The sequence below is a fragment of the Hyla sarda genome, chromosome 10, assembly GCF_029499605.1.
Source record: "Hyla sarda isolate aHylSar1 chromosome 10, aHylSar1.hap1, whole genome shotgun sequence".
Lineage (NCBI taxonomy): Eukaryota > Metazoa > Chordata > Amphibia > Anura > Hylidae > Hyla > Hyla sarda.
The window spans coordinates 17,741,576-17,863,471 of NC_079198.1; the positions used below are offsets into that span (position 1 = coordinate 17,741,576).

The 121,896-nt window shown below is 44.8% G+C and overlaps 2 protein-coding genes across 5 annotated transcripts in view; both read right to left on the reverse strand.

Moving 5' to 3' along the window:
* Nucleotides 1–21,131, reverse strand: part of LIPE (lipase E, hormone sensitive type) — a 78,852-nt gene extending 57,721 nt beyond the window's left edge. For 2 of the 4 annotated variants that reach the window (XR_008848399.1, XM_056543625.1), the window contains exon 1: nucleotides 20,744–21,131. Coding sequence is in view for 3 of the 4 variants with exons in the window: in XM_056543625.1 (XP_056399600.1) it covers nucleotides 20,744–20,795 (52 nt within the window). In the remaining variant the exon portion in view is untranslated. Of the gene's footprint in view, nucleotides 1–2,624; nucleotides 2,747–20,743 lie in introns of those variants that run through there. The other 2 variants (XM_056543627.1, XM_056543626.1) reach the window with 2 other exon arrangements.
* Nucleotides 21,132–27,567: 6,436 nt separating this feature from the next.
* LOC130294323 (carcinoembryonic antigen-related cell adhesion molecule 1-like) lies at nucleotides 27,568–114,102 on the reverse strand. Its single transcript, XM_056543942.1, has 11 exons — nucleotides 113,997–114,102; nucleotides 110,253–110,555; nucleotides 69,031–69,315; nucleotides 66,208–66,483; nucleotides 65,220–65,459; nucleotides 63,189–63,515; nucleotides 57,788–57,910; nucleotides 53,944–54,071; nucleotides 43,970–43,994; nucleotides 30,802–30,858; nucleotides 27,568–27,727 (listed from the first exon to the last, which is right to left on the reverse strand). Exons 1-11 carry the CDS (start codon nucleotides 114,100–114,102, stop codon nucleotides 27,681–27,683), a joined length of 1,917 nt encoding a protein of 638 aa, XP_056399917.1. The 3' UTR covers nucleotides 27,568–27,680.
* Between the last annotated feature and the right edge of the window lie 7,794 nt (nucleotides 114,103–121,896).

Below are 121,896 nucleotides of genomic sequence, written 5' to 3' on the forward strand. Positions count from 1 at the left end.
GTCATACAGTATACACGACTACTATCCCTACATGTCATACAGTATACACGACTACTATACATACATGTCATACAGTATACACGACTATTATCCCTACATGTCATACAGTGTACACCACTACTATACCTACATGGCATACAGTGTACACGACTACTATACCTACATGTCATACAGTGTACACGACTACTATACCTACATGTCATACAGTGTACACGACTACTATACCTACATGTCATACAGTGTACACGACTACTATACCTACATGTCCTACAGTATACAAGACTACTATAACTACATGTCATACAGTATACACGACTACTATACCTACATGTCATACAGTGTACACGACTACTATCCCTACATGTCATACAGTGTACACGACTACTATACATACATGTCATACAGTATACACGACTACTATCCCTACATGTCATACAGTGTACACGACTACTATACCTACATGTCATACAGTATACACGACTACTATCCCTACATGTCATACAGTGCACACGACTACTATCCCTACATGTCATACAGTGTACACGACTACTATCCCTACATGTCATACAGTGTACACCACTACTATACCTACATGGCATACAGTGTACACGACTACTATACCTACATGTCATACAGTGTACACGACTACTATACCTACATGTCATACAGTGTACACGACTACTATACCTACATGTCATACAGTATACACGACTACTATACCTACATGTCATACAGTATACACGACTACTATACCTACATGTCATACAGTGTACACGACTACTATCCCTACATGTCATACAGTGTACACGACTACTATACATACATGTCATACAGTATACACGACTACTATCCCTACATGTCATACAGTGTACACGACTACTATACCTACATGTCATACAGTATACACGACTACTATCCCTACATGTCATACAGTATACACGACTACTATACCTACATGTCATACAGTGCACACGACTACTATCCCTAGATGTCATACAGTATACACGACTACTATACCTACATGTCATACAGTATACACGACTACTATACCTACATGTCATACAGTATACACGACTACTATACCTACATGTCATACAGTATACACGACTACTACACCTACATGTCATACAGTGTACACGACTACTATACCTACATGTCATACAGTGTACACGACTACTATACCTACATGTCCTACAGTATACAAGACTACTATAACTACATGTCATACAGTATACACGACTACTATCCCTACATGTCATACAGTGTACACGACTACTATACCTACATGTCATACAGTGTACACGACTACTACACCTACATGTCATACAGTGTACACGACTACTATACATACATGTCATACAGTATACACGACTACTATACCTACATGTCATACAGTATACACGACTACTATACCTACATGTCATACAGTATACACGACTACTATCCCTACATGTCATACAGTGTACACGACTACTATACCTACATGTCATACAGTGTACACGACTACTATACCTACATGTCATACAGTGTACACGACTATTATACCTACATGTCATACAGTATACACGACTACTATACCTACATGTCATACAGTATACACCACTACTATCCCTACATGTCATACAGTATACACGACTACTATCCCTACATGTCATACAGTGTACACGACTACTATACCTACATGTCATACAGTGTACACGACTATTATACCTACATGTCATACAGTATACACCACTACTATACCTACATGTCATACAGTATACACCACTACTATACCTACATGTCATACAGTATACACGACTACTATACCTACATGTCATACAGTATACACGACTACTATCCCTACATGTCATACAGTATACACGACTACTATACATACATGTCATACAGTATACACGACTACTATCCCTACATGTCATACAGTGTACACCACTACTATACCTACATGTCATACAGTGTACACGACTACTATACCTACATGTCATACAGTGTACACGACTACTATACCTACATGTCATACAGTGTACACGACTACTATACCTACATGTCCTACAGTATACAAGACTACTATAACTACATGTCATACAGTATACACGACTACTATACCTACATGTCATACAGTGTACACGACTACTATCCCTACATGTCATACAGTGTACACGACTACTATACATACATGTCATACAGTATACACGACTACTATCCCTACATGTCATACAGTGTACACGACTACTATACCTACATGTCATACAGTATACACGACTACTATCCCTACATGTCATACAGTGCACACGACTACTATCCCTACATGTCATACAGTGTACACGACTACTATACCTACATGTCATACAGTATACACGACTACTATACCTACATGTCATACAGTATACACGACTACTATACCTACATGTCATACAGTATACACGACTACTACACCTACATGTCATACAGTGTACACGACTACTATACCTACATGTCATACAGTATACACGACTACTATACATACATGTCATACAGTGTACACGACTACTATCCCTACATGTCATACAGTATACACGACTACTATACATACATGTCATACAGTGTACCCGACGTACCCACAGATGCCCCAGCACATTATTTACCATCCAGATCTTCCATGTCTGACATCTTGTTGCTGCCGCTGCTCTCTAGACGTCTTCTTCAGCTGTTTTCTCACAGGATCTATCATCAATATTGTATAGAAAGCTGGAACCGAAGCCGTCAGATCAGGTGACTGGAGTTATCCTAAACCTGCTCCCCGGTGGCTGACGGATCCAGTGACTGTGCCCCCATGTCCCGTGAGCTATGATGCCTCATCCCTCAGTGTGCCAGCTGATGCCTGACACCGGCTAAAGAGAACCCGCTCACATCAGACGGGCAGCAAGTGCCCATGTACACGGCCGTATCAAGGATTCATGTTGGATGGATCCATAAGTAAGAATTCTGAATTCTATGGGTTCATATTTTACCTCTGTCTTTAAAGGGGTTATCCAGGAAAAAAACTTTTTTATATATATATCAACTGGCTCCAGAAATTTAAACAGATTTGTAAATTAAACAATGTAGAAAGAACCGCACTCACCCGTACATCGTGCACTAATATCTTTATTCCTTGGAACATCAACGGAGAACACAGGACAGACAGTCGGCAGGTACGCCGGGGAACACAAGGTGTAATTACAGCCGTTTCACGGGAGCTCAGCCCGCTTCGTCAGACGAAGCGGGCTGAGTTCCCGTGAAACAGCTGTAACTACACCTTGTGTTCCCCGGCGTACCTGCCGACTGTCTGTCCTGTGTTCTCAGTTGATGTTCCAAGGAATAAAGATATTAGTGCACGATGTACGGGTGAGTGCGGTTCTTTCTACATTGTTTGATGTTACAAGCAACTTGTGCCTTTCTAACCAGCACCCCGGCATAGCACGCCAGCACTGGTCTCCACATCTCCCTGTTGAACGGACACCACATCACGTTACCCCACGCTACCTACATCAGTATAGCGGTGCCGGACTGATTTCTTTCTGCTTCTACCTTAAGCTAGATTTGTAAATTACTTCTATTAAAAAATCTTAATCCTTTCAGTACTTTGAGCTGCTGCAGTTGAGTTGCTCTTTTCTGTCTAAGTCCTCTCTGATGACACGTGTCTCGGGAACCGCCCAGTTTAGAAGCAAATCCCCATAGCAAACCTCTACTACTCTGTGCAGTTCCCGAGACAAGCAGAGAGCAGAGATGTCAGCAGAGAGCACTGTTGCCAGACAGAAAACAACAACTCAACTTTAGCAGCTAATAATTATTGAAAGGATTAAGATTTTTTAATAGAAGTAATTTACAAATCTGTTTAACTTTCTGTCTGTCGAATCAAAAACTGAACGAGAACTGTCTGACATCACACCTACAGGTCAGAAGTTTGGAACGATGAGGGTCCGGGTGCAAAAATCATCACCAATACCTAAAAAGAAGGGGGCTGTCCGGGCATGCTGGGAGTTGTAGTTTTAATTTAGCCAAACAACAAACACGGCAAACATTTAAGCGCCGTATGTAGGTCCGCAGGTAGGTATGTAGTTTTGCAACATCTGGAGGTCCGCAGGTTGGAGACCACTGCCCTATAGGGTGGACCTATACATTCTAGGACACATCTATACTTGTGTGTCTGTCGGCAAAGAATCGATCATTAATATGTGTTATCACAATGTAAAATTGAATTGTATTGTATTATAGTAAAATAAATATATAAAAAATATACATATATATATATATATATATATATATATATATAGTAAAATCAATATAAAATATAGTATATAAAAAAAAATTATATATTAAAATAAATATATAAATATAACAAAAAAATTATGCATGTGTAGTGTATATATATATATATATATATATATATATATATTCATATTCATTCTGCATATAGAACAGCATTATTCTACATATCACAGAGAGCTGGATGTCCAAAAACAGTCACATCAATTGGCCCACGATGCACACTTGTGCTCTACCACTAGAGGGCACTATAAAACCTCTCACCAATACGTTTTATAGGACACCTGTAGGACGCGCCAAAGGTAAAACCAACAATGACTCCCGGCAGACGGCTTCCTGATAAATTCATTCTAACCACAAGTACCGTGTGATGTGATTCCACATACCTGCTGAATAGTGATTCACCATCACATCCATATCACTAACTTTATTGTACACACACTCCAGAAGGAAGTGCCGGCTCCTCCATGTGACAGGACAACTCCAGAGGCACCGGGGGAGATTTATCAAAGGATTTACACTGGTTCTTCCCATCTAAAATTGTCGCACAAAAAGTCGCAGTCTAAATACGTGTGACTTCTTCGCGACTTTTGCTTTAGAGGATCTTTACAATGTGATGCATTCTGGTCTATTTTAGACGGAAAAAATGCATTGGTGCTGAATTTATCAATAACGACTTTTCGGCAAAAAAAGTCGCATCGGCCCGAAAGTACGCTGAGATGTCAGACCATGCTGAAGCAGGTTTAAAGGGGTACTCCGCTGCTCAGGGTTGGGAACAAACTGTTCCGAACGCTGGAGCCGGGAGCTTGTGACGTCATAGCCGCGCCCCCTCATGATGTCACGCCCCACCCCCTCAATGCAAGTCTATGGGTGGGGGCGTGAAACTGGTGCAAGAAAGTTAGAAAGATTTGTAAATTACTTTGATTAAAAAATCTTTACCCTTCCAGTACTTAGCAGTTGCTGTATGACCCACAGGAAGTTTTTTTCTTTTTGAATGTCTTTTCTGTCTGACCACAATGCTCTCTGCTGACATCTCTGTCCGTGTCAGGAACGGTCCAGAGTAGGAGCAAATCCTCATAGCAAACCTCTCCTGCTCTGGACAGTTCCTAAAATGGACAGAGGTGTCAGCAGAGAGCGCTGTGGTCAGACAGAAAAGACATTCAAAAAGAAAATAACTTCCTGTGGGTCATACAGCAACTGGTCAGTACTGGAAGGATTAAGATTTTTTAATAGAAGTAATTTACAGATCAGTTTAACTTTCTGCTACCAGTTGATTTAAAAACAAATGTTTTCCAGTGGAGTACCCCTTTAAGTATACAAAGACTAGAAAGGCTGTAGATTTTACCTGCGGATTACAGTACTAAGTAGGTAGTTTTTGTGTTCTGGAGGATTTCATCCTTTTCGATGTAACAAGGGTGAAAACCATAACAATTTTCTTATGTCACATGCAGATTTTGCTCTAAAAACATCTGCTACATGTGAACCTTCACTTCTGGTACAGAAAAAGGGAGAGCATTGCTGATTGTGAGATTACCATAACACTGTTCCTAGCTTTTTTGTGAACTGGTATTTCCTGTTTGAGTTTTCTTCATTGCCTACAAATCCCATAATTCCATTTTCCTCCCTCCCACACATCAGCCACCCCACCCATTGAAACATAAATGAGCTGCATCCATTCAAAAGACCTGTGGTTTTCAATTAGGGAGCCTACAGCTGTTGCATTAGTTGCAGATTGATCTCTCTCCCACCAAGCGATCGCTCCAACCATTGAAGCAGACAGGCTCCCTGTCATCAGCTGACTAGTGATGTCAAGTCTCGGCCGCATTGCAACCTGGGAAAAATCTGAGACAACAGTCATTTTGTATGCTGGTAAAAATAAATATTGGGGTGAAAATCACAGAAGAATTGTGAGAAAACCGTCACACACAGATACAGAAACTATATTATGAACTACACTAACTTTACCGGGCCTGTAGCATAGTCAAATAAAAAAAAAAATCCTTGGAATACCCCTTTAATAAAACTTAACAATAATCACAGCCATAGTACCCATGCTTCTGCTAGAGGGACAAGATCCCCCTGACAAACCTTTGCCTCCCATATCCAAAGTCCAAGGAGAAGCCTGACATTTCCAGGAAAGGATATGTCGCCTCTTGTGAAGCAGAGAGATTCAACCTTGAGGTCGCTCGTAAACCCCCCCCCCACCACCACCATAGGATGGAAGGAAGCAGCGTATGATCAGGACTTACGTACGGCCGCCGGGTACATGTTGGCGTCTCTGCTCTGCTATTAGGCTGTAGACGTTCTCACCATCTATCTTGTTCTCAGATCTGGGCTGAACAAGTCTCAACCAATAGGAGGAAACACCTGACGGCTGACACATAACTTCTCATAGGTGTCAATGTCTGCAGGTGATGTGTCAGCAGAGGAGCGGAGACACCTCAGATCCGTATACAAAATACAATCTGCACCTGTCCTGTGATGTCACCTTTGATCTAGAACAGTTCTTCCCAACCAGTATGCCTCCAGCTGTTGCAAAACTACAACTCCCAGCATGCCCGGACAGGCGAAGGCTGTCCGGGCATGCTGGGAGTTATAGTTTTGCACCAGCTGGAGGCACACTGGTTGTTCAGGCATGCTGGGAATTATAGTTTTGTAACAGCTGGAGGCACACTGGTTGTCCGGGCATGCCGGGAGTTGTTGTTTTGCAACAGCTGGAGGAACACTGGTTTTCCGGGCATGCTGGGAGTTATTGTTTTGCAACAGATGAAGGCACACTGGTTGTCTGGGCATGCTGGGAGATGTTGTTTTGCAACAGCTGGAGGCACACTGGTTTTCCAAGCATGCTGGGAGATGTTGTTTTGCCACAGCTGGAGGCACACCGGGCATTTACAGATTAGTAAATTACTTCTATAAAATAAATCTTTGCCCTTCCAGTACTTTTTAGCAGCTGTATGCTACCGAGGAAATTCTTTTCTTTTTTAATTTCTTTTTTGTCTTGTCCACAGTGCTCTCTGCTGACACCTCTGTCCGTGTCAGGAACTGTCCAGAGCAGCTTAGATTTACTATGAGGATTTTCTCCTGCTCTGGACAGTTCCTGATACGGGCATCAGGTGTCAGCAGAGAGCACTATGGACAAGACAAAAAAGAAAAGATTTTCATCTGTAGCATACAGCTGCTAAAAAAGTACTGGAGGGGGTTAAGATTTTTTAATAGAAGGAATTTACAAATCTGTTTAACTTTTTGCCACCAGTTGATTTAACAAAAAAAAAAATTTCACCGGAGTACCCCTTTTTAAAGGGGTACTCCAGAATACAACTTATCCCCTATCTTCTTAATGTGGGGGCCGGAGAATTCAGGGGAAAAGTTACTAAATGGTAGATTCAGTGCGCGAGCCAGGTCCTATTCTGGAGTAGGGGGGGTCAGACACTTATTCCCCTATTCTGTGTTCCCTGGAGTACCCCTTTAATAATCTAATAGTTCAGGTCCTTTTAATATTGGTAAATTTAGGCAGTGCATAGATGATTAAATGTCACTGACTTGCCTTCTACTGTACTCTGCAGATTCTTCTGCTACAAATCCACTGTGAATTATGCAGCATTTCCATCCCACGTGAAGCTGCTCTAATAAAACCTGTCTATACAGTGTTCCCTCAAGTTACAATATTAAATGGTTCTGGGACGACCATTGTATGTTGAAACCATTGTATGTTGAGACCATAACTCTATGGAAACCTGGTAATTGGTTCTAAAAGCACAAAAATGTCATCAAAAATAGGAAAAAGTGAGAATTAAAGAAAAATAAGTAGATAACTGATAGAGATAAAGCAAATCCTTACATATAAAAGTAATAAAGATCTGCTGGGAGCTGTAAATCACTGTCTATGTCAGTGTTTCCCAAGCAGGGAGCCTCCAGCTGTTGCAAAACTACAACTCCCAGCATGCCCGGACAGCCTTTGGCTGTCCGGGCATGCTGGGAGTTGTAGTTTTGCAACAGCTGGGGGCACCCTGCTTGGGAAACACTGGTCTATGTAGAGGACAGGAGCTTCTTTGGGGTCCTGTACAGTACATGCAATGTCCTAAAAAAGTAACATGGAGCTGCCCTCACCTGGTGTCCAAAGGAGCAGCTAATCATGGCCCTAAGAGTAGTACAGAACATGTAATACCTCCCTGTACTGTAGGGGGCGCTACCAGACACCAGTCAGTGCATACACTTCAGTAATACAGGGGTTTTACCAGTGAATGCCCATTCTGATTGGTCAGTTCTTCTGGTCATTGACAGGTTTCACAGATCTGGACTGTCTGTACATTGTATGTTGAGTCTGGTTTCAAGTTGCAATGCTCCAGAAAAGTCCATTATGTTGCCCTCTAGTGAATAAAATGTAGAATTACACAATGCCAGCAGTCGCCTCATCTAATCCCAAAGCTAAAACCTACTTCCTACCCACAGGATAGGGGGATCAGTATAGTGGGGCCAGAACAGAAGTCTTGTAAATAATGATAGTCCCACTTCGACCATCCTAGCATGCTGGGAGTTGAAGTTTTGCTACAGCTGGAGGCGCACTGTTTGGAAAAGACTCATCTATACAGCGTAAGGTCGGGTTCACACAACGTTTTTGCAATACAGTTCCCGTATACAATTTCAATTTGAAAACTGTACGGAACCGTATTGAAAACCGTATGCCAAAAGATGCGTCCGGTTGTGTCCGTTTTGCATCCTGTACAGTTTTGTCAGTTTTTTCCCCGTACTCTACCACGGTTTTTGGTCCGGGTGAAAAACCGCATTGAAAACGTATATGTTTTTTTTTTTTGTTAACATGGGAGTCAATGGGAACCGTGCAGAACCGTATGTGCGTACGGTTCCATCCGGTTTTCACTGTATGGTTTTTGACTTTGCACATTTTTTTTTTCTTGGAATTTCAATCAAACAAGTTAAACTTTATTCATAATAGAGTGAAAAGTTAAAAACGTATACTTTTTTTTTTTTCTTAAAAACCGGATGCAACCGGACATCACTTTTCAAACCGTATACGGATTAAAATTTGTACACACGTAATGATACAGTTTAGTCCGGTTTTGAGGAATCCGTTATTTATCAAAAACCTGATACGGGAACTGTACTGCAAAAACGTGGTGTGAACCAAGCCTTAAAGGGGTACTCTCCTGGAAAACATTTTTTTTAAATCAACTGGTGCCAGAAAGTTAAAAAGATTTGTAAATTACTTCCGTTAAAAAAAATCTTAATCCTTCCAGTATTTATCAGCTGCTGAATACTACAGAGGAAGTTCTTTTCTTTTTGGAATACAGAGCTCTCTGCTGACATCATGACCACAGTGCTCTCTGCTGACATCTCTGTCCATTTTAAGAACTGTCCAGAGTAGGAGAAAATCCCCATAGAAAACATATGCTGCTCTGGACAGTTCCTAAAGTGGACAGAGATGTCAGCAGAGAGCTCTGTGTTCCAAAAAGAAAATAATTTCCTCTGTAGTTTTCAGCAGCTAATAAGCACTGGAAGGATTAAGATTTTTTAATAGAAGTAATTTACAAATCTGTTTAACTTTCTGGCAACTGTTGATTAAAAAAAAAAAAAAAAAGGTTTTCCACCGGAGTTCCCCTTTAAAATGCCACATCCACACCTGGTTCTGCTGTAATCCAATTACCACCCTAAACAGCGAGCAAAGTCAACCAGACCCTAATCCAGTGTTTCACAACCAGGGTGCCTCCAGCTGTTGCAAAACTATATCTCCCAGCATGCCCGGACTAAGGATAAATTTAGGAGGTCACTTATATTTATGTAAGTATTTATTTGAGTACAGCTTTAATTCTGCTTTAAACGTGTCCCAGTGATGGAGCGCCTGTAACCCGCCCTTATTACACAGGATTAGTGGAGGACGGCCAAGGAAAAATGTAGCTGCATAAGGGCGCGTTCACACCACATTTTTGCAATTCGGCTGCTGGATACAGTGGGGCAATTAAAGGGGTACTCCGGTGGAAAACTTTTTTTTTAAATGAACTGGTGCCAGAAAGTTAAACAGATTTGTAAATGACTTCTATTAAAAAATCTTAATCCTTACAGTACTTTTTAGCAGCTGTATGCTACAGAGGAAATCGTTTTCTGTTTAAATTTCTTTTCTGTCTGACCACAGTGCTCTCTGCTGACACCTCTGTCCGTGTCAGGAACTTTCCCTAACAGCATAGGTTTGCTATGGGGATTTTCTCCTGCTCTGGACAGTTCCTGATACGGGTATCAGGTGTCAACAGAGAGCACTGTGGACAAGACAAAAAAGAAATGCAGCTGCTAAAAAGTACTGGAAGGGTAAAGATTATTTAATAGAAGTCATTTACAAATCTGTTTAACTTTCTGGCACCAGTTGATTTAAAAAAAATATATATATGTTTTCCACTGGAGTACCCCTTTAAGAACCACACACTCCTGTATCCCTGCTGGACCTGTGCCGCACCCCATTCATTTAAATGAGTCGGACGGAGTCAGACCATGACTCCAGTCGGTTAATTTTTGAACCCTATCATTTTATTGCCGGATTAAAAACCGTGGCACCAGAACAAAGTTTTCAATGCAGCAACAAAACTGGATACGGTCCAAAAATTAGCTCACTATCTGACTCCGTCCGGCTCATTCAAATAAATGGGAAGCTGAACTGTAAAAACTTGGTGTGAATGAACCATAAGAGATTTTATTTTGTCTTTCTGCAGTTTAAAAAGTGTCCCTGTCATTTAAAAAATTTATAATATTTGACATATTAAAAGTTTTGATCGGTCAGGGTGTTAGTGCTGAGACCCCCACAGATCAGGAGAGCCATCTAGGAGAAGTGTGCTACAAGCTACGCTCATTCTCTTGATCGATTAGGGTCTCAGCACTAAGACCCGACCGATCCAGCCAATAAGGTTAGACGAACGTGTCTAAAAACGTATACACTGTGATAAATTTGGAGCGTCAATAAACTGCTGGCTTTTAAAGGGGTACTCCGGCGCTTAGACATCTTATCCCCTATCCAAAGGATAGGTGATAAGATGTCAGATCGCCTGGGTCCCACCGTTTGGGACCCCCGGAATCTACCACGCAGCACCCACCTTTAGTGGATTCCGGAACCGCTGGAGGTCCTCAGGCTGAGTCCATCTCGACCACGAGGACGGAGCATAGTGACGTCACGCTCCGCCCCCTCAATGCAAGTCTATTGGAGGGGCGTGACAGCTGCCATGCCCCCTCCCATAGGCTTGCATTGAGGGGGCGGAGCGTGATGTCCCACGGGGGCGGAGCCGTGACGTCACTATGCTCAGTCCCCGTGATTGCCAGTAATCAGCGAACACACTCCGGGGACTGATTCTAACAGGGTGCAGCGTGGAAGATCACTGGGGTCCCCAGTGGCGGGACCACCGCGATCAGGCATCTTATCCCCTATCATTTGGATAGGGGATAAGATGTCTAAGCGCCGGAGAACCCCTTTAAAGGGTTACTACGCTCCCCAGCGTACGGAACTCAATGTTCCAAATGCTGGGTGTAGGCTTCCGTGTTCATGCCCGCCCCCTCGTGACGTCACGTCCCGCCCCCTCAATGCCACTCTACTTAGTAGGGATCGACCGAGTATCGGTTTGGCCAATATTATCGGCCGATAATCACGATTTTGGACATTATCGGTATCGGCAATTACCTTGCCGATAATGCCCAGCCCCCCAGCCAGAGACGACCATCGCCGCTGCCCCTTTGCCTCCCCCCATCCTCTGCCCACATACCGCCGCTGCCCTATCGCCTCCCCCCCATCCTCTGGCCACATGCCGCTGCCCCTTTGCCTCCCCCCATCTTCTGCCCACATACCGCTACCGCTGCCCCATTGCCTCCCCCCATCCTCTGCCTACATACCACCGCCGACCCATCGCCTCCCCCCATCCTCTGCCTACATACCACCGCCGACCCATCGCCTCCCCCCATCCCCGGTGTTATAATTACCTGTTCTCGGGGGACCACGATCCTTTTGGCTCCTGCACAGTGACAGCGCAGGACGCCAAAGTAGCCAAAAGGATCGTGGACCCCCGTGAACAGGTAATTATAACACCGGGGATGGGGGAGGCAATGGGGCAGCGGCGGCGGTATGTGGGCTGAGGATGGGGGGGAGGCGATGGGGCAACTCTGGTGGTTAGACTCAGGACAGGCAGGGGGAGAGAAGCGGGTGGCGTTTGCGGTCACTGGCACTGCAAAAGCCGCTGCAGTTCATTGATTTAAAACGCCCGCTTTAAATCATTGATCTGCAACGGCTTCTGCCCCGCCGGGGGGGTTGAAATAGCCGATAACTTATACCGGAATATCAGTATAAGTTATCGGCTATCGGCCTGAAAGGCGACAGATTATCGGCCCTAAAAAATCGATATCGGTTGATCCCTACTATTTAGACTTTTCAGCGACAAGTCGCATCGGATGAAAGTACGCCGACATGTCAGACCAGGCTGGAGCAGGTTTAAATATAGACTAAAGCAAAGATCCCGAAGTCCGTGAGCAGAATTTATCAAGAGCCGTGCGCACAATAGACCGGCCTAACCCTCTGTAGTTTGGTCTATATTGATGCGGGACATAGACAGCTTTGATAAATATCCCCCCCCCCAGTGTGTCAATGTCCATTTATAGGTGAACCGAATAAAGGCTGACAATCTATGCGACGCGCCATTGATTTTTTTGCATGATGTATTGATGTCTTTCCTGGAATTACTGCTACAGTGCAATGATGACGACGCCGCCGCCGCAACGGTCAAGAGCCGCAACCTACAGAAGACAAGACCTAAAAAACAACTTACAACGTATGACGAAATCTACCATGTGCCAAGCTTGGCCTGGAGCACTGACTATCCCGGGTATAATTATTATGGCACTAATACAGCCACTTAGCATCCTGACTAACACAGTGTATAGCAGTGTTTCCCAACCAGGGTGCCTCCAGCTGTTGCAAAACAACAACTCCCAGCATGTTGGACTATATAGTATATATCAGTGTTTCCCAACCAGGGGTGCCTTCAGCTGTTGCAAAACTACAACTCCCAGCATGTTGGACTATATAGTAGTATATAGTATATATCAGTGTTTCCCAACCAAGGGGTGCCTCCAGCTGTTGCAAAACTACAACTCCCAGCATGTTGGACTATATAGTAGTATATAGTATAGGTCAGTGTTTCCCAACCAGGGTGCCTCCAGCTGTTGCAAAATAACAACTCCCAGCATGTTGGACTATATAGTAGTATATAGTATAGGTCAGTGTTTCCCAACCAGGGGTGCCTCCAGCTGTTGAAAAACAACAACTCCCAGCATGTTGGACTATATAGTAGTATATATCAGTGTTTCCCAACCAGGGGTGCCTCCAGCTGTTGCAAAACTACAACTCCCAGCATGTTGGACTATATAGTATATATCAGTGTTTCCCAACCAGGGGTGCCTCCAGCTGTTGCAAAATAACAACTCCCAGCATGTTGGACTATATAGTAGTATATAGTATAGGTCAGTGTTTCCCAACCAGGGGTGCCTCCAGCTGTTGAAAAACAACAACTCCCAGCATGTTGGACTATATAGTAGTATATATCAGTGTTTCCCAACCAGGGGTGCCTCCAGCTGTTGCAAAACTACAACTCCCAGCATGTTGGACTATATAGTAGTATATAGTATGTATCAGTGTTTCCCAACCAAGGGGTGCCTCCAGCTGTTGCAAAACTACAACTCCCAGCATGTTGGACTATATAGTAGTATATAGTATATATCAGTGTTTCCCAACCAGGGTGCCTCCAGCTGTAGCAAAACTACAACTCCCAGTATGCCCGGACAGCCGTTGGCTGTCCGGGCATGCTGGGAGTTGTAGTTTTGCAACAGCTGGAGGCACCCTGGTTGGGAAACACTGGTGTATAGCAATGTACTCACACCTCCGACTGTTCGGAGACTACAACACCCAGTATGTCCTGCACGCTTTCAGAGCATGCTGGGAAATATATTTTACGAAAACTGGAGAGCACACCATGTTTTTGCTATACAATTCCTGTATAAGGTTTCAAGTTAAAGGGGTACTCCGGTGGAAATTTTTTTTTTTTTTTTTTTATCAACTGGTGCCAGAAACTTAAACAGATTTGTAAATGACTTCTATTAAAAAATCTTAATCCTTCCAGTACTTAATAGCGGCTGTATGCTCCATAGGAAGTTCTATTCTTTTTGGATTTCCTTTCTAGTCTGACCACAGTGCTCTCTGCTGACACCTCTCTCCATGTCAGGAACTGTCCAGAGCGGGAAAGATTTTTATGGGGATTTCTTCCTACTCTGGACAGTTCCTAAAATGGATAGAGGTGTCAGCAGAGAGCACTGTGGTCAGACAGAAAAGAAATTCCAAAAGAAAAGAACTTCTTGTGTAGTATACAGCCGCTAATAAGTACTGGAAGAATAAAGATCTTTTTTAATAGAAGTAATTTACAAATCTGTTTCACTTTCTGGCACCAGTTGATTTAAAAATTAAATTAAAAAAGGTTTCCACCGAAGTACCCCTTTAAAAAACGTACAGAACCGTTTGCATTGACTTAACATTGTAAACCGTATGTCAAACGCATCATCCGGTTTAGTCTGTTTTACGTCTTATAGGGTTTTGTCCTTTTTTTTTTTTTACCCATGCCTAAAACCGTAGACTACCACGTTATTTTTTTTTTGGTCCGGGTGAAAAACTGTATTAAATCGTATACGTTTTTTTTTTTTTTTTTTTTTTTTAACATGGGAGTCAATGGGAACTGTACAGAACTGTATGTGCCTACGGTTCCATCTGGTTTTCACTAGAGAGGAGCGAACTTACAGTAAATTCGATTCGTCACAAACTTCTCGGCTCGGCAGTTGATGACTTATCCTGCGTAAATTAGTTCAGCTTTCCGGGGCTCCGGTGGGCTGGAAAAGGTGGATACAGTCCTAGGAAAGAGTCTAATAGGACTGTATCCACCTTTTCCAGCCCACCGGAGCACCTGAAAGCTGAACTAATTTATGCAGGAAAAGTCATCAACTGCCGAGCCGAGAAGTTCGTGACGAATCGAATTTACTGTAAGTTCGCTCATCTCTAGTTTTCACCGTACGGTTTTTCACTTTGCACAGTTTTTTTTTCTTGGAATTTCAATCAAACAAGTGAAACTTTATTCATAATGGAGTGAAAAGTAAAAAACGTATATGTTTTTTTCCTAAAAGACGGATGCAACCGGACATCATTTTTCAAACCGTATACAGTTACAATTTGTAGACACGTTTTGATACAGTTTAGTCCGGTTTTGAGGAATCAGTTTTCCATCAAAAACCTGATACGGGAACTGTATTACAAAAACGTGGTGTGAATGCAGCCTAACACAGCATTATACATACACCTGATCACTTCAGACACCTACAACATCCACGTCATATGACCGCCAGGTAATGTATACGCCCCTGTTATCTGCACAACCTTAGTTATGGAGCATCGTGTATCCGGTCTGTTCATTTCTATTAAAGGGGTATTCCTCTAGAAAACTTTTATTTTTATTTTATTTTTAATCAACTGGTGCCAAAAAGTTAAACAGATTTGTAAATTACTTCTGTTAACAAAATCTTAATCCTTCCAGTACTTATTAGAGGCTAAATACGACAGAGGAAATGCTTTTCTTTTTGGATTTCTCTTCTGTCACGACCACAGTGCTCTCTGCTGACACCTCTGCTTTCCATTTTAGGAACTGTCCAGAGCAGGATATGTTTGTTATGGGGATTTTTTTTCCTGCTCTGGACAGTTCCTAAAATGGACAGCAGAGGTCAGCAGAGAGCACTGTGGTCGTGACAGAAGAGAAATCCAAAAAGAAAAGCATTTCCTCTTTAGTGTACAGCCGCTAATAAGTACTGGGAGGATTAAGATTTTTTTAATAGAAGTGATTTACAAATCTGTTTAACTTTCTGGCACCAGTTGATTAAAAAAAAAAAAAAAAAAGTTTTCCACCGGAGTACCCCTTTAAATCCCTCCCATTACAGATGTGACCGCTGAACTACATTACCCAACATTCCTTGTTTTTCACAAAACTAAAATAAACGTAACATTATAGACTGAGGCCCCTGATATGACACGTCCTGAATAGGTAAACATTGTGTCACTTACAGGATCAGGTCACTTACTGCAGAGTCACCTAAATCCTTGTACAGCTAGAACAGTGTTTCCCAACCAGGGTGCCTCCAGCTGTGTCAAAACTACAGCTCCCAGCATGCCCGGACAGCCAACGGCTGTCCGGGCATGCTGTGAGTTGTAGTTTTGCAACAGCTGGAGGCACCCTGGTTGGGAAACACTGAGCTAGAGGAATGGGGAGAATCCTAAAGCCTTTTCTTCCATTCACTGTCATGGAGGCACTTGTTATGGGGATGCTGTGAGTTACTATTATAGGGGCACTGTGACAGTCACTGTCGTGGGGGTGCAGTGGCGGTTCATTTTATAGGGGTGCTAGGGCAGTGACTGTAATGGGGGCACTGTGGCGGTCTCTGTTATGGGGGGGCACTGTTTTGGAGGGGCTGTGACAGTAACTGTTCTGGGTGGTCACTGTGGTAGTCATTGTTATGGGGACACTGACGATTCTGTTATGTGATCACTGCGGCAGTCACTGTTATTGGAGGAGCACTATAGCAGTTCCTGTTATGGCGGCACTGTGGCACTCTTATGGAGGAACTATGACAGTCACTGTTATGGGGGTGCTGTTGTAGAGGCACTAAGGTGGTTCCTGTTATGGGGGCGCTTTGGCAGTCATTGTTGTAGAGGCACTATGGGGGTTCGTGTTATGGGGGCGCTGTGGAGGTCATTGTTGTAGAGGCACTATGGGGGTTCTTGTTATGGGGGCGCTGGGGTAGTCATTGTTGTAGAGGCACTATGGTGGTTCCTGTTATGGGGGCACTGGGGTAGTCATTGTTGTAGAGGCACTATGGTGGTTCCTGTTATGGGGGCGCTGTGGGGTCATTGTTGTAGAGGCACTATGGGGGTTCTTGTTATGGGGCGCTGGGGTAGTCATTGGTGTAGAGGCATTATGGTGGTTTCTGTTATGGGGCACTGGGGTAGTCATTGTTGTAGAGACACTATGGTGGTTCCTGTTATGGGGGCGCTGTGGGGGTCATTGTTGTAGAGGCACTATGGGGGTTCCTGTTATGGGGGGGGGCACTGTGGCAGTCATTGTTGTAGAGGCACTTTGGTGGTCCCTGTTATGGGGGGGGCACAGTGGCACTCATTGTTGTAGAGGCACTATGGTGGTCCCTGTTATGGGGGGGCGCTGTGGCGGTCATTGTTGTAGAGGCACTTTGGTGGTTCCTGTTATGGGGGCGCTGTGGCAGTCATTGTTGTAGAGGCACTTTGGTGGTCCCTGTTATGGGGGTGCTGTGGCAGTCATTGTTGTAGAGGCACTATGGTGGTCCCTGTTATGGGGGCACTGGGGTAATCATTGTTGTAGAGGCACTTTGGTGGTCCCTGTTATGGGGGGGCGCTGTGGCAGTCATTGTTGTAGAGGCACTTTGGTGATCCCTGTTATGGGGGCACTGTGGCAGTCATTGTTGTAGAGGCACTATGGTGGTCCCTGTTATGGGGGCACTGTGGCAGTCATTGTTGTAGAGGCACTATGGTGGTCCCTGTTATGGGGGCACTGTGGCAGTCATTGTTATAGAGGCACTATAGTGGTCCCTGTTATGGGGGCGCTGGGGTAGTCATTGTTGTAGAGGCACTATGGGGGTTCCTGTTATGGGGGCACTGTGGCAGTCATTGTTATAGAGGCACTATGGTGGTCCCTGTTATGGGGGCGCTGGGGTAGTCATTGTTGTAGAGGCACTATGGGGGTTCCTGTTATGGGGGCACTGTGGCAGTCATTGTTGTAGAGGCACTATGGTGGTCCCTGTTATGGGGGCGCTGGGGTAGTCATTGTTGTAGAGGCACTATGGTGGTTTCTGTTATGGGGCACTGGGGTAGTCATTGTTGTAGAGACACTATGGTGGTTCCTGTTATGGGGGCGCTGTGGGGGTCATTGTTGTAGAGGCACCATGGTGGTCCCTGTTATGGGGGCGCTGTGGGGGTCATTGTTGTAGAGGCACTATGGGGGTTCCTGTTATGGGGGGGGGGCGCTGTGGCAGTCATTGTTGTAGAGGCACTATGGGGGTTCCTGTTATGGGGGCACTGTGGCAGTCATTGTTATAGAGGCACTATGGTGGTCCCTGTTATGGGGGCACTGTGGCAGTCATTGTTATAGAGGCACTATGGTGGTCCCTGTTATGGGGGCGCTGGGGTAGTCATTGGTGTAGAGGCACTATGGTGGTTTCTGTTATGGGGGCACTGGGGTAGTCATTGTTGTAGAGACACTATGGTGGTTCCTGTTATGGGGGCGCTGTGGGGGTCATTGTTGTAGAGGCACTATGGTGGTCCCTGTTATGGGGGCGCTGTGGGGGTCATTGTTGTAGAGGCACTATGGGGGTTCCTGTTATGGGGGGGGGGCGCTGTGGCAGTCATTGTTGTAGAGGCACTTTGGTGGTCCCTGTTATGGGGGGGGGGGGGGCGCTGTGGCAGTCATTGTTGTAGAGGCACTATGGTGGTCCCTGTTATGGGGGGGGGGGGCGCTGTGGCGGTCATTGTTGTAGAGGCACTTTGGTGGTTCCTGTTATGGGGGGCGCTGTGGCAGTCATTGTTGTAGAGGCACTTTGGTGGTCCCTGTTATGGGGGTGCTGTGGCAGTCGTTGTAGAGGCACTATGGTGGTCCCTGTTATGGGGGCACTGGGGTAATCATTGTTGTAGAGGCACTTTGGTGGTCCCTGTTATGGGGGCACTGTGGCAGTCATTGTTATAGAGGCACTATAGTGGTCCCTGTTATGGGGGCGCTGGGGTAGTCATTGTTGTAGAGGCACTATGGTGGTTCCTGTTATGGGGGGCGCTGTGGCAGTCATTGTTGTAGAGGCACTATGGTGGTCCCTGTTATGGGGGCACTGTGGCAGTCATTGTTGTAGAGGCACTATGGGGGTTCCTGTTATGAGGGCGCTGGGGTAGTCATTGTTGTAGAGGCACTATGGTGGTCCCTGTTATGGGGGCACTGTGGCAGTCATTGTTATAGAGGCACTATAGTGGTCCCTGTTATGGGGGCGCTGGGGTAGTCATTGTTATAGAGGCACTATGGTGGTCCCTGTTATGGGGGCACTGTGGCAGTCATTGTTATAGAGGCACTATGGTGGTCCCTGTTATGGGGGCGCTGGGGTAGTCATTGTTATAGAGGCACTATGGTGGTTCCTGTTATGGGGGTGCTGGGGTAGTCATAGTTGTAGAGGCTCTATGGTGGTCCCTGTTATGGGGGCACTGTGGCAGTCATTGTTATAGAGGCACTATGGTGGTCCCTGTTATGGGGGCACTGGGGTAGTCATTGTTGTAGAGGCACTATGGTGGTCCCTGTTATGGGGGCGCTGGGGTAGTCATTGTTGTAGAGGCACTATGGTGGTTCCTGTTATGGGGGCGCTGGGGTAGTCATTGTTGTAGAGGCACTATGGTGGTCCCTGTTATGGGGGCACTGTGGCAGTCATTGTTGTAGAGGCACTATGGTGGTTCCTGTTATGGGGGCGCTGGGGTAGTCATTGTTGTAGAGGCACTATAGTGGTCCCTGTTATGGGGGCACTGTGGCAGTCATTGTTGTAGAGGCACTATAGTGGTCCCTGTTATGGGGGCACTGTGGCAGTCATTGTTGTAGAGGCACTATGGTGGTCCCTGTTATGGGGGCGCTGGGGTAGTCATTGTTGTAGAGGCACTATGGTGGTTCCTGTTATGGGGGCACTGTGGCAGACATTGTTGTAGAGGCACTATAGTGGTCCCTGTTATGGGGGCGCTGTGGCAGTCATTGTTGTAGAGGCACTTTGGGGGTTCTTGTTATGGGGGCGCTGTGGCAGTCATTGTTGTAGAGGCACTATGGGGGTTCCTGTTATGGGGGCACTGTGGCAGACATTGTTGTAGAGGCACTATAGTGGTCCCTGTTATGGGGGCGCTGTGGCAGTCATTGTTGTAGAGGCACTTTGGGGGTTCCTGTTATGGGGGCGCTGTGGCAGTCATTGTTGTAGAGGCACTATGGGGGTTCCTGTTATGGGGGCGCTGTGGCAGTCATTGTTGTAGAGGCACTATAGTGGTCCCTGTTATGGGGGCACTGTGGCAGACATTGTTGTAGAGGCACTATGGGGGTTCTTGTTATGGGGGCACTGTGGCAGACACTGAGGTGATAGTGTAGAATTGTGGGGGTACTGTCACAGCACATTGAAGCCCCTCTCCTCTGCTGTCAGGACCCCCGGCCGGTCACACACACAGGTAGCAGCACAAATGTTCCCGCCCGGCACGGCTATGTACACATACTGCGGTACCGCACGCCGGTAAGTACACGGACACATGACATAACCGGCTGCCTGCAGAATTTATACACTACACCCTGTATACACTCACTTGCATATCCGTTTCTCTCCGCTCCTTCCTCCCCCTCCCCGGCTGGCGCCATCTTGCAGTGACGTCATCGACCGACTGACAGGACGACCCCGCCCCGTTCCCCCAGGACACAGCACTGAGCCTAGCGGCGGGGCGGTCACGTGAGGACAGGTGTGCAGGGACAGCAGCTCTACCTTACGTGCCCGGAGCTGTACCACACAAAATAATGGGGGAGATGATCCAAACTCATGACAACCAACAGGGACTCAGATTTTATTTTAGCACAGCAGTTTACGAAATGAAAGCTGAGCTCTGATTGGTTGCTATAGGCAACAAGGACAGCAACCAATCAAAGGGCAGCTTTCATTTTCCCTGCACATGTGGAAATGAAAGTCTGGTTGCTATAGGCAACAAGCAACTTGTTATTGTTGTGATGCCACTAACCCCTTCCCCTGACATTCCTTCTGGGCTTAACACCCAAACAATTAAGCAATTTTTGGACTTTTATTTAAATTTTTGTTTCTTTGACAAAGCCGTACGAGGGCTTGTTTTTTTTTTGCGAGACAAGTTGTACTTTTTGTGGAACCCTTTTGGGGTTCATATCTTAATGGTTAATTTTTATTAACTTTTTTTTTTTTGCTGGGGAAATAGAAAAAAAAGGTATTGTTGTCTTTTCTTTTTTCTGCAGGTTAGTAGGATTACAGCGATACCAAATTTATATAGGTTTTTGTTTTTACTACATTGCCACTACATACAATGTGTAGGATCAATTCTAAAATAATAATATTTTTCGGGTCATTATGGGTCAGTACCAAATATGTGTATTCCTTATTATTCCCAGACACAGCAACCAAGAAGCCATGTTTAGGCTTTGTGGGTTGGCAGACCCCTTTAATTCCAATGACTGTACCTCTTGGAAAAGTTCTAAAAGGAGTTTTCTGGCAAAAAATGTTTTTCTAAAAACTGGCTAAGGCAGCCTGCTTGCCTCCCTCGGTCCCTATAGCTTCCAGTATCGCTGGTTCGGGTCTCTGGCGCATTCCACTTTCTAATGCTGTAGCCAGTCACTGGCTAAGGCGCGACACTACTGCGACCAATGCCGACCCCAGCATCGGGTTCTGGTGAACTTCACGTCCTGGTGCTAGGGCCAAATGCGTCACATTGCTGGGACACCAAATGGATGCTTCCATTTGCTTTATTCAGGAAATAGATACCAATGATGTGATCCATTAACTCTGTACAGCCCGTACCCTATTAGGCTACATTAACACTAAAGAATCTGGGGTGGAGATTTAGTCTGCAGCAGGTGGCAACAAAATCACTCATCTGTGGATTGCCGCCCAAATAATTAAAGTGAACAGATGAACTCATTTGAAATTCTGCAGTGTGCATGTGCAGAAGAATTCAATTAAGGGTATGGTCCCAGGTAGTCCTTACACAGCGTATGTCACACTGCGCAAAATGTGCCGTGCAGCGGGAAATACGCTGTAGGTTTGCCACAGCTGGAGGCACCCTGGTTGCATCTAATCTCTTTGGCCTCAGCTTTTCTCATCTTCACCATAGAAGTAACATCAACAACAGTTTGGCATACGGTTATCTCAATTGTGACATTCATGTCCTATCCGAATATGACTTTGACCTATGGTAGGTGTCTGGGCACTATGCCTTGGTTCTCTGGCTGGGTATTCCCATCTCATACAGTGATCTCATATCGCTAAGAAAATCTTACCAATCCTGAGAATGAGGGGGCTGCAGCGCTGGGGGTCCGACTAGTCCAACTGCAGCCTGCCTTACTCACTTGAATAGAGATGTGCTACAGTCCCACGCATGGCAGCACGGTGCTAAATCTGGGCTGTGGTCTTTTCAACGTTAGGATCAGTTGAGATCCCAGAGGTTGGACCCCACTGATAATAAAGATAGAGTATATCCTAAAAATGGACTCTCTTTATGAAATAGGAATATTCCCCTTTAATATGAGCACATAGAACTCTGACTCTCTAACTAGTGGGAAACTACAAGGCCCAGCATGCTGTGTCATCACATCTTCGGAGCAGTTTGCACAGCGTGAGTATACATTGTAAAAGCAGGACAGGTGAGTACATAGATGAGTCAGGAGGTAAATCACCTTGTAGGAAGCTTGTCGATGATTCTCAGATAAGCTTCCATTAATACGTAACCACTGGCAGCTGCCCAACATGATCACATTCCTCATATAAGTATGATAAGTGGCGTGCATCAGTAATAAAGGAATGTGTCCTCCGAAAAGAATCTCATAAATCACGGAAGGGTACGATGCACACTACGTACAATACCTCATTACTTTATTGTTCCCACGTGCCATCAGGATACTACCAATGGTGTCCTTACAAGACTCATCCAAGTCCGTGGTATGGCCAGGGGTAACAGGATGGAGTTGTGGGAATACTTAAGTGGCCACTGTCATTAGAAAAATCTTTTCACATGTCCTTGTTAAAGGTTTTGATCGGTGGGGGTCTGAGTGTTTAGACCTCTGCTCATCAGGAGAATGAGCCGGGAGAAGACTGCGCACCCGTGGGCTCCTCTCCCAGTTCCGTGCCATGTGATCAAGATAAACTCGGCATGTAAGTCTATGAGCGTGGTCTTCTCCCAGTTCGTTCTCTTGATTGACGGAGGTCTGAACACTCAGACCTCCACGGATCAAAATTTTTGACATGTTGCTAAAAAAAAAGTTTTATTCTAATAAGAGGTGCTCTTTAAAGATGATGGCTACTTTGAACCGAATGAAAGACAATTACTTTACAGGTTACAGTGGTAATTCCATCTCAAATAATTATCATGCTGATAGGTGGGGGTCCGACCACTGGGACCCCCTCTAATACTGTAAGAATGGCAAAGGCATCCCTGAAAGAATAGTGTACTGCATGTGCACGGCCAGCTGTTTGGGGTTTCCGAACACTGTTGAGTGATGAACTTGGCAATGTTTGGAAGCGCCATAGTGCTCTGCTCCTTCCAGGGGTGCATTTTCCCTTATTTTTCAGGATCCACAGTAGTCCCAGCCATCAGACCACAACCAATCAACATGTTCTCCTCTATTTTGTGGGTAAGGGGTAAGTATGTCATTGGAATACCCCTTTCACCCATAAAGTTACTATCTATGCGCCAGCCCAGCAAGGAAGGAGTTAATTAGCACCACTGAGCAGCGCTAGTTAACTCCTCGGGAAAGGAGAGGGGGTGTATAAATTATACAGCCATCTATAAGACTGTATAATATAAACAGTGACAAGAGTGATACTTACCATCTCGTTGCTGCTCCGGGCCTCTTCTTGTGTAGCCCTGCTTCTAGCGTTGACCTCAATTAACTGCTTCTTTGCTGGGCTGATCTGTACTTGCCGAACCTGGCAATGTTTGAAAATTTGGTGAGCCGCAAGCCTCCTCGAAGTTCGGTTCGAATCCGGGTTCTGGAGGCTCGGCTCTTTCAACTCTATTTTTTAACAGGGGTTTTTGTTTGTGCATTTAGCCTAGGCAGCAATTGTCATGAACACATAATAAAAAAAAAAAAGAATATTATTAGACTAGATTCATGTTAAAATAATAAGTCCTGCTAATAAACATAAACCAGGTGGACCCCAGTCAACCCACTGGTGTCCATTGTACAATGGACCTTCTGGCTTAGTTTTTTCTGACAGAGACAGAGTTTCGACACAAGATATAAACCTAGCCTTCCTGGCAAATCTATCCTTGTATATGAGTGAAATTGCACAACCTAGTGATTATGTGAAGTAGTTCCAGCTGAAATACTATAATTTCATGTTACCTGTACAGTTGTCCCTTAAAGAGGCACTGTCATTGTTTAAAACTTTTCATATATTGCAGGACTCATTATAATATGACATTTCACAATATAACACCTGTTAATGTTTTTTTACATTTTCACCTGAAATTCAAGCTCAAAATAGCCGCCACTAGGGGTCGCCTGTCTTTTAGTCAGACAGACTAGTCTAGATTTTACAGCATACTGGATACCGGCCGCAAAGCATACCGGTATCCAGTATAGGAGATTTCTATTGAGTGTATGCAAAACTACAGATAAAGGATGTGTGGACATGCTGGGAGCTGTAGTTTTACAACAGCTGGAGGCAACACTGCTCTAACACAGTTATTTACAAACATTGCAGCTTCAGTTGTTACTAAACTACAACTCCCAGCATGCTGAAATAGTCACAGCTTTCTCAGACTCCTGAATGACAAAGAAGTTGATCAGACATTCAGGAGTCTGTGAAAGATGAATGACACACATAGTGACAGGTATGCTGATTATCATCCAGCTTTACTAGGAGAAGATAAAACAGATGCTGTACTTTTATCTAAAAAATCCTTGCACTAATTTTATAAAGATCTTTTCTTATATTTATACATTTTATCCTGTTATGGATTCACCATAATGTCTTCTGATTACTGCAAGCAAGCTCCAAGTATCTTCCTCTGTGTAACATGACACAGCATAAAACCAGAGAGGAAAGGGTTACAGAGTAGAGAGTACTGATTGGCTGACTGCCCAGGCTTGCTCCTGTGAGGGAGACAGACTGACACGCCCCCTCCAGCCTGCACAATGAAAAAGTAACTCACCAGCAGATAAATGCTTATATCTCTGGATATATAGGTCAGAGACACATAAAAATTATATGCACGTGATCAGGATTGGGTCCTGAGTAACATATCACTTTTTTTCTTTTTTTTTGCACTATGACAGGTACGCTTTCAGTTACAATATGAATTGGTTCCAGGACGACCATTGTATGTTGAGGCCATAACTCTATGGAAACCTGGTAATTGGTTCTGAAGCCCCAAAATGTCATCCAAAAATAGGAAAAAGTGAGGATTAAAGAAAAATAAGAAGATAACTAATATAGATAAAGCAAATCCTTACATATAAAAGTAATAAGGATCTGCCGGGAGCTGTAATCACTGTCTATGTAGAGGACAGGAGCTTCTTCAGGGTCCTGTACAGAACACACAGTAATCAAACCATTAAACTGCTTTTATTGTCTAAATTTGTTGCATGAAAAGTCGCAAACTGGCCCCGTGCGACATTTTCTGCAACATTTCATTTGGAACATTTAAATGTCATCACCATGAAGTGTTCTTATTTGGAGCACTTTGCGCAGTGGTCACTGATTTATTATGTGCGACTTTTTGGTGAAATGTATCACAAAAGTCTTACAAATGTCGCATGGGGCAGATTAAACGTTATCACAGGGTAGGTCAATCCTGCCCTATAGAACTACCCAAATAGCTCTATGCAACAATCGCATTTGATACAATTGTCGGACGACTGCGATATTTAACCAGACTAAGGTAGAGCAGTTCTGTGGTCATTCATCAAAGTCCGAGCGACTTTATAAATGTGGCGCAGGTCCGCATCATTCTCCGCAACTGTAGTTAAAGGGGTACTCTGCCCCTAGAAATCTTATCTCCTATCCAAAGGATAGGGGATAAGATGTCTGATCGCGGGGATCCCGCAGCTGGGATCCCCGCAATCTCTGTGCAGCACCCGGCGTTCGTTGAGAACGCTGGGTGCGGGCGGCAGGGGTCATGAGGTCATGACCATGCCCCTTGTGATATCACACCACGCCCCTCAATGCAAGTCCATGGTAGGGGGCACCCCCTCCCTTAGACTTGCATTGAGGTGGCGTGATGTCATGGGGGTTGGCGTGGCATCATGGCCGCCCACTCCAAGCATTCACAACAAAATGTTCCGAACACTGGAGCAGCGGAGTACCCCTTTAATGCCCTCCTTCCCAGTTTGTGAGTTTTGATGGGTGCCTTCTCTCATCTAGGTTGTAGTTTTTTCTTCCACTGTAAGACTTTGGAGTATTATTTTTTTCTGATTTGTTCCATAAACTCTAAAATTTAAATCCCTTTTGTTTCATAGTTGAAATGTAGACGTTGGCTGGGGCTTGTAATTTAAGCAACAGCTGGAGGCACCCTGGTTGTGGTTGGGAAACACTGCTATAGACAGTGCCGCTCTTACCTTTGGGCTGTGTTGGCAATGAATGCAACAGGCTCAATGCATACAGTAAAATGACACATATGTAGTTTATGTAAATAATTTTATTATGGAAAATAATTCTTTAAAGTCAGGTTGTATAACTCAGAACGCAGATTACCAGCACATTAATATATTACATTAAAATCTTTGTCTGGAATGAGCCCACACCCGTTATCATAGAAAAGTACAGCCTTTGCAACCTTTTTTTTATTTTTTAAAGGGGAAATCTAGCATTATATGATGGCCATTCAGATGAATAGTAAAAGGGTCTGCAAGCTGCTCTTTGCTAGTGACCCCTAGTGACGGGAAGCCGCAATCACAGTGCAACCCCACTATAATCTGCGTTTGCCTGTACGGTGTAATGAGCCTCCTTTTAAAGGTGTTCTCCGGTGGAAAAAAATGTGTGTTTGTGTGTGTATGTATATATATATATATATATATATATATATATATATATATTTTTTTTTTTTTTTAAATCAACTGGTGCCAGAAAGTTGAACAGATTTGTCAATTACTTCTATTAAAAATCTTAATCCTTCCAGTACTTAGAGTAGATCTTTCCAGTCTGACCACAGTGCTCTCTGCTGACACCTCTGTCCGTGTCAGAAACTGTCCAGAGTAGGAGAAAATCCCCATAGCACAGGACAGTTCCTGACATAGACAGAGGTGTCAGCAGAGAGCACTGTGGTCAGACTGGAAAGAACTACACAACTTCCTCTGGAGCATACAGCAGCTGATAAGTACTGGAAGGATTAAGATTTTTTAATAGAAGTAATTTCGAAATCTGTTTAACTTTCTGGCACCGGTTGATTTGAATTTTTTTTTCTACCGGAGTACCCCTTTAAGCTTTATCAGCTGTTATTATTGTCTGACAATTCTGCAGAGCCAACAGATTTTAGGATCGCAGCTTCTTGTAGGTCTTTTCGTTTTCTTTCATCCGGATAATGGGTGGTTGAGTCTGATTGGTTCAAGGAGAATACCTATAAGATATGGGAGAAAAGGACCGTAAAAGGGATATATGCAAGACCAATATGGAACAAAGAATGCAAACGTACATATAATGGCCCATGTTTACTATTGCCTTGGGCCAACATTTTTAATCAATCTGCAACCTTTTGCTTGACAGAGGTGTCAGCAGAGAGCACTGTGGTCAAACTGGAAAGAACTATACAACTTCCTCTGGAGTATACAGCAGCTGATAAGTACTGGAAGGATTAAGATGATTAAATATAAGTGATTTACAAATCTGTTTAACTTTCTGGCACCAGCTGATTTAAAAACTATATTTTTCTCTTTGAAGTGCAACCGAAGGGTCTATTCACAAGGCAGTATTTTTGCATGCAGATTCCATTTCAAATTAAAGCCCAATAAACTTCTATGGGATTCTGCACTCCCATTCACACTTCTGAATTTCGGCATGCGAATTCCGCTCAAAATCCGCACTAGCCAGAAACCACCTAACTGAATGCGGAAGCGGAATTGGTGCGGATGTGCAGAAATTCTGCCGTGTGAATAGACCCTTACTGCTTCCATGGGAATTAACCTGTGGGACGGAGGGCATACCTGTACGCCCTTCGCCCACTCCCTTTCTATAACGCGGGGCCACGCCGTGGCCTCGCGTCATAGCAGGTCGGGCCCGGCCGCTAACAATGGCCTGGACCCGAGGCTAATCGCGGGTGCCGCACGCTATTAACCCTTTAGACGCGGCGTTCAAAGTTGAACGTTCAAAGTCTAAAGTGAAAGGAAACTAATGCCGGTTAGCTCAGGGGGCTGTTTGGGACCCCTACCTTCCTCCTCGCTGTCCGATCGCCGAATGACTGCTCAGTGCCCGAGATCCAGGCATGAGCAGTCAAGCGGCAGAATCATTGATCAATGGTTTCCTATAAGAAACCATTGATCAATCTAAAAGATCAGTGTGTGCAGTGTTATAGCCCCCTATGGGATAACAATGATCAATGTAAAAGATCAGTGTGTGCAGTGTTATAGCCCCCTATGGGATAACAATGATCAATGTAAAAGATCAGTGTGTGCAGTGTTATAGGTCCCCATAGGAGCTATAACACTGCAAAATAAAGTAAAAAAAGAAGTGAATAAAGATCATTTAACCCCTTCCCTAATAAAAGTTTGAATCACCCCCCTTTTCCCATTATAAAAAAAAAACTGTAAATAAAAACAATCATATGCGATATTGCCGCATGCGGAAATGTCAGAATTATAAAAATATATCATTAATTAAACCGCACGGTCAATGGCGTACACGCCAAAAAAATTCCAAAGTCCAAAATAGTGTATTTTTTGTCACTTTTTATATCATGAAAAAATGAATAAAAAGCGATCAAAAAGTCCGGTCAATACAATAATGGTACCGCTAAAAACTTCAGATCACGACGCAAAAAATTAGCCCTCATACCGCCCCATACGCGGAAAAAAAAAATGTTATAGGGGTCAGAAGATGACAATTTTAAACGTATAAATTTTCGTGCATCTAGTTATGATTTTTTAGTCCGACAAAATCAAACCTATATAAGTAGGGGATCATTTTAATCGTATGGACCTACAGAATAAAGATAAGGTGTCATTTTTACCGAAAAAATTTACTACGTAGAAACAGAAGCCCCCAAAAGTTACAAAATAGCATTTTTTCTTCAATTTTGTCGCACAATGATTTTTTTTCCCGTTTCGCCGTAGATTTTTGGGTAAAATGACTGATGTCATTACATCAGTGCAAAAAATAAGCCATCATATGGATTTTTAGGTGCAAAATTTAAAGGGTTATTATTTTTAAAAGGTAAGCAGGAAAAAATGAAAGTGCAATGGAAATGGAAAAACCCTCCGTTCCCAAAGAGTTAAGAGGGTAAGTAGCAGCCAGGTGCTGCTAATCAAATGCCCTTGTTTCATTGATCATCAGCAAGTGTCACCACCTCTATACAGGCAGAAGTTTTGGTAGTTTACTGGTCTGCAGTATTTAGGTGTATGTTAATACAATGCAAATAGAAACAAAACATCGGCAATGATCTTAGAGAAGCAATTGTTGCTGCCCAGTAATCTAGGAAGGGTTATAAGATCATTCCCAAATGATTTAAAGGGGTATTCCAGGAAAAAACCCTTTTTTTTATATATCAACTGGCTCCAGAAATTTAAACTGATTTGTAAATTACTTCTATTAAAAAATCTTAATCCTTCCAGTAATTATCAACTGCTGAAGTTGAGTTGTTTTTTTCTGTCTGGCAACAGTGCTCTCTGCTGACATCTCTGCTTGTCTCGGGAACTGCATAGAGTAGAAGAGGTTTGCTATGGGAATTTGCTTCTACTCTGGACATTTCCCAAGACAGGTGTCATCAGAGAGCACTTAGACAGAAAAGACCAACTCAAAGTCAGCAGCTCATAAGTACTGAAAGGATTAAGATTTTTTAAATAGGAGTAATTTACAAATCTGTTTAACTTTCTGGAGCCAGTTGAGATATATATATATATATATATATATATATATATATATATATATGTATATATATATATATATATATATGTTTTTTTCCTGGATTACCCCTTTAAATCCTATGAAAAGATCATTCAGAACCGGAAAACATTCAAGACAGTTGACAGTTTTCCCAGAAGTGGACTGAACAAGTATCAAAAAGATGTATCTAAAGAAACCACAAGACTTGAACCACAAGACTTGAACAAGATCACATGTTTCACACTCTGTTGGGCTTCATCTGGCCTGACATGTTTCGTGCTCTGCAGAGCGTCAAACATGTCACCATATTTGTATTCCTTCTGGAGGAGGAATAGGTGGTTCCAAACAAGAACACTATTGCATGCAACATATAATGCTCAACATTTCTAATATAAATTTTGTTTAAATATTGCTACCATCAGCAGCTCTTAGGTACCAGCTGAGGAAGGTGGCAGGGATGGCATCAAAGTCACAAACCACTGTATCTCATCACTGTAAATATTGGGGGTGCTTACAAAGAAGCATACTAAAAAGACTCATCATTTCAGTTTCCTTACAGATTTTGTTATGTTATTTGTTTATATAAAGAGATCTTACCATTAGGTGGTCTGGGCGGTGTTCTCACCGGCCGGGCATAGGATTTGCATATGGGTTCTGAAGATAAAATGCATAAAAAGGCCAATGTTTACATACAAGTCAGTCAGCAAATACAACTCTAAGAATCACAGGGTGCAGTACTTTAGTAGTTTCATTCTAAAAGGGAGCAGTATTATAGTAGATATATTCATGTATATAGGAGCAGTATTATAGTAGTTATATTCTTGTATATAGGAGGCAGTATTATAGTAGTTATATTCTTGTATATAGGAGGCAGTATTATAGTAGTTATATTCTTGTATATATGGGGCAGTATTATAGTAGTTATATTCTTGTATATAAGAGCAGTATTATAGTAGTTATATTCTTGTATATAATAGCAGTATTATAGTAGTTATATTCTTGTATATATGGGGCAGTATTATAGTACTTATATTCTTGTATATAAGAGCAGTATTATAGTACTTATATTCTTGTATATAAGAGCAGTATTATAGTAGTTATATTCTTGTATATAGGAGGCAGTATTATAGTAGTTATATTCTTGTATATAGGAGGCAGTATTATAGTAGTTATATTCTTGTATATATGGGGCAGTATTATAGTAGTTATATTCTTGTATATAAGAGCAGTATTATAGTAGTTATATTCTTGTATATAGGAGCAGTATTACAGTAGTTATATTCTTGTATATAGGAGGCAGTATTATAGTAGTTATATTCTTGTATATAGGAGCAGTATTATAGTAGGTATATTCATGCACATAGAAGGCAGTATTATAGTAGTTATATTCTTGAATATAGGAGCAGTATTATAGTAGTTATATTCTTGTATAAAGGGGCAGTATTATAGTAGTTATATTCTTGTTTATAGGAGCAGTATTATAGTAGTTATATTCTTGTATATAGGAGCAGTATTATAGTAGTTATATTCTTACGCATAGGAACAGTATTATAGTAGTTATATTCTTGTACATCGGAGGCAGTATTATAGTAGTTATATTCTTGTATATTGGAGAAGTATTATAGTAGTTATATTCTTGTACATCGGAGGCAGTATTATAGTAATGATATTCTTATATATAGCAGCAGTATTATAGTGGTTATATTCTTGTACATAGGAGGCAGTATGATAATAGTTATAATCTGACCAGTAGTAGTAGAATGATGGCGTCTTTATTCAGAAAAAACACAGGTACAGTATACAGGAATGACGCCATCGAGAGTCACAGATTGGGGTACAGTTGTTTCACGTTTCAATTATGCTTTATCAGGGTCTGATGAAGTGTAATTGATATGTGAAACAGCTGTAACTCAATGTATATGTTCTTGAGCACAACACTGCATAGTTATAGTAATGTTAATGTACAGGAGACAGTATATTAATGTTACTGTATAGGGGACAGTAATATACTGTAGTAGTTATATCCTTGCACATAGAAGGCAGTAGGTTATACTCTTACTAAGGGAACAACATTATATTAGCCATATCTGTGTACATAGCAGAGCATTATAATAGTTGTGAAGGACCACATGAAGAAATCATTATTTTACCTACCTCCCATAAACACTATTGGGGGTAGGGTTATTAAGATTAATGAAAAAGGGAAAGTCTTGTTGCCTGTAGCAACCAATTAACTCTTTGTTTTCTATTTAAAAATTAAAGCAGCAACCAGATTGGCTACTATAGGCAGATGTTCTTTTTTTTATTTATTTTTTTACCCGTCTACCTTATTGTCTAGCTTGTGTTAAGATATAGGATGACTGTTATTATTGAGGTATTTCTTAAAGATATATAACACAAATGATATAACAGAATTGCTCACCTCCTCATTTGGATCGCCTTCTTCAAATGACTGTTAATAGAGAAGACATTGACAATTAAAGGGGAACTCCTCTGCTCAGCGTTTGGAACAAACTATTCCGAACGCTGGAGCCGGTGCCGGGAGCTCGTGACGTCATACCCCCCCACCACCCCGTCATGACGTCACGCCCCACCCCCTCAATGCAAGTCTATGGGAGGGGGCGTGACGGCCGTCACGCCCCCTCCCATAGACTTGCATTGAGGGGGCGGGGCGTGACGTCATCAGGGAGCAGGGCTATGTCGTCACGAGCTCCCGGCGCCGGCTCCAGCGTTCGGAATAGTTTGTTCTAAACGCTGAGCAGTGGAGTACCCCTTTAAGGAGAAATCATACTCATATTTAAATGCATTATTATTTCCATTTTTCTTGCTTCTTGGTTTCTAGCTCTTGCCAGTATGGGCCCACTTGGAACAAACCCAGCAGGACCAGCAGACTGCTTTTCTGACTTGGAATAAATCCCCTGATCTACGACCCTTGTCCCGAATCTAGTGACTATAACCGGAAATAATACATCCTAGAATTGTAATTTATCCAGACCGCTTTTAAACTCCTATATTAAAGGGGTATTCCAGGAAAAAACTTTTCTTTATAGATCAACTGGCTCCAGAAAGTAAAACAGATTTGTAAATTACATCTATTAAAAAAAATCTTAATCCTTTCAGTACTTATGAGCTGCTGAAGTTGGGTTGTTCTTTTCTAAGTGCTCTCTGAACTGTCCAGAGTGGAAGCAAATCCCCATAGCAAACCTCTTCTACTCTGTGCAGTTCCCGAGACAAGCAGAGATGTCAGCAGAGAGCACTGCTGCCAGACAGAAAAGAGCAACTCAACTTCAGCAGCTGATAATTATTGGAAGGATTAAGATTTTTTTAATAGAAGTAATTTACAAATCTGCTTAACTTTCTGGAGCCAGTTGATATATAAAAAAAAAAGGTTTTTCCTGGAATACCCCTTTAAGTTCAACCATGACCACTTCCTCTGGCAGAGAGTTCCATAGTCTCACTGCTCTTACAGTAAAGAACCCCTTTCTATGTTGGTGTAGACACTTTTTTTTCTTTAGATGAAGAGGATGCCGCCTTGTTATAGACACATTTCATTAGACGGTATAAAGAGATCACAGAAGAACCGGCTGGGGGAGCAAAAGCAGATGCCATAGCAGGAGGCCCATTTGGATATGTTTTATGGGGCCCCCTTTCTTCTATGTATGCCGCTTCATTTATTATATTTATACATAGTAGGTCACCACTACTGATGATGTTGAGGAGGAGTTGTATGGTTTTGGCTGCTGCTCTGTAAAACTTTATGGGAAATAATAAAGATGTTCACATTTTCTTGATCTTCTGATGCTTCTCCCACAACCTGTCATAGTGGTAGATTATTTCATTCTTTAGCTGCTACTTTAAGGGGTACTCAGGTGGAAAACTTTTTTTTTAATCAACTGGTGCCAGAAAGTTAAACAGATTTGTAAATTACTTCTATTAAAAAAATCTTAATCCTTCCAGTACTTATTAGCTGCTGAACACTACAGAGGAAATTCTTTTATTTTTGGACACAGAGCTCTCTTCTGACACCACAACCACAGTGCTCTCTCCTGACATCTCTGTCCATTTTAAGAATTGTTCAGAGTAGGAGAAAATCCCCATAACAAGCATATGCTGCTCTGGACAGTTCCTAAAATGGACAGAGGTGTCAGCAGAGAGCGCTGTGCTCCAAAAAGAAAAGAATTCCCTCTGTAGTATTCAGCAGCTAATAAGTACTGTAAGGATTAAGATTTTTTTAAAAGAAGTAATTTACAAATCTGTTTAACTTTATGGCACCAGTTGATTTAAATAAAAATAAAAATAAAGTTTGCCATCGGAGTACCCCTTTAATAGTGTATATGCCAGTTTCTTTTGGCCATGGTAAGTACATACAGGGTCGGTGACCCCAGCACCATGACCCATGAGTGACTATTGCAAATATTTGGTTATTTTAGTATTATTACTACTGAAGTTTAGCCTCTGTGAAGTTAGCTGACCCCGTACAGTACCTCTACTAATTTCATTTAATAGTACTACCGTATCTTACTTGTGCACACAACCTACCGATTCTATTGTATTTGCGTAGGTGTCGTCTGTAACTGAATCATAATCATCTGGGGAAAAAAAAACACAGTAGACGTGTAAGCGACCTGATAGCAGTCTAGGAAATGACTGAAGCTGCATATTCTCTGGCTAAATATATGTTTGAATTACAATTGTTTCCAATGCTAAAGGGGTACTCCAGTGGAAAACAAATGTTTTCAAATAAACTGGTGCCAGAAAGTTAAACAGATTTGTAAATGACTTCTATTTAAAAATCTTAATCCTTCCAGTACTTAGCTGCTGTATGCTCCAGAAGAAGTTGTGTAGTTCTTTTCAGTCTGACCACAATGCTCTCTGCTGCCACGTCTGTCCATGTCAGGAACTATCCAAAGTAGAAGAAAATCCCCATAGCAAACCTCTCCTGCTCTGGACAGTTCCTGACATGGACAAAGAAATTAACTTCCTGTGGAGCATACAGCATCTGAAGTACTGGAAGGATTAAGATGTTTAAATAAAAGTAATGTACAAATCTGTTTACCTTTCTGGCACCAGTTTATTTAAAAGAAAAAATGTTTTCCACCGGAGTACCCCTTTAAGCCTTCCAGAACGTATCAGCTGCTGTATGCTCTGGAGCAAGTCATTTAGTTCTTCCACTTAGACACAGCGCTCTCTGCTGCCACCTCTGTCTGTGTCAGGAACTGTCCGAAATATTGGTCTACTCATGGTTTGGACTGTTTCTGACATATACAGAGGTGGCAGCAGAGAGCACTGGGAAGAGTACATGACTTTCTTCAGGGCATACAGCAGCTGATAAATACTGGAATGCTTGAAAGCACATCTGTGCAAGAAAAAGCAATGCAAGTGGCTGTGCTGCTGCACTTTCTCAAGATCAGTGTATTCACAAAGAGTGGACCCCCATGTTTAAATGGGCACTCTCATTAAAACTAATTTTTCTATTGCACTTCTTATGGTAAATAAAAAATCTTTCTAATGTACTTTGTTTAAAAAAATAAATGAAGTTTTCTATGTTTGTGTTTAAAAAGCTGCCACTAGGTGTCTCCCTACTTGTCCAGAGCACATTTCCCCCTATCTCATGCACAGACTTTGGACTCCTGCTGGCCTGGCAGAAGTCCAAAATCAGGAAATGCAGTCTGGAGTGCTGAGGGGGGTGTGTGCAGTCTTAGGCAATCATAGCTCATCTCACACTGAACTGCTCTGGGCTGTGTGTAGCAGAGTGAGGGAGGAAGTTCTCCCCTGTATGGCTTCACGCCTGCTGGGGAACGCCCCTTCCCAGTCTGTGAATCTGACTGAGCAGAAAATACAGAGCAATATCAAGGTAGAAAACTAAAAAATTATAAAAACGAAGGCAGGGGGTGGTTTATCATGATGGGGGCAGTGAACTGGGAGGATTCGAAAATTTTACAAGATCATGACAGGTTCTCTTTAAAAAAGTGATGGCGTATAGAAGCGATATGCTATAACTTTAGGAGATAGTTGAAGGAAGAACATGGCGGAGGCGCTCAGGTCTGCTGGGGTAAGTTTATTCATTACAGGTCATACAACAGCCTGGTCGACGAATCGTTTCGCGCTCCTGCGCTTAATCAATGACCTCCATTGATAAAGTGCAGGTGCGCGAAATGATTCGTCGACCAGGCTGTTGTATGACCTGTACTGAATAAACTTACCCCAGCAGACCCGAGCGCCTCCGCCATGTTCTTCCTTCAATAGTCGGACTGTTTTTTCTGGATGAGTACCGCGGAACAGCGGAGGATCCGTGAGTAATGCAGGTGGTTGCACCACAGAATATAGAGACTGTATCAGTCCCAGCAGCAGTGCCAACATTTTTTTGTTACTCCTTATTGGACTTTAGGAGATAGGGTTACCCCTAAAATATTTTGTTTAGGTAGAATATGCTAACCTATTCAGTATTGTAGTGATTTTTCTTTGCATTATTAATAGTTGCATTCTTCCTTTTAAGAAAGCAATACAGTACAGTGGTCCCTCAAGTTACAATATTATTGGTTCCAGGACGACCATTGTATGTTGAAACCATTGTATGTTGAGACCATAATTCTATGGAAACCTGGTAATTAGTTCTAAAGCGCCAAAATGTCATCCAAAAATAGGAAAAAGTGAGAATTAAAGAAAAATAAGTAGATAACTGATATATAGAGAGAAAGTCCTTACATATAAAAGTAAGAAAGATCTGCTGGGAGCTGTAAATCACTGTCTATGTCAGTGTTTTCCAAGCAGGGAGCCTCCAGCTGTTGCAAAACTACAACTCCCAGCATGCCCGGACAGCCAAAGGCTGTCCGGGCATGCTGGGAGTTGTAGTTTTGCAACAGCTGGGGGCACCCTGCTTGGGAAACACTGGTCTATGTAGAGGACAGGAGCTTCTTCGGGGTCCTGTACAGTACATGCAATGTCCTAAAAAAGTAACATGGAGCCGCCCTCACCTGGTGTCCGAAGGAGCAGGTAACCCTAGTACAGGTAAAGAGTACAGAACATGTAATACCTCCCTGTACTGTAGGGGGCGCTACCAGACACCAGTCAGTGCATGCACTTCAGTAATACAGGTAAAGAGTACAGGACATGTAATACCTCCCTGTACTGTAGGGGGCGCTACCAGACACCAGTCAGTGCATGCACTTCAGTAATACAGGTAAAGAGTACAGAACATGTAACACCTCCCTGTACTGTAGGGGGCGCTACCAGACACAAGTCAGTGCATGCACTTCAGTAATACAGGTAAAGAGTACAGAACATTTAATACCTCCTTGTACTGTAGGGGGCGCTACCAGACACCAGTCAGTGCATGCACTTCAGTAATACAGGTAAAGAGTACAGAACATTTAATACCTCCCTGTACTGTAGGAGGCACTATCAGACATCAGTCAGTGCATATGCTTCAGTAATACAGGTGTTTTACCAGTAAAGTGCCCATTCTGATTGGTCAGTTCTCTCGACCATTGACAAGTTTCACAGATCTGGACTGTCTTCGTCCAGATTGTCATTGTATGTTGAGTCTGGTTTCAACTTACAATAGTCCAGAAAAGACCATTGTATGTTGAAACTATTGTATGTTGAGGCCATTGTAAGTTGAGGGATCACTGTACTATAAAAGACATGCAAAGCCCTGTTCATCATCATAAAGGTTTCTGGCAGAGGACACGTACCACCAATATGGGTTCTTTTGTGCAATATTAAAGTATTGAGGCTGCTGCACGCCAGTCCACAGATGTCACAGGACAGCACTGCAATTACAAAAAACATACGCAGATCTCGGTCATTGTGGCAGATAGCGGGAACATAAACCAGCATTTTTCAAACATAAAACTTGTTATTGGGTGAATCAAATAGTCTTCAATTTTTACTGTGCCCAATATACAGTGAAACTTCTCCAAAAGGCCACTCTTTTAGGAAGACCAACCCCTTTTCCAGACCATATTTCCCGTGTCGGATTTTCAGTCCAACCATTTATTGTGCCGCAGCGGAGATTGTGGAGATCGTGGGGGTCTCGCCGCTGGAGACTCCCGCGATCAGACATCTTATCCCCTATGCTTTGGATAGGGGGATAAGATATTTCCAACGGAGTACCCCTTTAAAGAGGCTTTACTGTTCTATAATTTCTAATATGGCACCACATATAGCCAGAATATCTACCTTTTATCTCCATGTTGTTTCCAGGTCCACAGTTCTATGTAGACTAATCCCCTTAAAGCGTTGTCGCTGAGACCCCCTTCGATTGTTGGTTATAGCTGGGTGAAGCATGTGGCTCTCCGACTGGTTACAAGAGACTGGCTCCATTATCGTTTATGAAGCCCATATCTTGCATTGAGCACAGAGCTGGGGAGTGATGTGCCCTACCGTGTCCTTCACTTGGCTATAACTAGAAATCAGCATTTAGACCCTAACTGATCTTAAAGGGGTATTCTGGAATTAAAATGTATTATTTAAATAAAACTACTGCCCCAAGACATATAACTTTCTAATATAGTGTTATCACAAATTGTAGTGGCTTTAATATGTTTTTGCTTTAAACACCATTGAAAGGAAGTTGTGTAGTCCTCTTATTGTGTGTGATGTTGCCTCAGCAGCTCCCCAGCTCCTCCCTCTCTTCAAAGATGACACATAATTATCTGCTGTATCAGGAGGCGTGGCTATACCTTGTCACTGAGCTTTAGCCGCACCCTCTAAGTGATCTTTTGCCAACCCCCAACAACTACATCACCACCTCCTTGTCATACACACACACACATATATATACATATATATATATATATATATATATATATATATATAAATAAATAAATAATCTTTATTGGTATATTTAGGCAAGAATCAGGTGTTTTTATACCATGCTGGCTTGTGTTGAACAATGTCACAGGCAGAGGAGGAGCAGACAGGGAGTGAATACAGCAGATGCAGATTAACTGATTGCAGAGAAATAGTCTGCTGTATAGTGAAATGTTCTGCAACAGTTCAAAGTGGGGAACTGGTAAGAGTGGTCTGGGAGTAGAGTGACCAGGTTTGGAGGACTGTGAGGAAGAGCTAAGGAAAAGCAGTGCATTTTAAAAATTGTCGTACCGAGCAATTGGTCAACCAGGAAGGACCCCCAAAATAAAGGGATTTTTGACACAGACAGGTAAGCAAAGCTATATGCTCCTGCAGCATTTCTATTTTTTCTTTTTACCTGAAGTTGAAGTACCCCTTTCACTTTTCACATGTGTCAAAAGTTAAAGGGGTATTCCAGGCCAAAACTTTTTTTTATATATCAACTGGCTCCGGAAAGTTAAACAGATTTGTAAATTACTTCTATTAAAAAATCTTAATCCTTCCAATAGTTATTAGCTTCTGAAGTTGAGTTGCTGTTTTCTGTCTAACTGCTTTCTGATGACTCACGTCCCAGGAGCTGTGCAGCTCCTATGGGGATATTTTCCCATCATGCACAGCTCCCGGGACGTGACATCATCATTGAGCAGTTAGACAGAAAACTTCAGAAGCTAATAACTATTGGAAGGATTAAGATTTTTTTAATAGAAATAATTTACAAATCTATTTAACTTTCCGGAGCCAGTTGATATATATATATATATATATATATATATATATATATATATAAAAGTTTTTGCCTGGAATACCCCTTTAACCCCTTAAGGACCAGGCCATTTTACACCTTAGGACCAGAGCGTTTTTTGCACATCTGACCACTGTCACTTTAAACATTAATAACTCTGGAATGCTTTTAGTTATCATTCTGATTCCGAGATTGTTTTTTCGTGACATATTCTACTTTAACATAGTGGTAAAATGTTGTGGTAACTTGCATCCTTTCTTGGTGAAAAATCCCAAAATTTGATGAAAAAATTTAAAATTTTGCATTTTTCTAACTTTGAAGCTCTCTGCTTGTAAGGAAAATGGATATTCCCCCCAAAAAAATTTTTATTCACATATACAATATGTCCACTTTATGTTTGAATCATAAAATAGATGAATTTTTACTTTTGGAAGACACCAGAGGGCTTCAAAGTTCAGCAACAATTTTCCAATTTTTCACAAAATTCTCAAACTCACTATTTTTCAGGGACCAGTTCAGGTTTGAAGTGGATTTGAAGGGTCTTCATATTAGAAATACCCCAGAAATGACCCCATTATAAAAACTGCACCCCCCAAAGTATTCAAAATGACATTCAGTCAGCATTTTAACCCTTTAGGTGTTTCACCGGAATAGCAGCAAAGTGAAGGAGAAAATTCACAATCTTCATTTTTTACACTCGCATGTTCTTGTAAACCCAATTTTTGAATTTTTACAAGGGGTAAAAGGAGAAAATGTATACTTATATTTGTAGCCCAATTTCTCTCGAGTAAGCACATACCTCATATGTCTATGTAAATTATTTGGCGGGCGGAGTAGAGGGCTCAGAAGGGAAGGAGCGACAAGGGGATTTTGGAGAGTGCGTTTTTCTGAAATGGTTTTTGGGGGGGCATGTTGCATTTAGGAAGCCCCTATGGTGCCAGAACAGCAAAAAAAAAAACATGCCATACCATTTTGGAAACTAGACCCCTTGAGGAACGTAAGAAGGAATTAAGTGAGCCTTAATACCCCACAGGTGTTTTACGACTTTTGCATTTTTTTCACTAAAATGTGTGTTTCCCCCCGCCATTGAGCTTTTGGAAAGAGAATTCATTTAGAATGGTAGTCAGGGGCCATGTGCATTTACAAAGCCCCCCGTGGTGCCATAACAGTGGACCCCCACATGTGACCCTATTTTGGAAGCTACATCCGTCACAGAATTTAATAAGTGGTGCAGTGAGCATTTACACCCCACTGGCGTTTGACAGATCTTTGGAACAGTGGGATGTGCAAATGGAAAATTAAATTTTTAATTTTCAAGGATCACTGTTCCAAAAATCTGTCAGACACCTGTGGGGCGTAAATGCTCACTGTACCCCTTATTACATTCCGTGAGGGGTGTAGTTTCCAAAATGGGGTCACATGTGGGTATTTTTTTTTTGCGTTTATGTCAGAACCGCTGTAAAATCAGCCACCCCTGTGCAAATCACCTATTTAGACCTTAAATGTACATAGTGCGCTCTCACTCCTGAGCCTTGTTGTGCGTCCGTACAACATTTTACGCCCACACATGGGGTATTTCCGTACTCAGGAGCAATTGCGTTACAAATTTGGGGGTCTTTTTTTGCTTTTACCGCTTGTGAAAATAAAAAGTATAGGGCAACACCAGCATGTTAGTGTAAAAAATAAATAAAAAATTATACCAACAGACTGATATAGACCCCAACTTTTCCTTTTCAAAACGGGGTAAAAGAATAAAAAGCCCCCCAAATTTGTAGTGCAATTTCTCCCGAGTACGGAAATACCCCATATGTGGCCCTAAACTGTTTCCTTGAAATACGACAGGGCTCTGAAGTGAGAGAGCGCCATGCACATTTGAGGACTTCATAGGGATTGCATAGGGGTGGACATAGGGGGATTTTACGCCAGTGATTCCCAAACAGGGTGCCTCCAGCTGTTGCTAAACTCCCAGCATGCCTGGACAGTCAGTGGCTGTCCGGAAGTGCTGGGAATTGTTGTTTTGCAACAGCTGGAGGCACCGTTTTGGAAACACTGCCGTACGATACGTTTTTCATTTTTATTGGGGGGGACAGTGTAAGGGGGTGTAAATGTAGAGTTTTACTCTTTATTATGTGTTAGTGTAGTGTAGTGTTTTTAGGGTACATTCACACTGGCGGGTGTTTACAGTGAGTTTACCACTAGGAGTTTGTGCTGCGGCGACAAATTTGCCGCAGCCCAAACTTGAAGCAGAAAACTAACTGTAAAACTGCCTGTGTGAATGTACCCTGTACATTCACATGGGGGGGGGGGGGGGGGGGGACCTCCAGCTGTTTCAAAACTACAACTCACAGCATGTACTGACAGACCGTGCATGCTGGGAGTTGTACTTGTGCAACAGCTGGAGGCACACTGGTTGGAAAACCTTCAGTTACCTAACTCAGTATTTTCCAACCAGTGTGCCTCCAGCTGTTGCATAACTTCAACTCCCAGCATGTATTGGTCGCCGAAAGGCATGCTGGGAGATGTAGTTATGCAACAGCTGGAGGTATGCAACTACAACTCCCAGCATGCAGAGACAGCTGTTTGCTGTTTGGGCATGCTGGGATTTGCAGTTTTGCAACATCTGGAGAGCTATAGTTTAGAGACCACTGCACAATGGTCTCCAAACTGTGGACCTCCAGATGTTGCAAAACTACAAATCCCAGCATGCCTGGACACCAAACTGCTGTGTGGGCATGCTATCAGCTGTAGTTTTGCAAGATCTGGAGGTGCACAGTATAGAGATCACTGTGCAGTGGTCTCAAACTGTAGACCTCCAGCTGCTGCAAAACTGCAAATCCCAGCATGTCTTAAAAGCTCTCTGGGCATGCTGAGAGTTGTAGTTTTGCAACATCTGGAGGGTTACAGTTTAGAGACCACTATAGTGGTCTCAGACTGTAGCCCTCCGGATGTTGCTAAGTAACTCACCGGCTTCCGTAGGATCCAGGGAGCTGCGTCGCCGTCCTCTTCTTCCGCCGATCGTCGCCTGCTGCCGTCGCCGATGGGTGAGTGGACTTCGGCGCCCGATGCCTGTCGGTTTCCCCGTCCTGCCCCGCCTATTGTGGGTGGGCAGAACGGGGAAACTGAAAGTAAAGCCCCCGCCCCCGATCCGCTATTGGTGGTTGCGTCTAGACCCCCAATAGCAGAGATAGGAGGGGTGGCACCCCTGCCACCTCACTCGTATCTCTACAGGGGGATCCTGGGTGTCATGGACAACCGCAATCCCCCTTCTATTCTCGGTCACCATAGACCAGTATGACCCGGAATCGGCGCAAATCAAAAGTGTAAATTCACTCGCGATTTGCGCCGATCGCCGACATGGGGGGGGGGTCTGATGACCCCCCTCGGCATTTGCACGGCATGCCTGCTGAAGGATTTCAGCAGGAATGCCGTTTCGATCTCTGCCCGGCGGGCGGCAGAGACCGGAGAAACACCAGGACGTCCGGGGATGTCCTTGGTCCTTAAGGCACAGGGTGCCAGGACGGTCCCCCGACGTCCTTGGTCCTTAAGGGGTTAATTTAATCATGGGAATTCTGTCCCAACGCAGCATTATTCCCTGGTTCAGACACCATTCCAGTCCCGTCGAACACCCACATGACCTCTAACCTCTGACTCTCCCCAATCTACAGCTAATTTAAGTACACTGGAAGTTACCGTCTACCGGCATTGAGGGAATGAGCGCTCTGCTTGCTCGCTACACCGTTTCTGATGTTACAGAAGTGGGTGGGCCAAGGAGTGAATATTGATGAGGCAGGGGAGCTTGGCTAGGCGGCTCCCCGCCTCCATTGTGCAGAGCTGCGCAATGCCAGCTGATTTAGAAATGGCCTGTACTTTGGAAGTACGGCAACTATAGCACCTAAGTGTAAGTGACCCTGCTTTTTAATGTTATTCACACACACTATAACCCAGTATATTGGGTTTAGTGGGGGTGCTGTCAGATTTTATTTTTTACATTTTAATATTCTGTCCAAATATTGGTCCCAGGTACTGTATTGGGAATTGAGGAAGGTGGCAAATTCTCATTGTATGTATCCAATATAAATATAGGTCACTTACAGATTGAGACATAATTACTTGACTTTTTCACAGAATGTTTGATGTTATTCATTAGGATATCAGATAAAGAGATCTTACCGCTAGTCATTTGCAGACTCTCAGGCTGAAAAACAATTAAAAAAAGACTGTTAACATATAAAAAGTTATAAATCATAAATATATGGGTCCCAAAATACAGTAATTTAGTAGTTACATTCTGAAAGGAACCAGTATTATAGTAATTATATTCTTGTACATAGGAGCAGTATTATAGTAGTTATATTCTTGTATATAGGAGCAGTATTATAGTAGTTATATTCTTGTACATAGGAGGCAGTATTATAGTAGTTATATTCTTGTATATAGGAGCAGTATTATAGTAGTTATATTCTTGTATATAGGAGCAGTATTATAGTAGTTATATTCTTGTATATAGGAGCAGTATTATAGTAGTTATATTCTTGTATATAGGAGCAGTATTATAATAGTTGTTACGCCGAGCGCTCCGGGTCCCCGCTCCTCCCCGGAGCGCTCGCTTCACTCTCCCCGCGGCAGCGCTCCGGTCACGTCCTCTGACCCGGGGCGCTGCGATTCCGCTGCCAGCCGGGATGCGATTCGCGATGCGGGTAGCGCCCGCTCGCGATGCGCACCCCGGCTCCCCTACCTGACTCGCTCTCCGTCTGTTCTGTCCCGGCGCGCGCGGCCCCGCTCCCTAGGGCGCGCGCGCGCCGGGTCTCTGCGATTTAAAGGGCCACTGCGCCGCTGATTGGCGCAGTGGTTCCAATTAGTGTGTTCACCTGTGCACTTCCCTATATCACCTCACTTCCCCTGCACTCCCTTGCCGGATCTTGTTGCCTTAGTGCCAGTGAAAGCGTTCCTTGTGTGTTCCTTGCCTGTGTTTCCAGACCTTCTGCCGTTGCCCCTGACTACGATCCTTGCTACCTGCCCCGACCTTCTGCTACGTCCGACCTTGCTTTTGCCTACTCCCTTGTACCGCGCCTATCTTCAGCAGCCAGAGAGGTGAGCCGTTGCTAGTGGATACGACCTGGTCACTACCGCCGCAGCAAGACCATCCCGCTTTGCGGCGGGCTCTGGTGAAAACCAGTAGTGGCTTAGAACCGGTCCACTAGCACGGTCCACGCCAATCCCTCTCTGGCACAGAGGATCCACTACCTGCCAGCCGGCATCGTGACAGTAGATCCGGCCATGGATCCCGCTGAAGTTCCTCTGCCAGTTGTCGCTGACCTCACCACGGTGGTCGCCCAGCAGTCACAACAGATAGCGCAACAAGGCCAACAGCTGTCTCAACTGACCATTATGCTACAACAGTTACTACCACAGCTTCAGCAGTCATCTCCTCCGCCAGCTCCTGCACCTCCTCCGCAGCGAGTGGCCGCTCCTGGGATACGCTTATCCTTGCCGGATAAATTTGATGGGGACTCTAAGTTTTGCCGTGGCTTTCTTTCCCAATGTTGCCTGCATCTGGAGATGATGTCGGACCTGTTTCCCACTGAAAGGTCTAAGGTGGCTTTCGTAGTCAGCCTTCTGTCCGGAAAAGCCCTGTCATGGGCCACACCGCTCTGGGACCGCAATGACACCGTCACTGCCTCTGTACACTCCTTCTTCTCGGAAATCCGAAGTGTCTTTGAGGAACCTGCCCGAGCCTCTTCTGCTGAGACTGCCCTGTTGAACCTGGTCCAGGGTAATTCTTCCGTTGGCGAGTATGCCGTACAATTCCGTACTCTTGCTTCAGAATTGTCCTGGAATAATGAGGCCCTCTGCGCGACCTTCAAAAAAGGCCTATCCAGCAACATTAAAGATGTTCTGGCCGCACGAGAAATTCCTGCTAATCTACATGAACTTATTCACCTAGCCACTCGCATTGACATGCGTTTTTCCGAAAGGCGTCAGGAACTCCGCCAAGATATGGACTCTGTTCGCACGAGGCGTTTCTTCTCCTCGGCTCCTCTCTCCTCTGGTCCCCTGCAATCTGTTCCTGTGCCTTCCGCCGTGGAGGCTATGCAGGTCGACCGGTCTCGCCTGACACCTCAAGAGAGGACACGACGCCGTATGGAGAACCTCTGCCTGTACTGTGCTAGTACCGAACACTTCCTGAGAGATTGTCCTATCCGTCCTCCCCGCCTGGAAAGACGTACGCTGACTCCGCACAAAGGTGAGACAGTCCTTGATGTCTACTCTGCTTCTCCACGTCTTACTGTGCCTGTGCGGATGTCTGCCTCTGCCTTCTCCTTCTCTACAGTGGCCTTCTTGGACTCTGGATCTGCAGGAAATTTTATTTTGGCCTCTCTCGTCAACAGGTTCAACATCCCGGTGACCAGTCTCGCCAGACCCCTCTACATCAATTGTGTAAATAATGAAAGATTGGACTGTACCATACGTTTCCGCACGGAGCCCCTTCTTATGAGCATCGGATCTCATCATGAGAGGATTGAACTTTTGGTCCTCCCCAATTGCACCTCGGAAATTCTCCTTGGACTTCCCTGGCTTCAACTTCATTCCCCTACCCTGGATTGGTCCACTGGGGAGATCAAGAGTTGGGGGTCCTCTTGTTCCAAGAACTGTCTAAAACCGGTTCCCAGTAACCCTTGCCGTAACTCTGTGGTTCCTCCAGTAACCGGTCTCCCTAAGGCCTATATGGACTTCGCGGATGTTTTCTGCAAAAAACAAGCTGAGACTCTACCTCCTCACAGGCCTTATGATTGCCCTATCGACCTCCTCCCGGGCACTACTCCACCCCGGGGCAGAATTTATCCTCTCTCTGCCCCAGAGACTCTTGCCATGTCCGAATACGTCCAGGAGAATCTAAAAAAGGGCTTTATCCGTAAATCCTCCTCTCCTGCCGGAGCCGGATTTTTCTTTGTGTCCAAAAAAGATGGCTCCCTACGTCCTTGCATTGACTACCGCGGTCTTAATAAAATCACGGTTAAGAACCGCTACCCCTTACCCCTCATCTCTGAACTCTTTGATCGCCTCCAAGGTGCCCACATCTTCACTAAATTGGACTTAAGAGGCGCCTATAACCTCATCCGCATCAGAGAGGGGGACGAGTGGAAAACGGCATTTAACACCAGAGATGGACACTTTGAGTATCTGGTCATGCCCTTTGGACTGTGCAACGCCCCTGCCGTCTTCCAAGACTTTGTCAATGAAATTTTTCGTGATCTGTTATACTCCTGTGTTGTTGTATATCTGGACGATATCCTAATTTTTTCTGCCAATCTAGAAGAACACCGCCAGCATGTCCGTATGGTTCTTCAGAGACTTCGTGACAACCAACTCTATGCCAAAATTGAGAAATGTCTGTTTGAATGCCAATCTCTTCCTTTTCTAGGATATTTGGTCTCTGGCCAGGGACTACAGATGGATCCAGACAAACTCTCTGCCGTCTTAGATTGGCCACGCCCCTCCGGACTCCGTGCTATCCAACGCTTTTTGGGGTTCGCCAATTATTACAGGCAATTTATTCCACATTTTTCTACCATTGTGGCTCCTATCGTGGCTTTAACCAAAAAAAATGCTGATCCCAAGTCCTGGCCTCCTCAAGCAGAAGACGCCTTTAAACGACTCAAGTCTGCCTTTTCTTCGGCTCCCGTCCTCTCCAGACCTGACCCTTCCAAACCCTTCCTATTGGAGGTTGATGCCTCCTCAGTGGGAGCTGGAGCTGTTCTTCTACAAAAAAATTCTTCCGGGCATGCTGTCACTTGTGGTTTTTTCTCTAGGACCTTCTCTCCAGCGGAGAGGAACTACTCCATCGGGGATCGAGAGCTTCTAGCCATTAAATTAGCACTTGAGGAATGGAGGCATCTGCTGGAGGGATCAAGTTCTCCTGTTATTATCTACACCGACCACAAGAACCTCTCCTACCTCCAGTCTGCCCAACGGCTGAATCCTCGCCAGGCCCGGTGGTCTCTGTTCTTTGCCCGATTTAATTTTGAGATTCACTTTCGTCCTGCCGATAAGAACATTAGGGCCGATGCTCTCTCTCGTTCCTCGGATGCCTCAGAAGTTGAACTCTCTCCGCAACACATCATTCCACCTGACTGCCTGATCTCCACTTCTCCTGCCTCCATCAGGCAGACTCCTCCAGGAAAGACCTTTGTTCCTCCTCGCCAACGCCTCGGAATCCTCAAATGGGGTCACTCCTCCCATCTCGCAGGTCATGCGGGTATCAAGAAATCTGTGCAACTCATCTCCCGCTTCTATTGGTGGCCGACTCTGGAGACGGATGTTGTGGACTTTGTGCGAGCCTGCACTATCTGTGCCCGGGATAAGACTCCTCGCCAGAAGCCCGCTGGTTTTCTTCATCCTCTGCCTGTCCCCGAACAGCCTTGGTCTCTGATTGGTATGGATTTTATTACTGATTTACCCCCTTCCCGTGGCAACACTGTTATTTGGGTGGTCGTTGATCGATTCTCCAAAATGGCACATTTCATCCCTCTTCCTGGTCTTCCTTCTGCGCCTCAGTTGGCTAAACAATTTTTTGTACACATTTTTCGTCTTCACGGGTTGCCTACGCAGATTGTCTCGGATAGAGGCATCCAATTCGTGTCTAAATTCTGGAGGGCTCTCTGTAAACAACTCAAGATTAAATTAAATTTTTCTTCTGCATATCATCCCCAGTCCAATGGACAAGTAGAAAGGATTAACCAGATCTTGGGTGATTATTTGCGACATTTTGTTTCCTCCCGCCAGGATGACTGGGCAGATCTCCTCCCATGGGCCGAATTCTCGTATAACTTCAGGGTCTCTGAGTCTTCCTCCAAATCCCCATTTTTCGTGGTGTACGGCCGTCACCCTCTTCCCCCCCTCCCTACTCCCTTGCCCTCTGGTCTGCCCGCTGTGGATGAAATTTCTCGTGACCTTTCCATCATATGGAGAGAGACCCAAAAATCTCTCTTACAGGCTTCATCACGCATGAAGAAGTTCGCGGATAAGAAAAGAAGAGCCCCCCCCGTTTTTTCCCCTGGAGACAAGGTATGGCTCTCCGCTAAATATGTCCGCTTCCGTGTCCCTAGCTACAAGTTGGGACCACGCTATCTTGGTCCTTTCAAAATTTTGTGTCAAATTAATCCTGTCTCTTATAAACTTCTTCTTCCTCCCTCTCTTCGTATCCCTAATGCCTTTCACGTCTCTCTTCTCAAACCACTCATCCTCAACCGTTTTTCTCCCAAATCTGTTCCTCCCACTCCTGTTTCCGGCTCCTCGGACATCTTCTCGGTCAAAGAAATTTTAGCTGCCAAAAAGGTCAGAGGGAAAAATTTTTTTTTAGTGGACTGGGAGGGTTGTGGTCCTGAAGAGAGATCCTGGGAACCTGAGGACAACATCCTAGACAAAAGTCTGCTCCTCAGGTTCTCAGGCTCTAAGAAGAGGGGGAGACCCAAGGGGGGGGGTACTGTTACGCCGAGCGCTCCGGGTCCCCGCTCCTCCCCGGAGCGCTCGCTTCACTCTCCCCGCGGCAGCGCTCCGGTCACGTCCTCTGACCCGGGGCGCTGCGATTCCGCTGCCAGCCGGGATGCGATTCGCGATGCGGGTAGCGCCCGCTCGCGATGCGCACCCCGGCTCCCCTACCTGACTCGCTCTCCGTCTGTTCTGTCCCGGCGCGCGCGGCCCCGCTCCCTAGGGCGCGCGCGCGCCGGGTCTCTGCGATTTAAAGGGCCACTGCGCCGCTGATTGGCGCAGTGGTTCCAATTAGTGTGTTCACCTGTGCACTTCCCTATATCACCTCACTTCCCCTGCACTCCCTTGCCGGATCTTGTTGCCTTAGTGCCAGTGAAAGCGTTCCTTGTGTGTTCCTTGCCTGTGTTTCCAGACCTTCTGCCATTGCCCCTGACTACGATCCTTGCTACCTGCCCCGACCTTCTGCTACGTCCGACCTTGCTTTTGCCTACTCCCTTGTACCGCGCCTATCTTCAGCAGCCAGAGAGGTGAGCCGTTGCTAGTGGATACGACCTGGTCACTACCGCCGCAGCAAGACCATCCCGCTTTGCGGCGGGCTCTGGTGAAAACCAGTAGTGGCTTAGAACCGGTCCACTAGCACGGTCCACGCCAATCCCTCTCTGGCACAGAGGATCCACTACCTGCCAGCCGGCATCGTGACAATAGTTATATTCTTGTATATAGGAGCAGTATTATAGTAGTTATATTCTTGTACATAGGAGCAGTATTATAGTAGTTATATACTTGTATATTCTTGTACATAGGAGCAGTATTATAGTAGTTATATTCTTGTATTTAGGAGCAGTATTATAGTAGTTATATTCTTGTATATAGGAGCAGTATTATAGTAGTTCTATTCTTGTACATTGGGGGCAGTATTATGGTAGTTATATTCTTGTACATAGGAGCAGTATTATAGTAGTTATATTGTTGTATATAGGAACAGTATTATAGTAGTTATATTCTTGTACATAGGAGCAGTATTATAGTAGTTATATACTTGTATATTCTTGTACATAGGAGCAGTATTATAGTAGATAGGGGGCAGTATTATGGTAGTTATATTCTTGTATCCAGGAGGCAGTATTATAGTAGTTATATTGTTGTATATAGGAGCAGTATTATAGTAGTTATATTCTTGTATATAGGAGCAGTATTATAGTAGTTATATACTTGTATATTCTTGTATATAGGAGCAGTATTATAGTAGATAGGGGGCAGTATTATAGTAGTTATATTCTTGTATCTAGGAGCAGTATTATAGTAGTTATATTCTTGTATCTAGGAGCAGTATTCTAGTAGTTTTATTCTTGTATCTAGGAGCAGTATTATAGTAGTTATATTCTTGTATATAGGAGCAGTATTACAGTAGTTATATTCTTGTATATAGGAGCAGTATTATAGTAGTTATATTCTTGTATATAGGAGGCAGTATTATAGTAGTTATATTCTTGTATATAGGAGCAAATATTATAGTAGTTATATTCTTGTATATAGGAGCAGTATTATAGTAGTTATATTCTTGTATATAGGAGCAGTATTATAGTAGATGTATTCTTGCACATAGGAGCAGTATTATAGTAGTTATATTCTTGTATATAGGAGCAGTATTATAGTAGTTATATTCTTGTATATAGGAGCAGTATTATAGTAGTTATATTCTTGTATATAGGAGCAGTATTATAGTAGTTATATTCTTGTATATAGGAGGCAGTATTATAGTAGTTATATTCTTGTACATAGTTGGCAGTATTATAGTAGTTATATTCTTGTATATAGGAGCAGTATTATAGTAGTTATATTCTTGTATATAGGAGAAGTATTATAGTAGATATATTCTTGTACATAGTAGCAGTAGTATATAATGCTTCTTCACTCACCTATATTGATGCAATCCTTTATTTCCACAACATTGTAAGGAACAGCTGGCCCGTGGTGGGGAGGGTAGGAGAAGAGGCCGCAGCCGGAGCTGCGGTGGTAAAGGCTACAAGCTCATTTCGCAGGTAAACCGCTTCCATCTCTATTAATTTTTTTTTTAACCCTTCCAGTACTTATCAGCTGCTGTATGCTCCACACAAAGTTGAGTTGTTGCTTTTCTGTCTGACTACACTGCTCTCTGCTGACACCTCTGTTCATGTCAGGAACTGTCCAGAGCGGGAGCAAACCTCCATAGCAAATCTCTCCTACTCTGGACAGTTCCTGACATGGACAGAGGTGTCAGCAGAGAGCACTGTGGTCAGACTGGAAACAACTACACAACTTCCTCTGGAGCATACAGCAGCTGATAAGTACTGGAAGGGTTAAGATTTTTTTTAATAAAAGTAATTTACAAATCTGTTTAACTTTCTGGCACCAGTTGTTGAAAAAACTATATATATATTTTCCACCGGAGTACCCCTTTAATACATTTTACATAAAGAGGTACTCTGCTAGAAAACATATTTTTTTAATCAACTGATGCCAGAATGTTAAGCAGATTTGTGAATTATGTCTGTTTAAAAATCTTAACTCTTCCAGTACTTATCAACTGCTGTATGCTCCACAGAAAGTTCTTTTCTTTTTGAATTTCTTTCCAGTCTTTCCACAGTGCTCTCTGCTGACACCTCTGTCCGTATCAGGAACTGTCCAGAGCAGGAGAGGTTTGCTACCGTCTTTCCCCGAAAACAAGACATCCTCCCGAAAATAAGACCGATACTTCCTTTTGCATTCTGGCTAAATATAAGACCTCCCCCCGAATATACGGCCTCCCCGAATATAAGGCCTGCCCCCGCTGAAAATAAATAATCAACATTGGACCTCTCTGTACCTTAGTGGCGGGCGCCACCACGCAACTCACTGAGTGGCTGCAGCCAAAGCTGCTCAGGCAGTGTGCGGTCACTTTCAACCAGTGAGCTGCGGCGGCTGGCTCTCTGGATGACGAGTAACACCCCTGACGTTGCACAGGGGGACATCACTTGTCATCTCAGAGCCCACGCCATCACATCCCAAAGCCCACGCCATCACATCCCAGAGCCCACGCCATCGCATCCCAGAGCCCACGCCATCGCATCTCAGAGCCCACGCCATCACATCCCAGAGCCCCATCACATCCCAGAGCCCACACCATCACATCCCAGAGCCCACGCCATCACATCTCAGAGCCCACATCATCACATCCCAGAGCCCACGCCATCACATCCCAGAGCCCACGCCATCACATCCCAGAGCCCACGCCATCACATCCCAGAGCCCACGCCATCACATCCCAGAGCCCACGCCATCACATCCCAGAGCCCACGCCATCACATCCCAGAGCCCACGCCATCACATCCCAGAGCCCACGCCATCGCATCTCAGAGCCCACGCCATCGCATCTCAGAGCCCACGCCATCACATCCCAGAGCCCCATCACATCCCAGAGCCCCATCACATCCCAGAGCCCACGCCATCGCATCTCAGAGCCCACGCCATCACATCCCAGAGCCCACGCCATCACATCCCAAAGCCCACGCCATCACATCCCAGAGCCCACGCCATCACATCTCAGAGCCCACGCCATCACATCCCAGAGCCCACGCCATCACATCCCAGAGCCCACACCATCGCATCTCAGAGCCCACGCCATCACATCTCAGAGCCCACGCCATCACATCCCAGAGCCCACGCCATCACATCACACCTGCTCCTTGCGCTGCGACAGTGAGTGAGTTGCGCAGGGCAGGAGGCGGACAATGTGAGGCACAGACACACAGGGGTGCCTGGAGGAGGATGCAAGGGGGGGGGGGGGGACTCATGAACCCCACTGAATTATCTAGACTCCCCCCTGCCCCCCCCCCCCCCCAGCCTCACCCCTGTTCTGTGCCAGTGGATTCACTAGATAATCCACTGTACACTATGGATTTTTCTTCATGGAAAAATAAGACATCCCCTGAAAATAAGACCTAGCACATCTTATATGCAGGGGGCTAATGGCAGTGGTCATGGTGTGGTGCAATTATTCATCCCCTGTATAGTGGTGAAATTGGTCTCTGTATAGTGTTTTTGTATAATAACAGTATAATGGTACTAGTCATTGTAGTAGTACTATGTTGTTCGGGTGTGGAGACATTATTTTATGTTTTTAGACCCTAACCCTTGAGAAACTTCTGTGTGCTCTCTGGATTCAATGTCAATGCATACACTGTATACACCGCCAATCTTTTACATTCACAGGAGAGTTGGGGAGGACAGTATTGTATTTGTGAGTAGTTATTGGTAGTCTTAAAGGGTAACTCTCATTACAACAAATTTTTGCTATTGCGCTCCTTATGGTAAATAAAAAATATTTCTAATATACCGGTACTTTGTTTTAAAAATATGAAGTTTTCTATGTTTTATTTGGGCTTAAAAAAGCTCAAGAGCACATTTGCCCCCATCTCATAAAATGACTTTGGACCGAGGTCCAAACACAGAAAGTGCAGCCTGGAGGGCTGAGGGGTGTGTGGCCAAGGGTATGGTTAGGGGCGCGGATGGTTTATGGGCTCTAGCCCGAGGTCTCTTGAAGACCTAGCTTTGCCCCTGGTTCTCAATAACGTTACCTGACCCTCTATCTCTACTAATCTCGTAATTGTGCTATCTTACTGGTAAACATAACATACCTGTCTTGGTTGTGGTCTCTGTGTTGTTGGTCTCTGTGTTGTTGGTCTCTGTGTTGTTGATCCCTGTGTTGTTGATCCCTGTGTTGTTGGTTGGACATAGTGGTTGGTTGGTCTTGCTGGAAAATCATCTGAAAAAGACAGCAGATGTGTTACTGAGCTGATTCTAGGAAATAGGCAATATGTTGCTGCAGTGCATTGTTGTTGTGAGACAGTAGATTTCTTACAGTGCGTATAATCCAGTATAAGTACTGTGAGTCAGAATATGTATTGTATTGCTTTGTATACTTTCCATGTGCCTATACTGTAGTTTAGCATATCTGCAAATGTTTACATTACCTCTGCTGCCTCCTTTGGTGGATTGTATGCATATGAGAGGTAGGTCTTACGTATTCCTCATTAAAACCAATTTCTCCAAGCAACAGGGCGGGATGAACTGGAGTGCTGAGACCAGGTACTAGGGTGAAAAGATTTATTTCCCACAATGCAACCCAGCGTTTCGCGGTGACGCGCTTCCTCAGCCTCATGCCTGAGGAAGCGGGTCAGTGCGAAACGCTGCGTTGCATTGTGGGAAATAAATCTTTTCACCCTAGTACCTGGTCTCAGCACTCCTGTTCATCCCGCCCTGTTGATTGGAGAAATTGGTTTTATTTGGATTTTATCGGCGTGGAGTAGCTGCAGAGACCGCCCTGTATTGCACCTTTATCCACGGTTGTACTTGGACGTAGTCCAACCTCCTTTGGTAAGCGCAATCCACACAGTGCGTTACCTATTTTATCCCTTGGTGTCACACTACGGAGCGCATCCTTGTTCTCTTTTTTATTTCAGTATTACTCATTACACAGGCTTTTCATAGAAATAACTAGAAAACCTGTGGGAACAGTGCCCAAGATCAACCCTCGCACCCCAAAGGGATGAAACAAACTTAGTCAGGGTAGTCTGGTCTTGCCAGGAAAGAGAAATCAGCTTCTGTGAGTTTCTCTTTGTCCGCTCGCTTCCTAGAAATAAAGTTAGTTAGTCCCGGCTTTTCCAGGGCAACATCCAGGTAAAGCTTAAAGGAGTAGTGCAGTGAAAAATAACTTAGCCCCTATCCTTTGAATAGGGGACAAGCTATAGATCGCGGGGGGGGGGGGGGGGATTCGACCAGTGGTCAGACCCCCTGCGATCTATAACTTATCCCCTATCCTTTGGATAGGGGATAAGTTATCTTTCACTCCACTACTCCTTTAAGTCTAGTCAGCTTAGGTCCTTCACAGTCAATCCTCTTGGCATCACGTGAAGTATATTTACACCCACAAGCTGGTCCACACTTCTGTGACATCTCTAAGGTTGTCCGTCTCAGAGAGGAAGAGAAATGTGTAAAGTTAGAAGGGAGATCAATTACTGACCTCCTAGTGGTCCTCCAGCCAGAGCTAGTGCTACATGACTTCCATGCCACGATCCTCACAGCCCTACTCCCTACTATAAGGCATTGTAGTGCACAAAATCAGTACCACATGTCTACTACCGTAGTAGCAGAGTAATTATTTGGACTGTGTTTCCAAATTTACCTCTTCAAGTGTAAGAGGTGTGAACTGATTTATCACCCCTAGAAGTTATACGCTAGAAGATACTTCTCATATGCAAAAAGGAAAGTTATTTTGAGATCTACCTTTTCCTGTGGTTTATGAAACGACTGGATAATTTTAAAGAGTACCTGTCACCAAGTAAACTTTTAAAAATAACGCAGGCTATGTTCCCTAAGTACTCCTAACACTCCTCATACCCTTAAAAAGAAAAAGTACAGAGCTCTAAAAAGCTGTGTATCTTACCATTCTTCTTGCTCACAAAGTGCAATCTCCCAGCAGGAGAAAGTGGGTGTTTCCCAGAAGGCATGACATCACTGAAGCCTGCGGGGGGACCACTTCCACCCTCACATCGTTGTAGTGCTGTGATGAATTGAAGACCTCAGGCTCTATGCAGCTTTCAATGAGGCTCTGTGCAGCTTTCAGTAAGGCTCTGTGCAGCTTTCAGTGAGGCTCTGTGCAGCTTTCAGTGAGGCTCTGTGCAGCTGCCAATCAAGCTCAGTGCAGTGAAGCACTTCCTGAGTTTAGTCTCCTGCAAGGTTGGGAGGAGACCAAACTCACTGTATTAATTGCAGCAGGGAACAGAACAGAGCCACCTAGTGGCTGTTTTTTCTGTAACATTTTGAACATATTTATGTTTATAATTTTAAAAGCAAGTGAATGGTAAAGTGTCTGCTAATTACACAAGGAACACTATATTAAAGGTTTGATTTGGTGAGAGGTACTCTAACTGCTTGCAAAAATTTCCCCCCCTGTACTTGTACATAGCCTATTTGATCTTCCATTGGAAACTAACTTTTATGTGCTCTTCTTTCCTGCTCCTGTCTAAGTGAACTGGCCTCCAAAGTTTTTCTCCCCATGCCCATTTTTTTTAGCTTGAATGTAACCATCCCCCCCACCCCCCCTCCCCTCCCTTCCCTGCGGCTATTTTTCTAACACCAAGACAGCAGAAAGTTAATTTGATGGCCTTATCTTATAGATGATTCAGTAATGGCAGCTGTTGCTTTTATTACTGCATGCAGAATTTTAATAGTTTCAGTATTTTAATATTTTTTTTTTTTTTACTGCCTTGATAAAAATTACATTATTCATATTATTCCCAGGGCTGCCTCCTCTCAATGTGGTGATGCAGCTTCAATCAAAGCTTTTATTGGCAGTTTCAACAGGTTTGGCAGGAAGAATAGTGCAGTATACATTACTATTCTTGGCATTGACATGACAGACACCATGATGGAACCCACAAAGACCCCATTATAAGTCAGTGGTGTCTATCGGGCATTGTGTGAGTCTGTCATGCTGCCCGGAGTATTTGCACCAGGGACGTACACAGACATTCTGGGAACAGAGGCTAAACTTAAAAGAAAAAAAAGAAGCTACTTTTTATAATTATTTATATAAATGCCCACATAATGATGCCAGACTTCTCAGGACACTTATAGGAGGAACATCAAAAGGGCAGGGGCTCAAGCCCCCCTTTCTAGTCAACCTGTGCACGTCTCTGCTTACCCCTGTATTATCTATACATCGAAGTGTCTAAGACAGGGTCATACCTGGTGTATTCAGATTCTAGCAAATACTTTTTGAAGATTACAACATCCCAGAACGAGTACGGATGGTACTTTTCATTCTTTACTCTAGCCCTTGTTACTAGTCCTATTACATTTTTCCCTAAAACAGACTGTAAACTGCTTAACTCACAGTTTCTCTTGTAGTTACTTGATCATGGCAGAGCTCAGAGGTGGAAAAGTGCATTCACTTATCTCACCAGTACTGCAATTTCCATTGGTGGGGGTAGGATCTTGAAGATTTGTGATTTAGAAGCCAAACTAGGCCTGGCCAAAAGCCCACTTTGGTCCCAGTATGTAGCTATACAGCTCTTGCTCATTGGATGGTGTCCAAGACAAAATTCTTAGCAGGAGCTGACTTTACTCCAGGCTGTCCTGGTCTACTCTTCTCTCACAGGCTGCAATAGATTACTCAGTCTACAATAAACTGAACTTCCTCTCAGTAGAGAGGCTAGACAAGATTGAGCTCCTTCCTTCTAAAAGTTCCTTAGCTGTGTGTGTGTGTAACCTAGCCTTTAGTGTTCTTAGCCTTACCTGGTACATCACAGTTACAATGGCACAATAGTATAAATCATTATAAAACAGTGAAAATTAGTATAAAACAAACATGGAATGCTAAATCACATACGACACCCAAACGCAGGCCCCACGGCAATCCCAGTGGGACACTGCATGCTTACTAAATTATTATTTGCTATTCTTTGCCATTCATCTTACTAATTTCTTTTCCACTGCTTGTCCTGCGTGTCCGGATGATAAGGACTATGACAAGAGCGACCAACGCCACAGCCGCGATACAGCCAATTACTATCCCCGCTGTAGCACCTGCCGAGAGAGTTTCTGTAGAAATAACATAACACAAGAAAGCATTAGGTTAGAGTTTAACTACCTTCTGGATTGTAGAGAGTTAAAGAAAAAACAACAACAAAAAAAGAACACAAGTATTAGTTTTCTCTGTCTGTGATCCATTATGCGGTAGGAAGTTTTTATAACAGCTGTGGACATGCGATAAATGCCTTCGGCTGGAATCCACCTTTAACCCCTTAAAAACCAGAATGTTTTGATCTGAAACAAACCGACACTTTTAGAGATTCTGAGCTCACAGTGGTTTGACAGCCCTCATTTTTTTTTTATGTGTTGGGTTGCCAAACACATTTTTGTGGTGAGGCTCTTTTCAATAACTTTTTTTTAATAGTTTTTGTTTCGTTTTAATTAGGAAAAACTGCTTAAATGAGCTGCAGAGGAGGTAGTTTGGAAGTTGGGCAATGCGACAGCAGGGCTTTTATGGTTCTGAGGATCCTGTCCCAAACAGTAGACATGTGCAATTTGTTTCGTAACGAACACGGAACGAAACAAATTTTCCCATTTTCGGATGTTCGTTACGAAAAGAATGCACGAAAAAAAAATTACAAAATCCCGAAAAAGCATACGAATACGAATATACAGTTAACGAATGCATTCGTTACCTAACGCATAACGAATATGCATGTTAATGAACAACGAATGTATTCGTTATCAGTATACCAAATGTCGGGGCCATGTATCAACTGCTATCCGGCAGCGCATAATGCTTAAGCTGCTGTCGGATAGCAGTTGAAGCAGCCCGGGCAGGTTAACTCACCTTTCCGCGCTGCTCCGGGCCTTCCTCCGGTGGGTCCTGGGCTGGTCCGGGGCCTTCCTCCGGTGGGTCCTGGGCTGGTCCGGGGCCTTCATACGGGTCTCCCTCTGACGTCATCATGACGCTGTCGCGCACGCCGTCCCGTCATCCAACAGGAACATCGTGCGGCAGTGACTTGATGACGTCGCTACGGAGGCCTAGTAAGGCCTTGCGGCAGACAACGGAGGACCGGAGAAGACCAGGAGAGCCCAGCAGAGCCCAGCGGAGTACCAAAGAGGACCAGGAAAGCCCAGCGGAGGCCCGGGGACACCATCGGGAGCAGCGGGGACAGGGGGTAGGACTTTACTTTTTTACATTGCACAAATCCCTCAACATACGAATTACCATCGTATGTTGAGGGATCACTAGACATGTGCAGAACCAAAAATCAGAATTAACGAATGCATTCGTTGTTTTCAACGAATGCATCTGTTTTTTAACGAATGCATCCGAAAACGAAAAAGATTTTCGCGGATGCATCCGAAAACCGAATATGACGAATGCACAGCATTCCGAATATTCACAGAACCGAAAATTTTTAAAAAACAAAAACGAACATAACGAAAATAACGACATTTTTGGTTCTGCACATGTCTACCAAAGATAGTCCATATTAAAGGGGTACTCCACTGGAAAACATTTTTTTTTAAATCAACTGGCGCCAGAAAGTTTAACAGATTAGTAAATTATTTCTATTTAAAAATCTTAATCCTTCCAGTACTTATCAGCTGCTGTATGCTCCAGAGGAAGTTTTTATTTTTGAATTTCCTTTCTGTCTGACCACAGTGCTCTCTGCTGACACCTCTGTCCATTTTAGGAACAGTCCAGAGCAGGAGAGGTTTGCTATGGGGATTTGCTCCTACTCTGGACAATTCCTAAAATGGACAGAGGTGTCAGCAGAGAGCACTATGGTCAGACAGAAAGGATATTCAAAAAGAAAAGAACTTCCTCTAAAACATACAGCAGCTGATAAGTACTGGAAGGATTAAGATTTTTAAATAGAAGTAATTTACAAATATGTTAAACTTTCTGGCACCAGTTGATTTAAAAAAAAAATGTTTTCCAGTGGAGTACCCCTTTAAAAGGAGTACTGCAGTTTACGACAATTTATCCGTTATCCAAGGATAGGGGATGTGTCTGATCATGGGGGGTCTGGCTGCTGGGACTCCCATGATCTCCTGCATGATGCTTCGGCTCTCTCCACGAAAGGTGCTGTGTCGACCACAGTACGAAGTGGTAGGTGGCCGACACTCCATGCATTTCTAAAGGAGAGGCGGAGATACAGCGTTCGTGCATTTCCGGCTCCCCAATAGAGATACATGGAGTGTTGACCACAGCATCATGTGGGGGTTAACAGTCTCCATGCACAGAGCGGAGATCACTCAAGGAGAGCTAGACAGGAGATCGCGGGGGACTCCCCCCCCAACCCCCAAGATCACACACTTATCTCCTATTCTTTGGATAGGGGATACGTTGTCCTACACTGCAGTACCCCTTTAAGTCCATGAGGAGCCCTCTGTCTTATTTCATTTATTCTAGTGAGTATTAAAGACAGATGGGAATGGTAACTATACAGTAAAACTAGTGTTGCATGGTGTCGAACAATGTTGGTGTGAACTGCTCAGTCATACTATACTGTTGCCTGACAAGTACAAGCTTTTCAATGTGGATTTCAACCAGTATATCTACAGCAACCAGTATGTCCCAGGTTACTCAGGTCTTCAGCTCAAACCAAACTGAAACTAAATTGAAGGCTACATAGGGGCGAAGCGGCTTCGCACGACGAGATCTACACTTATCTGTGTTGTCTGGAACCTCCATTGCTTGCAGAACCAAGACTAACACATGTTGGGCTGTATAGAACTTGGTAGTAAGTAACGTGACACCATGTCCTCGAAAAGAACATGTCACCTAGTTTTGGGACACTAAACCACCAGCATTTCTATGCAGCTGGGGTCCCAAAATTGCTTCTGTAATGCCTGCCCAGTGCCACTAGCTCAATGTACAGTGGTCCCTCAATTTACAATATTAATTTGTCCCATGTCGACCATTGTATGTTGAGACCATTGTATGTTGAGATCATAACTTGGGGGAATCTATGTGCTGCCTAAAGGGGGGCTCTATGTGCTGCCTAAAGGGGGGCTCTGACTATGTGCTGCCTAACATGGGGGAATCTATGTGCTGCCTAAAGGGGGGATCTAACTATGTGATGCCTAAAGAGGGGATCTAACTATGTGCTGCCTAAAGGGAGCTCTATATGCTGCCTAAAGGGAGGCTCTACCTATGTGCTGCCTAAAGGGGGGCTCTAACTATGGGCTGCCTAATATGGGGGAATCTATGTGCTGCCTAAAGGGGGGATCTAACTATGTGATGCCTAAAGGGGGGCTCTATGTGCTGCCTAAAGGGGGCTAAAGCACGTTATTCCAAACCATTTAGGAATGTTGGGTGATTTATGCCCTTTATGGATTAAAACCAGACTCTGCATCAACCATGTAATTTTCCAAGGGAGTTTTGCCATGGATCCCCCTCCAGCACGCCACAGTCCAGGTCTTAGTCCCCTTGAAACAACTTTTAAATCACTATTGTGCCCAGAAAGAGTCCCTGTGAGTTTTAAAATTCGCCTGCCCATTGAAGTCAATGGCGGTTCGCCCGGTTCGCGAACATTTGCGGAAGTTCGCGTTCGCCGTTCGTGAACCGAAAATGTTATGTTCGCGACAACACTATCCACTGTATTGTATGTTGGGTCTGGTTTCAGAAAAGACCACTGTAATGGTCAAAATATTGTAACCTGAGTCCATTGGCTGTCCGGGCATGCTGGGAATTGTAGTTTTACAACAGCTGCAGACGCCCTGGTTGGGAAACACTGCCATAGATAAAAATTTAAAAAACATGTGCTTGTATGCTGTGTGTACGTGTGTGTGTGAGTTTGTGTGTTTTGGGCACTGTACTTGGGACTTATGGTCCTTGTTTTCTTTTTTGCTGTTTGTCCTGTCCTCCAACCTACTATTGGAGCCCTTGATGTCCTTGGACTATCACCCATTACTTAATAGACGCTCTGCTCCTACTCTGATCCTGGTCTTTCCATACTGATAGTCCGAGCACACACTGTTGGCACTTCTGACAGCACCTGCCTATGTTGTCTAGGGTTGTTGTTCCCCAATGTCTTTTTTTTGGGGGGGTTTGTTGGTCCCACGTAACGGATCTCTGCCTAGCTTTGGAAGAAGAGGAGCAGGCGCGATGTCTGAGTCAAAACTGCGCATGCGCAATTTACTACAGTCGCGCAGATTCCTGTGTGTGCAGCAATCCGCTGCTACGAGCAGGCACACGGGCACAGACAGGGGGTTCACTCTAGGGTCGTCATTGGCGGATCCGTATCGGCGGATCCGCAGTGTAAAATACGCTGGGTACGTGTGACCCTACCCAAATAAAAACTTTTTTTTTTTTAATTATCAAAACATATAGCATTCCTTTTTTTCAACATGGGTGTAAATCTATGATGGATTCCAAAAAGTTGCATAACTATACAGCAAAGGTATCTGTTGAGGAGTTGCCTGATGTATACCCCTTCCCCTTCTGGTGTAGAAGCCTTACTGATCACCTATCCACAGGATTAACGATAAGTATCTGATGGGCCAGAATCCAAAAAGAGACAAGTATAGCACTTGGGTATCTTCGGCACTCAAAAAGTGATTTAATAATGTAGCAGCTACTACTTCACTCAATCAGGGTACAAAAAACTCCTGTTTTCGTGACCAGTGGGCATCCCAGATGTCAGACCCCTACTATTCAAATACGGATCTCCCATCGACAGATAATAAGTTATGTTTAGTGAACCCTTTTAATATATTAACGGGGTATTCCGGGGAACTAAACACATAGCCTATCCGAACCTTCTTACCAACCTATTTAATAGTCTAAATGTCATTAATTAGCTATAAAGAGCAGTATCCCCTGCAGGGAGTGAGGAAAATACGTCATCCTGCCATCTACCGTGTCTCTGTCCAAGTCCCTCTCTGAAAGCAGCCCTCCCCCTCTCTCCTGAGAGACACAGACCACATGGTTTCTGCACTGCACTGATTAATTATGCTCCCTTTAGGTGGGAGGTGTGGTGCAGCCCCAGCCCATCAGACACTGAATCTCTCTACTCACAGAGCCGGAGGATTATGGCTGCTCTCAGAGAGGGAGCTGAACAGCAGTGAGAGCAGAGCTGCAATGGCTGCTGGGAAATGTATCATTCATGCTGAAGAGGAGAAAAGGATGGCAAAGAATATCAATCAGCCAGAGAAGACAGCAGGGGCCACAGGAGCCATGCATATCAGGTAAGATCATTTACAGGGAACATATCCAGGAAGTGTGGTGGCTTTGGAGCTTTTTCTTTTCATATGTACTTCCCTGGAGTATCCCCTTTAAACGGAAAATAACTATAACGCCACATCTAGACCTGTTATAGAGTTCTCTTACCTTCTTCCTTCTTTACATCGAGAATGAATGTAAAGTAACTGCTTCCCATGGGATTCTGGGCTTTGCACGTGTACTGTCCATTAAACTCCTCGCTCATGGAATGTACGATCAGAAACGACGAGTAGTCATTGGAGATGATGGAGATACTTTCTGAGGGGATGATTTCGGATCGTGATGATGGGTTAAGGCGAAACCATGAGAAGGTTGCAGGGAAGATCTGGGCGGCCCGAGCTTCACTGCTGTTTAGACTAACTGAAAGAACAGCGCTGTTCCCCTTGTTGGCTGTTTTCAGGCTTTCATTGATGAACCCAGAGGATTTTGGTATATCTGAGGAAATAGGACATCGTAGATGATCTTGCGGACTTCACTGGTTCACCGGAGTTAACTGAACTATAGGAGCTACTCTTGTGTACACCATTGGTCAGTATCACAATATCACTATAAGGGCTACCATCATTCTCATGAATCTGATTAGTTAAAAATTTAGTTGTAGGCTGGGCCATAGCTAGAGTCCAATGGGCTAGTTTTTGTGTTCCCCAAAAAGTAGTTAAAGGGGTACTCCGCCCCTAGAATCTTAACCCCTATCCAAAGGATAGGGGATAAGATGTCTGATCGCAGGAGTCCCGCCATTGGGGACCTCCGAAATCTCCCTGCTGCACCCAGCATTCGTTTAGAGTGTCCGGAGGCTCGTGACGTCACGGCCACGTCCCCTCAATGCAAGTCTATGGGAGGGGGCGTGACAGCCGTCACGGCCACGTCCCCTCAATGCAAGTCTATGGGAGGGGGCGTGACAGCCATCACGCCCCCTCCCATAGACTTGCATTGAGAGGGCGTGGTCTTGGTGTCACGAGCGGGCGTGATCATGACGTCACAAGCCTCCGCACCCGCATCGCCAGTCATCTGGCATGAAGCAGAGTTCGCTCTGTGCATCGGATGTCTGGGGTGCTGCAGCCAATATGGAAACCCCACAATCAGACATCTTATCCCCTTTAAGGCCCTTTTTATGACCCCACATAGTAGTCAGGCCCCTATTTTGTGCACCCCTTCAATAATCTCACCTCCCCCCCCTCCCCCAAGTCATCATCGCACCATCTGTGCTGAAATGAAACACTGATATCCTTAGCCGCTCCTGACCTCTTGGTGGCTGCAGGCCTAAAGCAGCTTTGGGTTTTACAAGGGTATGTGATTCTAATGGCTCTCTGCCCCACCAGAACTTTTAACTGGATCTGTCTACTCCATTCCTAATGATGCCACTTTGCAGCGCCACCCAGGCGTCTTGTCCTGTCCTGCTGGCGTTTTTTAATGCACTATGAATAAAGTGAAGTCTATTGGAGCGCGGAAGCGGTGAGTGGCCTCTCGTTATTTCTATTTTTATGCATAAAAAACCTCGTAATTGTTTCAAATACAGGAAGTATCATTTGCGGCACTGTGTGTCAGGGGGATCTCTTCTATCCTGCATATGCTGACTCTGACCCCTGAGGGTGCGTTCACATGCTAGTAAATAGCAGCGGGTTTCCCGCCTCTGGAGACCCGCCGCGAGTAACACTACCATTCATTTGAATGGGTCCGGGTACAATCCGCAAATTTGACACTATTGCGGACTGTCGGTGGACCCATTTAAATCAATGGTGGAGTAACTCGCAGCAGGATTCCCGCAGCGGGAAACCTGCTGCTACCGTGTTTCCCTGAAAATAAGACCGGGTCTTATATTAATTTTAGTCACAAAAAACACACTAGGGCTTATTTTCAGGGTAGGGCTTATTTATTCATGGGGGGCTGCAGGAGTGTGGAGGATGGGGGGCTGTAGCAGTGTGGAGTGAGGAGCATCACTGGCGGCCGCGGTCCGGATCTGGACCACGGTCCGCCAGTTGGGGTAGGGCTTATATTGCAGCCCACCCCGATAATCCAGCTAGGGCTTATTTTGGGGGTAGGGTGTATTTTCGGGGGAACACGGTAGTAATAGCGTGTGAAGGAACCCTAATTAGGTTGCCATCCATTTCAATCAATCGCGGTGTCTTCTTCAGTTCTTACCAATTAATAGTGAGCACACTTCAGTGGATCCACCATGGCTTCCGCTGCAGGACAGCTGCCTTCCGAGAGAGAACTGGTAGTATGGCACTTCAGTTGTGACTGTATCCAATCCGCTTTGATTAACGTTATGGTACATCAGATTTACAACAGCAGGCGGATAAGCTCCGGGCCATAGACAGTACAACTGGACACTGGGTTCTGAACGCTCTGCCCCGCACACAACGTTTCCATCTGGAGACCCTGTTGATGGAAAGAATTACGTTAAAGGGGTACTCCGGTGGAAAACTTATTATTTTTTTTAATCAACTGATGCCAGAAAGTTAAACAGATTTGTAAATTAATCTGTTTCGCGCTCGAGCGCGAAACTAGTTGCCGTCCCTCCGTCACGCCCCCGCCTCACCTGCAACACCTGAGCTCCCTGTGTACCTGTCTTGTCTACCGAAGCTTTTTGTATTCCATTGGAAATAAAGCCTGAAAAATTTCTTGCATCGTGATCAGCGGTGAGTGCATTATCTTCATTCCTTATACTTTGTTGAGATTTGTAAATGACTTCTATTAAAAAAAAAAAAAATCTTAATCCTTCCAGTACTTATTATCGGCATTATACTACAGAAGAAATGCTTTTCTTTTTGGATCTCTTTTCTGTCACGACCACAGCGTTCTCTGCTGACACCTCTGTCCATGTCAGGAACTGTCCAGAGTAGGAGCAAATCCCCATAGCAAATCTCTCCTGCTCTGGACAGTTCCTAAAATGGAAAGAGGTGTCAGCAGAGAGCGCTGTGGTCAGACAGAAAGGACATTCAAAAAGAAAAGAACTCCCTGTGGAGCATACAGCAGCTGATAAGTACTGGAAGGATTAATATTTTTTTTTAATTAAAAGTAATTTACAAATCTGTTTAACTTTCTGGCACCAGCTGATTTAAAAAAAATAAAATGTTTTCCAGTGGAGTGCCCCTTTAAGGTTTATGTCATCGGAAGGTGCACTCACATGTTAGATTTAGGGGGTTGCTTTGTTGAGTGTTCAAATAGTTGGAGACTCTGCAAGTGAACTCTCCTTGATCGCTTTTCAAGACGGGACTAATCACGAGAGTGCTGCCATGATCAATAAGCCTATATCGGGGGTTTTCAGGCAATGGGGACCCCTTTAACGTCCAGTTGTAAGTGACTTCTGTGCCATAGGAAGAACAAGTAAGAGCGACCGCCTCCTTCTCGGCAGTGACCGGGCGGGTGGTGTTGCTGCGTAGAGTCACCGCAGACACGTTAACTGAAAGGCAGAGCATAAGACATATATACAAGGAATCAAAGGGCTACAGCTTATCTCTTCATTGTACCAATTCATCTAAAATAAAAAATATCTTTACATTTAGTCTTGGTTAACCCCTTCCACCGGACTGATTTTTGGTAATAGCATTTTTTTTTTTTTTTTTTCACTTTTTCAAACTGGCCTTCAAAAAGCCAGAGCTTTTTAAAGTGGTACTCTGGTGGAAAACTTTATTTTATTTTTTTATTTTTTTTTAATTAACTGGTGCCAGAAAGTTAAACAGATTAGTAAATTACTTCTATTAAAAAAATCTTAATCCTTCCAGTACTTATTAACTGCTGAATACTACAGAGGAAATTATTTTCTATTTGGAACACAGAGCTCTCTGCTGACATCACGAGCAGAGTGCTCTCTGCTGACACCTCTGTCTATTTTAGGAACTGTCCAGAGCAGCATATGTTTGTTATGGGGATTTTCTTCTACTCTGGACAGTTCTTAAAATCGACAGAGATGTCAGCAGAGAGCACTGTGCTCTTGATGTCAGCAGACAGCTCTGTGTTCCAAAAAAATAAATAATTTCCTCTGTAGTATTCAGCTGCTAATAAGTACTGGAAGGATTAAGATTTTTTTAATAGAAGTAATATAGAAGTAATTTACTAATCTATTTCACTTTCTGTCACCAGTTGATTTAAAAAAAAAAAAATAATAAAAATAAAAAGTTTTCCACCGGAGTACTCCTTTAACCCTTTCCACCGGACTGATTTTTGGCAATACCGTTTTTTTTAAAAAGCCAGAACTTTTTAACTTTTACATCCATTGAGCTGTATAATGGCTTAATTTTTGCAGAATAAATTATACTTTTTTTTTTTTTAAAACAAAATCTTTATTTTTGTCTGCCAAGTCCCCTCCCATAGACTTGCATTGAGGGGCTGTAACCTAACATCACGATGGGCGTGGCCGAGACGAACATCGGGTGCTGCACAGAGATCGCGGGGGTCCCAGCTGTGGGATCCCCACGATCAGACATCTTATCTGCTATCCTTTGGATAGGGGATAAGATGTCTAGGGACGGAGTACCCCTTTAAGGCCGGGTTCACACGGCAGAATGTCCCCACAGAAACTCTCAGTGCGGACATTCTGTAGACTGCGGCCGCCGGCATAAAATGCCAACGCTAGGACTGCATGGTAAGGCGCCATTCATAGACAGCAATGCATTCTGTGCCGAGTCCGCAGAGAGAGCGGGACACCGGAATCAGAATTTCCGCCCCAGATGTGTGCCTAGGTGTGCACAACGCAGTAGAATCCCATTGAATCCAATGCGGAATTCTGCACAGAAATTCCGATGTGTGAACATGGCCTTACTGCGATACCAAATTTGCTTCGCCCATTTCTGACCCCTGAATCTTTTTTTTATTTTTCTGTCTATTGAGCTGTGAGTTGCTTTTTTTTCAAGGTGATATGAAGTTTTTTTTTTAGATACAATTGCGGGATGGATGCTACTTTGAGATCACTATTTAATCCATGTTTTTTGGGATGCAAGGTGACCGAAAAACTGCAATTTTGGCATCGGGTATTTCAGTCTTCGATGGCACTTAGGCCCCTTTCACACTATAAAAATTCATCCGTAATGAACGTCCGTCATAAAAATCTTGAAAATCGGCCATTAGAAAATCCCATTATAGTCTATGGGATTTTTCCAATAGCCGTTTTAACCCGTTATCGCCCGTTAAAAAAAAAAAAAAGTTTTCCACCGGAGTACCCCTTTAACATCAGGACTGTTGCAAATAAACTACAGTGGTCCCTCAACATACGATGGTAATCCCTTCCAAATGGACCATTGTTTGTTGAAACCATCGTATGTTGAGGGATCCGTGCAATGTAAAGTATAGGACAGTGGTCTACAACCTGCGGACCTCCAGATGTTGCAAAACTACAACACCCAGCATGCCCGGACAGCCAACGGCTGTCCGGGAATGCTGGGAGTTGTAGTTTTGCAACATCTGGAGGTCTGCAGGTTGAAGACCACTGTTAGAGGAAGTTGTACTCACGTGTCCCCGCCGCTCCGGACCATCACCACTCGTCACCGCTGCCCGGGATGTCGCCTTCCATCGCTGTCGCCGCGTCCCCGGGGTGTCCCTGATGCTCCGGCAAGGCCTCTGCTTCCCCGGCATCCTCGCTCTCCGTTGCCGCCGTCACGTCGCTATGCACGCCGCTCCTTTTGGATGACGGGACGCCGTGCGCAGCGACGTGATGACGACGATGGAGAGCGCCGACGATGCAGGAGATCCTGAAGAGGACGCGCCGGAGCCCCGAGGACAGGTAAGTGATCGTCAGCGGACCACACGGGGCACCGTAAACGTCTATCAGGTGGCAGCTGAAGCAGTCTGTGCTGCCGGATAGCCGTTTATGCGATGGCCCCGACATACAAAAGCATCGTATGTTGATGCTGTCTCTGAGAGGCCATCGTATGCTGAAATGATCGTAAGTCGGGGCCATCGTAGGTCGGGGGAGGGGTCACTGTACTGTAATAATATATACAGATATTCTTACCTGAAACATCCAGGTAGCGGCTGGAGCTCCTGTTGCTGCTTACAGGATTTTCAATGCCACAGCTGTAATTTCCTTTGTCAATGGCCAGGATGGGGTTAAAGTAAAGGAAGGCGCTAGAACTGTTACATGACAGATGTGACGAACTGCAGGACAATAGCGCCTCATCTCGATAGAAGTAGATACTGTGGACCGTCTGGGATCCTGGATTACACCTCAGATTCAGGCTGGTGCCATTGACTGGGCGAATGGAGGAGGAAAGGATCAGAGATGGGGGAGAGAGAGGACCTAAAAAAGGAGAAAAAAATAAAAATAATAAAAAATTGAGTGAACTTTAGCAACAATTGAATACGATCATGAAATATGTCCAAAGAGGCAGAAATGCACATTCACACATCAAGCCAAGTAGACCTGTGTATAGGGGATCGGGATAAATGGCCAAAGCCAAAGTCCTCTTAGTCATGTGTTTGACCAGTGTTAGGCTGCATTCACACCACGTTTTGTACATACGGGTGCCGGATCTGGTGGGGGAGGGGCAAACCGGGGGCTCCCGTACCCCGGCCGGATCAGCCCGTGACTCCATTTATTTTAATGAGCCGACCGGTGTCAAACGGTGACTGCGGTCGGCTCAGTTTTGACCCGTATGCGGTTTTGGACCGGACCTAAAACCGTAGTATACTACGGTTTTAGGTCCGGTCCAAAACCGCATACGAGTCAAAACTGAGCCGACCGGAGTCACCGTTTGACACCAGTCGGCTCATTAAAATAAATGGAGTCACAGGCTGATCCGGCCGGGGTACGGGAGCCCCCGGTTTGCCCCTCCCCCGCCAGATCCGGCACCCGTATGTACAAAACGTGGTGTGAATGCAGCCTAAGACAAGTTTTTTCCCTTTTAAACAGGTACTTTAAAAAAAAAATAATCAACTGGAGCCAAAAAGTTAAACAGATTTATAAATTACTTCTATTAAAAAAAAATCTGAATGCTTTCAGTACTTATTAGCTGCTGAATACTACAAAGGCCACAGTGACCACAGTGCTCTCTGCTGACATCTCTGTCCACTTTAGGAACTGTCCAGAGCAGCATATGTTTGCTTTGGGGATTTTCTCCTACTCACAGTTCTGAAAATGGACAGAGGTGTCAGCAGAGAGCACTGTGCTCGTGATGACAGCAGAGAGCTCTGTGTTCCAAAAAGAAAAGAATTTCCTCTCTAGTATTCAGCAGCTAATAAGTATTGGAAGGATTAAGATTTTTTTTTAATAGAAGTAATTTACAAATCTGTTTAACTTTCTGGCACCAGTTGATTAAAAAAAATAACAATTCCACCGGAGTGCCCCTTTAAAGGCGAGCTAATACCTTTTACCAGGGATCTTTGATGCCAGCTGCAGACCACACAAGAGGAAACATACTGCCCAAGGCTTACCTCAATACCTGATCACCAAAGATGGAATATCTTGTACTGTTTTGGACTGTTTCGTTGCCTTTTGGCTAAGATTAAAGGGAAACTCCACCGGCCCAGCATCTGGAACATTTTGTTCCTGGCTAAATGGTAGTTTTAATCAGCAGCCTTTCAGTCATACTCCATACAACCATTAAAGGGGTATTCCAGGAAAAACTTTTTTTTTTTTTTTTTTTTTTTTATCAACTGGCTCCAGAAAGTTGAACAGATTTGTAAATTACTTCTATTAAAAAATCTTAATCCTTCCAATAATTATCAGCTGCTGAAGTTGAGTTGTTCTTTTCTGTCTGACAACGGTGCTCTCTGCTGACATCTTTGCTTGTCTCGGGAACTGCACAGAGTAGAAGAGGTTTGCTATGAGGATTTGCTTCTACTCTGGACAGTTCCCGAGACAGGTGTCATCAGAGAGCACTTAGACAGAAAAGAACAACTCAACTTCAGCAGCTCATAAGTACTGAAAGGAATTAAGATTTTTTTATAGAAGTAATTTACAAATCTGTTCAACTTTCTAGAGCCAGTTGAGATATATATATATATATATATATATATATATATATATATATGTTTTTTTTTGGATAACCCCTTTAATTGTTCTAAGCTAGAGGGGCCTTACTATAATAATGCACCTTCCTTATAAGCAGAATGGTTTTTATACAGGTTACATACGAGATAGGCTGTGGTTTTAAATTGTAGTGTGGTCCTGACACCTAGTGGACAATTTACTAATTACACAGTGTTTATATATGTATCAATCCATATTTGAACTCGCACCAAATAAAAGTTATATTTTATAGGGAGGGTCTTAGTTTAGGGTACCCCTTTGGGGGTTTCCCCTAAAGTTGTGAAATACAGTGATCCCTCAACTTACAATGGCCTCAACATACAATAGTTTCAACATACAATGGTCTTTTCTGGACCATTGTAACTTGAAACCAAACTCAACATACAATGTACAGACAGTCCAGATCTGTGAAACGTGTCAATGGCTGGAAGAACTGACCAATCAGAATGGACATTCACTGGTAAAACCCCTGTATTATCACGTGCACTGAATTCCTGTCTGGTAGCGCCCCCTACAGTACAGGGAGGTATTACATGTTCTGTACTCTTAACCTATGTCACAGTTAGCTCCTCCTTTGGACACCAGGTGAGGGCGGCTCCATGTTACTTTTTTAGGAAATTGCATGAACTGAAACTCCTGTCCTCTACATAGACCAGTGTTTCCCAACCAGAGCGCCTCCAGCTGTTGCAAAACTGCAACTCCCAGCATACCCGGACAGCCTTCGGCTGTCCGGGCATGCTGGGAGTTGTAGTTTTGCAACAGCTGGAGGCATCCTGGTTGGGAAACACTGACATAGACAGTGATTTACAGCTCCCAGCAGATCTTTATTACTTTTATATAGAAGGATTTGCTTTATCTACTTATTTTTCTTTAATCCTCACTATTTCCTATTTTTGGATGACATTTTGGTGGCTTCAGAACCAATTACCAGGTTTCCATAGAGTTCTGGTCTCAACATACGATGGTTTCAACATACAATGGTCGTCCTGGAACCAATTAATATTGTAACTTGAGGGAGCACTGTATTACAACTTCATAGAATAGATAAGGTTGCCAATTGCTCTGGACATTTGAACATTCCCATTAGCTGCGCAGCATGGTGCCAATGCTTCCACACTTTGGTAAGCAACTCAACAAAGCTGAGGGAAATATTCTAGAGAGCCGTTCCGGAACTAGGCAACATTGTAGGAGCACTTTTCACCCAGCTTCCACGCTTCATATTAATTGACATCTTGGTCTTGGTCTTTGCTATTTTGGCCCAATTAGATGGCTCCAATGTCGGACCCAGGTCCCACTCCCATTTTGACATATAAGACAATTTCCCTGGGATAGGTATTAGCTGTCGGTGAAACTAAGAAATAAAAAGTTTACCACCTTAAAAGGAGTACTCCGCCCCTAGACATCTTATCCCTTATCCAAAGGATAGGGGATAAGATGTCAGATCGCCGGGGTCCCGCTGCTGGGGACCCCGGGGATCGCTGCTGCAGCACCCCGCTATCATTACTGCGCAGAGCGAGATCGCTCTGCACGTAATGACGGGCAATACAGGGGCTGGAGCAGCGTGACATCATGGTTCCGCCCCTCATGACATCACGGTCCGTCCCCTTAATGCAAGTCTATGGCAGGGGGCGTGACGACCGCCACGCCTCCTGCCATAGACTTGTGTCGACGGGGGCGGGCTGTGACGTCACGAGGGGCGGAGCCGTGACGTAACGATGCTCCGGCCCCTGTATTGCCCGTCATTACGTGCAGAGCGATCTCGCTCTGCGCAGTAATGATAGCGGGGTGCTGCAGCAGCGATCCCCGGGGTCCCCAGCAGCGGGACCCCGGCGATCTGACATCTTATTCCCCTATCCTTTGGATAGGGGGATAAGATGTGTAGGGGCGGAGTACCCCTTTAAAGGGGTACACCTGTGCTAAGACATCTTATCCCCTATCCAAAGGATAGGGGATAAAATGCCTGATCGCAGGGAGGCTTGAATTGAGGGGGCGGAGCGTCAAGTCACACAGGGGCGGAGCCATGACATCACAATGCTCCAGCCCCGTGATCGCCAGTCATCAGACCCGGAGCGGACATGCTTGTAACGGGGTGCTGCGAGCAAGATCACGGGGGTCATCAGTGGCGGGACCCTCGCGATCAGGCATCTTATCCCCTATCCTTTGGATAGGGGATAAGATGTCTTGGCGCCGGAATACCCCTTTAAGCCTTTTAAAGTATAGATTAAATGCTCCAGAATTCTCCTTTGAAAAGGAGTTTACAAATCTGATGCTGGCTTACGGGTGGACAACCAAAAGTAATACATGGACTATTACTTTGGATAGGGGATAAGTGCAGGAACACGTATCCCCTATCCAAAGAATAGCAAAGCACTGCACAGCACCCCGGCAGTGCCCAGGAACTGAGCTTGTCGACCTCCTACATGAAGAGGCACCCGATACGCCCCCTCCTTAAATCTCTATGGGTGAGCCGGAGATAACTAAACACGGTATCTCCGGCTCTCCCATGGAGATACATAAGTGTTCTTACACTAGTATACTCCTTTAGGGTCTATTCACACATACAGTATTCTGCGCAGATTTGATGCGCAGGATTTCTAGTCATTCAGTTTAAATTGAAATCTGCAGCAGAAAATCCTGTGCATCAAATCTGTGCAGAATAATGTACGTGTGAATAGACCCTTAAAGGGGTACTCCGCTGGAAAACATTTTTTTTAAATCAATTGGTACCAGAAAGTTAAACAAATTTGTAAATTACTTCTATTAAAAAATCTTAATCCTTCCAGTATTTATCAGCTACTGTTATGATCCACAGGAAGTTCTTTTCTTTTTGAACTTCCTTTCTGCCTGACCACATTGCTCTCTGCTGACACCTCTGTCCATATCAGGAACTGTCCAGAGCAGGAGAAGTTTTCTATGTGTATTTGCTCCTACTCTGGACAGTTCCTAAAATGGACAGAGGTGTCAGCAGAGAGCACTGTGGTCAGACAGAAAGGAAATTCAAAAAGAAAACAACTTATTGTGGATCATGCAGCAGCTGATAACTACTGGAAGGATTAAGATTTTTTTTATAGACGTAATTTGCAAATCTGTTTAATTTGCAAATCTGTTTATTTAAGAAAATATGTTTTCCAGTGGAGTACCCCTTTAAGAAGAATCTTGATATCTTCAGTATAAGAAATAACATTACTAGTTGTGGTTAAGTAGATGTTGGGGAGGGTTTACACATCCAGGGATTCATTTTGTTTGGCATGCTTGGAGTCAGAAAGAAATTGTTCCTATAAGATGAATAAAATTGGGTTCTCCTTTTTTTTCCTCCTCTGGTTTAACACTCTGTAAAATAGAAATAACAGATATAGGGATCACTCAGGTGAGTTAGAACCAACCATAAATGAGGCATAGATTAAGCATATTCATATTACCTAGTGGTATAAAAGTGCAAATGAGGAACGCCACTGCCCGACGTTTCGCCACCAGTAGGCTTCTTCCGGGGCGTCACGCCCCGGAAGAAGCCTACTGGTGGCGAAACGTCGGGCAGTGGCGTTCCTCATTTGCACTTTTATACCACTAGGTAATATGAATATGCTTAATCTATGCCTCATTTATGGTTGGTTCTAACTCACCTGAGTGATCCCTATATCTGTTATTTCTACCCTACTTTCTTGGGGGTTTTGTCCTTGAGGTAGTGCCCTTTTTGTGCAGTTTATTTCTTTTGTGTGTCCAGTTTTTATCTCATGTTATTGGATCTATATGTTTGCATAGGCCCTTTGGCCTTTATTGCTGTAGTTTTTAATGTTTATACCTTAATAAAGTAATTGATCCGCATCCACGTTTTTTGTTCTTTTGGATTCAAGTGTTTACTTGCGTGGGATTTTCATGATATTACGGGAATCTCTGTGATATTTACTCTGTAAAATAGGTTGATGCAGATAACTTAATTTACCTCTACTATATATATATATTTCCCTCAGGGCTTCACACTCGTGCCCGGGATTACAACAATACATACATACCTGTATGAGAACATTAAACTTAACAAAGCGGTCAGATTTGTACACATAACCGCGACGTAGGGAACACCTTTAGAGAGCAAAAATTAACCCGGAAGGATAAATGACTCAGTATAATTTATAATCATAAACCAATACCGCAACAACTAACACTAAACCCATAATTAGACTCTAACTTAATAGGCAGAAAAGAAGAATCTATAAACTAGCTATCTTAATAATCAATGCCAAGTACCCAGGAGCTATAGTAGTCACGCCCACTCTGAAAGAAACGAGCTGGCACTGGAACAGGACCAAGCTGACGTACTAGCTGACATATACATCTTTAACATACTTACCTATGACACCATGGCAAGAGTGAAAACCGATAGATACCTGTCAGGCATAACATGAAGCTATCCAAGTCCCTGCTATAAGCAAACTGCACGACAGACCTTTGGTGTTTTTTACCTTGTGGCGCCTTATCGCCTGTAAATCAAACTACACCTGAATAATCCCCTTACCTGAAAACTAAACCATACCTTAAACTGCCAAGCTTCTGACTCAAAACATGTCTCAGGAGTGACGTCCTACCACAAGTGACCGATGCCTTCATCGCCATTGCGCCTGTAGACTTGACAGGTCTTTACGTAACCCTCGTACCTGTAGACGTGACAGGTCTTTTCGAAAACCACCATGTCTGTAGATGTGACAGGTCTTTTTGTAACCATCGTGCCTGTAGACGTGACAGGTCTTTGTGTAACCACCATGCCTGTAAATGTGACAGGTCTTTTCACAACCACTGAGCCTGTAGACGTGACAGGTCTTTGCGTAACCATCAAGCCTGTAGACTTGACAGGTCTTTGGATATCCATCGTGCCTGCAGACTTGGCAGGTATGAAAGATATACAACCACCTATGTGTCATGATGTTGTTGCTCTGAAGACGTGTCAGTAACAACAACTGCGCAATTCATCCCCCTGCAGAGGTGGCAAACGGGTATACAACTGCTTATGTGTCATGATGTTATTGTTCTGAAAATGTGTCAATAACAGTAAGTACTCAGATCGTGCCCCTGCAGACAGGATGAAACCATGATGTCAAACAACTACTAGGGTAGTGTATACCCTTGGAAAGGTTGTAAGATAAATACTGAGTGTAACATGCCAAGCTGATTTGAATGCTAACAATTGAGCAAGACTGACTTGGTGATGTACATGATGTAATTGCTATAATTGCTAAGTGTAACATATCAGCTGTAGTAATAAGAAGGCGGAACTTCTGCTGAAACTAACAGACATAGTAACACGACTGGCACATATGTGTGATTAAAAATGTCTACCACATGCATGGGGTGCCGGCTATAGTAGTGTAAATGTGCTATCTAACATACAAATGTTATGGAACTAACAAGAGTATGCATGTAATTCTAGCATTAACGTCTGTATGTACACCTATCTATACCCAGTGAACGGTCATGGACGCATGACTGATATGAAAGCTGAGAACCTATGTACAGTATAAGTGCTGTGTATGACTGCACAGTGTAAACGAACATAACATGCTATCAATACTCAGTGTGTAGTATAAATATTATGAATGTATGCCCGAAATAAACTCTATGCAGTTATGAACCATATAAATACTATGAGCCTACAAACAGTATAAATATTATGAGCATATGTACCGTATGAAGCAATGAGGGTAAGTACTGATAAAAGTGTGAGAGTACAGTAAAATGATGAACGAATATAAAACATAAACGATACAAGCGAAAGTACAGTGTAAACTATGGACATGTACAAAATAAATACTATAAGCGCATGCTCAGTATAAAACTACAATCGCAAGTGCCATGTAAATACTTTGAGCGTATGTATAGCGAATGATATAGATGTCTACTCAGGATAGATGCAGATCACTGTGTATAGTAAATACCATGTGCGTATACACAGCACATACACAAGTGTCACGATGCCGGCTGGCAGGTAGTGGATCCTCTGTGCCAGAGAGGGATTGGCGTGGACCGTGCTAGTGGACCGGTTCTAAGCCACTACTGGTTTTCACCAGAGCCCGCCGCAAAGCGGGATGGTCTTGCTGCGGCGGTAGTGACCAGGTCGTATCCACTAGCAACGGCTCACCTCTCTGGCTGCTGAAGATAGGCGCGGTACAAGGGAGTAGGCAAAAGCAAGGTCGGACGTAGCAGAAGGTCGGGGCAGGCAGCAAGGATCGTAGTCAGGGGCAACGGCAGAAGGTCTGGAAACACAGGCAAGGAACACACACAAGGAACGCTTTCACTGGCACTAAGGCAACAAGATCCGGCAAGGGAGTGCAGGGGAAGTGAGGTGATATAGGGAAGTGCACAGGTGAACACACTAATTGGAACCACTGCGCCAATCAGCGGCGCAGTGGCCCTTTAAATCGCAGAGACCCAGCGCGCGCGCGCCCTAGGGAGCGGGGCCGCGCGCGCCGGGACAGAACAGACGGAGAGCGAGTCAGGTAGGGGAGCCGGGGTGCGCATCGCGAGCGGGCGCTACCCGCATCGCGAATCGCATCCCGGCTGGCAGCGGAATCGCAGCGCCCCGGGTCAGAGGACGTGACCGGAGCGCTGCCGCGGGGAGAGTGAAGCGAGCGCTCCGGGGAGGAGCGGGGACCCGGAGCGCTCGGCGTAACAGTACCCCCCCCCTTGGGTCTCCCCCTCTTCTTAGAGCCTGAGAACCTGAGGAGCAGACTTTTGTCTAGGATGTTGTCCTCAGGTTCCCAGGATCTCTCTTCAGGACCACAACCCTCCCAGTCCACTAAAAAAAAATTTTTCCCTCTGACCTTTTTGGCAGCTAAAATTTCTTTGACCGAGAAGATGTCCGAGGAGCCGGAAACAGGAGTGGGAGGAACAGATTTGGGAGAAAAACGGTTGAGGATGAGTGGTTTGAGAAGAGAGACGTGAAAGGCATTAGGGATACGAAGAGAAGGAGGAAGAAGAAGTTTATAAGAGACAGGATTAATTTGACACAAAATTTTGAAAGGACCAAGATAGCGTGGTCCCAACTTGTAGCTAGGGACACGGAAGCGGACATATTTAGCGGAGAGCCATACCTTGTCTCCAGGGGAAAAAACGGGGGGAGCTCTTCTTTTCTTATCCGCGAACTTCTTCATGCGTGATGAAGCCTGTAAGAGAGAATTTTGGGTCTCTCTCCATATGATGGAAAGGTCACGAGAAATTTCATCCACAGCGGGCAGACCAGAGGGCAAGGGAGTAGGGAGGGGGGGAAGAGGGTGACGGCCGTACACCACGAAAAATGGGGATTTGGAGGAAGACTCAGAGACCCTGAAGTTATACGAGAATTCGGCCCATGGGAGGAGATCTGCCCAGTCATCCTGGCGGGAGGAAACAAAATGTCGCAAATAATCACCCAAGATCTGGTTAATCCTTTCTACTTGTCCATTGGACTGGGGATGATATGCAGAAGAAAAATTTAATTTAATCTTGAGTTGTTTACAGAGAGCCCTCCAGAATTTAGACACGAATTGGACGCCTCTATCCGAGACAATCTGCGTAGGCAACCCGTGAAGACGAAAAATGTGTACAAAAAATTGTTTAGCCAACTGAGGCGCAGAAGGAAGACCAGGAAGAGGGATGAAATGTGCCATTTTGGAGAATCGATCAACGACCACCCAAATAACAGTGTTGCCACGGGAAGGGGGTAAATCAGTAATAAAATCCATACCAATCAGAGACCAAGGCTGTTCGGGGACAGGCAGAGGATGAAGAAAACCAGCGGGCTTCTGGCGAGGAGTCTTATCCCGGGCACAGATAGTGCAGGCTCGCACAAAGTCCACAACATCCGTCTCCAGAGTCGGCCACCAATAGAAGCGGGAGATGAGTTGCACAGATTTCTTGATACCCGCATGACCTGCGAGATGGGAGGAGTGACCCCATTTGAGGATTCCGAGGCGTTGGCGAGGAGAAACAAAGGTCTTTCCTGGAGGGGTCTGCCTGATGGAGGCTGGAGAAGTGGAGATCAGGCAGTCAGGTGGAATGATGTGTTGCGGAGAGAGTTCAACTTCTGAGGCATCCGAGGAACGAGAGAGAGCATCGGCCCTAATGTTCTTATCGGCAGGACGAAAGTGAATCTCAAAATTAAATCGGGCAAAGAACAGAGACCACCGGGCCTGGCGAGGATTCAGCCGTTGGGCAGACTGGAGGTAGGAGAGGTTCTTGTGGTCGGTGTAGATAATAACAGGAGAACTTGATCCCTCCAGCAGATGCCTCCATTCCTCAAGTGCTAATTTAATGGCTAGAAGCTCTCGATCCCCGATGGAGTAGTTCCTCTCCGCTGGAGAGAAGGTCCTAGAGAAAAAACCACAAGTGACAGCATGCCCGGAAGAATTTTTTTGTAGAAGAACAGCTCCAGCTCCCACTGAGGAGGCATCAACCTCCAATAGGAAGGGTTTGGAAGGGTCAGGTCTGGAGAGGACGGGAGCCGAAGAAAAGGCAGACTTGAGTCGTTTAAAGGCGTCTTCTGCTTGAGGAGGCCAGGACTTGGGATCAGCATTTTTTTTGGTTAAAGCCACGATAGGAGCCACAATGGTAGAAAAATGTGGAATAAATTGCCTGTAATAATTGGCGAACCCCAAAAAGCGTTGGATAGCACGGAGTCCGGAGGGGCGTGGCCAATCTAAGACGGCAGAGAGTTTGTCTGGATCCATCTGTAGTCCCTGGCCAGAGACCAAATATCCTAGAAAAGGAAGAGATTGGCATTCAAACAGACATTTCTCAATTTTGGCATAGAGTTGGTTGTCACGAAGTCTCTGAAGAACCATACGGACATGCTGGCGGTGTTCTTCTAGATTGGCAGAAAAAATTAGGATATCGTCCAGATATACAACAACACAGGAGTATAACAGATCACGAAAAATTTCATTGACAAAGTCTTGGAAGACGGCAGGGGCGTTGCACAGTCCAAAGGGCATGACCAGATACTCAAAGTGTCCATCTCTGGTGTTAAATGCCGTTTTCCACTCGTCCCCCTCTCTGATGCGGATGAGGTTATAGGCGCCTCTTAAGTCCAATTTAGTGAAGATGTGGGCACCTTGGAGGCGATCAAAGAGTTCAGAGATGAGGGGTAAGGGGTAGCGGTTCTTAACCGTGATTTTATTAAGACCGCGGTAGTCAATGCAAGGACGTAGGGAGCCATCTTTTTTGGACACAAAGAAAAATCCGGCTCCGGCAGGAGAGGAGGATTTACGGATAAAGCCCTTTTTTAGATTCTCCTGGACGTATTCGGACATGGCAAGAGTCTCTGGGGCAGAGAGAGGATAAATTCTGCCCCGGGGTGGAGTAGTGCCCGGGAGGAGGTCGATAGGGCAATCATAAGGCCTGTGAGGAGGTAGAGTCTCAGCTTGTTTTTTGCAGAAAACATCCGCGAAGTCCATATAGGCCTTAGGGAGACCGGTTACTGGAGGAACCACAGAGTTACGGCAAGGGTTACTGGGAACCGGTTTTAGACAGTTCTTGGAACAAGAGGACCCCCAACTCTTGATCTCCACAGTGGACCAATCCAGGGTAGGGGAATGAAGTTGAAGCCAGGGAAGTCCAAGGAGAATTTCCGAGGTGCAATTGGGGAGGACCAAAAGTTCAATCCTCTCATGATGAGATCCGATGCTCATAAGAAGGGGCTCCGTGCGGAAACGTATGGTACAGTCCAATCTTTCATTATTTACACAATTGATGTAGAGGGGTCTGGCGAGACTGGTCACCGGGATGTTGAACCTGTTGACGAGAGAGGCCAAAATAAAGTTTCCTGCAGATCCAGAGTCCAAGAAGGCCACTGTAGAGAAGGAGAAGGCAGAGGCAGACATCCGCACAGGCACAGTAAGACGTGGAGAAGCAGAGTAGACATCAAGGACTGTCTCACCTTTGTGCGGAGTCAGCGTACGTCTTTCCAGGCGGGGAGGATGGATAGGACAATCTCTCAGGAAGTGTTCGGTACTAGCACAGTACAGGCAGAGGTTCTCCATACGGCGTCGTGTCCTCTCTTGAGGTGTCAGGCGAGACCGGTCGACCTGCATAGCCTCCACGGCGGGAGGCACAGGAACAGATTGCAGGGGACCAGAGGAGAGAGGAGCCGAGGAGAAGAAACGCCTCGTGCGAACAGAGTCCATATCTTGGCGGAGTTCCTGACGCCTTTCGGAAAAACGCATGTCAATGCGAGTGGCTAGGTGAATAAGTTCATGTAGATTAGCAGGAATTTCTCGTGCGGCCAGAACATCTTTAATGTTGCTGGATAGGCCTTTTTTGAAGGTCGCGCAGAGGGCCTCATTATTCCAGGACAATTCTGAAGCAAGAGTACGGAATTGTACGGCATACTCGCCAACGGAAGAATTACCCTGGACCAGGTTCAACAGGGCAGTCTCAGCAGAAGAGGCTCGGGCAGGTTCCTCAAAGACACTTCGGATTTCCGAGAAGAAGGAGTGTACAGAGGCAGTGACGGGGTCATTGCGGTCCCAGAGCGGTGTGGCCCATGACAGGGCTTTTCCGGACAGAAGGCTGACTACGAAAGCCACCTTAGACCTTTCAGTGGGAAACAGGTCCGACATCATCTCCAGATGCAGGGAACATTGGGAAAGAAAGCCACGGCAAAACTTAGAGTCCCCATCAAATTTATCCGGCAAGGATAAGCGTATCCCAGGAGCGGCCACTCGCTGCGGAGGAGGTGCAGGAGCTGGCGGAGGAGATGACTGCTGAAGCTGTGGTAGTAACTGTTGTAGCATAACGGTCAGTTGAGACAGCTGTTGGCCTTGTTGCGCTATCTGTTGTGACTGCTGGGCGACCACCGTGGTGAGGTCAGCGACAACTGGCAGAGGAACTTCAGCGGGATCCATGGCCGGATCTACTGTCACGATGCCGGCTGGCAGGTAGTGGATCCTCTGTGCCAGAGAGGGATTGGCGTGGACCGTGCTAGTGGACCGGTTCTAAGCCACTACTGGTTTTCACCAGAGCCCGCCGCAAAGCGGGATGGTCTTGCTGCGGCGGTAGTGACCAGGTCGTATCCACTAGCAACGGCTCACCTCTCTGTCTGCTGAAGATAGGCGCGGTACAAGGGAGTAGGCAAAAGCAAGGTCGGACGTAGCAGAAGGTCGGGGCAGGCAGCAAGGATCGTAGTCAGGGGCAACGGCAGAAGGTCTGGAAACACAGGCAAGGAACACACACAAGGAACGCTTTCACTGGCACTAAGGCAACAAGATCCGGCAAGGGAGTGCAGGGGAAGTGAGGTGATATAGGGAAGTGCACAGGTGAACACACTAATTGGAACCACTGCGCCAATCAGCGGCGCAGTGGCCCTTTAAATCGCAGAGACCCGGCGCGCGCGCGCCCTAGGGAGCGGGGCCGCGCGCGCCGGGACAGAACAGACGGAGAGCGAGTCAGGTAGGGGAGCCGGGGTGCGCATCGCGAGCGGGCGCTACCCGCATCGCGAATCGCATCCCGGCTGGCAGCGGAATCGCAGCGCCCCGGGTCAGAGGACGTGACCGGAGCGCTGCCGCAGGGAGAGTGAAGCGAGCGCTCCGGGGAGGAGCGGGGACCCGGAGCGCTCGGCGTAACAACAAGTGCACGCACAGTACAAACGTCACGGGTGTCCGAGGCAGCACAAACACCATGGGTGCATGAAACACAAACTTCACAAGTGCACGCGCAGCACAAATCCTATGAGCAAAGAAACCCAAATGCCATGGGCTCATGCGCAGCACAAACGCCATGAGCGCATGAACCCAACACAAGAGCACATGCGCAGCACAAAACGCCAAAAGTGCACATGCAGCATAAATGTTATGAATGTATGAATAATGAGAGCGTATAAATGCCATGAGCGTATGAACAGAATAGATGGCATGAACTTATGAACAGTATAGATGTAACGAGCGACGAACAGTATAGATGCCATGTGCCTATGACAGTATAAATGCCACGAGTGTATGAACAGTGAAAAGCCATAAACGTATAAACAGTATGAATACTATGAGCATATGAAACCGCATATATAGAGGCCACGAGCCAATGAATAGAATAATGCTATGAGCGTATAAACAGTATAAATATTATGAACGTATGAATAGTTTAAATACTATGAGCGTATGAATAGTATATAGGCCATAGACGTGTGAACAGTATAAATACTAAGAGCGTCATAGCAGTGTAAATGCTATGTATGAAAAACGAAATGAAATGAACGTTTAAGCACTATAAAAGCTATGAAAATATGCACTAAAAGCTATGAACACACAGCCTTCTAATAGTATGAAAAACTTACACATTGTAATGCTAACATGTAACATAGAAAAACCGCTATGACCACTTACACATTATAAACGCTATAACCGTATGTCTTATCAATGCTATGAACGTATGAACATTATCAATGCTATCAACATAAACATCATGATGCCATGAAGATGTATACACATAATAAATGCTATGAATGTATACACCTTACATATGCTATGAACTAATAAACAGTATGAATGATATGCAACATATAGATAAATACATATAAATAATATAACCCTATGTACTGCAACTAAATAAATACGATAACCGCATGCACCGCATATAACACTATGAGCGTATGTACTGCATATAACACTATAACTGTACGCACTGCATGTAACATCATAAGCGTATGTACTGTAATAACACTATAACTGTATACACTGCATATAACATCATAAGCGTATGTACTGTAATAACACTATAACTGTACGCGCTGCATATAACACTATGAGCATATGTACAGAATACAACACTATAACTGTACGCACTGCATATAACATCATAAGCGTATGTACTGTAATAACTGTACGCACTGCATATTACACTATGAGCATATGTACAGAATACAACACTATAACTGTATGCACTGCATATAACATCATAAGCGTATGTACTGTAATAACACTATAACTGTACGCACTGCATGTAACATCATAAGCGTATGTACTGTAATAACACTATAACTGTACGCACTGCATGTAACATCATAAGCGTATGTACTGTAATAACACTATAACTGTATGCACTGCATATAACATCATAAGCGTATGTACTGTAATAACTGTACGCACTGCATATTATACTATGAGCATATGTACAGAATACAACACTATAACTGTATGCACTGCATATGACATCATAATCGTATGTACTGTAATAACACTATAACTGTACGCACTGCATATAACACTATCAGCATATGTACAGAATACAACACTTTAACTGTACGCACTGTTTAAAAAAAACTATGAAAACTATGACCGTATGCACTGCATCTAAATACTATGAGTGTTCACTGTATGGAAATACTATGACCATATGTACCGAATACACTCTAAAACCATGCACCGTACCAAACTATGACCGTGTATGAACGTGTGCCCTGAACGTAATGCTACCCATTTGTGCTGTGCATACTTTGGAAAAGTAAGAGCATGGTATAGGAAGGACGTATGATAAATGTGGAATAGTGATGTATATATGGTAACAAGTATGGAAGTACGCATATATGGACAAGTATGCATGGCATATGTTGCAGTACGTGTGGATGGAATGACTTGGTGACGAGTACTTACTCAATATGGCAGACATACAAGTTTGACTCCATCATGTAATGGATTACAAACTCCCAGCATTCCTACCCGCATCATTTATTTATTTACATGTATACACATATATCGAAAAAGAGAAGCACAAAATCCTCCAATCAGATGCATCATACAATTCCCCTGCAACTATGCCGGAAGACCTCACTACCCTAGGTACCAGATCGCAGGATCCGGTGCGCATCCTGATCACGTGACCATCGAGTTCCGGTCACAGGAGAAACATGCTAAGTATCCTCTGTGCCTGCGCCAATGTTCCGCTCGGCCTTGCAACTGAGACCCTCTGGAGCATGCGCACAAAACTCCCATATGTCCATTATTAAATAACAGTAAAGGTACTTGTGTACCTAATATATATATATATATATATGTATGTGTATATATATATATATATATATATATATATATATATATATATATATATATATATATACACAACTCATCCCCCTGTGTGTGCGGAAAACTGTGCCAGGCAATGAAAAGCTGGTGGCGCGATGACATCGGTGGGGGGAGATCTTCAAAGGAGTGAAACAGAACACTCACAGTACTGCATGCAAACCTCCCGACCGGGAGACACAGTACACTAGGCATGCGTGCTGCAGCAATGAGACGCTACCAGTCCTGTTGTGCCAAGCTATCCGCCCCCTGAGACCGCTCAGCTCTCGGGTCCAGCTGATAGGAGCAGAGCCGGCGGGAAAAAACAAATAACAAAACACCTACCCGACCGCTCGGCCAGCTATGCACTTAACAAACCACTGCGCCAGCAGTCACGTCAAAAGAGGGGGCAGACTGAGCACACCAACCACCTTTACCCAGTCGGCTGTGGGTAGAGCTGACAAGCTATCTGCCCAGTAACTCCCCTGAAAGATGAAAACTGTCTGGTTCCTGCATCCCGCACCCCTGTGGGTGGAACCAGTGGCCTGTGCTCGGTATACTCACGGATCCTACCACGCGGCAGGGAGGAAATCCCTCAGGCAGCAACCACCGCAGGCCAGCTTGCAGCTGTACAGGAAATAGCATGATGACGTACAGCGTAACGTTCAAAACATCCGCAAAAAATGTCACGTACGCCCCGCCAGTAGGTGCAGGGGCGTTATATACCCCCGCCTCCTACACACAACTCCGGGGCGGAAGTACTCACGCCCCTCGCACAAATACAGCCTGATAGGCTTACTACACATTTAAATATATATATATATATTGGAGGGGCAAGCTGTGCATAACTAGCTTTCCCCCTGACTGGTGAGCAGTTAAGGGGTTAAGAAATATACAGGCAAGGTTTTTAGCCCCCTCCCCCGCCTGTAAAAACTTGTTGGTAACTATAGTGGTATGTCCCATGGGTGGGGGGGAAGGAGTGCACCAATCAGGGGTTTAATAGTTTCCCGGGCTTTCAGGGGCCCTCCCCTGGGTATTTATAGCTGTGGTGCCTCCCTTCCCCCCTCAATCTGCCCAGGACCCGGAGTTTTGACTGCTGGCTGGTATGTGTCTTCCCCTTATTTGTGGCCTGGATGGAGCAGGAGGGTGAGGGCTGGCATGCTCCCTTATGGCTGAGCTGCCTCCCCTCCTGTTGCACCCGAGGCGGGTTTGGGAGGCTGGCGGACCTCTCACAGTCCCGCTCTCCTACCCACTATGACCCCTGTGAGCCCTGTCCCGCCCGTTCCTTTTGCCCTCTTCCCTGCCCGTGGCCAAAGCCCTCTCCCCTGCCTGTGCCTCTATCCCTCCCTATGGGCATGCTCCTTATGAGCATGTTCTGCTGTTTTCCTTGCCCCCCCCCTGTCCCCCTCCATCTCTTTTTCCTCTTTCCGGTCCCCTCCGTCTCTCCCCCCCCCCCCTGTTCCCCTCCGTCTCTTCCCCCCCCTGTTCCCCCCCCTGGCTCTGGAGGCAGCGGCCCCTGGGGGGCTGCTGCTGTTTTAACTCCCTATGTGCAAATGGACGCTTATTAACGTCCATTTGCGCTCCTTCAGATATAATGCGCGCTCACAAGGTGAGCGCGCGTTATATCCGTGGGGTCCCGGTTGCTCTTAGCAACAAGGACCCATGCTACGCTGGACATCGCCGATCGGGCAGATGTCCGGCATTACATCTTTAGACGCGGCGATCTAAGTTCATCACCGCATCTGAAGGTGTACTTTCAAGCATCCCGGCTGCTCAGTCGGGCTGACCGGGACAATCGCTATCTAATCGCTTTGTCCCGATCAGCTGGGACGCAGCAGGAGGGTCACTTACCTGCCTCCTGCGCGTCCGCTCGTTGATTGATTGCTCCAAGCCTTAAACCTTAAGTCAATAAAGGTCATTTAACCCTTCAATAATAAAAGTTTGGTTTGCCCCCTTTTCCCCATGCAAAAAATAAATAAATAAATAAATAATACCAAAAAAAAAAAATAAAAAAATAAAAATATATATATATATATATATATATTTAAATAAATAAAAAAAAAAAATCGATAAATAAATAAATAAAAGTGTATATATGTGTGTGTATGTATATATAGGTATAACTAAAAAAAAAAAAAAAAAAATATATAAAAATAATTTAAAAAAAAATATGTGTGTTGCAGACATGCATGTATGTGGTATCTCCTCGTGCGTGCATGTCTGGGGTATAACAATATGTCGTTGTTTGAAGTGTTCCGTCTATGGCGTGCACGCAAATATAAATATATGAATAATTCAAATAAAATAATTTTAAATTAAAAGAAATAAATAAATATTGAATTTCACTATACACGTGATATACATAATAAATAATATTGGTAATTTAATACACATATGACATTTCTGTTTAGCATATTCGGTCAATTTTTCTACTGTATGTATTAAAAAACGGCGTCCACAAAAAAAAATTAAAAAAAAATAAAAATCTGAGAATGGCAAGGGTACTGCGGGCTCTTTCGGATTACGGCGCAAACTATTTGAGCTCTCCTATCGTCCCCTCTCATTTACCCAGCTTCTCACTCCGCCACGCTGGCACCTCTCCCCTTACCACACCCCCTGCCCACTGCGTCTGCCCCCACCCCCCCCATCACCTCTCCGCCCCGTGTTCCCAGATCTCCCCCCCCCCCCTTCTTCCTCCTGCCTCTCCAATGCCCCCCGTGGAGGGGTAGTGAGTGTGGTGGCGGAGTGCCCGCGACCTGGCGGTCTCCGACTTGCCTTGTCCCACGCCTGCGGCGGTGGTGAAGTGGTTCTTCCAGCTGTTGGCTTCTCCATCTTCTGGAATTGGTGGGTTTTCTGATGCGAGGCATGGCCCCTTCCCCGGTTAGTGTGCTTATGGCTGCGTTCTGTGCAGTGTTCGTCCTTTTGTTTCTGTGTGTATGTTGAGTTTGGTCTCTGGTTGGGAGTTGGGTACATCTCTTCTTGGGTTCTGGCTGTAGGTTAGTGGTCTGAGCAGCCATCAGTTGAATGTGTATTGTGTGGGAGACCAGAGTTCTAATCCTGCTTTCCTCCTCTATTTCAGGGTGCTTTGGTAGGGTATCGTTAAAAAAAAAAAGAAAAAAAAAAAATGTTTTCTGCGGTGAGTGCTCTTTTGGCCTTACGCTCTGGGTGGCCGGGGTTTGGCGGACTTGGCTCCTGAGGCTTGTTCCTTATCCTGATTCGGTGGGTGCTGCCCAGTTACTGTTTTGTTTCTTTTGGTTTTCTCCCCCTTTGTTTGGTTTATCTCTCCGTATTTTCCCAATCTCTGGTAGGCATGGGACTTCTGTATGTCGTTTTGGGTGCTTTAGCTGATGTGTTCGGTGGTCGATTGAGTCTCCGGGGGTAGGTTCGCATGAGTCTCTGTTTGCCTTGCCTTGTGAGTTCTTCTGTTCGTGGTGGTATTCCGGAGGGTGATTCTCCTGTGCTCTACACTTGTGGGGGTGTGGTTTGTTTGTTGCAAGTCTGACACGCAAATTGTGAAGCATTCCATATTTGGTGCTAACTTCGGCAGCACATAAGTTAAAATTGGAACAATACTGAGTAGATTAGCATGGGTTCCGCGTGCCGCGTTGGCGTTGGTCTGCTGCTTTCCTGTGGTCAGGGTGTGATTGCGTTTTCTCTGTTTTGGTTTCTTCGGGGCTCGCTAGGTGCCCTGGTTACGGTCCTTGCTGGTTTCCTGATTGTTCCACGTGGAATATGGTTCCGGGCGGAGTTTTTTCCTCCAGGTTGTCTCTGGCCGCCGAGGGTGTGTGGTATCTGTGCCCCCGCATATGTGCCCCGGGTGCGCTAAGGGCTGACGTTTCCGCTGGTTGGGGTTTTTCATGTGTCGTGCAGTGGACAGGCCTGCTTTCTGTCCCCCGTTGCAGCTCACGGGAAGCTCGCTCTGTTTCCGGATGTGGCCGGTTTGGTTGGTTGTTGGTGTGGTTTGGTTTCCCAGTGGTGCTGCTGGGTGGTTTAGCCCTGGGTCTTGGTAGTCAGTGGGTTTCTGCTATGCTTGGGTTTTGTTAGCGCTTTTGCCTTGGTATTGGTTGTGGGACTTTGGGTGCTTGCTTCGGCAGCTCATGTTCTGGACTTGTAACGATACTGTGTGGGTTGGCTTGGCCCCTGCGCTTGGTAGCGCTCTAATTTGGTGTTACTTTTCTTCTTTTCTGGGGTGCTTTGAGTGATCGTGGCGTGTTGTCGGTCTTACATTCGGGGAGTTGTCACTGATATTACTCTTGCGGATTTCTTCCTGTGTTCGGCTTGTTGCACTTAGTGCTTCGCTGTTTGGAGTTACTATTTATTTTGGGGCTGTGCTCCCTGGGGTCGGTATTGAGTGTTGACGCTTTGTCTCGTTTTTCTCTGGCAGTGGTTCCGGAGGTTGCTCCCTCGGGCGGAGTCGGAAGGTTTGCCTGTGTGGCAGCCCGTGGGTCATCGTGGAGTTTGGTGTGTATTTCTTGGTCCGCTTTGGTGGCTCTTGCGACTTGGTCACACTCACGGTAAGGCGTTTGCGAGTGGTTGGTGGTGTGGAGGCCGGGATGTCTACAGTGGAGGTGGGTCCAGGAGGTTCCAAATGTGTCTGTGGATAGTGGATTTGTTTTTCGTACCTGGAATGCCCTTTGTAGTAACCTTCCGGGCTCTGATGTTTATTCCTATTTCGTTTTCATATGATGCGATGACGGAAGTTGACTGCTGTGTCACCTCTCCAAGGAGGTTCGAGATTTGGGCTGTGTTCTCTGTGCATCCAAATAACATTCTTAGTACATGACGCCGGGTATCTTCACCTGTTCATGTGAATCACCTTCTATTCCCAAAAAAAAAAAAAAAAGTAAAAAAAAAAAAAAAAAAAAAAAAAAAAAAGGAGAAAACTGGTGGGTGGCTTTCCCACTGTGCTGCGACTCAGTGGGGTGCGGTTGGCGCATGGCGGGGGGTAATTTTTTCTTTTCTACTTTGCGGTTGGTGGGATGTTGGTGCGTACCCAGGGGCTGGGCCCGCTAGTGGGTGGCCTTGCTGTCGGCGACCGGTTTTTCCTATCAGTTTTGGGTCACTTGGTGGCAGCTGTGGGTCGGATTTTTGGTTCTCGCTTTTGCGTCGTTTTGCTCCCCGTGGTTTGCGCTGGCTTTTTTCGGGGCTATGTGGATGGGGCACTTCCTTTCTCCTCATCTGGGATTGGGGTGTCTGTTTTTTGGGTGCCTATTTTGTGCAATTTGCGACACAGTAATAAAAAAAAAAAAAAAAAAACATAAAAAAAAAATATATATATATATATATATTATAAAAATTAAATGCCCCCTTTTTTGTCCGAGACTGCTTCGGCGATCCAGGTAGCGCAGCTTGTGCTGCATGGGGGTCAGCGAATGACTGTTTTTTCGGGTTGTCGTCCTATTGCTTGACGGGGCGGCTGTGGGGCCCCCCCCCCTTTTTCTTTTTTGCTCCACGCCCCCGATTATTCAGTTTCGAGTTTTTTGTCTGTTTTGGGTTTTGCTTTTCTTTGATAGGATGGGGTGTTGTGAGTTTGAGATTCGCCCTCTTTTGTATCGGGGCCGGCGGAGATGGCTTGGTTTCCGGAGAGGGTAGCGCAGCGCGTGGGGCGCTGGCGATCTGCATGTTGCATTGCTATTTTCGCCCAGTTTGATGTTTCCCATATGTGTTATGTTTTGCGAGTGGTTTTCCACAAGGTGTGTGTGCTGCGGCTCTCTTCGATGTATGGGTGAGTCTGGGAGATGTGTTTGCACACTGAGTTATAAAAAAAAAAAAAAAAAAAGATTAATAAATAAAATGAATGAATACAAATTTATATAAGAAATAGGTCCTGACGGCAGGTACCTCGGTTTTCCTGGAGAGGAAACGTGTTGAGCGGATTTCCTGGAGAGGAAATGTGTTGGGTGTGTCCGGGGGGCTGAAGTGGCCCCAGGTGTTGGCTATCCAGTATCTCTTGGGTGGGGGTCGGAGCCCAGTGTAGGGCTAACTGGTCTCCTCCGTGGCGGTAAGAAGACGGTGAAAGCGGGGTCAACCCGGGGTAGACCTCCACACAGGACAGTGTGGCAGCACCTCTCGGGTTGGCAAGAAGCCAATCGGTGTCTTTGTTACAGTTAAATTGTTATTTATATAAGTAATTTTATAAATAAAGCTGTGGCCGATCCCCACCCATAAAAAAGTTGAATTGTTGTTGTGTCAGTTATTATTTAATTAATTATTGTATAAAGGGGGAGGGGTAGTTATAGTCTGCTAGGAGCTAATTGGGTCTCAACAGTCTGGAGGGGCAAGCTGTGCATAACTAGCTTTCCCCCTGACTGGTGAGCAGTTAAGGGGTTAAGAAATATACAGGCAAGGTTTTTAGCCCCCTCCCCCGCCTGTAAAAACTTGCTGGTAACTATAGTGGTATGTCCCATGGGTGGGGGGGAAGGAGTGCACCAATCAGGGGTTTAATAGTTTCCCGGGCTTTCAGGGGCCCTCCCCTGGGTATTTATAGCTGTGGTGCCTCCCTTCCCCCCTCAATCTGCCCAGGACCCGGAGTTTTGCCCTCCCTCCCTCCCTTTTTTGTATCTCTGTTTATTGTAAGTCACAGCTTGGCGGTAAGAAGACGGTGAAAGCGGGGTCAACCCGGGGTAGACCTCCACACAGGACAGTGTGGCAGCACCTCTCGGGTTGGCAAGAAGCCAATCGGTGTCTTTGTTACAGTTAAATTGTTATTTATATAAGTAATTTTATAAATAAAGCTGTGGCCGATCCCCACCCATAAAAAAGTTGAATTGTTGTTGTGTCAGTTATTATTTAATTAATTATTGTATAAAGGGGGAGGGGTAGTTATAGTCTGCTAGGAGCTAATTGGGTCTCAACAGTCATATATATATATATATATAGTTGAGTAAGAGTACAAACTCCAAGTGTCAGGCGTCTTGTTATGGAATATATCTAACAAGGAAGTGATTGTAAATACTGAATCACGTTTCAGCTTAATGAGTTTGTTCAGTTTCTAAACAGATATCATAAAGATTAGGTTCCTCTCTCATTCTTGGTTTATGCTTTGTGTATTTACTATGTTACTGTGTGTAACAGCACTATAAATGATTATATACCCTACCTGTCAATTGATCTAGGTATAATAATTTAATGGTAGTAAAGTGCCCATAGACATTAAATGAACATTGGCAAAAGTCACCGATTTTGGCCAACCGTCTCCTGTGAAAGCAGATGTGGGTAGAAAGAAGGATCAGGCAAATTGTTTTCTCATAGGAAATAAGCCAAGACCAAAGGTGGCTTATTCCCATCTCCTTATTGAGAAACTGAGCAAGAACGTCTATATATTTAGTCTTCAGGAGAATGGGCTGTTGGCCATACAATCGTTCAGCTGACTACTATGTAAGGTGTACGGCCACCTCATCTTCTACCTCAGGACCTCTCAATCACACTGCAGGCCGGCCAGCATTGTAAATGTTTAGACCATTATTCCAGTGGTACTGTTCTTTAGATACACACTTTTCTTTTCTTTTTAATTATACATTATCATATCTGTAATGATCCTAGACAACCTCTTGTGGGGCACCATACAGCTCTTGGCTAAAGTCCTTGACTGTCAGGGAGAAAAAAATGGGCGTTAAAGAAGAATGGGGAGAGAAGGTGGGGATCTTCCCTCTTTTCAAGCTTTAGTTAAAGAGGACCTGTGACTAACCACCCAAATTTTTTATTTTACTTTTAATATATAGCATAGGGTGCCCTGATCACTCACCTTTTTAAAGTTTCTTTATGCGCCTTTTTATTCTCGAGATATGAGGGTTTATAGTTTGTCTGATAATTTAGGGAATCTGTCAGGTGGGTGTGTGTGTGTGTGTGGTGAGCCACGGTGAATGGTGGGACCACGGGGTGTAGTGGTGTAGGTGGATGGGGCAGATGGTATTAACCCCAGGGGCAAGGTGTTATTAACCCCTAATGTTTGTGACACCAGAGTGGTTTTTGGGTACCGGAACCACCCAAATGGTATCTCTGCTATTCCAGTAGCTAGGCAGTGAAAATGAGAGTCCACAACCAGGTTATGGTTTAACGGAGGCTTTACTGAGGTCGGATAGGTGTTATTATCTTCACATCTAGGCCAGAATCCAAGAGAGGTGGCCAGGGACACAGAAGGACCTCGCAGCTTGCTGGGACCAATTATATTTGTAATTTAATTGACTTGAGGCTTGACTAGACTGTAGATAGTGACAGCAGACATAGACTTGACTTACTGGAATGACTGTAGATTTGAGGCCTTTCAGGTACTGGACACTAGCACTGAGATCTCTGGTGTTTGCTGATCTCAGTAAAGTGATGGAAGAGAGAATTGTAATGGCCGCCTCCTTATATGGAGGGGGGCTGAGCCAAAGCCCATTGGTCAAGCTGCCGGTCATGTGTTCAACTGGTGCCCTCTGGGTAACATCATGTGATAACATAACATATGACATCTCACAAGTCCTTTAGATGACCTCTCACAGGTCCTTTAGACTAGCTATACATTAATACACTGACTGCAATCCTATGACAATAAATGACACTATAGTAAATGCAAAGGAGACACTGCAGGAGAGCCCCCAGGTCACTGAGGGACTCAACCTGACAGGGCCTAAGTGTAGTGCAGGACCATGTCCTGTACTGGGATATTACAAACCCCCCTACTTAACACAAGTCGCCCTCAACGCAAGTTCTGTCAGGATTGAAGGTCGAGGTGCCCCTGGGGCCGGAGGCAGTCCTGAGGCATTTTCTGCAAACAAACGTCCTTTCCAGGCTGGTAAATTTATTTTGGTAAAACTGTTGTGGTAGCTGGGGGTGTAGGGTGAACAGGGGTGTTGCAGTGTAGTGTTGCAGCATATAGGATTAACCCTTGAATGTTGTGATGCCAGGGTGCGGGCTTCCTCTATGTAAATGTCCTACCGCCACTCGTCCCACAAACGATAGGGAGGAATAAAGGATTGTCCACAGCAGGAATTGTAGTAAACTTGAAATAACTTTACTGCAGATTTTATGCAGGATGCAATCAACAAACAGTCTTTACAAGAGGACTGGAATTTAGGCTCCTCACAGGTTGGCTGGGACTTTGTAGTAAATAAGCTTTGATTATTGCTGTACACTGTTCCACTGAATTTAGGGGTATGTTTAGGTTCAGTAGTCACGTAAGATTGGTAGAATGAGAGTTGGATGAACTCATGCTTTAGATGGCTGCTGAAGTGGAAGGCTTCAGGCCTAGGTTGTCTTGAAGATTTGTATGGAGTTGTGCTTAGCTTGGTAGTCCGGAAACTAAGAGAGCGATTATTGGATACAGCGCCCTTATAAACTGAAGGGGCAGGATCAAAGCTTATTGGTCACCAAACCTGTCAGTCCTAGCACAAAGCATTATGGTCGTATCACATATACACTCTACCAGCGGTCACATGACCTAAGGCCCTGCAAGGTAACACTTATAACATACTATATTAAATATATATACAGTTATAAATAGCATTATTATGAGGCAACTAGGGGTGATCCCACCAGGAGAGCCCTGCCAACATGAAGGGACTCTGGCTGTGGGGACTTACAACAAAGGTACGGGACCAAGTCCAGTACCGAGACACCACACTGATAACATAAAAGAGTCTGTACTATTGTCCATACATGCTCTGACCTTTCGTTACCCAACCGAGAACAGGATCAATAATGACTAGGACCCACATATATAACTGTACTTTAAGGACCTTTGATGATGCACCTGATAACTTGACTGTGCAAAATAGGCGATTAAACACAACATGACATTTGGACTATGCATGTAACATAATACTCATGACTAGACTTACGACTATATATTAGACATTTTATGCATGACTAGACTTAATACTTTATACTAGACATTTGCGGATTGGGTTGCCTGAGGCTCTCTGCCCAATGCCCTGGCCACTGGGTTCCCCCGGCACTCAAAACACTTCTCCCCAGAACACTATATTTAAGTTTATTCTAGACATTTTTATGCTAGACAACTGAAATAGATAACATTTTGACATTTCTGTTACCTCATATTGACTATGTGGATTACCTAGTATCAGGAGTACCTTCTGGCCAGTAAAGCACCCTGTGCACGAACAAAAGAACACATGACATTAGACATTTGACATATGACATTAACCCCTTGGGGGTGGAGGTTTTTTCCTTTCTGCGCTTTCGTTTTTTCCTCCTTACCTTTTAAGAATCATAACCCTTTCAATTTTGCACCTAAAAATCCATATTATTGCTTATTTTTTGAGCCACCAATTCTACTTTGTAATGACATCAGTCATTTTGCCCAAAAATCTACAACAAAAGGGGAAAATAAAATCATTGTGCGACAAAATTGAAGAAAAAATGCCATTTTGTAACTTTTGGGGGCTTCCGTTTCTACACAGTACATTTTTTTTCGGTAAAAAGAACACATTATCTTTATTCTGTAGGTCCTTACGGTTAAAATGATACCCTACTTATATCGGTTTGATTTTGTCGTACTTCTGGAAAAAATCCTAACTACATGCAGGAAAATGTAAACGTTTAAAATCGTCATTTTCTGACCCCTATAACTTTTTTATTTTTCCGCGTATGGGACGGTATTAGGGCTCATTTTTTGCGCCGTGATCTGAAGTTTTTAGTGGTACCATTTTTGTCTTGAACTGACATTTTGATTAATTTTTTCATGATTTAAATAGTGACCAAAAATACGCTATTTTGGACTTTGGAATTTATTTTAGCGTACGCCATTGATCGTGCGGTTTAATTAATGATATATTTTTATAATTTGGACATTTACGCATGCAGTGATACCACATATGTTTATTTTTCTTTTATTTACACAGTTTTTTTTTTTTTTTTAAATAGGAAAAGGGGGGTGATTCAAACTTTTATTATGGAACAGGTTAAATGATCTTTATTAACTTTTTTTTTTTTTCACTTTTTTTTTTTGCAATGTTATAGCTCCCACAGGGGGCTCTAACATTGCACACACTGATCTTTTACATTGATCAATGGTTTCTCATAGGAAACCATTGATCAATGATTCTGCCGCTTGACTGCTCATGCCTGGATCTCAGGCACTGAGCAGTCATTCGGCGATCGGACACCAGGAGGCAGGTAAGGGACCCTCCTCGTGTCCTACAGCTGTTTGCGATGCCGCGATTCCACCGCGGCGATCCTGAACAGCCCCCTGAGCTAACCGGCAGCAGTTTACTTTCACTTTAGACGCGGCGATAAACTTTGAATGACGCGTCTAAAGGGTTAATAGCGCGGCACCGCGGTCAGTCCCGGCCGCTGTTAGAGGCTGGGTGCCGACCCGCTTTGATGGCATGGCCCCGCATTATAGTGATACAGTACTATTGTATGTGACTTGAGGTGTACATTACTTGTACGTGTACATTGTGTGTACATGACTATGTGTACTTTTAGGTGTACATTAAGCGTACGGTAGTGTACTACACATACTGTTTATTTTATATGATGCTGGTGGTGGGGTGATGTGTGGCTCAGGATAAACCCCTGTACAGATACAACCAGTCATCAGAAAAGACTGTACATGGTGACCTTTGGTGTACAATAACTTATATACATTTTATTGGACCTTAGCAAACATAGTACAGGACCATAACATTTTAGTGTACCTTCGTAACCATTTTTATAGAACAGAATATATTACTTTAGGTATTTACACAACAGTTCATGTACTGCTCAGTAGTCCATTTACATAAAGGAGTTTGGAGTTCGGAGATGTGGATCCCCTCCTGACTTGTTTGGGCCTGTACAGAACGAATAATGAATCTCCTACACCCAGGAGTCTCTTGGCCGAAGCCGGGCACATTACTTACCAATCTTGGTTTCAAAAAGAAAGAAAACTTTTCTTGACAAGTTTGTCAGGCTCAATCCTTGAACGTTGCAGGAACCTATAACAACAAGAAGTGTGCTAGTGCACAACAGTCAGTCTCATGACCAAGTCTGGTTAAATTTTTTCTGTACACATTTTATTGGGACAATTTTCTTTCCCAGTCTCGCCTACCAGGTTCGGCCCTAGGCTGTGAGATGAGCCTAGGGTTGCAAGACTAGGCCCCTTGCATGGGGTCAACATGGGTGTTCCATGTTACATGGGACAATCGGGAATTGGTGATGGTGGTGCTGACCGTAAACACCTCCTGCACCGCAGCGGCTTATGCCACTGAGGGATTACTTGTCGGTGCCTGCTGATCCGGCCAAACCTCCACCACTGCAAGAGTAGGTCCAAGCACTTTCGTCGGTACCCGCCGGTCAGACCAAACCTCCGTTACAGCTGGAGTAGGCCTGGGTACATTAGTTGGTGCCCGATGGTCAGGCAAAACCTCCTCTCTCCTAGGAGTAGGCCCGAGCACATCTGTGCTGGAACGCTGACATAGGTACTTGGGATCCATCGCTGGTCGATCAGGATACTCCTCATGGATGACTGCTCCCTTGACACTGGGAGGTAGAAGACCAAAGGGATCTGCTTCCCAATCGTCAGAGGGGAAATAGGCAAAGAGGCTTTTCTGGGGGGAGATAGTCCCTCTGTACGGCCCTCCTGTTGACCAGGAGGATGCCTCCATGATGGCAGTCAATGAGGGTGCCAAACCTCCGTACATGGTCAAATATCACTATGGTGGCGCGTCGGCGCTCCAGGGGTGGATCACCCTCTCGGGGATGCTCCAGTCTGCGGATGTATAAGGCCTCTAGTTTCTAGTTTCACTTGGAGACAATTCAGACTGGGGGGGGAGGACTTTGTGATGCTAAAGTTGCTGCGGCCTCACTTCAAAGGGCAACTGCTTAGGCCCATATCTTTGTAGCCTTTGGGCCCTCAGTTCTTCCACAATGGCGGCCACCTCTGCGTCCCTTTTAGCCCTTTCGGACTGGGTTGGAGGAACTGAGGGAAGGGGCTTCCCAGGCAAGGGAAATAGGTGCTCCTGCATATACTGAATCAACTCCGGCTTGTCGCCGAACAGCCACTTAGGGTGGTAACCAGGGACGTGCTGGGGGTTGTTGGGCCTTGGGCGCTGACTCAGGGCTGGAGGTGGAGGAAGGAGTGGAGAAAGCGGCCTCATGTGATGTACTCACATCAGACGCCTCCATCGAGATCTCAGCCCAGGAACCCCAGCTGCGGTGATGAGGCAACAATCTCACGGGCAACGGCCCTCTGGATGCTTCCGGTGTACTCTCCGCTGGGGTTGCGGTCCACTCTCCGTTGTCCTTGGGTAGAGGCACCTTCAGGCAGGCGTCTTCGATAGACAAGCGGTGTAGGCGCGCCGACAACTTGTGGAACATCTTCGCCGAGGCCACGGCAATCAGTTGATTCTCCGGCTTCATCTTGGGACTCTAGATGCACGTGGATCGCTGTGACTCCGCCATCTTACTGCTCACTGCCAGCACTTCCTGTAGACTGAAGAGGTCGGGCTCCGCGTTGCCTTTTATATTGGTCTCAAACAAGATGGCTGCTGGCCGAAAGGACGCCATCAGTGGGGCCTAGGACCGGAAGCGACTCAGCGGTGCATCCTCTTCATCTGCAACAATGGGTGGACTTTTCAAGTTCCATTTTGGGCTGGACACCACAACATGATCTCCCCGCTCAGGGGCGGGATGCTGGCTCTGGCGGGAACCTTTGCCACGCTTCTTGACCATCAAGTTAACCCTTGCAGGTACAGCAGACATTTTGGCACGCAACATGGCCTCTGTTCTAATTTAGTCCAACTTTTGCAAACTTCTATGCATTAAGCGGCACAGTTTTCTCCACCTCCCCCCTACTTTTTCAGCACCAGGATAACAACAAATTCCAATGACAAAGTCCCGTTTATTTTCGTGGCGAGCAATTTTTCACAACTGCATGCGATTATTCACTAGGATACAATTTAGACTGGGGGGAAGTACTTGCAGCATAATGCTCATGGCACACACCTGTAACTTGACTTGACTTGGTGGTTAAGTGGTTAAGGCACAAACCCGCATCCTGTTTATGACGCTAAAGTTGTGGTGAGCCACGGTGATGGGGTGTAGTGGTGTAGGTGGATGGGGCAGATGGTATTTACCCTAGGGGCAAGGTGTTATTAACCCCTAATGTTTGTGACGCCAGAGTGGTTTTTGGTTACCGGAACCACCCAAATGGTATCTCCGCTATTCCAATAATTAGGCATTGAAATGAGAGTCCACAACCAGGCTATGGTTTAATGGAGGCTTTACTGATGTCAGATAGGTGTTATTATCTTCACAGCTAGGCCAGAATCCCAGAAAGGTGGCCAGGGACACAGAAGGACCTCGCAGCTTGCTGGGACCAATTATACTTGTAATAGACTGTAGGGTTGTCACGATGCCGGCTGGCAGGTAGTGGATCCTCTGTGCCAGAGAGGGATTGGCGTGGACCGTGCTAGTGGACCGGTTCTAAGCCACTACTGGTTTTCACCAGAGCCCGCCGCAAAGCGGGATGGTCTTGCTGCGGCGGTAGTGACCAGGTCGTATCCACTAGCAACGGCTCACCTCTCTGGCTGCTGAAGATAGGCGCGGTACAAGGGAGTAGGCAGAAGCAAGGTCGGACGTAGCAGAAGGTCGGGGCAGGCAGCAAGGATCGTAGTCAGGGGCAACGGCAGGAGGTCTGGAAACACAGGCAAGGAACACACAAGGAACGCTTTCACTGGCACTAAGGCAACAAGATCCGGCAAGGGAGTGCAAGGGAAGTGAGGTAATATAGGGAAGTGCACAGGTGATTACCCTAATTGGAACCACTGCGCCAATCAGCGGCGCAGTGGCCCTTTAAATCGCAGAGACCCGGCGCGCGCGCGCCCTAGGGAGCGGGGCCGCGCGCGCCGGGACAGAACAGACGGGGAGCGAGTCAGGTAGGGGAGCCGGGGTGCGCATCGCGAGCGGGCGCTACCCGCATCGCGAATCGCATCCCGGCTGGCAGCGGGATCGCAGCGCCCCGGGTCAGAGGACGTGACCGGAGCGCTGCAGCGGAGAGAGTGAAGCGAGCGCTCCGGGGAGGAGCGGGGACCCGGAGCGCTCGGCGTAACAGTACCCCCCCCCTTGGGTCTCCCCCTCTTCTTGGAGCCTGAGAACCTGAGGAGCAGACTTTTGTCAAGGATGTTGTCCTCAGGTTCCCAGGATCTCTCTTCAGGACCACAACCCTCCCAGTCTACTAAAAAAAAATTTTTCCCTCTGACCTTTTTGGCAGCCAAAATTTCCTTGACCGAGAAGACGTCCGAGGAGCCGGAAACAGGAGTGGGAGGAACAGATTTGGGAGAAAAACGGTTGAGGATGAGTGGTTTGAGAAGAGAGACGTGAAAGGCATTAGGGATACGAAGAGAAGGAGGAAGAAGAAGTTTATAAGAGACAGGATTAATTTGACACAAAATTTTGAAAGGACCAAGATAGCGTGGTCCCAACTTGTAGCTAGGGACACGGAAGCGGACATATTTAGCGGAGAGCCATACCTTGTCTCCAGGGGAAAAAACGGGGGGAGCTCTTCTTTTCTTATCCGCGAACCTCTTCATGCGTGAAGAAGCCTGTAAGAGAGAATTTTGGGTCTCTCTCCATATAATGGAAAGGTCACGAGAAATTTCATCCACAGCGGGCAGACCAGAGGGCAAGGGGGTAGGGAGGGGGGGAAGAGGGTGACGGCCGTACACCACGAAAAATGGGGATTTGGAGGAAGATTCAGAGACCCTGAAGTTATACGAGAATTCGGCCCATGGAAGGAGATCTGCCCAGTCATCCTGGCGGGAGGAAACAAAATGTCGCAAATAATCACCCAAGATCTGGTTAATTCTTTCTACTTGTCCATTGGACTGGGGATGATATGCAGAGGAAAAATTTAATTTAATCTTGAGTTGTTTACAGAGAGCCCTCCAGAATTTAGACACGAATTGGACACCTCTATCCGAGACAATCTGCGTAGGCAACCCGTGAAGACGAAAAATGTGTACAAAAAATTGTTTAGCCAACTGAGGCGCAGAAGGAAGACCAGGAAGAGGGATGAAATGTGCCATTTTGGAGAATCGATCAACGACCACCCAAATAACAGTGTTGCCACGGGAAGGGGGTAAATCAGTAATAAAATCCATACCAATCAGAGACCAAGGCTGTTCGGGGACAGGCAGAGGATGAAGAAAACCAGCGGGCTTCTGGCGAGGAGTCTTATCCCGGGCACAGATAGTGCAGGCTCGCACAAAGTCCCCAACATCCGTCTCCAGAGTCGGCCACCAATAGAAGCGGGAGATGAGTTGCACAGATTTCTTGATGCCCGCATGACCTGCGAGATGGGAGGAGTGACCCCATTTGAGGATTCCGAGGCGTTGGCGTGGAGAAACAAAGGTCTTCCCTGGAGGAGTCTGCCTGATGGAGGCAGGAGAAGTGGAGATCAGGCAGTCAGGTGGAATGATGTGTTGCGGAGGGAGATCAACTTCCGAGGCATCCGAGGAACGAGAGAGAGCATCGGCCCTAATGTTCTTATCGGCAGGACGAAAGTGAATCTCAAAATTAAATCGGGCAAAGAACAGAGACCACCGGGCCTGGCGAGGATTCAGCCGTTGGGCAGACTGGAGGTAGGAGAGGTTCTTGTGGTCGGTGTAGATAATAACAGGAGAACTTGATCCCTCCAGCAGATGCCTCCATTCCTCAAGTGCTAATTTAATGGCTAGAAGCTCTCGATCCCCGATGGAGTAGTTCCTCTCCGCTGGAGAGAAGGTCCTAGAGAAAAAACCACAAGTGACAGCATGCCCGGAAGAATTTTTTTGTAGAAGAACAGCTCCAGCTCCCACTGAGGAGGCATCAACCTCCAATAGGAAGGGTTTGGAAGGGTCAGGTCTGGAGAGGACGGGAGCCGAAGAAAAGGCAGACTTGAGTCGTTTAAAGGCGTCTTCTGCTTGAGGAGGCCAGGACTTGGGATCAGCACTTTTTTTGGTTAAAGCCACGATAGGAGCCACAATGGTAGAAAAATGTGGAATAAATTGCCTGTAATAATTGGCGAACCCCAAAAAGCGTTGGATAGCACGGAGTCCGGAGGGGCGTGGCCAATCTAAGACGGCAGAGAGTTTGTCTGGATCCATCTGTAGTCCCTGGCCAGAGACCAAATATCCTAGAAAAGGAAGAGATTGGCATTCAAACAGACATTTCTCAATTTTGGCATAGAGTTGGTTGTCACGAAGTCTCTGAAGAACCATACGGACATGCTGGCGGTGTTCTTCTAGATTGGCAGAAAAAATTAGGATATCGTCCAGATATACAACAACACAGGAGTATAACAGATCACGAAAAATTTCATTGACAAAGTCTTGGAAGACGGCAGGGGCGTTGCACAGTCCAAAGGGCATGACCAGATACTCAAAGTGTCCATCTCTGGTGTTAAATGCCGTTTTCCACTCGTCCCCCTCTCTGATGCGGATGAGGTTATAGGCGCCTCTTAAGTCCAATTTAGTGAAGATGTGGGCACCTTGGAGGCGATCAAAGAGTTCAGAGATGAGGGGTAAGGGGTAGCGGTTCTTAACCGTGATTTTATTAAGACCGCGGTAGTCAATGCAAGGACGTAGGGAGCCATCTTTTTTGGACACAAAGAAAAATCCGGCTCCGGCAGGAGAGGAGGATTTACGGATAAAGCCCTTCTTTAGATTCTCCTGGACGTATTCGGACATGGCAAGAGTCTCTGGGGCAGAGAGAGGATAAATTCTGCCCCGGGGTGGAGTAGTGCCCGGGAGGAGGTCGATAGGGCAATCATAAGGCCTGTGAGGAGGTAGTGTCTCAGCTTGTTTTTTGCAGAAAACATCCGCGAAGTCCATATAGGCCTTAGGGAGACCGGTTACTGGAGGAACCACAGAGTTACGGCAAGGGTTACTGGGAACCGGTTTTAGACAGTACTTGGAACAAGAGGACCCCCAACTCTTGATCTCCCCAGTGGACCAATCCAGGGTAGGGGAATGAAGTTGAAGCCAGGGAAGTCCAAGGAGAATTTCCGAGGTGCAATTGGGGAGGACCAAAAGTTCAATCCTCTCATGATGAGATCCGATGCTCATAAGAAGGGGCTCCGTGCGGAAACGTATGGTACAGTCCAATCTTTCATTATTTACACAATTGATGTAGAGGGGTCTGGCGAGACTAGTCACCGGGATGTTGAACCTGTTGACGAGAGAGGCCAAAATAAAATTTCCTGCAGATCCAGAGTCCAAGAAGGCCACAGCAGGGAAGGAGAAGGCAGAGGCAGACATCCGCACAGGCACAGTAAGACGTGGAGAAGCAGAGTAGACATCAAGGACTGTCTCACCTTTGTGCGGAGTCAGCGTACGTCTTTCCAGGCGGGGAGGACGGATAGGACAATCCCTCAGGAAGTGTTCGGTACTAGCACAGTACAGGCAGAGGTTCTCCATACGGCGTCGTGTCCTCTCTTGAGGTGTCAGGCGAGACCGGTCGACCTGCATAGCCTCCACGGCGGGAGGCACAGGAACAGATTGCAGGGGACCAGAGGAGAGAGGAGCCGAGGAGACGAAACGCCTCGTGCGAACAGAGTCCATATCTTGGCGGAGTTCCTGGCGCCTTTCAGAAAAACGCATGTCAATGCGAGTGGCTAGGTGAATGAGTTCATGTAGATTAGCAGGGATTTCTCGTGCGGCCAGCACATCTTTAATGTTGCTGGATAGGCCTTTTTTGAAGGTCGCGCAGAGGGCCTCATTATTCCAGGACAATTCTGAAGCAAGTGTACGGAATTGTACGGCATACTCGCCAACGGAAGAATTACCCTGGACCAGGTTCAACAGGGCAGTCTCAGCAGAAGAGGCTCGGGCAGGTTCCTCAAAGACACTTCGGATTTCCGAGAAGAAGGAGTGTACAGAGGCAGTGACGGGGTCATTGCGGTCCCAGAGCGGTGTGGCCCATGACAGGGCTTTTCCGGACAGAAGACTGACTACGAAAGCCACCTTAGACCTTTCAGTGGGAAACAGGTCCGACATCATCTCCAGATGCAGGGAACATTGGGAAAGAAAGCCACGGCAAAACTTAGAGTCCCCATCAAATTTATCCGGCAAGGATAAGCGTATCCCAGGAGCGGCCACTCGCTGCGGAGGAGGTGCAGGAGCTGGCGGAGGAGATGACTGCTGAAGCTGTGGTAGTAACTGTTGTAGCATAACGGTCAGTTGAGACAGCTGTTGGCCTTGTTGCGCTATCTGTTGTGACTGCTGGGCGACCACCGTGGTGAGGTCAGCGACAACTGGCAGAGGAACTTCAGCGGGATCCATGGCCGGATCTACTGTCACGATGCCGGCTGGCAGGTAGTGGATCCTCTGTGCCAGAGAGGGATTGGCGTGGACCGTGCTAGTGGACCGGTTCTAAGCCACTACTGGTTTTCACCAGAGCCCGCCGCAAAGCGGGATGGTCTTGCTGCGGCGGTAGTGACCAGGTCGTATCCACTAGCAACGGCTCACCTCTCTGGCTGCTGAAGATAGGCGCGGTACAAGGGAGTAGGCAGAAGCAAGGTCGGACGTAGCAGAAGGTCGGGGCAGGCAGCAAGGATCGTAGTCAGGGGCAACGGCAGGAGGTCTGGAAACACAGGCAAGGAACACACAAGGAACGCTTTCACTGGCACTAAGGCAACAAGATCCGGCAAGGGAGTGCAAGGGAAGTGAGGTAATATAGGGAAGTGCACAGGTGATTACCCTAATTGGAACCACTGCGCCAATCAGCGGCGCAGTGGCCCTTTAAATCGCAGAGACCCGGCGCGCGCGCGCCCTAGGGAGCGGGGCCGCGCGCGCCGGGACAGAACAGACGGGGAGCGAGTCAGGTAGGGGAGCCGGGGTGCGCATCGCGAGCGGGCGCTACCCGCATCGCGAATCGCATCCCGGCTGGCAGCGGGATCGCAGCGCCCCGGGTCAGAGGACGTGACCGGAGCGCTGCAGCGGAGAGAGTGAAGCGAGCGCTCCGGGGAGGAGCGGGGACCCGGAGCGCTCGGCGTAACAAGGGTATTGACTTGAGGCTTGACTAGACTGTAGATAGTGACAGCAGACATAGACTTGACTTATTGGAATGACTGTAGATTTGAGGCCTTCCAGGTACTGGACACTAGCACTGAGATCTCTGGTGTTTGCTGGTCTCAGTAAAGTGATGGAAGAGACAGAATTGTAATGGCCGCCCCCTTATATGGATGGGGCTGAGCCAAAGCCCATTGGTCAAGCTGCGGGTCATGTGTTAAACTGGTGCCCTCTGGGTAACATCATGTGATAACATAACATATGACATCTCACAGGTCCTTTAGACTAGCCATACATTAATACACTGACTGCAATCCTATGACAATAAATGACATTATAGTAAATGCAAGGGAGACACTGCAGGAGAGCCCCCAGGTCACTGAGGGACTCAACCTGACAAGGCCTAAGTGTAGTGCAGGACCATGTCCTGTACTGGGACATTACACGTGCACCTAATTTTAATAATGGAAGTGGCTATTAGGTGATGGGCAGGGTTATACAGTCAGGGGCAGTAAATATTGTACATTGAAGGGCCTGTATGCCTAATACACCCCCCCCCGAGTTTATAATCCCTCTCATCACCTTATAGTTCCACCCATTGTTAACATAAAGTTCACGCCCATCTGACTGATTCTCTGAATTGACAAGTGAGAACTTCCACAGAGCGGTGGGTGGATATCGGCGCTGACCAGGATGAGACACGACCAGTGAGTAAAATGGGGATTTATTAAAACAAATGCAATGCGTTTCACCGTGCTTGCAAGGCTTCCTCAGGCATTTTTAGATTCCTCAGGCATTTTTTGATTCCCTGAATTGGCAGACAATCTATAAACCCTCATATCTCAGGAACGGGAGGGCGTATCAAGAAACTGTAAAGAATTTTGTGATCAGGGCACCCTAAGCTCTTTATGATTAGTGATGAGCGGCATAGGCCATATTCGAATTTGCGATATTTCACGAATATATGGACAAATTTTCATCATATATTCGCGAAATTTGCATATTCGCTATGTTCGCTTTTTTATGCACATATGTGAAAATGTTTGCGCATATGTGAAAATATATGCGCATATGCGAATATTCGCGAAAATTCTTTAATGGTATAGGGAACTAATGGGCTAGTCTAGTGCATTAACTCTGTGATTTTTTGCCCATTGAAACCAATAGGCCCATTGTGGTCTATGGCTATCTCACGGTATGTAAAACTGTAAGATAAGCAGGATGGTCTCGGCATTACAGTGGATGGGAGTAAGTGTTACAGTGTTGTGGTTAAACTTTACTTTCCTGGAAAAGATGCTGAGTTGCCCATAGCAACCAATCAGATCACTTCTTTCATTTTTCACAAGGCCTCTGCAAAATGAAACAAGCGATCTGATTGTTTGCTATGGGCAAGTGGACAACTTTTCCTTTGCACAGGTTTTGATAAATCTCCCCCTATGGGGGAGATTTATCAAAACCTGTCTAGAGGAAAAGTTTCTGAGTTGCCCATAGCAACCAATCAGATTGCTTCTTTCCTTTTTGAAAAGGCCTCTGAAAAATGAAGGAAGTGATCTGATTGGTTGCTATGGGAAACTCAGAAACGTTTCCTCTGGACAGGCTTTCATAAATCTCCCTCTATGGGGGAGATTCATCAAAACCAGTGTAGAGGAAGAGTGGTGCAGTTGCCCATAGCAACTTATCAGATCGCTTCCTTCATTTTTAACAAGGCCTCTGCAAAATGAAAGAAGCAATCTGAATGGTTGCTATGGGCAACTGGGCAACCTTTACTCTGCACAGGTATTGATAAACATCCCATTATGTTCCTGAACGCCCCATTCATTCATTCACACCCAGCCTTACACATTACATCCAGTTTCAATTAACCCCAATACCAATATTTGGTACCCCATTAACCTATTTCCCATGGTTCAAACACTCAGTTAATTGCCAATTGACCTAGTTCCCACGGTTCAAAGGCTTTCTTAATTACCAATTGACCTACATTTGTCAATCACGAGTAATAAATGTAAACCACCGTAACACTGAACCACCACCCGATCTCCCATCCACTGTAATGCCGAGAGCCTCCTGCTTATCTTACAGTTTTACATACCGTGAGATCCTCATAGACCACAATGGGCCTATTAGTTTCAACAGGCAAAAAAATCACAGAGTTAATGCGCTAGTGCAGTGGTCTCCAACCTGCGGACCTCCAGATGTTGCAAAACTACAACTTCCAGCATGCATATGCGAAGAGCAGAGAGGTATGATCAGTGATCACAGTGATGTGTACTGTAAAAAAAAAAAAAAAAAAATTGGCAATATTCGCGAATTCGCGAATATGTGATATTCATGATTAAAATTCGAATTGCGAATATTCGCAAGCAACACTATTTATGATGATGTTAACTTATTTAATGTGGTTAATCACAGGTCCTCTTTAAAGGGGTACTCCACTAGAAAACATATATTTTTTTTTTAATCAACTGGTTCCAGAAAGTTAAAAAGATTTGTAAATTACTTCTATTAAAAAAAAAATCTTAATCTGGAGTGTTTTTCTGTCCACCATTGGTAAGTCCAAATATATTTTTAGCATTATGAGATATGTGAGACAGTATGATATCACTATATGGGAGGAAAACGGAGGACATAGGGTCTATGTATCCTATTATAGGATGGGCTACAGTTCTGTAGTGTAAGTCTATAAGGTATGCATTGTGAACTACAGATAATACAGATTCCAAATTCCAAACCTATTCGGGAAATTTTTTGAACAGAGTTCGAACAGAAAATTATCTGAGGAGGAAAAAAAAAAAAAAAAAAGGTTTATGCGCTTGTCTTGGGGCTAAATGGCTATGTTGTGAGATTACCATAACACTGTGGCTAGCTTTTTGTGCACTTGTATTTCCTGTTTGATTTTTCTTTTTTTGACTACAAATCCCATAATTCCATTTTCCTCCCTCCCACACATCAGCCACCCCACCCATTGAAACATAAATGAGCTGCATCCATTCAAAAGACCTGTGGTTTTCAATCAGGGCGCCTACAGTTGTTGCATTAGTTGCCGATCGATCTCTCACCCACCAAGCAATTGCTCCACCCATTGATGCAGACAGGCTCCCTGTCATTAGCTGACTAGTGATGTCATGTCTCGGCCACATTGCAACCTGGGAAAAATCTGAGACAACAGTCATTTTGTATGCTGTTAAAAAAAATATTGGGGTGAAAATCCCATAAGAATTGTGAGAAAACCGTCACACACAGGTACAGACACTATATTATGAACTACACTAACTTTACAGCCCCTGCAGCATAGTCAAATGAAAAAAAAATTCCTGGAATACCCCTTTAACTGCCATAACCCTAGTATCTGAGTAATAGCATGATATTAATTGAACTCTGCACTACTAGCAACTTGCCTTTTATTGTCTTGCTTTTCTGCCTTTGTGCTTTTTTGTGTACTGCATAACACATGTTTTGTCATTAATAATTTATCTGTTATTAGTTGATCGATGTATAGCATTATCTCCATAAAATAGGATGGAATCATCTTATATGCAGATAATGTAAATCTCCACATTTGCTCACTGTCCAATCCCCTGATGAACCATACCTATATATGAGTTATGGGGAAACGTGTCGGGAGTATGTGGGATTGACCCTTTTTTGGGACCTCTTGTTTTGAGTTCCTTAATGTTGTAGCTTTACAGATCCTGTCTATTGTTTTTCTAGATTTTTTGTATTAGGGTTTTTAGACACATTTTGTAATAAAGTGAAGAATTTTAGCTGTTTTTTGAGAGTTTTTTTTTTGTTTTAAATATGTAAGTAACCCCCCTTTGTACAGCTATCCACCTGCACTATAACCCAGTATATACGGTTTAATGTGGGTGAAATAGTTGTCAATTTCTCTTTAATGACCTGTCTTTAACCAGGCTGCCAACAATCGTATACTGATGGCCTATCCTAAGGATATACCATCATTAAGTCCCAACAAGCTGCATGGGAACCAAATCATCTTCAGCAAACTCCCCTAGTGGTGTCTGCAGGCAGGCAGAATGTTCTAACTATGCAAGAGATCGCTTCTTTCATTTTTAACAAGGCCTCGGCAAAATGAAAGACGTGATCTGATTGGTTGCTATGGGCAACTGGGCAACTTTTACTTTGCACAGACCAAAAAACCTTAAATGGGTACTTTAAGATTCATTAAAAGTGTTGTTTTATTTAATAGAAATCATGGCGTACAAAAACACCACTATGCGGTTCCCATGCCAACCAGACCATAATCCTGCCCGGCTGCAGCATCATCTTTGTCCCAGCTGAAGCACAGGCAGGGACAAAATCCAGGAAGTGAGGGCGGGATTAGGACTCCTCTGTGCTCACTCCTGTCCTATCAGACTTCAACGTGAGAACAGAGAGGAGGGGGTTACAGAGCAGCCTGCAGTGATTTGATGAAGAGACCCAACACAGCACAGCAGACTCATGCAGGAAGTACACGCACGGTGAGTGAGGGCGGGCTCAGTGATTGCTTTGGACATGCCCCTTCCTGAACAGTGGTTGTCAGAATTAGTGAGCAGCAGAACAGAGGGATTTGTGAGCCAAATACAGAAGCTAGACACATAAAGAAGACATGTAAAGTTTCTGCATGACCTCGTGAGTAAATAAGGCTGCATTCACACCACGTTTATGCAATACAGTTCCCGTATATGTTTTCTATGTGAAAATCGTACAGAACTGTATAGAAAAACGTATGCATTGACTCTCCATTGAAAAGATGCATCAGGTTGTGTCCGTTTTGCATCTTATACGGTTTTGTCAGGTTTTTTTCCTGTACCCAAAACCGTAGCCTACCACGGTTTTTGGTCCGGGTGAAAAACTGTATTAAACCGTATACATTTTTTTTTTACCATTCTGTTTTTGACTTTGCACAGTTTTTTTTCTTGGAATTTCATTCAAACAAGTGAAACTTTATTCATAATGGAGTGAAAAATTAAAAAGGTATATTTTTTTTCTTAAAAAACTGATGCAACCGGACATCATTTTTAAAACCGTATACGGTTTTTAACCGTATAAGGGTTAAAATTTGAACACACGTTTTGATACAGTTTAGTCCGGTTTTGAGGAATCAGTTTTTCATAAAAAACCTGATACGGTAACTGTATTGCAAAAACATGGTGTAACACAATGCACACCTGAATTATTCCTCTGCACCGTAACGTCTTCAAAGATGTAAAGCAGAACTTACTGTAAACATTGAGCCGGACTTGTTCTATGATTGTCTGAATTCCAGAATCCAGTGTCACTGAGAAAGATGTGTTGTCAGCGCTTACGATTTGGTACATTTGGATAGTCCCGTTTTCAAAAAGTGTACATCTGTTTCCACTGCATCTCCCGGTGTATGTTGGATTAGCGGCAGGAAGCCGAGTAGCAATAGCAGCAGTACCTATCTTCCAGTCTATTCTTTGGCCTGGACTGGCGGTTGTATTTCCATACATGAACGCTGTTCCCCCTACAGCGGCATTGAATTGCAGGACCGTGGACGCTGTGCCTGAAAGGAACATAGTCAATGTGATCAAATAGGAAATAAAAAGGTTAATTAGTCAGTGACCAAGGCATGTTATGCTCCAGTATTTTCTCTTATAAGATACACAGAAGAAAGCAGCACAGCGATCATGGTTAAAGGGGTATTCCGGCCTCAAGACATCTTATCCCCTATCCAAAGCATAGGGGATAAGATGTCTGATCGCGGGGGTCCCGCCGCTGGGGATCCCCACAATCTAGAATGCAGCACCCACCTGTAAGTACTGCCGGAAGCGCTAGAGGCTCTTAGTCTTATGCCTCCCGACTACGGAGATGGAGTATCGTGACGTCACGACTCAGCCCCGGTGTGATGTCATGTCCTGCCCCCTCAATGCAAGTCTATCGGAGGGGGCGTGACCCTCCCATAGACTTGCATTGAGGGGGCGGGGTGTGACATCACACAGGGGTGGAGTCATGATGATACTCCGTCCCTGTGGTTGGGAGGCATAAGACTGAGAGCCTCCAGTGCTTTCCGCAGTACTTACAGGTGGGTGCTGCATGCTAGATTGCCGCAGTCCCCAGCGGTGGGACCCCCGCGATCAGACATCTTATCCTCTATTCTTTTGATAGGGGATAAGATGTCTTGGGGCCGGAGTACCCCTTTAATGGTGGTGCATGCCTCCAAGTGTACTATGCCATGTGCCATGAAGAAGTATTCCCCAAGCGCGGTACCCCCAACAGGTCATGTTTTCAGGATAGAGAAGTATTCCCCAAGCATGGTACCCCCAACAGGTCATGTTTTCAGGATAGAGAGGTATTCCCCAAGCATGGTACCCCCAACAGGTCATGTTTTCAGAATAGAGAAGTATTCCCCAAGCACAGTACCCCCAACAGGTCATGTTTTCAGGATAGAGAAGTATTCCCCAAGCACGGTACCCCCAACAGGTCATGTTTTCAGGATAGAGAAGTATTCCCCAAGCACGGTACCCCCAACAGGTCATGTTTTCAGGATTTCCTTTTACAGGTGATATAATTGTGGTGATACCTGAGTCACTGAGCACAGTTATATCACCTGTGAAAGACTAAGGAAATCCAGAAAACATGACCTGTTGGGGGTACTTGAGGACCGTGGATGGGAAACACTGTTATAGAGCAATACAGAGAGTGGGGCTGCTATTCATTCATTTTTCCCCCTTTGCAATGTTTCCGCTTTATATCTATAAGGCTCAGAAATTGAGTTGGAACATGAAAAACTTGATCTAAATAAACTAAGTGCTAACTAGTACCTCATCCACTCCCCCCTCTTAAAGGATTGGTTGCCAATTTCCCATTCTTAGTTATATCTTTTTTCTGGCTGGCCATGGCTGGCCCTGAGGTATTCCATAGTAGCAGCCTCTATGGTACATCAGTCCAATTGTTAACTCTTGATGTCCTTATTAATGTGATTGTGTTCCCCTTCCTCACATGATAAACTTTTATTATGACGTCACAGCCACGCCACCTCATGATGTCACCGCCCCCTCAATGCAAGCCTAATGGAGGGGGCATGGCATTGTCACGCCCCTCCCATAGGCTTGCATTGAGGGGGCAGGGTATGAAGTCATGAGGGGGCGGGGCCATGACATCACGATACCCCGTCCCCTGTATCGGCTGTCATCAGCCATGGAGCAAACATAGCTCCAGGCTGCTGATATACGGGGGTCCAGTGGGAGAGATCACGGAGGTCCCCAGAGGCCGGATTCCCACGATCAGACATCTTATCCCCTATCCTTTGGAAAGGGGATAAGATGTCTAGGGGCGGAGTACCCCCCCCCCCCCCCGCTGTTGCCCGTCCCCCCCCCCCACGCTGTTGCCCGTCCCAACTCCGCCCATAGGTCCCTGACTCCTCCCCTAGACCTCCCCTATGACCCACCCCCAATTTTTTATTTATTTCTTTTTAGTACTACAAGGACAGTAAAAAGTGAGACAGACCCTCAAACTGCAAACTGCCGGAGCCCGATGCAGGAGATCGCGGGGGGTCTACTCCGCCCCTAGATAGCGAGATAGCGCTTGGACCCCCCTGCGATCTATAACTTATCCCCTATCCTTGGATAGGGGATAAGTTATTTTTCACCAGACTACTCCTTTAACAGAGGGGTCTACCCAAACTATGGAAGCAACTGTTAGCAGAGGGGCCTACCCAAACTATATAGGGGGCCCCTCTGTTAATAGTTGCTCCACAGGAAGTTCTTTTTCTTTTTGAATTTCCTTTCTGTCTGACCTCAGTGCTCTCTCCTGACACCTCTGTCCATGTTAGGAACTGTCCGGAGTAGGAGAAAATCCCCATAACAAACCTCTCCTGCTCTGGACAGTTCCTGACATGGACAGAGGTGTCAGCAGAGAGCACTGTGGTCAGACAGAAAGGAAATTCAAAAAGAAAAGAACTTCCCGTGGAGCATACAGCAGCTGATAAGTACTGGAAGGATTAAGATTTTTTCATAAAAGTAATTTACAAATCTGTTTAACCTTCTGTCACCAGTTGATTTAAAAAAATATTTTTTCCAGTGGAGTAGTTCACAATGCATACCTTACAGTCTTACACCATAGACCATCCATTAATTGGATACATGAACCCCATTTCTCCCGTTTTCCTCCCATATAGGGTTGCCACCTTTCTTGCAAAAAAAAAAACAAAAAAAAACATACCCGCCATGCTAATTTGCATAATTAATATTATATACGTGACATCACAGGATACACATATGCGGGGGATATTTTGTCCTATTCTGACCCCTATAACTTTTTTATTTCTCCTTATACGGGGGATGTATGAGGGCTCTTTTTTTGCGACCCGATCTGTCGTTTTTAACAGGACCATTTTTGTTTTTAAGCGACTTTTTGATCGCTTTAATTTAATTACATTTCGAAGTAGCAGTTAGTTGCTAACTACAACTCCCAGCATGCCCTAATACAGCCCGTGGCTCAGCAGCTGCCCCAAATGAAAACTACAACTCCCAACATGTTGGACTAAATAGTAGTATATAGTATAGGTCAGTGTTTTCCAACCAGGGGTGCCTCCAGCTGTTGCAAAACTACAACCCCCAGCATGCCCGGACAGCCAACGGCTGTCCGGGCATGCTGGGAGTTGTAGTTTTTCAAGAGTTGGGGGTGCTTTGGTTGGGAAACACTGACCTACACTATATACTACTATTTAGTCCAACATGCTGGGAGTTGTAGTTTTGCAACAGCTGGAGGTGCTTTGATTGGGAAACACTGATATAGGTTATGGTGCAGCATTCCGGGAGTTGGAGGACTGGTTGGAGAAATACCGCCATTGCATTGCCGGTATTTTTAATATAAAAACACTGGCAGGGTGGCCAAAATACCGTCTGTGCAGGTAAAATACCAGCCAGGTGGTGACCCTACTCCCATATAGAGATCTCATACTGTCTCATATAGCTGATAATGCAAAAAATATATTTCGACTTACCAATGGTGGACAGAAAAACACTCCAGAGCAGCAAATCCATTGGGTTTTTGTACGTTCTAGAAGACTGATGTCGCAGAGTTCTCTTTGGTCCCAGTGCGATGATCATGTCGCCTGATGGTCGCCTGCAGGAATGTTACTGTGATATACTCTGTAATGATGGCAATGAGGAACAGCAATGAGGAAGATGCTTGTGTTTTTTTCTTTTGCAGTAAATGTAACTTGATAAGAGGTCGGCCTGATGTTACGACTGGAAGAAACTGGTTATTAGTTGTTTTATATATATATATATATATATATATATATATATATATATATATATGCATATATATTAACATGCAATATTTTGTAAGTCAAATCCAGGGCTGGTGCAAGGATTTTTGCAATCCTAGGCAAAAGCTAATTTTGCAGCCCCCTTGACTTCTCCTTTTGCTCCGCCCTTTGACACGCCCACCTTACTACTGTGGTGACACACTGTAACAAACCTCCTCTTTATGTAATCATCTGCTATGTCAGCTGCTGACTGAGCGAGTGGTTCGGATGCAGGTTGTCGAACTTTCTTGCAGCAGACAGAGCGCCCCCCCCCCCCCCATCAAAGAGGCGCTCTAGGCAGCTGCCTATTTTGCCTGTAGGCAGAGCCGGCCCTTAAGGTGATTTTAGTACGTACCTACCTGGCAGACAGTAATGGACATGCAAAGGAAGGATCTGCGCTTGTCTTGGGGCTAAATGGCTATGTTGTGAGATTACCATAACACTGTGGCTAGCTATTTGTGAACTGGTATTTCCTGTTTGAGTTTTCTTCTTTTGCCTACAAATCCCATAATTCCATTTTCCTCCCTCCCACACATCAGCCACATCACCCATTGAAACATTAATGAGCTGCATCCATTCAAAAGACCTGTGGTTTTCAATCAAGGTGCCTACAGCTGTTGCATTAGTTGCAGATTGATCGCTCTCCCACCAAGCGATCGCTCCAACCATTGAAGCAGACAGGTTCCCTGTCATCAGCTGACTAGTGATGTCAGGTCTTGGCTGCATTGCAAGCTGGGAAAAATCTGAGACAACAGTCATTTTGTATGCGGTTAAAAATAAATATTGGGGTGAAAATCACAGAAGATTTGTGAGAAAAGCGTCACACACAGGTACAGACACTATATTATGGACTACACTAACTTTACAGCCCCTGCAGCATAGATAAAAAAAAATTTCCTGGAATACCCCTTTAAGTATAATCAGGTATACATTTTTAAAATTAGTAAATCATATAAAACTATATTAATTGATTATAGTTATGACCTAACCATGTAAGATAACATGTCAGCTTGACCACACAGGGTAACAGCATAAAAAGAGACCCTTCCCCCAACATTTTGCAGCATGTTTTATGGAAAAAGGTGTCATTACAAAGTACACTTGGTCTTGCAAAAAACAAGCCATGTGGGTCTGTAGATAAAAATAATAAAAATAAAATAAAAGCTTTTTATGGCTATTATAACCCCGTTTTTTTTCTCCTGCCTTCTAAGAGCCACAACTCTTTTATTTTCCATTTACAAACCCAATTAAAGGGGTACTCCGGTGGAATATATATATATTTTTTTTAATCAACTGGTGCTAGAAACATAAACAGATTTGTAAATGACTTCTATTAAAAAATCTTTACCCTTCCAGTACTTTTTAGCAGCTGTATGCTACAGAGGAAATCTTCTTTTTGAATTTCTTTTTTTATCTTGTCCACATTGCTCTCTGCTGACACCTCTGTCTGTGTCAGGAACTGTCCAGAGCAGAATAGGTTTGCAATGGGCATTTCCTCCTGCTCTGGACAGTTCCTGATACGGACATCAGGTGTCAGCAGAGAGCACTGTGGACAAGACAAAAAAGAAATAAAAAAAAAAGAAAATAATTTCCTCTGTAGCATACAGCTTCTAAAAAGTACTGGAAGGATAAACATTTTTTAATAGAAGTCATTTGCAAGTTTCTGGCACCAGTGGATTTAAAAAAAAATGTTAATGGATTGTTTTTTTTTTTTGCCAGACCAATTGTCCTTTGTAAAGACACCTTTCATTTTACATTAAAATGTAGGCGCAAAAAAAACAAAAAAACAAAAAAAAAAAAATTTTTGTGGGGGTAAATGTTTGTGAAAAGAAAACACAATTTTGCAACTTTGGGGGGTGGGGTTGTTATTATTTACGCATTGCCTTTTACAGTAAAACTGACATGTTTTCTTTATTCTGTGGGTCAATACAATTAAATCATATTCATGTTTACCTGCTTTTTTTTTTATTATTGTACTGCCTTTTTTTTTTTTTATATTTATTTTATAATTTCCACTATAAAGGAATTATTTACAGCAATCTTTTGATTCCTATTACTGTCCAGTGCTATACATTGACAAAGCACTGCTCAGTGATATCGGCAATCTACTTGTTCAGCCTGCTTTGTGGGCAGACTATACTAGGATATCCCCGGAGGGGCATGGAGCAGATAAGTAGAGGTCTGGTCACTATTTAACCTTACTAGACCTTTTACAGTTGTGCTGCGGGTGGTCCGATGAGTGCACGCAAGCACCGCAACTACTTAAGATGCCATGGCATCCTGGTGTGTTAAGTTTTTAGACACCACATGAGTGAGCTTAGCAGCTAATTATTTAGAATTATTTTAAAGGGGTACTCAGGAGGAAAACTATTTTTTTTTTCTAATCAACTAGTGCCAGAAAGTTATACAGATTTGTAATTTACTTCCATATAAAAATCTTAATCCTTCCAGTACTTACCAGCTGCTGTATGCTGCAGAGGACGTTGTGTAGTTCTTGACAGTCTGTCCACAGTGCTCTCTGCTGACACCTCTGTCCATGTCAGGAACTGTTCAGATCAGGAGAGGTTTGCTATGGGGATTTGTTCCTGCTCTAGTCAGTTCCTGACAGGGACACATAAGTGTCAGCAGAGAGCACTGTGGTCAGACGAAAAATAACTACACAACTTCCTCTGTAGTAAGTACTGGAAGGATTAAGATTTTATATATCGGTAGAAGTAATTTACAAATCTCTTTCACTTTTTGGCATCGGTTGGTTTAAAAAAAAAAATAAAAAAATAAAAACGTTTTCCACCGGGGTACCCCTTTAAGTGTTCTGAGTTTGGGAGTCCAGAGATGAGAAAACATTGGAATCTAGACAAGTATGCATGATCCTCAAACGTGATTACAGCCTGATTGCGTTACTTTAGCCATAGTGTACACTTTGCACCCTGATACTGCTCAAAAGATAAGGAGAATAAAAGAATGAGGAACTTACCTTGGTTTTTTTTTATTATTATGCTTGGTTGGTAAAGGAAAAAAGACTGAGCCAGCACTCCTAAACCATTCTGTCTTCTTTATTGCAATGGTTTAAAGGTAACGTCAACATTGCGGGGAAACAGAGACCTCTGGATACGTTTTGGGTGCATGCCCCCTTTAACACCTATCTGTTTCTCTCCCACTACATGCCAGATTTATAAAGTTGGATTTGTCCGAGATTGGGAAAAAATTTTTTTTTCTTGCTATAACAGCGTCACTCACGTTCATCGGCTGTGTATTGCAGATCGGCTGTAGTCATTTGAACATGCAATACTAGACACAGGCCATGGGCAAGAGTGTAGCTCTTAAAGGGGGACTCTGGTGGAGAAAAAATCATATCAACTGGCTCCAGAAAGTTAAATAGATTTGTAAATTACTTTTAAAGATATTTAAAAATATTAACCCTCTCAGTACTTATCAGCTGCTGTGTGCTCCAGAGGAAGTGGAGTTGTTCTTTTCTGCCTGACCACAGTGCTCTCTGCTGACATCTCTGTCCATTTCAGGAACTGTCGGGAGCAGGAGAGGTTTACTATGGGGATTTGCTCCTACTCTGGACAGTTCCTGATACGTACAGAGGTGTCAGCAGAGAGCACTGTGGTCAGACAGGAAAAAAAAAAGAACTTCCTCTGTAGTATACAGCAGCTGATAAGTACTGGAAGGATTAAGATTTTTTAATAGAAGTCATTTACAAATCTGTTTAACTTTCTGGAGCCAACTTATATGAATAAAATAGTTTTACCACTTTAACCCCTTAATAGCTCATAGACGTTCAGTGCACAGAGAAAGACATTTGTCCGTATACCAAGGCAATAGATTGAGATTAAGACTTAATTTTTTCTTTTACTTCATCCATTTATTAAAATACACATGTACAGCATGGAAGAAATGGTGTGGGGGAAGGAATAATTCTTTTATACCTCCTTTTACGCAATAATTTGTGACTCTTGGGGTTTTAACCAGATACTGACACATGCCCGGGCCGGATGCTTGGATTTTTGCAACACCTGGAGGGCCACATGTTGGATATCCTTTTCATGTGATTTAGTTCTGCGGTGTATCCTAACTCATGCAGTGCTGGAACATTGCAGTAATATGTTAACTGTACTGACACTTTTAGCATACCACATAGCTGTTAACTTATCCTGTGCAATCCTGAGGACCATATATGTCACTCAGTGCAATAAGTCGTCATGTGGTGGCATGATATATGGCACGACGTCACGTTCATAGAAGCCAAAGCCCAGAGATTGCGGGGGTCCCCACAGCCAGACCCCCCTGCAATCAGACATGTATAAGGGCAGAGTACCCCTTTAAATTCTATTGGACTCAAAAATGTGGTCCCTCTACCCACTAGGACAGTGTTTCCCAACCAGGGTGTTCTTGGCATTAGAGTTTCCGGTAGATGTTATGATTGATCTAAAAAAAAACAAAAAAAACTGCCAATTAAAGGGGTACTGCCGGTGAAAACCTTTTTTCTTTTAAATGAATTGATTGCAGAAAGTTAAACATATTTGTAAATTACTTCTATTAAAAAATCTTAATCCTTCCTGTACTTATTAGCTGTTGAATACTACAGAGGAAATTCTTTTCTTTTTGGAATGCTCTCTGATGACATCACAAGCACAGTTCTCTCTGCTGACGTTATTATAATAATAATAACACTTTATTTATTGTTGTCCTTAGTGGGATTTGAACCCAAGTCCCCAGCACTGCAAGGCAGCAGTGCTAACCACTGAGCCACCATGCTGCCCTTAGCATACATCTGCTATGCATGGTTGCTAAAATGGACAGAGGTGTCAGCAGAGAGCACTGTGCTCGTGATGTCATCAGTGTTCCAAAAAGAAAGGAATTTCCCATTGTAGCATTCAGTAGCTAATAAGTACTGGAAGGATTAAGATTTTTTAATAGAAGTAATTTACAAATATGTTTAACTTTCTGCCACCAGTTGATTTAAAAGAAAAAAGGTTTTCACCGGAGTACCCCTTTAAAGTTTGTAAGTCAAAAATACTAGGATATGATAAAATAAATAAAATAGGAACACAGCCATCACACCTCCTCCTATAGACATGAATGGAGGGGGTGCGGCGGCTGTGTTCACCAGTCATCTGGCACTGCACAGAGTTCCCTCCGTTCACCGGATGACTAGGGTGCTACAGCAGGGATCCGCAGCGGCCAGACCCCCACAATCAGACATGTTATTCCCTGTCCTTTGGATAGGGGATAACATATCTAGCAGCGGAATACCCCTTTAAAAACCATTTTGTGAGCTCCAGATTCAATGTTGTTTTCCTATACTGGGGTGACATGCCTAAAGCTACCACAAGGGGGAGCTCACTAACTAGAAATTTGTACAGTTCCCATTGAAATAAAAAATAAATGTGCATGTGAGCGCTTCCTAGCGGCAGAAGCAAGACTAACGCAATGGAGTTATGAGTAAAGACGTGCGCCACAGAATAGAATATTTTATTAAAAGATACATTGCAGTATACAGTACATTTTCATTATTGAGGTAAGACAACACAGCCTTTTCACTACAGCGGTATTTTCAAACCTAGGTGCCTCCAGCTGTTGCAAAACTACAACTCCCAGCATGCCCGGACAGTCAGATGCTGTCCAGGTATGCTGGGAGCTGTAGTTTTGCAACAGCTGGAGGCACCATGGTTGGGAAACACTGAACTACACAGTTCCACACAGGTCTAGTATATAGACATATAGGGCCTCACATACTATGAAGAAACGCATTTCACTCGATTTATTTATGGCGTGCGCCAAACATGCAACAAAGTTTTGCTATTTTTCCAACCAATACGCCACTTTTCTTAAAAGGTGGACATGTTTATTTTTTCACAATCCGAGTCATGTATGACATTTTTCACCTTGCTTTTGGCGTCTTTTCTGGTGCACTTTTAAAGTCACGTGGAACCCCATTCATGCATATCATGGAAAAGTGAATAAAAAGGTGGGAAAAAAGGAGAATCATAGTGTATAAGGCCCATACTGTGTGGTATATACATTGTTTTTAGACCTGCGATCCCATGGATGTCAGGAAATCCGGAGGACTCCATCATTCACTCCAAACGTAGTGTGAACAGACCCCTAGACTGGCTTTACATGGCGGTAATTTAGCATCCAGGTTACAGTCGCAACATTGGGACTCCCTGTGGGTATACTGGTTGTCCATGAATAGAAAAACAGAGGTGATTTCTTTAAAGGGTACCTTTAATCAAAAAAGTTATTAATAAATATGCTTCTTTCTATTTAATTTTCCACTTTGAAAAAAATGACCACTAGAGGTCTCCCTACCAGTCCTGGCCGCAAGCCCTTTTTATAGATTTCAGACTCAGACACAGACAAGCTCAGCACTGCTCCCTGCTTGTCAATCTGACAGGCAGGAGCCAGCACTGTGCTCATAGCACAGCAGGGCATACTCCTGACTCTGCCTTACTGCATGCCCTCATTAATTTTACTATCTGAGCTCCGATCTTTCTTCTCTCTGCACATGCAGTTGTAAACAGAGAGGAGAAGATTCAGAGCTGCCAACTGAGCTTGTCTGTGTCCCGGCTGCAGTCTGAGATTTAGGACTCCAGCATTAGTCTGAAATCTATAAAAAAAAAAAGGCTTGCAGCCAGGACTGGTAGGGAGACCTCTAGTGGTCCTTTTTTCAAAGTGGAAAATGTAATAGAAAGAAGCATATTTTTTAATAACATGCAATTGGAAAGTTATTCTGCATACATTAATCTATAATTTATCAAAATCTTTTTTGATGAAAGGTACCCTTTAAAAAAAATTAAAATAAAATAAAAAATAGCACCACACCTGCTTCCTCAGGTGGTGTGTGGTATTACAACGTGGTTTCCTTCACTTAAATGAAACTGAGCTGCAGTACCACACACAGCCTAAGGAGACAAGTGTGGCGCTGTGTAGGAAGTTGTGTAGGCCTTTCCAGTCTGACCACAGTGCTCTCTGCTGCCACCTTTGTCTGTGACGCTAATACGCAGCCATGTTATAACCATGTTAGGGTGCATTTATATCTAGGATTTGAGGCTTTAGCCCATTGATTTCAATGAGTCACCCAGAGTTAGGAAGTATATATTTTTGGCTAATTTTCTGACCGTATACGTTTTTTTTGAGCTGGACTGAAAAGCGCAGTTGACCACGCTTTTTAGTCCGGTTTAAAATTGATATCGTAAAAAAAAAAAAAGCCAAACAGAGACACTTCCTAACTCCAAGCGGCTCATTAAAATCATGGCGGTACTACGTGGCTACGGCAGCGAAGCGGCTTTAAAATTCTCCTGCCGGATCCCCAAATCCTAGATGTGGATGAGCCCTAAAACTGATCTTACAAATAAATCTCAGATTACAGTTCATTTTAAATCCAATTCATAATACCAAATAAAATTACAGTAAATACATATATTGTATCACGTAGGCCTGTTTGAATGGGAACACGAAGAGGCGTGGCTTTTGCAAATTTGCATATAAAGAGGCAATGGTATATAATTTTGTAGCATTTTTTCGTTAACATTTTTGTTAATTTAAAGTTCCGATATGGGGAGGTATACAGGTATACAATTTT

Coding starts and splice junctions, on each gene's coding strand:
- LOC130294323 (XM_056543942.1), bottom strand. CDS start 114,102: ATGATCATCGCACTGGGACCAAAGAGAACTCTGCGACATCAGTCTTCT. Junction 30,859..43,969: donor GAGTCTGCAAATGACTAGCG/GTAAGATCTCTT, acceptor TTTTATCTTCAG/AACCCATATGCAAATCCTAT. Junction 27,728..30,801: donor ACCGCCCAGACCACCTAATG/GTAAGATCTCTT, acceptor CATATCTTATAG/GTATTCTCCTTGAACCAATC.